The 128136-nt window shown below is 44.2% G+C and overlaps 2 gene segments (V, D, J or C); one reads left to right on the top strand and one right to left on the bottom strand.

Moving 5' to 3' along the window:
* Positions 1-13423: 13423 nt before the first annotated feature.
* Positions 13424-113287, top strand: LOC123581097. The segment is given in 5 exon segments: positions 13424-13428; positions 27028-27100; positions 27225-27519; positions 108871-108905; positions 112758-113287. Coding segments are annotated over 4 exon segments (717 nt in total).
* LOC123581101 lies at positions 93471-94279 on the bottom strand. The segment is given in 2 exon segments: positions 93471-93964; positions 94169-94279. Coding segments are annotated over 2 exon segments (528 nt in total).
* Positions 113288-128136: the final 14849 nt, after the last annotated feature.

Raw genomic sequence — 128136 nt, 5'->3', positions numbered from 1 at the left:
ACAGGATGCCCTAATCCCACAGGTGCTATACTCAAAACAATAGTGAGAAATAAATTACCCCCCCCCCCAATTGAAAGGGGTCACCAAGAAGAATCAGAAGACAATCTAATTGGCTGTTCCAAAGAAATCCCAAAATACTCATGGTTGAATGTAGCAAGAGGACTCTGTCTCTAATGTAACAGTCCCAAGGTGGGCAGGCTAATTTGGTAACGTAAGCAGCTCTGCTCCATTAGGTCATTTGGGTTTTCCCAAACTGGTCAATGTGTGTAGTGATTAGTGACCCTGCTTTTTATTTCACTCCTTGGCCTCCAAACCTATTCATTCCTTTTCTTTATTACATGTATATATATTTTTATTTTTAAGTAATCTCTACATCCAACATAGGGCTCGAATTTACCCAACATAGGGCTGAGGTCAAGAATCGTATGAGCTACTGACTGATCCAGTCAGAAGCCCCAAACCTATTCATTCTTAGGCTGATGGTCACTATTTCAAAATACACATCTCACGATAGCACATCTCAAAGGACAGTCTTTGAAGTCTATAGGATTTAATACCCAAGCAGGCCTCTTTGTGTGTTGTCGTAGACAGTGTGATTGACGGAGGCCACAGTCTTGTGTCTATTGTTACTCGATCTTCATCACAAAATGGGTTCCCTTCCCAACCAACTCTGTCCCGTGAACTCTTGGATGTTGATAGCAGCTGAGCCTCAGTGGACAGGGAGGGCTTCACTGTATCTGGAATACAACGAATCCCGGGAATGATGCATGACACTCTCTCGAGGGGAACCGGTATGAAGTGTAAAATTACCAACAAGTGGTTGGTAGTGTTAGTCCCTGGGTCTGAGAGCTCAGATACCCGGAGGTGACAATAATTAGCTCTACACCAGTAGAGATGGCAGTGGTGGGCTCATGCCTTTGGGCCTGTGCATAGCCTCCACCCATGTCACCATGGCTATGTCTCTCCTGAACAAAGTGAGCAAGAACTCTGGAGCTTGAGACAAAGGCTGAGGCCTGCTCATCTGCTCAGAGGTGTAAACTTGTGTTTGTTTGTTTGTTTGTGTTACGTCTTATCTGTGGTGGATTCTCTGCTGAATTTTGCTGTGACATGAAGTCTAATGACCATACGTCCACAATCTTTTTTCCAGATCTCACAATTGGTGACCTTCTGATTTTCTCTTCCTAGGCCCTTCATTAAACAGTCACCCAGGAATCCATGTCAACCTTTATCTCAAGCCAGTTCTCTATCCAGACTAAGTTCTCTGTGTGTGTTTGTGGTAGACGGAGGCATAAAGACAAGAATGCTTAGTAATGGAGGATTCCTGGCATGGTAATCATGCTGCCTTCGGCTAGAGAAAACCAAACACTTGGAAGAATTCACGAATTCTACTCTTTTCCTGTCAACACCTCTCGTGTCATACCCTCAGGGCCAAAGCAGCCACATATTCTCCTTTATTTTTCTCACCTCCAAGCACCTTAAAATAGAATTGTATGCAAGAAAAGTCAGCTACAACATAGAGAGTAGGGATCCCCTGGGTCTCCTCAACCCCAACCTGGGTTTTAGGTTTCCTTCCTTGTTTAGGTGTGTTTGAAAGGGAGGTGCTGTCTCATCCAGCTGGGTTGTCACCTGAGGGTGCACTTTGAGGACTTACAAAGAAATAGGATGCAGGACAATGGCTCTGGATTCCCAGCATAGAAGAGGCCAGAGTGAGTCCTGAGAGGCTGTGTACAGTGAAAAACAAGAACTTGGCCCTCAGACCTAGGGCCACACTCTTAGAAGCCTGAGGGTGAGGACTTCTTATCAAAGAGCCACAGGCACCTGAGTTGGGGTCTTATCAGGATACCCGATTTTATCATGACCATCACAGCCTGTCATGCATTTGGGGACCCACCTTCAACAATGCATCCATTAGGCCCCCAAAACAAGGACTCTCAGGTGCCTTGGTTGAGGTGGGATGGACCCCACTGGATGAAGCAGGTTCGCGGTGGGAGCCTGTGGGTGAAACACCATAGTCCCCATTCAGAAGGCTCATAGTCACCTGAAGTAGGAAACAAGTTTCTCCTAATTGTACTGATGGCTCTTACACTTGAGGGCCCCTCACTTACTGACGGAGGTTCTCCTCTGGAGCTACTGACGTCCAGCGTCTGGAGTGGGTCTGTGCAATCCAGCTAGAAATGTATCATGGAGAGAAGACTCTTCCTTTCCCTCCAGGAACAGCTTCATTTTCTGTCTGGTCCTTATCAAGGATAAGAAATTCCTTTCACGACAGCTCTGATCTCTCACCTACAATTCCAGTCCCCTCTCCGGTCAGAAACTATCCCCAGGAATCCTTCGCTGGGAGCCTTTTGCTCTCATCTCCATCCCCATGTCGTCTCCAGCACCTCCAGCCCATCTTTCCTAAAGTCAGGAAACATGGACTCCACTAGGAAGCGGTCCTCTGAGTTTCTAGGTCACTGAAGCCCCATGTTTCCCCAGTTCTGTGATGTCAGGAACACATGAAACCTGCATTTTACCTCTTTTCTGTTTTTTTTTTTTTTTCAACGTTTATTTATTTTTGGGACACAGAGAGACAGAGCATGAACGGGGGAGGGGCAGAGAGAGAGGGAGACACAGAATCGGAAACAGGCTCCGGGCTCCGAGCCATCAGCCCAGAGACCGACGCGGGGCTCGAACTCACGGACCGCGAGATCGTGACCTGGCTGAAGTCGGACGCTCAACCGACTGCGCCACCCAGGCGCCCCATATCCTCTTTTCTGTTTTATTTTGTTTTGTTTTGTAACTTTTGCAATGGTTGGGACTCTAAAGTGTTCAACATTTAACCTAGGAATGAAGATTCCTTTCATTTTTTTAACCTAAAAATTGTTTTGGGGGCGCCTAAGTGGCTCAGTTAGTTAAGCGGCCGACTTTGGCTCGGGTCATAGTCTTACTCGACTTCTCGACCTCTCGAGTTCTCGAGTTCTCATAGACTTACTCGACTTCTCGAGTTCTCGAGTTCAAGTGCCACATCTGGATCTGAGCCTAGAGCCTGCTTCAGATTCTGTGTCTCCCTTTCTCTTTTTGCCCCTCCCCACTCACTCCCTCTCTCTCTCTCTCTCTCTGTTTCTCTCTCTCTCTCTCTCTCAAAAATAAATAAACATTTAAAAAATTTAAAAATTGTTTTGGAGATTACAACCTTGGTACTATTTTGTCATAAAAAGAGATTTTTACAAAAAACATGTACTGTTTTCGTGTATCATAGTCATTACCTATGATTGAATATGATACTAATGTAATAATATTTGTATAGAAAATATATACTTTGGCTGGATACCATTTATTTAAATGCTCTAAAATTATTTCTGAACTAATACTGGCATGTCATTTACATATCATAGTACAAAAAAAGGAAACCAGTGTTTGGATAGCAAGGATAATACAGACTTATTTATGTTACAGAAATAAATCATATTAGACATTATTTCCCTTTTTAAAATGTCGATTCCATAACGAGTGCAATAAAAATGTATTGTTAACCGGAAAAAAAAAGGAAAGAAAGCAAGCTAGCAAGAAACAAAAAAAGAAAAGAACGAAAGAAAAGAGGAATGCTTTACGTTAATGAGTTTATAACACATATAAAAAACGACAAGAGGGGCGCCTGGGTGGCTCAGTCCGTTAAGTGTCCAACTCTGGATTTCAGCTCGGTCACGATCTCATGGTTTGTGAGTTCAAGCCCCACGTTGGGCTCGGTGCTGAATTGAGAAGCCTGGCCGTGGAGGCTTTGAGGAGGAGACCACGGAGGCCTCTGACACAACCACCGGGTCCTCTTCTGTGTAAACAGGGGCCAGGCCATCACAGGACAGCCTCCCAGAGCCTCTTCCTCCCTCCTCACATACAGAGCTCATGCCCCACAGACCCTCCCGGGAATGGCCTGCCTGGTCTTCCTGGAGAGTCCGCTACCTGCTTTCACCCGGTCCTTACCCCAACGGAACACTAGGGGGCGGCCAAGTCAAGGGTTCAACTCACACAGTTCTCCTGGTGTAGGTCCTGGTCCAAAGTTGTTTTGTATTTTCCTATCACATCGAAGGTTATTGCTGTGAGGGTGTTTATTCAAAGTAAGCCTCTCATCTCTCTCTCATTGTCTCTCATTCTCTCCCTGTCTCTCTTTCTCTCTAAATGTTAACTGGAGACAAATTTGGTAACGGCTGGTGCATGATCTTTCTTTTGTCCTTCATGTTCTGTTGTTGAACTGCTGTTGGCACCAGTACTACAAGGATAGTTGGAAACAAGGATACTGGCGGAAATGTTAAAACCTTGGAATTAAGGCAAAAACAAAAGCTGTTGCTCTCGTCTGCCCAGGCTCATCCTCAGGGTTGTCAGTGACTAGCAAATATTTGCTTTATTTTTTTTCCTGAAAATCAGTAGATTTCTCCCGTTTATTTTGCCTTAAGTAAATCATCTTGGAACAGAATTACCATTATAGTAGATTAATATACACCCTCATAACTGGTTTCAAATTCCATCCAGGCCTGCTGGATATCCAGAATATGAGAGAGCCACTGTCTGGGTTGAGGATGTTCCCAATCTCCTAGTCTAAGAGTGTGAGATGCGAGGAAGCTGTGCCCCAGTGAGTGCCTGACAATTGTCATAGCCTAGAACTTGCTGTTCAACTTTGAGATTTCATCCTGTGTCTGCTCCAGGCAGTTCAGAATTTAGTTATGTCATAACATTTTATTTTACTAGTGATCCTTATTCTCAGCTGGGGATACTGGTGATCTAGAGGAGTCAACGCACACATTTCTGGAAGCCTCGACCCGTCATGACAGGTGATACTTCCAACAGCATTTGCCCTTGGGGTTATGCTTGGCTGCAGGTCAACAAGAGACTGAGGACTTGTGAAGTTCACACTGAGAGGCTGCTGCTCCCCTAAGGCAGAAAATCACCATTTTCATTCACTAATTAAAATTCGCAATGACCCTTTGTTTGCAAATGTCACATCTGAGGAACTGGGCACTAAAACTTTAACCCTACTTTAAGGCGGGTAGAAGACACAATTCAGCCAATAAGATTGTGTAGAAACCATCCACACAACTTTTGAAAATAGTCCTACAAAACTAGCTTTACAATTTCTAAAGAGTCCTTTCTTTTTCTTTCTTTCTTTCTTTCTTTCTTTCTTTCTTTCTTTCTTTCTTTCCTTCTTTCTTCCCTTCAGCTGTTAATGTTCTGACTGCTTTCATTGTCAGGCTGCCATTGTCAGGACACAGACAATAATACTGGTAATACATATTTGTATAGATATCGTCAGGAGCCAGAAGGAACACTTAGAATGACTTTGCTTATAATCATCAGAAATGACCCGGCCAAGGCAGCTCCAAACCTGAGCTAAGGTAGTACACTGAATGGTAAACAATGGTAAACAATATGGTTCCACATCTACTCCACACACTTACTTTTCTCTGCAACCAGGATTCTTGCCCCGAGTTCAGAGCTGAAAGCTCCACAGAATTGTGGCTCGGTTGTGTTCTCAGCTTGTTTTAACATATGATTCCTGAAGATTTCCCGGAAGATATTCAGGCCAAACACCCCTGAAGAATCTTACATAATACCGTCAGGTTAATCTGTTGTCCCGATCGACTAAGGCTGAGTTTGCGATTAATATTCAACATAGAATAACATGGCAAATGTGTCTTTTTCAATTGGTCCAGAATTTGATTTGCAGGGAAAAGCAATGTGACATGAGCACTATTGTTCAGGAGCTGTTCATTTCAAAGCCATCTGTGTCGGGCTGACGCGGGAAGTAAAATCACATCATTTTCCTATTTAATAAGGCTGGTGTGGTAGACAGACGCCCCAGGGCACCTCTGACCCAGCACCCTATCCCCGAGTGATCCGATTTAGACAGAAGCTCAGGAAGTTGTCAGTGATAGGCTGAGGCTCCGTGAATAAAATACTGGATATAGGCATTGCCTTTCTCACACATGTAATCTCCCTTTGAATTGTAGACTCATGATGTTGGATCCCCAACCTTTAGGGCAGGTGAGACCACAGGGTCCCACACAAAGCTAAGGAAACTGGGATGTCCTCATAGGACCTGGTTCTGCTTGATGAAAAGGCATCAAAGGGTACCATTCAAATACAATTATTGTAAAATCATTTCTTTTTCTTTATTTCCCATTATCTCAAGGGATTTTTGTCTCTGAGCAATCCTTGGAATAATTTTACCCAACTATCTAGATGTGTGTGTGGAGTGAGAAAATAAGATAGACTAGACACCGTATTGTAAAAATTGCTTTCCCAGAATTTCATGTTTTCGCATTCATAGCCAGAGATATAATATTCTTTTACCTTTTCCTCCTGCCTCACACTGGGCTATTAACTCTCCCTACAAGAGACCCATCATTACGTCCCTGTCAAATTCATTTGTTGTGAGCACATTTGGGAAATTTAATTGCCAGGTTTCAGGAAAAGACCATTTCTACACCTGATTCTTCCATTCTCGACACTTCACCTGATGACAGCAGCTACCAGACAATCGGGAAAGAGCTCAGCTCCAAACTGCTATTGGGAAAAGTGCTGATGACCATACTCATGGGGCGGGGGCCACTTCCTTATCCAGACCAGGTGGAAGAATGTGAGCAGATGTCCATTCACCTCCCAGAGATGGACCCAGGGCACACATGTCTTCTCCCATCTCCGTGCTTTCTCTAGTGGAGGCACAGTGAGCGCTGAGTCCCTGCCATGATTCACCCTTTCACGTGGGATTATGTTCCCACTCCAGCAAGTTGCATGGACTTGACTTTATAGGTTTTCTCCCAAACACAGAAAACCTTATATAGCACTTTGCTTAAAGGGAGGCCCCTCCCACAACCTTCCAGCCCTGTCTACACTGTTGCACCCACAAGGGGATTTGCATGCTGTCCCCTCTGGAGGACCTTTCCCTTAAAGTCTAGATAAAAGGTCAGCTTGAATCCTGCTGTGACTTGTGAGGACTCATCAAGCCAACATCTCAAAATGAGGTTCCCTGCTCAGCTCCTGGGGCTGCTAGTGCTTTGGTTCCCTGGTAAGGACAGACAGGGAAAGAAAAAGGAGAACCAGGTGGGGAGGGTGAGCTCTGGGGGCACCACTGTCTCTGGGTGTATACCGTGCACATGTCAGACATGTGTGACCTGTCCCCCAAGGTGGGGCAGGTGAGGTTTAGATCTGGGAGAGTGAGGGAGATTCCAGAAGGAACAAGGGCTTGTGCTCTAGTGAGGACTGTGCCATAGAAGATGGGGATGGTGTCAGCGATGGTTAGAGAACTTTCTCCACTTCACAGATCTCAGGTTCATTATTGCAATTATGCATTTGTGGTGCCTGCTGGAAGTCACAGGTAATGGGAGAAAAACAAAGTAGTTTTTTAGCTATAAATAAATGAGATGGAAACAATGAAACTTGCTAAAAATATTTGTATGCAACTTGGCACCTCTCTCTCTGTTCCTCAGGATCCGGTGCGGATGTCGTGATGACACAGACCCCTCTGTCCCTGCCCGTCACCCCCGGAGAGCCGGCCTCAATCTCCTGCAGGGCCAGTCAGAGCCTCCTGCACAGTAATGGAAACACCTATTTACATTGGTACCTGCAGAAGCCAGGCCAGTCTCCACGGCTCCTGATCTATAAGGTTTCCAACCGGGACTCTGGGGTCCCAGACAGGTTCAGTGGCAGCGGGTCAGGGACAGATTTCACCCTGAGAATCAGCAGGGTGGAGGCTGACGACTTTGGAGTTTATTACTGCCAGCAAGGTACAAAGTATCCTACCACGGTGGTTCAGCCCAGAACACAAACCTCCCTTCCTGGGGGTCCAGCTGCCCGAGCATGTGGCTTCTCTGGGGAACACACAGGATGTTCTCTGAGTCTGTGTAAGAGGAAGGTGCTGGAGAACCCGGGGAACAGCCTGCAGCTGCACAGAACGGCCCCGTCAGCTGCACAGCCTGGCAGGCAGCATCAGAAGGGAAATTCAAGAGGTCCTGTCCTGTGAGGAACCGGTCACGGGGAAGGGAAGAGCCAATGACAGCTGCACCTGATCCCCGGTCCCCGCCTGTGTTTTCAATTAAATGCAGCCAGTCTAGTCACCAGACAAGTCACATAGATATTTGGTGACAAATTCATCCATACTGCAGATGAACAGTGTGGGGTATGTTTTCCACAGCATCATAGTTGCTAATGTTGGTAATGTTGGTATTTTCTCACTTTCTCTTTTTCTTACTTCTCTGTGACTCCCTGTCCCCTGCATTCATATGTTCAAGAGAGCACTCGGCACGAGCTGTCCTCACCGAGAGTACGGATGAGAAAGCTTCGTAATGATGTTTAATTCTGGTAAAATCAAATTAGCCTTTTGAAAATTTTCTGTAAATATAATAAGATTCCAGTGCCAAGATTCTTTGATTTCCCTCCATTACATTTTTTGGAGTGCAAAGGGGGTTCTAGCAATTTCAAAAGTGGGTTTTGATACTAAACAGTGAAAAGGAATGATCGAGACAAAAGTTACCTTTCTGTATCACAGAAAAATCCAGAATACATGAGATTTTTCTTTCTTTCCTCAATGGTAAGGGTGTTAAGTATCTTGAATGTAAACACTGCTTTGGGTATGACGAATTTGGAACTCTGTTGCTATAAGAAAAGGTTTGGTACGCTACATGAACGCATCGTTCCATAGGATGTGCTCATTAACCAAAAATGACCCCGAATAATATATTTTGGGGGAATGTGTATTAAATTCATGCATTGAATACATCCCCTTCAATAGTGCGCTTAAATGTGAATCCTGACTAATCACGGGGTCATACCATTAGTTCATGGCACATACAACAGAAGCAAGAGAGATTAAATTCACAAACATCTAATCCTATGCCTAGTTAAGAAAATAAGGTGCATTAGAGATGATCGACTCTTCCAAGATAATGAATATCATGACAAGGACAATTAAACCCAATGTTTCAGTTCTGGTTGCTTTGACAGGGTGTGGAAAAATGTATACAGAAATCAAACTGACTGGAGGCCACACATCATGGCAGCCTGAGTGATTGGTGTGAAACTCCTTTGCTAGTATGCATGTTAATCGTTGTCAATTCAGACCTAGAAACCCACTGCTTTCTTGTCTCCCACCAAGTTTGGTATACGGTATATTCTTTCAACTCAAAAAACGTTCCAGTTTCCCTTTTTGTTCTCTCTGGACCCGACTTTTGCTTGGTAATTTCTTACTTGGTTTCTAAATGTTTGGGGATTGTTTGATAACTTTCTGTTACTGACTTTGAATGTATTTCCCTGTTTTCATAGAATAACGTTTTATGGCTTGTATCCATTTTAATTGTATTGACATAACCTGTGGCCCCCAGTTGTGGTTTATCATAGCGAATGCTTTGAGGGAACATGTATTTTATGACCTTCAGCACAGCATCCTCCAAGTGTGAATTATGTCCCTGTGGGTGATGTCACTGTTCGGGGCGTCTGTGTCCTCACTGGCCCCAGGGTAGGGCTGTCTGCACTGGGGGCTGGACCTGCTGAAGCCCGTCCCCTGCTGTGGTCCCCACTGGAAGCCACCTGACTTCATGTCACCTGGTCCCCAGGCCAGACCAGTCCTCCTAGACGTGGATGGTCTTGTCCCAGAGTCAGGGATGCCAAAGGCGATTCCTTCTTAAAGTCAAAGATAGACACTGAACACAATGGAAGGGAAGGTACCCTCCAATCCTGTTCATGGGGTCCCCAGGCCGGGGTCTCTCACCAATGGGGGAAAATATTTTATGAAAATAAACATTCTGCTGCAATCTAGAACTCTGTGGGTTGAGGTTGTTCCCCACTTACTAGGGTAAGGATAGGAAATATGGGGGAAATGTGCCCAAGGAAGTTTCTTCTAAATTATTGTACCCGGTAGTTTTTTGTGAAATCTTATGCTCTCCTCATGTGACTGCTCCAGGGGACTCAGAATTCATTCATTCTATTTTTATTTTATTTTTTATTTCATTTATTGTATTTCTGACCCTTATTCTGCGCATGGCCGACAGGTACTTTAGAAGAGTCGATACGCAGATTTCTGCAAGCCCTGCAGAATGAAGGCAGTTGAAGTTTCAAACAGCACTTGAACCTTGGCTTACCCTTGGCTCCTGCCTAGAAAAGGCCACATGGCTGTGTAGGTCACCAGTGTGCAGCTGTTGCTCCCCTGGGGCAGGAAGTTACTGTTTTCACTTACAGATGCGGACAGAGGCTGTACTTTATGATCAGGCCAGGAATGGCCACTGACTACTCCATTCAGCCCTTGCCTCTTTCTTGTTTGGTACAATTCGTGTTAACAACTGGAATAAAAAGAGGGGGTCAAAGGGAATTTCAGTTAATTTTAAAAAATCAGCTTGAGTGATTGAATTCTGATTTTGCTTCTCCCAGAGGGTATAAAATTCTCTTGTTCAAAATTTGTGTAAGCATTTTGTAGATTCTTGCAATAGCTGAATGTGGAAGCAACATTGAATTTGGGATTCTCAGGCTCCATTTTTCTGCGAGTAGACTAGCTTTTCTAAATAAAAAAAAATCCAAAGAAAATTATTTTCTTTTTTCTCCTGGAATATTAAATTCAGTTTCTCTCTTTCAATTCCCACATTGTACGTTCAAAGGCAGCGTCGATTTAAACTTAAAAGACTGGAATGCCCATGTCTCAAGAGAACCAGCCTCTCTTACAAGGTCGAACAGATTATGAAAACAGCGATTAAATTTGCAGACAAGCTGTGGCTTCCAAGAGACCGTTATAGCAGGGACTCCCGTTTCTGCAAGGGCGAGCCTAGGGAGGGTCTTCAAGGAGGTGAAAAACTTATCAGGCAGAGATGCTCAGTAGGCAATAGAATTATTGTCTCACTTTGTCCAGTCAGTCTGGACACGGCAGCGAGTTTCCCACTGACAGACAAAATGCCTTCATCTCCAGCACATGATTTTCTCACCTGAGAGATGAATCGTATATCTCTATAGGATTTTTATATTGATTTCAAGAAAAAGGAAACAAGACTAAATCAAATAGTTGGATACAGATTCATATGAAGCCGATGAAAAGTGACACCTTGAGAATTCAGAAAAGTCAGGTATGTAAACATATCTGGTTCTCAGTGCTTTCAGAGAACCTATACACTCAGAGGATTAAGCACATGCACTGAACCTTCCCAGACGTCCCTGCACATCAGGAGTCGTCCTCTCATGGGTAAAACATTGTAGTTATTCAGAAGAGATGGACACATTTAATCCCAGGGGCCTCAGGGGCAGGAATCCCCTCTAGTTCACCTATGGTTGGGGGTGCTCCTCAATGGCTGGATTGATCTCAGTGCTCTGACAATGACATCACTGGATCTTTAATCAGGAAGAACCTCTATTCGTGTCCACGGAGGGAAGAGGCCTTTGTGTATCTCTAAGCTTGGACAAAACAGTGTGGGTTGGGACTGTTTGGACCGACAAAGTCTACGGAACACGGTGCCCACAATGTGTGGGAGTATCTTACTTCCCACCTGTGACGGGACCACAGACTCAGAAGTTCCATCTGCAAGACCGCCTTCCCACATCACCCCAACTCCACACCAGCTTTCAGTTTCACTGAACCCAAACTAATGTCCTCCGACAACACAGACAAAATTACAGTAAAAGCCACCCGTATAAGTTTTCTTCTCATTCAGCTGATGATGGTCACGTATAGAGATACACAGAGCTGCTCTGTTCCCCACTCAGACCCCATATGTCCCTTCACCAGATGTTATTATTTCTGTCCAGGCTGGAATGACTGACTTGGTTCAAGGGCCGATTTGTTGTCCAGGGCACAGAATGGTTTGTTAGAACTCAGAGTGTCACCCTTTCTGTCTACAGGTAGTAAAGGAAAACCGTGAAGCCTGTGTGACCAATTCTATAGGATGTTACATGTGTTGTGTATTTCAGAGCAACAGACTATGTGACAAAACAATCAGCCAGAATCAGAGACTCTTAAAAGACTTTTTTTTACATTAATTTCACAGGAAATGACAAAACTCTCTGATACTGAAGTATGGCAAAGAATACTTTATAAAAGTAACCTTTTCAAGAATTGCCTTGTAACAAAGAAAACACACATTTCTCACAGTTACTACCTTTCTCACAATGCAAGCTTCAGTTTGGGTGGTCAGTTTCCAAGCCTGACATAGCAAAGCTCCACTAATTTGGTGGTCAAAGGGGCAACATTCTCTGATGTTGGAGCTCTGGTGGCAAGAAGTCTGATATTAATGCTGTTCAGCAGCTCTGACCCAGCACCTAGTTCCCTGGTGACCATCTTCCATGAAAGTCCATGGAAATGTACAGGTTACACTGAAACTTGAAAGGAACGCTGTGTCTCTTGTTCTAACATCATGGAATCTCCTTTTAAACTGGGAACTCATGGCTGTGGCTGCCCAAAACACATGACAAGAAAGAGTAGATGTGGGAAGAGATTTTCTAGAACTATTCGGGAAAAAATAATTTAAAATGATTCTTTGTTCATTTTGTTTCATCATATTTACTGCTAGAAACACATTTCCTTTGCCCTTTTCTCTTGCCTTAAACAGAATTATCGGTGGAGAACACTTTTGCACTTCGGAGGGAATGCAAACTGGTGCAGCCACTGTGGAAAACAGGATGGAGGTTCCACAGAAAATTAAAAATAGAGCTGCTGTAAGAGGGAGCAATTACACTACTAGGAATTTATCCAAAGGGTACAAAACTGCTGATTTGAAGGGGCACATGCATCCCGGTGTTTATAGCAGCACTACCAACAATAGCCAAAGTATGGAAAGAGCCCAAATGTCCCTCGACTGATGAATAGATAAGGAAGATGTGGTATATATATACAGTGGAATAGTACTCAAACATCAAAAAGAGTGAAATCTTGCCATTTGCAACAAAGTGGATGGAACTAGAGTGTATTATGCTAAGCATAATAAGTCAAGTCAGAGAAAGACAAATGTCATATGACTTCACTCATATGTGCAATTTAAGAAACAAAACAGATGAACATAGGGGAAGGGAAGGAAAAATAAGATAAAAACATAGAAGGAGGTAAACCATAAGAGACTTCTAAATGTAGAGAACAAACTGAGGGTTGTTGGAGGGTTGTTGAATGGAGGGACAGGCTAAATGGGTGATCGGTATTAAGTAGGGCACTTGTCGGGATGAACACTGGGTGTTATATGAAGGGATGACTCCCTAAATTCTACTCCTGGAACCAAGTAACACTATATGCTAACTAACTGGGATTTAAATTTTAAAATAAGTCGGGGCGCCTAGGTGGTTCAGTTGGTTAATCCTGACTTCCGGCTCAGGTCATGATCTCACAGTTAGTGAGTTCGAGCCCCGTGTTGGGCTCTGTGCTGACAGCTTGGAGCCTGGAGCCTGCTTCAGATTCTGTGTCTCCTTCTCTCTCTCTGCCTCTCCCCCCACTTGTGCTCTGTCTCTCTCTCTCTCTCAAAAATAAATTTAAAAATGTGAAAAAACTTTTTTAATTTTTTAAGTAAAACAAAGCCTTCTTTTTGATCAAAGAAGAATTCTTATAGTACTTTGCATTTTCTGAATTCTTAAGGGCAACAGATTATGAGATAAAAGAACCAGTTAAAATGGCAGACTTTTAAGGGAGGTATCAATTAATTTTCACAGGAAGTAGCGATATTTTATGGAATTCAAGCATCTTGAAAATATTTTGTAAAAATAACATTTTAAGAATCAATGTGTAATTAAAAGGAAACATGACAGGTTTCTTGCTGGTACTCATTTTCCCATAAATTGGGGTCCATACTGGAGTGTAGGTGAAACCGATTAATTTATACCTTTACAGAATGATCCTTTAAAACTAGGTTAAGGTATATGATATTGTTCTTTTTCTGTTTTTATCTTTGTTTTCATGTTCAATTCAATTGTTTTTTTCTTTTTCAACTGCATATCTTTTTGACTTCTTACTCCAGGATGGTTAATTAGGAGTCTGACATATTCTGAAGTAAGACTCAGAATTGAAGTAGGTAGCATAACAAATAAAAGTCAAAGAAACACAGAAGTTCCAAAAGGTAATGAAAGAAAAGATAAATAAAATTGTTGGTAGTGAAATATGAGACATTTATTGTAATCCTGTCTCCTTACCATAATTTGTTACTGGCCACCCAGATTCTTACCATAGAGCTCAACAGTGAAAAAACTGTATCATTTTTACCCAAGATATTTTCCAACCTTGTTAAAAATTCTTATTTTGTTTATTTTTTCAAAAAACCAACTCTTGGTTTCATTGATCTGCTCTACAGTTTGTTTAGATTCTATAGTGTTTATTTCTGCTCTGGTCTTTATTATTTCTCTTCTTCTGCTGGCTTTGGGGTGTCTTTGGTGTTCTGCTTCTATTTCCTTTAGGCGTGCTGTTAGATTTTGTATTTGGGATTTTTCTTGTTTCTTGAGATAGGCCTGGATTGCAATGTATTTTCCTCTCAGGACTGTCTTCACTGCTTCCCAAAGCGTTTGGATTGTTGTATTTTCATCTTCATTTGTTTCCATATATTTTTTAATTTCTTCTCTAATTGCCTGGTTGACCCATTCATTCTTTAGTAGGGTGTTCTTTAACCTCCATGCTTTTGGAGGTTTTCCAGACTTTCTCCTGTGGTTGATTTCAAGTTTCATAGCATTGTGGTCTGAAAGTGTGCATGGTATGATCTCAATTCTTTTATACTTATGAAGGGCTGTTTTGTGACCCAGTATGTGATCTATCTTGGAAAATGTTCCATGTGCACTCGAGAAGAAAGTATATATTCTGTTGCTTTGGGATGCAGAGTTCTAAATATATCTGTCAAGTCCATCTGATCCAATGTATCATTCGGGGCCCTTGTTTCTTTATTGATCCTGTGTCTAAATGATCTATCCATTATTGTAAGTGGATTATTAAAGTCCCCTGCAATTACCACATTCTTATCAATAAGGTTGCTTATGTCTGTGGTTAATTGTTTTATATATTTGGGAGCTCCTGTATTTGGCACATAGATATTTATAATTGTTAGCTCTTCCTGATGGATAAATAAAATTGATAAACCTCAAGCCAGGGTTTTCAAAAAGAAAAGGGAGATGACCCAAATAGGTAAAATCATGAATGAAAATGGAATTATTACAACCAATCCCTCATAAATACAAGCAATTATCAGGGAATACTATGAAAAATTATATGCCAACAAACTGGACAACCTGGAAGAAATGGACAAATTCCTAAGCACCCACACACTTCCAAAACTCAAACAGGAAGAAAGGAATACTTGAACAGACCCATAACCAGCAAAGAAATTGAATCAGTTATCAAAAATCTCCCAACAAATAAGAGTCCAGGACCAGATGGCTTCTCAGGGGAATTCTACCAGACATTTAAAGCAGAGATAATACCTATCCTTCTCAAGCTGTTCCAAAAAATAGACAGAGAAGGAAAACTTCCAGACTCATTCCATGAAGCCAGCATTACTTTGGTTCCTAAACAAGACAAAGACTCAACAAAAAAGAGAACTAACTACAGGCCAAAATCCCTGATGAATATGGATGCAAAAATTCTCAATAAGATACTAGCAAATCAAATTCAACAGCATATAAAAAGAATTATTCACCATAGTTAAGTGGGATTCATTCCTGAGGTGCAGGGCTGGTTCAACATTCGCAAATCAATCAATGTGATACATCACATTAATAGAAGAAAAGATAAAAACCATATGATCCTGTCAATCGATACAGAAAAAGCATTTGACAAAATTCAGCATCCTTTCTTAATAAAAACCCTCGAGAATGTCGGGATAGAAGGAACATACTTAAACATCATAAAAGCCATTTATGAAAAGCCCACAGCTAACATCATCCTCAATGGGGAAAAACTGAGAGCTTTACCCCTGAGATAAGGAACACGACGGAGATGTTCACTCTCACTGCCGTTGTTTAACATAGTGTTGGAAGTGCTAGCATCAGCAATCAGACAACAAAAGGTAATCAAAGGCATAAAAATTGGCAAAGATGAAGACAAGCTTTCACTTTTTGCAGATGACATGATATTACACGTGGAAAACCCAACAGACTCCACCAAAAGTCTGCTAGAACTGATACATGAATTCAGCAAAGTCGCAGGATACAAAATCAATGTACAGAAATCAGTTGCATTCTTATATACTAATAATGAAGCAACAGAAAGACTAATAAAGAAACTGATCCCATTCACAATTGCACCAAGAAGCATAAAATACCTAGGAATAAACCTAACCAAAGATGTAAAAGATCTGTATGCTGAAAACTATAGAAAACTTATGAAGGAAATTGAAGAAGAATAAAGAAATGGAAAAACATTCCGTGCTCATGGATTGGAGGGATAAATATTGTTAAATGTCAATACTACCCAAAGCTATCTACACATTCAATGCAATCCCAATCAAAATTGCACCAGCATTCTTCTCGAAGCTAGAACAAGCAATCCTAAAATTTGTATGGAACCACAAAAGACCTCGAATAGCCAAAGTAATTTGGAAGAAGACCAAAGTGGGAGGCATCACAATCCCAGACTTCAGCCTCTATCACAAAGCTGTAATCATCAAGACAGCATTGTATTGGCACAAAAACAGACACATAGACCAATGGAATAGGATAGAAACCCCAGAATTAGACCCACAAAAGTATGGCCAACTAATCTTTGACAAAGCAGGAAAGAATATCCAATGGAAAAAAGACAGTCTATTTAACAAATGGTGCTGGGAGAACTGGACAGCAACATGCAGAAGGATGAAACTAGACTACTTTCTTACACCATTCATAAAAATAAACTCAAAATGGATAAAGGACCTGAATGTGAGACAGGAAACCATCCAAACCCTAGAGGAGAAAGCAGGAAAAAACCTCTCTGATCTCAGCCACAGCAATTTCTTACTTGACACATCCCCAAAGGCAAGAGAATTAAAGGCAAAAATGAGCTATTGGGACTTCATCAAGACAAAAAGCTTCTGCACTGCAAAGGAAACAATCAACAAAACTAAAAGGCAACCAATGGAATGGGAAAAGATATTTGCAAATGACATATAGGACAAAGGGCTCGTATCCAAAATCTATAAAGAATTCACCAAACTCCACACCTAAAAAACAAATAATCCAGTGAAGAAATGGGCAGAAAACATGAGTAGACACTTCTCTAAAGAAAACATCCAGATGGCCAACAGGCACATGAAAAGATGCTCAACGTCGCTCATCATCAGGGAAATACAAATCAAAACCACACTCAGATATCACCTCACGCCAGTCAGAGTGGCCAAAATGAACAAATCAGGAGATTATAGATGCTGGCGAGGATGTGGAGAAACAGGAACCCACTTGCACTGGTGATGGGAATGCAAACTGGTGCAGCGCTCTGGAAAACAGTGTGGAGGTTCCTAAAAAAATTAAAAATAGATCTACCCTATGACCCAGCAATAGAACTGCTAGGAATTTACCCAAGGGATACAGCAGTACTGATGCATAGGGGCACTTGTACCCCAATGTTTATAGCAGCACTCTCAACAGTAGCCAAATTATGGAAAGAGCCTGTATGTCCATCAACTGATGAATGGATAAAGAAGTTGTGGTTTATATATGCAATGGAATACTACGTGGCAACGAGAAAGAATGAACTATGGCCTTTTGTAGCAACATGGATGGAACTGGAGAGTGTTATGCTAAGTGAAATAAGTCATACAGAGAAAGACAGATACCATATGTTTTCACTCTTATGTGGATCCTGAGAAACTTACCAGAAGACCATGGGGGAGGGGAAGAAAAAAAAAGGTTAGAGAGGGAGGGAAGCAAACCATAAGAGACTCTTAAAAACTGAGAATAAACTGAGGGTTGATGGGGGGTGGGAGGGAGGAGAGGGTGGGTGATGGGTATTGAGGAGGGCACCTGTTGGGATGAGCACCGGGTGTTGTAGGGAAACCAATTGGACAATAAATTTCATATTTAAAAAAATAAAAATAAATAAAAAATAAAAATAAATTCGTATTTTGAAGGATTGCCCTGAAGATAGTCAAGCCAAGATCTCTTTGAGAAGCTTATTGAGAACTGTGTTTATTTGTTTGTGTTCTTTGGCAATTAAGTATGACTTTGGGTTAGTTACCCAAGATTACCCAGAGCCACACGCTCGACTTTTCAATCGCTCTCGGCTGGTTTCTTGGTTTTGTTTGGGGTGACAAAGGACAGTGACTACCCTTGTGAAACAATTTAAAATAAGCTCCATTTTTCACAAGTTGTTCAATCCATCATGACTGGCATCACTGACGAGGGAAGGAGATTCAGGCGGATGTCCTCTTTGAATGACCCGAGGTATGGTGACCTGATGCCCCTGAGCCATGGCTATCTTTGAGGGAAATCGCAGGGAAATACCAGTCATAGGAAAGGGTTACCCCAAGATGTTAAAACAGCATCTCCGGTTCTTGCTCTTCTCACATACAAATCTCCTTTTGAACTCTAGGCTCATGGCCATGGCTGTGACTCATTCAGGTCGGGAAGAGACTCAGGTTTTCACACAGAGGGAACAAGAACCTGGAAGGCCTGAAAGAACCTGTCCTACATGATGAGAAAGACTGTATGGGAGGAGTTTTTCTAAACACCAAGTAGGAAAAATAGTCCTTGTTTATGTTATGCCATTATCTTAGGCAGCTCTTCCGTTAAGAAATTCCTTTGATTAATCTGGTACATGACGGGTAAGTATGATGGGATACAGCCCATCAGTTGATGTCCAAGAATCCTACATTCACTGCCTGATACATAAAATCTTCCCTGTCTTCCTCTTAAATTGGGCTATTAGCTCTCTATATGTAGGAGATGACCTCGTTTTCCCTGTCAAGTCCTCTTACAGAGCGCTTTTACGCTGTTTAACTCCCCAGATGACTTACAATGGCGGTTTCTAACACTGGCATTTTACATTCTTAATCAGCTATCCTGGCAACAGCAGATAGCTGACGACACTTGAACTAGCAGAATACCATCTGCCAGTGGAGACACCCTCTTGGTCACCATCAGAGTTGATGGGAACTATTTTCTCTACAGATGAGCTGGCAGGAAGCCAAGAAGATGGACCTTCACCTCCCAGTGGTTGAACTTAGCTAGATACACATCTCTACATAGTCAGTGTCCCTATGCTTTCTTAGAGTGTCAAGGCCGGTGCCCTAGGTCCTCACCACAGACCCAGATCTCCACGATCAGATCTTCACACTTCCACAGGCAGCAAGAACCGTATCTTTATTGCTTTTCCTCTGACACCACAGCATGCTTTATATGAATTTGCTTACATGATAAAGCCTTTACCCTTTTGTTGGCTCTTTCCACTCTGCTGCAGCCACAGGAGATTTGCATATTGTCCCCTAGGGAGGACCTTCCCTTGCAAGTCTGAGATAAAAGGTCACCTCTAAACTTGCTTTGACTTATCAGGGCTCATCGTGTTCAGCTTCTCAAAATGAGGTTCCCTGCTCAGCTCCTGGGACTCATCATGCTCTGGATCCCAGGTGAGTGCAAAGGGGGTGATGAGAAAGGAGAATGGGGTGGGGAGAGGGTGCCCTTGCTCTCCATGTGTATTCTGACCATGTATGTTCATGCTCCAGGGAAGAGAACTTGATATTTTGCCTATGAGAATTAGGAACTACCTAAAACAAACAATGACTAGTGTCAGATGAATTCCTTGAGACAGAATCATTTTTATGCCTTGTAAATATTAATTTTTTAATTATGATATGGGTCATTAATAAAAAAAAAAACCAGATGAACCTGAAATAATTAACAAAGGAAAATCAAGAAAATTGCTTATAATGTCTGTATGTAACCTTGAACTTCTTTCTCTTTAATTTAGGATCCAGTGGCGATATTGTGATGACGCAGACCCCTCTGTCCCTGCCCGTCACCCCTGGAGAGCCAGCCTCAATCTCCTGCAGGGCCAGTCAGAGCCTCCTGCACAGTAATGGAAATACTTATCTGTATTGGTACCTGCAGAAGCCAGGCCAGTCTCCACGGCGCTTGATCTATAAGGTTTCCAACAGGGACCCTGGGGTCCCAGACAGGTTCAGTGGCAGCGGGTCAGGGACAGATTTCACCCTGAGAATCAGCAGGGTGGAGGCTGACGACGTCGGTGTTTATTACTGCGGTCAAGCTTTACAGTATCCTCCCACAGTGGTTAAACTTTGAACAAAAACCTGCCCGTCTGGGATATTTCAACTGCCCAAAAGTGTCGTTTGTCTGGGGAAGCCACAGCAGATCGTCTGAGTCTGTGTGGGCGGAAGAAGTTGGACAACCCAGGGGAATAGGTTGCAGCTGAGGGCCCCAGACCATGAGGGCTTTGGCTGCCCCTCAGGCTCCACGTGTTAAGGTCCCATCAGGTGCCACAGGCTAAGAATGGCAGAGCCAGTCTCGCGATGTTTCTGTGGACTTAGACACGGGCTTATCTTGGGTGTATTGTTAGCAATGGAGTCTGCATCACAGGGCTGGCATATGTTTGGCTCCGGCAAGCACTGCCGAATGGTTTTCCAACAAGTCAAACATACACTCCGTCACCTATGTACAAATTCCAGTTGCTATAAATCCTTTGCAACACTTCTTATGCCACACTTTTTATCATATCCATATTGCTAGATCCTGAAATGGTATTGTGGTAAACATTTATATTTCCTTGATGAAGAAGACGTCGAGAAAATTTTCATGTTTATTTCCGATTAGCTATTTGGATATTCTTTTTCTTGGGAAGTGCTTGTTTTGCTTGTTTAACTGATATATACACTTACCTATCATCATATTGATATAATAGGTAATTTGTATGTTTATACATAAATATATATGGCTTGTCTCTTCTCTTTTAGGGAGTTCTTTATACATTCAGAAATAATCTTTTTGTCAGATTGGAGTATCCTCTCATGCTTTACGACACGTCTATTCACCTTTTAAATGATTATTTGAAATGAAATTCTTTTTAAAGTTTTTTTTTTTTAACGTTTATTTATTTTTGAGACAGAGAGAGACAGAGCATGAATGGGGGAGGGTCAGAGAGAGGGAGACACAGAATCTGAAACAGGCTCCAGGCTCTGAGCTGTCAGCACAGAGCCCGACGCGGGGCTCGAACTCACGGACTGCGAGATCATGACCTGAGCGAAGTTGGCCGCTCAACCGACTGAGCCACCCAGGTGCCCCTGAAATGAAATTCTTAATTTGATGAAGTCTCATGTATCGAATTTTTTCCTCCCACAATTATATGGCCATGTTGTTTAAAATGTATTTGCCTCCCTTTCTGGGTACGTGGGTGACTCGGTTGAACGTCTGATTTCAGCTCAGGTCATAATCTCACAGTTCATGAGTTTGAGCCACCTGTCCGGCTCTGTGCTGACAGCTCAGAGCCTGGAGCCTGCTTCAGATTCTGTGTCTCCCTCTTTCTGCCCCTTCCCCACTAGCGCTATGTCTCTCAAAAATAAATAAAAACATTTAAAAATTAAAAAATATAGGGGCGCCTGGGTGGCGCAGTCGGTTAAGCGTCCGACTTCAGCCAGGTCACGATCTCGTGGTCCATGAGTTCGAGCCCCGCGTCGGGCTCTGGGCTGATGGCTCAGAGCCTGGAGCCTGTTTCCGATTCTGTGTGTCTCCCTCTCTCTCTGCCCCCCTCCCCCGTTCATGCTCTGTCTCTCTCTGTCCCAAAAATAAATAAACGTTGAAAAAAAAAAATTCTTTAAAAAAAAAAAAATATTAAAACATCTTTACCCCCCCTTTAGGGACCAAAGATACCCTCCGACACTTTCTTCATTAAAGCATAATTACTTTAACGCCTACATGTAGAAACATGATCCTTCACTAACTCGTGCTTTTGCTTGATATGAGTTGGGCCAAGGTTTTTATTTACATTTTTATAACTTATTAAAAAGTAAAAATGACCAATAATCCACCTTACTGCCTTTGTTAGAAATCAAGGGACGGCGTACATGTGGGTCATTTCTTGGACTTTTTGTTTAGTTCTATTTGTTTGTCTATCTTTATACCCAGCATACACTACACTGTATTATGCAGCTTTGTCATGAGTTTTAAAACCTCTCATTATTAGTTTTCTGACATTATCTTACTTCTTAGGAGTTCCTTGGAGATTGTAGATCATATAAATTTCATGTAAGTTAGTTTATCAATTTCTTCAATTTTGAAAAAAAGTCCTTTAGGAATTTTAATTGGATTACATTGAATATTTATATCAATTTGGGAAAAATTTAATCTTAATAATGTTGACTCCTTTACGTTATCAACCTAGAAAATATCTCTAGATACCAAAATCTTCTCTAACCCACAATAGATATTATATACGTTTTTATTTATTTATTTTGAGAGAGAAGGAGAGAGAAAGAGAGAGAATCTGAGTGGGGGAAGGACAAAAAAAGAGGGAGAGAGAGAATCCCAAGCAGGCTCTGTGCTGTCAGTGCAGAGCCCGACGTGGGGCAGATTCTTCTGAACCGTGAGATCATAACCAGAGCCGAAATCAAGGGTGGGATATTAACTGACTGAGCCACCCCGGCACCCCTAGGTATTTTAGAGATCGACACTGAACCCAAAGCCTTTGCTAAGATATTTCTAGTGTTTTCTTTTAGATTTTTAAAGATTTATGTACACAATTTGTTATCGTAAGTAAGGATAGTGTAGTGGAACACATTTTACACGGTTTTACATTATGAAGATGAAATACAGAGGCAGGTAACATTGCATCCTTATTTCCTGTCTTTTTTTGATTCATTTTTGACCTCAGGTATTTATGGTGACATTATGTTTGACTGAGTCCCCAGTCTCTGTCTGGAGCTTCTGGAGGGAGAATTATCATTACCCACAAGGCCAACGAAAGTTTCAAGGACACTGATGGGAAAACCGATTTGAACTGGTCCCAACAGAAAAGGGGAAAACCCAAGCACTTCATTTACCATGTTGCCCAGTTACAGCCTGGGGGTCCCGGGATGGTTCAGGGGCAGTCTGACAGGGATTTCCCACGGACCGTCAGCAGCCAGGAGGCTGAAGCTGCCGCCATCTTCCTTCCCTCCTCCCACAGTGATGCAGTCCCCAACAGAGACCCCGCAAAACACATCTCCACGAGACTTCACTCTCAGTTGCTTCCCCTGCCCAGGCCCCTACTTGCCTGGTCTTAATCAGTGACTTGATTAATCTGTGGCTATTTAATTGAAACAGAAAACCAAAACCCAAACCAGAAACCCCAGGTCTAGAAGGAGCCACCTGAGTTTTAGTCGAGGACCATCCAGTGCCATTTCAATAATCTTGTAAAGAAATAATTAATGCCTTACAGTTATTTTCAGTCACATGAAGGTAGAAAAAATTTCTTGTCTTGAAAGAAGTCAAGAGATGAGGTACATGCAGATCACACTTGAAGGATGACAAACACATTTTATCCATTTTAAACCAAACCCGGTTACGCGTTAGTATTTTCTTCGTTACTGGGTGAAAGGTTTAGTGAGGAGAGGAATCATTTCGTGTTCCCTACAGACTCTGGCCTAGTGATGGACGTCATAGTGTCAACTTCATGAATAACGGTGAAGAGTCTCACAGCCCAGACTCAAAGAGACCCCACATCGAAAAATCCTTTGAGTTGCTATATCACACCAGAGCCATTAGATGGCAGGCAAACCCCACGATAAACAACAAAGAAGACCCCCCCCCCCCCCCCCCACCTCCCCCAGTCCTGATCTTCAAATACTGAGAGAGCAAGAGTGATATTGCCTAGTTATGACCCAGGAGCTCCAAAGGCTGAACGGGTTCTCTGGTGCGATAGGGACACCTGAGAGGAGCTGTCTCTGTGCTGGGTGGTGGAGAAAACCCTCTGTGTGGCTGTGCTCTAGGCCAACGTGGCCTTGGCCCATCCCCTCTGTGATGGCTGTGTCTCAGAGCACTTCCCTACCTTCTTGGAGCAGGGTCAGCTTCAGCAGGAACCTCGGGGACATGGGGACCCCGGCTTTGCTCCTTCCTTCTTGCTGACTGACTCTGGTGACGAAGGAGGACTCAGGCTTCATCCTCAGCTTGTTGGCATTAAACTTGGACATTTAAACTTGGACCAGTAATACATCAAACTGAATGAGCTATCTGCTTAGTATTAACGCTTAGGGACGTCCATGTTGGCTTTCCCACTTAGGTGCCAGTGGGGACACTGTGTGGACATCTCCTGCGTCCCTCCCTACGGTCCAGGAGAGAGGGTCACCATTCCCTGCAGGGCCAGCCAGCGGAGGAACACTGCTGTAGCCTGAAATCAGCAGAAACCAGGAAGGGCTCCGGGGCTCCTGCTCACTCACGCTGCCCCCTGGACGCGATGCCTGCCTGGTCAGGGGCAGCGGGTGTGGACAGAAGTCACTCGCATCGTCAATGACCGAGATGCTTGCAGGAACACAGGTCCTGTCCTCCTGTCGCCTCTCGGGGGCACAAACCTCACCCGGCTGTCACTCCTGCCCTGGGGCTGCTGAAGGTCTGGGACCTTGTCGGCCACAGGGGTAGGGCCGACAGCTCTGACATGGCATCCCCCCTCCTCTTCCTGCCACTGGCTCCCAGGCTCCTCATCCGGGCACCTCCAGTGTGTCTCCTCTTGGTCACCGAGTGGAAGTGCAGGGTGTGTGTGCAGCTCCTGCTCTGGATTCACCCACCCCAGGTCCCCTTGCTTCCCGCACAGGCCATTCACGCCTACAGACGACAGCCTTGTTCCCTCACACATCCGGGCCCTTGTTAACCTGCGGTTCTGACTCCACCTCAGAACTCTCTGTTGGTAAGTGCTGGTTCTTGGAAACCAGAAAGTAAACTATAAACACTCAGGATCTTGCACATGGGGACAGACCCGCCCACTGAGACCCGCGTCCTGGAGGCCGTGGGTGGCAGTGAGAGGTGGGCAGGGAGATCACGCCTGGCAGGGAGTCGGACACGAGGCTGTGACCAGGCCATGGAGAGGTTTTGTCTGTGAGCTTGGCTACAAGGGAGGGACTCGTCCATCTGCCTCTCAAGGTGGGGCTGTGCCCTGTTGGGTCACCTTTCATAACTTGTCCCGGGCCCCAGGACGCATGGACAACTACGTGAATTCTTGGACACAGGCAAAGGTGGCAAGGCCCAGGGGCACTTGATTTCCGGTTTGTGCCACGTTTAAGCATGACGTGGCTCTTCTGAGCATCCACGTTTCCTCGAAGGCTTTGAGCGAAATAATACACTGCGGTGCCCGGGTGGGGTGTCGTTGCAGGCAGCGGAGGGTGGCACGTCCTGACTCAGGCCCCAGAGACCCTGGCAGCATCTCGGGACAGCTTCATCTCCATCACCTGTAGAAGCAGCACGGAGGTAGGTACCTCCATGGCGTGGTACCAACAGAAACCCAATGAGGCTCCCAGGCTGCTCATCTTTGGGGCATCTGCCCGGGCCGCCGGAACCCCGTCCAGGTTCCGGGGAAGTGGCTCTGGCTCGGACTTCTCCCTCACCATCCACGGAGTGGAGGCTGAGGACGTCGGGATATATTACTGTCAGCAGCACTTCAGCTGGCCTCCCACGGCGACACGTCCCCACACCCAAATCCCCTGTCTGGGTCATGGATGCCGGTTCTCGAACCAAGACACCTGCTTCCTGCAGGAGGCCACGGCGTGAGAGGTGTGACGTGCCTGTATTTGAGATTCCACACCCTGAGAGTCTCTGTCTCCTGACCTGGTGACGTGGGGGCGGGCTCTAAAGAGTGAATTGACTATAGAAATTTATAAATTGATAGCAATGCTACTCTTATTATCATCCACTTAACCTGGTTAAGATTCTCTCCCTCTCCCTCTCCCTCTGCCCCTCCCCCTCCCAAACACAAACAAACAAACAAATATTATACACACACACACACACACACACAATGATACTGGGAAAACTGGACAACTACTTGCAAAGCAATGAAACTGGACCACTTTCTTGTACCGCACTCAAAAATAAACTCAAGAAGGATTAGAGTCCTAAATGTGAAACCTGAAATCATAAACCGCCTAAAAGAAAACATTGGTAGTAATCTGTTGGACATTGGCCCTAGCAACCTATTTATAAATGTGTCTCCTCAGCCATGGGGAAAGGAAGCAAAATAAAGTATTGGATCTACACCAAAATAAAAAGCTTTATTACAGCAAGGGGAACGATCAACAAAACCAAAAGGCAACCTAATGAATGGAGAAAGGTATTTGCACGTGATTTATCCAACAAGGGGTTCATGTCCAAAATATATAAAGAACTCACACAATTCAAAACTAAAAAAAACAAACAGTTCAACCGACTCTGGATTTTTAATTATATAAGCCCTAGGAATGAAATTTCTTAAAATTGGAAACAATTTAGCCAATATCGTTACAAATATTTTTGTACTCCCCTCCCCACATTCTCTTCTTAGATCTCCAATTATATGCAAAATAGACTGCTTGAAGCTGTCACACAGTTCACTGATGCTCTGTTCATTTTATTTTTTTCCAAGTTCAGAAAGAGTTTTCTACAAACCCAGCAGATTCTTCACGTGTATATCAGTCACTGTGTGGTCACATGTACAGGGGAACTCTGTAGATACTCTGGGTTCTGTCTCCGAGCTGACAACGGACCATCCCGAGGCCATCAGCAAATCAGATCAAAGAGAAAGATTGTCTGGCCTCGGTAATATCCCAACGTACCAAATGCAGAGCTTGTTAAATGGCTTGCCGTTTCTTAAAATGTGTCATTCTCAATCGAACCTATCTTAGATGGAGAGGAGGCAAAGAAAGCATATCATGAGCATTGAAGAGAACACAAGACACTTTCCGCAAAGGACAGTAGACTGATTCTATGCCATGGCCCCACGGAGAGACACGTTCTCTGCAGGCACGTGTGTGCCACCCTGGTCAGGCTCCGGCATCTGGCGGACAGGAGCCTGGCTTGTTACTGAGATTACCCAGCCCCGCAGCTGTGCCCAGCCTGTCCCTTCCTTTGCTGATTTGCATATTACTCAAGCACAGCCCACTTCCCTGAACGGATTAATGGGCCGGTCACACCCTGTGCAGGACCCAGTCCCGGTCAGGACACAGCATGGACATGAAGGCCCCCGCTCAGCTCCTGGGCCTCCTGCTGCTCTGGCTCCCAGGTAAGGAAGGAGAACACCGGGAAATTACTCAGCCAGCGCGCCCAGTACTGCCTGGCCCTCCAGCCGCGTCCTCTTATGACATGATTCGTCATGTGGGTCTTTGTTTCTCTGTGCCCCATCTCAGGAGCCAGCTGCGAAATCCAGATGACCCAGTCTCCATCCTCGCTGTCTGCATCTCCAGGAGACAGAGTCACCGTCACCTGCCGGGCGAGTCAGAACGTTAACACGTGGTTAGCCTGGTTTCAGCAGAAACCAGGGAAAGTTCCTAAGCTTCTGATCTATCGTGCATCCACGTTGCAAACTGGGGTCCCCTCGCGGTTCAGCGGCAGTGGGTCTGGGACAGATTTCACCCTCACCATCAGCAGCCTGGAGCCTGAAGACGCTGCCACTTACTACTGCCAGCAGCATAACAGCGGCATCCACAGTGATTTAACGAGAGACAAAAACCTCTATAACCTTCAGTGATTATCTCATTATACCAGGTGCTTCTTTATCAGCAGCTGCCGTGGTGCTCAGCTCAGCATGTCTGTTCTGTTCGGAAATCCTGAGGTTCTGAAAAGCAAGTCCATGACAAGATTTGAACTCGGATCCCTGGCTGTGCCTCAGCCTTCGCTGCACAACCAGGTTCAAACACAATTTCACCACTAAGGGCGTCAGATCCGATTCATATGAACGGACGCCTCCGATGGTCCCGGCCGGCGTGAGAGGACACCCACATCTGCAACAAACAGACACAGGCAGGGAAGAGTGGAAACCAACGTAATTCGCAGATGGAAGGATTGTATGCAGAGAAAATTCCAAATATTTTACAAAGAAGCTACTAGAAATAATAGGAGAAATAGGTCATCATTGGATTCAAATCAACATGCAAAAGTCAGTTTGATTTCCATGCAACTGAAAGAAATGCTTAAAAATTAAACTTAGAAAGCGCACGAGTTCCAAGTGCCTCAAAAGCGTCCAGTATTTAGGAAAAATAACAAAATACGCTCAAAGTTCCAGAATATCCTTTAAACACACACACACACACACACACACACACACACACACACAATCTACGTGAATGGAAGGCCGTATTATGCCCAAGGATTGAAAGTCTCCATATTGTGAATATGTCAATTCTATCTTCCCCTTCTGCTCATGTCTGTGTAGAAGCTGGAACGTCCACCCCTCACAAGTCTCCAGCTCAAGCTAGGACGCTTCTAGTGCCTATAATCCCACTCCCTAGCGATTATAAATGCTCAATATGCTGTCCCGTGGAAACCAGCCTGGACCTGCTCACGCACATCCTGCTGTCTCCAGGAGTCCCTTGTAGGCATAATAAACACCCTCTCGACTTCTCTTGGTAGGTGGCATATCGTCAGCCTCAAAAAATGCCTATTAATTGGAAAAGGAGTACTTCCCACCTCCACGGAAAAACCCTAAAACATAAATATTGAAAGAGATAAGGAAAGAAGGAAAGCTCATAGAGTCGAGCCCCACTTTTCTCTTTTCCGGCGAGAATCTGAGATAAAGGACAGGCCAAGAGGCCTCAGAGCTGAGCAAAGCCTTCAGCCATCTCACACAGCCATAGATAAAAATTAATCTCGGGGCACCCGGGTGGCACAGTTGGTTACGTGTCTGACTCTTGGTCTTGGTTCAGGTCATGACGTCACCGTCCGTGAGTCGAGCCCCACATCGGGCTCTGCGCTGATGGTGAGGAGACCAGTTGGGATTCTGTCTCTCCTTCCATCTGCCCCTCGCCCACTTGTGTGCACTCTCTCTCTCTCTCTCTCCCTGTCTCCAAATAAACTTAAAAAATTTTTTTTAATTAATCTTCAAGGACTATAAAGAAGGAGGGATTCTGACAAATTTCAAGGACTCCAGTTGGAATCCCGGGAGGCCCACCCCCTAGGAGGAGGGAAGAACCGGGCAATGTACGACCCATGCTGGAGCCCAGACTCAAAGCACAGTGCAATCCGTGACTGGATGCGGGTGACATACCCTAGCGTTTCAGGCTGCCAGACTCAAATGTAATCTCTTTCTGGATGAAAAAATCATTCCAGGGCCGAAAATCGCCACTAAACTGTTTCACGGCCACTATGTGTGTAAATCGACAAAAGGATTAAGTACACACAACGCAGTATGGTTTTCAGTCAACAATTCTAAGCCAACAAAATCAAGGAGAGAAAAAAACAGGCAACAGAAACAGACCCCTCCTTTTGCAGATATCAGGTAATACGATGTAACATGGGTAATGCAGGAGGTGACAAGATTGAGAGTTAGAAAGCCCAAAACTATTATAAGTCACCGTCAAGATGACCCAGCTCAAGGTTCTCCCTTCCTGCACGCATGACAAAGTGCAAAACCTGGTTCTCCCCAGGCCAGGGGTCATGGCTTTGGAGACCTGCAGATCACACTCACATATTTTTTAATGTTGTACGATTATTGAGAGAGAGAGAGAGAGAACACAAGACGGAGAGGGGCAGAAAGAGAGAGAGAGAGAGGGAATCCCAAGCTGGCTCTGCACTGCCAGCACAGAGCCCAATGCGGGGCTTGAACTCGTGAGATCACGAACCGTGAGATCACGACCTAGCCGAAACCAAGAGTCGGACACTTGACCAACCGGCTGAGCCACCCAGGCGCCCCGAGATTCACGTTTTTAAAAAAATATTTGTTTATTTGAGAGAAGGTGACAGAAAGAGAGAGCACACGAGAGGGGGAGGGGCAGAGAGAGGGAGAGAGAGAATCCCAAGCAGGCTCCACACTGCCAGCCCAGAGCCTCACGCAGGACTCGAACTCACGGAACTGTTGAGATCATGACCTGTGCAGAAACCAAGAGTTGGACACTTCACAGACTGAGCCACCCAGGTGCTCCCGGTACATCATTTCTTTCTTTCAGAACTATTTTTTCCTATTTGCATTTCCATGGTAAGTTTCTTCCGTTTTCCAGTTTCCCATGGGTGGCTGTGCTGAATCAGGCTCTATCCCTCTTGTCGGTGGCAGTGGGAGGGCGTGTCTCCATCTCCTACAGGGCCAGTCTCAGTCCCATCCATGGCACCGGTTCCAGCAGAAGCCACACCGATCTCTGGAACCACTGGCGCAGAGGGTGTCCACAGGGCCCCCCGGGGGCCCAGCCTAGGTCAGTGCCAGTGGGTCAGGGACAGATGGCGCACACATAATAGGCAGCGTGGAGCGTGGGGACACCACGCACACTTGTGCACACAGAACCCTCACTACGACCCTGCGCAGCGTGACGACCCTAAACGCACCCTCCCGCGTGGGGGCGGCGGTTCCGCTCAACCCAACAGCTGCCTCCTCCAGGGATCAGTCAGGGCAGCTGCTCCTCTCAGAGGAAAACCAAGCTGGGGGGGGGGGGGAAGGTGACAACGGTGGGGGGCCCTCGCAGGAGGGCAGTGAGGCAGAAATATGGGTTTAACGCTAGCTAATAGCACAGGATTCGTGTTAATTTTCAGGTTTGATAAGTAGGCTGTGGTTACGCAAGGTGATACGTTAGGGGAAGCCAGGGCGGGAGTATATAGGAACTCTCTTTTGTGTGAAATTTTGGGTGAGTCTAAATTATTCCGAAGTAAATGATGGCATAGAAATAAAAATAACTCAAAGTCAGGAGAGGGCATAGTCTTACTGAAGAATTCCGCAAGCCCCACTCTGTTTTTCCTTCAGTCTCCGGCTGTAATTCCAGCGGCTGCTGGTGATGCCCGGCTCCCATCATCTGCAGCGTGTTCAGTTATTGGAGCAATCTTGAAATACGTAGAAGGGGATCAAAACCTGCTAGTGCCTACTTCTGACAATAAAACTCCAAGTGACCAGAGTTCAGTGTTTGCTTAGAATTCCATTTCTTTTTGTGGCACCTGGGTGGCTCAGTCGTTTAATCATCCGACTGTTGATTTCAGCTCAGGCCATGGTCTCACAGTCCATGAGATCGAGCTTCAAGCTGGGCTCTGCACGGACAGCACGGAGCCTGCTTAGGATTCTCTCTCTCTCTCTCTCTCTCTCTCTCTCTCTCTTGCTTTCTTCCCCTCCCCTGTTCTCTTTCTCTCTCTCTCAAAAAATAATACACATTAAAAATAATTCTTTAAATAAACATGAAAAAAGCTTAAGATTCACCAAATATGTATGGAATTCAGCCTTATTTAGAAGTATAAAGGTGACTGGGAAAGTTCTAGAGAACTACAAAACTGGTCGAGGAAAAGAAAGAAACATTTAACACAAGTTACTATTTTTTAAAATATGTATTTATTTGGGGGGGGGGGTGAGTGCAGGTGGGGAGGGGCAGAGAGAAGGGGACAGAGGATCTGAAGCAGGTTCTGGGGCTCGAACGCACGAACCTTGAGATCATGACCCGAGCTGAAGTCGGGCGCTCAACTGAGCCACCCAGGTGCCCCAGTGTGTGCCTGTACTCTTTAGGCAGCATCGATTTTATCTCTCAATTTCCCTTCAAACACAGACATGTTATATTACTTTGCTCACGTGGGAGTGCCCCCCCACCCCCACTGCCTCCTCCCAGCTGCTGTGCCCACAGGAGATTTGCATATCGTTCCCTAAGGGAGGGCTAACGTACACAGTCTCAGATAAAACCTTTGCACCTGACATAAAAGATCAGCTCTAATCTTGCTTTGATTGACCAGGACTCACCAGTTCAGCTTCTCAAAATGAGGTTCCCTGCTCAGCTGCTGGGGCTGCTGATGCTCTGGATCCCAGGTGAGGGCAGATGGGGGATGAGAAAGGAGAACGGGGCGTGGAGGGAGAGCTCTGGGGGCGCTACTGCTCCCCACGTGTGTTCTGTCCACGGGTGGGACTGCCCTCCGGCAGGGGAATTTAATTTGGGGGCCTGGGAAATCAAGAAGAAACGGAAAGGAACAAAGAGCAGTGCTTTAGTGAGTTGCTGGAAAAGAAGAGGCCACTTTGTGCCTGCAATTCTTTGGAAACTGGATACATTTAGAGGATGAATCAAATCACAAAATATGATTTAGCCTTAAATACAAAAACATTTTAAATCATAAAAGTGGCTTCTAAGGTTTCTGCATAACGTTGTGCTTCTCTCTCATTATTTTAGGATCCAGTGGGGATGTCGTGATGACGCAGACCCCTCTGTCCCTGCCCGTCACCCCTGGAGAGCCAGCCTCAATCTCCTGCAGGGCCAGTCAGAGCCTCCTGCACAGTAATGGAAACACCTATTTAGGTTGGTACCTGCAGAAGCCAGGCCAGTCTCCACGGCTCCTGATCTATAAGGTTTCCAACCGGGCCTCTGGGGTCCCAGACAGGTTCAGTGGCAGCGGGTCAGGGACAGATTTCACCCTGAGAATCAGCAGGGTGGAGGCTGACGACTTTGGAGTTTATTACTGCTTGCAAGGTACACACAGACCTCCCACAATGGTTCAGCCCCAAACACAAACCTCCCTGCCTGTCACTGCCCAGCTGCCCACAGGTGCTGTTTGGGGAGCAGGCAGAGCAGATTCTGAGCGTGTGTAAGAAGATGCTAGAGAACTCAGGGGACTAGGTTGCAGCTGAGGGCTCTGGGCCACAAGGGCCTCGGCTGCAGCTCAGGCACCCCACACCGAGGCCCTGGAAACGGCATGTCCTTGCTGGGTGGAGGCAGCAGGGGTGTGGAGGGGCCCGAGAGCCCTTGGAGCCAGCAGTCATGAGAAAAAGGGAGAGGTGACTGAAAACTCATCGCAATTCGCCCTGCCTGGCCTACGGGTGTCAACTCAGTCCGCATGACAGGCAGACAAGTGGGTCAGATTTGTGGAACACAAGTTAAATACATGTTGGAGTTCAGCAATTTGGGTCTATCTTTAAGAAGATCAGATCTGGTAATATTATGAAATTGATATTTACCCACTTTCCTATTTCTCCTCTTAGTACTTATGTTCCCACTCCATTGACACGTTTAAGGGAACATTCTAAACAAGCTGGTGTCAGGTAGGATGAACCGAGAATAATCAGTAAAAGTGTTGGATTCTGAGTGTGCAAAGAATCTTCCGTAATTTCAGAGCAGGTATGATATTGTGAGAGGTGACTGATGTGTGACTTTTACAAATAATCAACACATTTAATGCTATAAATTCAGTGTGACGAAGTCCCTGTTTCTGGCAAACGACCAATTTTGGGGTTTTTCTTTGTTAAAATTTTGATTTTTTTTTTTTTTTTATTTTTAGAGAGAGGGTGCACGCAAGTAAGGAAGAGGGGCAGAGGGAGAGTGAGAGAATCTTAAGCAGGTTCCATGCCCAGCTCAGAGCCTGATGCAAGGCTTGATCCTATGACCCTGGGGTCGTGAACTGGGCCAAAGTCAAGAGTCAGAACCGACTGAGTCAACAGGCACCCCACAATCCACCAATTTCGATACACTGTTTTCTTTAGTTTTAAAACAATATCTAGGGACGCCTGGGTGGCGCAGTCGGTTAAGCGTCCGACTTCAGCCAGGTCACGATCTCGCGGTCCGTGAGTTCAAGCCCCGCGTCGGGCTCTGGGCTGATGGCTCAGAGCCTGGAGCCTGTTTCCGATTCTGTGTCTCCCTCTCTCTCTGCCCCTCCCCCGTTCATGCTCTGTCTCTCTCTGTCCCAAAAATAAATAAAAACGTGGAAAATTTAAAAAATAAATAAATAAATAAATAAAAATAAATAAATAAAACAATATCTAATTTCTCTTTTCATTTCTTGTTGGGCCCAAGTTTCACTTGCTGGGTATACTTTCTAGTGAGAGCAGATACTTAGGAAAGATGACCAACTTCAATCACAGGTGCCTCAGGGCCTAGGAATCCACTCCAGGGACCTGCGATGGGGAAGGTCCTTCTGCTGGATGGCTTGACCTCAGTACTCATGCAAATAGAAAGTCTCCCTCTAAATCAGAGAGAAGTCCCTTTTGGGCCAATCAGGGAACAGGGTCTGCATATCTCTCACGGTGGCCCAAGCAGTGTGGGTTTGGAATATCTGAGCTGACAAAGTCTATAGGTCATCATAGAAGACTATCACATTCTCCGTTCACAAACCCTGATTCTAAAAAAACAGATTCAGACTGTTTCACCAAACCTGTCTTCCCACCCACATCACACACTGTCTTCCCATTTTATGGAACCCCAACTAAGATCGTCTGACAACAGAGACAAATCTACATGAAAATCCACCTGTGTAAGTCCTTCCTCATTCAGCTGATGATGGTCAAGTATAGAGAGACTCACAGAACTGCTCTGTTCTCCACGAGGATGCCTTGCACCCCTTTACTTACCATGTGTGTGGACTCACGGTCAGTTTCGTTGACCAGGCCACAGCATGGTTGGTTATCAGGCAGGAGACATTCTTTTTTAGAATTAGGAATATTATGGTCTCTGTATATAGATATACAAGGACGTTTCAAAGCCTCTTTGTAACCAAGAAAGAATTCTTTTAAGATTGAACACTCTCAAAAATAGTAATTTGAGGGGCGCCTGGGTGGCGCAGTCGGTTAAGCATCCGACTTCAGCCAGGTCACGATCTCGCGGTCCGGGAGTTCGAGCCCCGCGTCAGGCTCTGGGCTGATGGCTCAGAGCCTGGAGCCTGTTTCCGATTCTGTGTCTCCCTCTCTCTCTGCCCCTCCCCCGTTCATGATCTGTCTCTCTCTGTCCCAAAAATAAATAAACGCTGAAAAAAAAATTTTTTAATAAAAAATAGTAATTTGAGCATATATGATGCATATCAATGCCCGGGTGAGTGCTTTGGGGGGACATCTTCCTCACTGGGGACACAGAGTTAACCCTGGAAACCCCAGCTCATTTTCTTTGCCTCCTATTACTCTGGCTCCCCGGGGAGAGGAACATGGGATTATTCTGCATGTCAATGAAACGTTTCTCAATGTTGTTGAGTCCTGTGCGCCTATGCACAGTCAGCCCAATAATTAAAGCTCCACAGAGACCAACCATCCTAGCTCTGCTGGGAAGACAACAGTTAAGGTCTAAATTACATGGACGACTTTTGTGTTCCATGTCCAACCTCGGCTACCGCCAGAGAAACCATGATGATGTAGTCTGCAGCCTCCCTTTCCCTGTCCCCAGGTGACAGGACAATCCTGACCTAGCCCTAGAGGCTAGTTTGGTACCAGCAGAAACGTGGGCAGACCTCCGGGCTCCTCATCTATGGGGCACCCCCCAAGGCCATAGGCACCCGAGCCCAGTTCAGGGCCGGTAGATCTGAACCGATTCTACTCTCGTCACGGGCAGCCCAGAAGCGGAGGATGTGCCGTTTGCTACAGTCAGCCAGACCCCAGTGAGAACCACAGTGATCCCGTCTCTACCACAGCCCTTAGCAGCCTCATCTGCCTTCACCCTCTTTCACCCCTGGTGAACAGCTGTTTCCTCCAGAGACAGGAACATAGATCTTCGGCAGTTTTCTCTGTTCCCTTCGTCACCCCAAAGAGGAGGTTGTGAGAGTTAGAACCTTACTTCATTCAGGTCTTATTGAATTCCCTGGGCTTTCAGACTCTCTTTTGCTCCCCCTCACAAAATGTCAGATGTTAAACATGGAGAACACCATGTTCACGTCTACACTTTTTATCAGGAGGAAACTGAGGCTCGGGGAAGGTCATCAATATCCCAAGTTTGTGCAGACGGTTAATGGTGAATATATTAAGGGGAACCTCCTCTCTCAGATTCTCCAAGTACTTCTAGTTTGACCTGAACAAATGATGGCCTCATCTGTCAATGTGCAGTCCCTGACAAAATGGCTCCAGAAATGTTCCCCAGGGCCCCTCAGGGGATATTTTCTCTCAATCGCAGCAGTAAGGTCTGGAGCCTGAAAATCTATTGTTGGCCAAGTCCTTTCAAGGAGAAGTACACGTTTTGTTTGCCGAAGGCCCCTTAAAAGCAACTCTGAGAATCGTGTGGTTTCAGAGGAAGAGAGATGCGAGTCCTCTGCGCGTAGGGGAGGAGGTCCTGGCTTGTAAATCCCCGTGGTCCATCTGCTTCCTTGTGTAAGTTAAGTGGATCTCCGAGAGGGAAGGTTCTCGGTGCTTTTACAAAGTGAGCATCCACCTGGTCCGGCGTATCACCTGTCTGTCCCTGTCCAGACAGGCTTAATTTGAACTTCTTTTTTTTTTTTTTTTTTTTTTTAATTTTTTTTTTTTCAACGTTTATTTATTTTTGGGACAGAGAGAGACAGAGCATGAACGGGGGAGGGGCAGAGAGAGAGGGAGACACAGAATCGGAAACAGGCTCCAGGCTCTGAGCCATCAGCCCAGAGCCCGACGCGGGGCTCGAACTCACGGACCGCGAGATCGTGACCTGGCTGAAGTCGGACGCTTAACCGACTGCGCCACCCAGGCGCCCCTTAATTTGAACTTCTTAGGAAGGAACGCTCCATGGACCAGTTATGTGAAGTGAATGTCCTTGGTGATAAGAATCTGTCAAGGAAATATTCGTGTAATTTGTATCAGAAAATCCCAACCCCACAGATCTGCCTCCTGTTTCCTTGGCAGTTGCTCAACTAAGACCTCGCCTATCTGTTGAGTTCTCTTCAAACACCCCTGAACCCTCAAAGCACTGGGAAAACGAGCATCCCAGTGTGTGACCTGGCATCTAATTATCCTCAGTATGAGTTTCCATAAAAGGCGCTGGTTCCATCCAGAGAAGAGAACCCACCGGCAGGCAGGGCAAAAGAGATCTTTCTGTCAGAAGCTGAAGGACACTCAGCTATCGATTCATTAGCACAGAAATTTATCCAGCACTGTAACTCATTCTGGGTATAAAAGCCTCCTATGCTTTGAGGACCTAGAATTGGGGCTCATATTAAATACACATTGAAGTCATCTTTTTAGTCACAAGAGGAACACTGTTCTGTTACTGGAACGTTTAGCTGAAAGTCATGTCTGTATCTATGAATGTTAGAGCAGTTTTCAAAAAGTTACATATCACTTATCAAAGAGTGAGTGAAAATACTAGAAGCGAGAGATTTTATGTAAGGATTTGTTCAAGGCAAGGTGATAAGAGATATTATTTCGTCTCACAGCAAATGTGGATCTATCCCTGTGTATACTAAAGAGATATCATGAAGGGACCGTGAGGAAACGTGGAAGGGAATACCTCCCCTGCTTTCCGGGGATGAGGAACTGCCTCACCGATTCTCTCCGGAAACAATCTCCCATTGTTGGTCATTGATTCTTAAAGGTTATTAATAAAAATTACTTAGGGTATTTGTGAGCAAAGGCCCCATGTTCAGAGATAGTCATTTCCCAAGTTGTCTTGAGTTTACATAAATTCTTTTTTTTTTTTTTTTTTTTAACGTTTATTTTTGAGACAGAGACCGAGCATGAACGGGGGAGGGTCAGAGAGAGAGGGAGACGCAGAATCCGAAACAGGCTCCAGGCTCTGAGCTGTCCCCACAGAGCCCGACGCGGGGCTCGAACTCACGGACCGCGACATCGTGACCTGAGCCGAAGTCAGACGCTTAACCGACTGAGCCACCCGGGCGCCCCAAGTTTACATAAATTCTTGAAGGACACTTTGCTGAGAACTGAACTCTAGTATGTGGCTTCTTTGTCTTGTCGTTTTGAAGATGTCTCAGTCTCTGCTTCCCTCTGTTTGTGTTTGAGAAATTAACTGTCAGTCTTCTTGTTCCTTCGAAATGGGAGGATTTTCTTTCAGGTTTGTTAAGATTTTTTTCTATGTCATCAGGAAAGAGACTAAATAAAGAATGGTGTTCCTCATACAATAATATGTGTGCGCAGAGCAACGACAATCAACTTCAACGAACGCCAACAGCGTATGAACCTAATATGCGGTTGGTGAAAGAAGCTTCTTTCGTGTAAAGTCCAAAAAAAAAAGGAAACATTGAACCGTTTGTGAGACGTCCTTCGGGGGCAAAGCTGTAAAGCAAAATGAGGGAGTGATTATAGTGGAGGTCAGGGTGGTGGTGTATCAGGAGTTCATTCCTTTTACTGCTAGTTAGCATGGCATCGAATAGACAGTTCACATTTTGTTTATCCATTTATAGGCTGATGGACATTTGTGCTGTTTCTACTTTGGGGCTCTTATAAATAAGGCCTGTTTATCTAGCATCTACTGTAGAATACTTCACGATGGAGAACCAAATTTTAAATATCACATAGGATGCTGTCAGTACAAGTAACAGAGGGTTAGAGAAAGTGTGGGTTCCAGAGAAGACTGAGTCAATGGCTTAAAGATCAAACAGTTTTGGGGCGCCTGGGTGGCTCAGTCGGTTGAGCGGCTGACTTCGGCTCAGGTCATGATCTCACAGCTCGTGGGTTCGAGCCCCGCGTCCGGCTCTGTGCTGACAGCTCGGGGCCTGGAGCCTGCTTCGGATTCTGTGTCTCCCTCCCTCTCTCCCCCTAACCCACTCGCATTCTGTCTCTGCCTCTCTCAAAAATAAATAAAGATCAAACAGTTTCCACGTCATTGCGCTGCTGTCCTCAGCCTATTAATAACAGGCACCCTCATGATGGGAAAGTGGCTGACATGCCACTTTGTGTCCAAACCACAGGAGAAAAACACTGTCTGTTCACTGAAACGTCAAATACAATTTTTGAGTCTGTATTTAAGTCCTATGGAGCAACCCAGAACAACAGCAGTAACTGCATATACTGCTTCTCTTCAGGCAGTAAAGGTTGGGGTTATGTCAGCTTGCCACAAATCCAGAGAAAAGATAGAAGCTGAAAGCATAAGGTACTGAGATGTTTAAGAATGAAGCCTGTCTATATGCTCAGTAAGCATTCGATCCTCCTTCCACACTCATGTATGCCTTGAGATCAGGGTAGTGAGAATGGGTGAGTCTTCATAACAGAGACCCGGTGGCAGAGAGGAGACACAGCCCCAAGAGTCCAGAAGAATATGCAACTATTTTCACACTGAAGAAACAGGAAACGCAGAGATGCCCTAGAGATCCTGGAATCTAAATCCAGACTCATTGTCAGAGATCGAACTATGAAGTCACCTCCAGCCCTCCCTGTGAGGTCTACGCAGCTTCTCTAAAACTCACATAGTCCCGCCCCTTCTCAGTGTGACCTTAAATGCTTTTGCAAGTCTTTAGCTGAGATCCAGTGAGATATTATTTTTCCATTTCCATTTTCCCTTTTCCTGATAGCCTCTTGCCAGAAGAGAGAAGAGAAGCTGAGCGAAGGGCAGTCTTCTGAACTCACTGAGTAATGGTTTCTTGAGTTGAGCAGTGATGCAGGTGATGGGATGGTTACAGGGAACGCTGACGTGCCACGTTCCCGGAGAGCATATCCTGCCACGAAAGCACACTGGTCCCCTCTCCACAAGATGCAGCCGACGCCATGAGCGGGCCAGTGATATAAATCCATCTGTGAGAACAACTCAGATTCAGGAGATACAAAAACTCTTGGGAAAGGTAGACAAGGGTCCATGGGAAGTCATTACAGCCTTCACAGAATGACTTCCTTGCCCAAGAGACATAGAAGAGGCTACTCAATCTTCCCCCGAGCCTTGCACGTTCTTCCACGATGAAGCCAGAAGACCTGCAACTCATACAGCTTAGGGAGAAACAGGGCTGAGCAGGGAGGAAGAAGCAGGTGCAGCAAAGCCTCCCTGACCCTCGGCCCCGGGAGAAGAGGTTTGTGTGCGAGGCTGAAGCACTGTGGGAGGAGAGCTAGGATACTGCTGACAGTGGTAACCCGCCACGTCTTCAGCCTGGAGGTTGCTGATGGTGAGGGTGAAATCCGTCCCGGACCCACTGCCACTGAATCGGTCGGGGACTCCAGATGCCCAGGTGGAAGCCCAGGAAATGAGCCGTTTGGGAGCCTGTCCCAGTTTCTGCTGGTACCAGGCTGAGTCGTTCTGGCTGGAGCTGCATAGAAGGCTCTGGCTCCGACTTGCAGTTGATGGTGACGCTCTCTCTTGTAGACCTGGTCACGGAGCTGGGAGACTGGGTCCTCACGATGTCCCCAGACACACCTGCAATCACAAATGGACAGTGGCCGTACACGGCATCACTAATATAGTAAAATATGTATTCGAAAAATGTACGTTTTCTTATTTCTCATAGGAAATCAGACCGTTCTAATGAAATGTTTTATCCACGCCACATGGGAAAGTCATCGGCCAATTTTATAAAGATCTTTCTCCTCTCGGCCTCTCACCTGAGACGCAGAGCACCAGGAAGAGGAGCAGTTGGGCTGTGGCGTCATCTTGCTGTTGGTCACCCGTCTGATGCACCCAGGCCCCATCCCCAGGAAACCCTATTAATAGAGCTCAGAGCAGCCAGCCTAGGGCGTCAGGAGCCTATGCAAAGCATCAGAGAGTATGAAAGGGTCTGCTCGGTGACTTGTGAAGCACAGAATGGAAAGAAAGAGACAAAATACCACGACTGGAGGGAATGTGACCGTCTGCCTCAAGAGGTCCAGAAATCACCTCAAACTATGATTCGCAATGGTATCCAGCCAAATCCCCAAATGTAAATGCTTGTCAGCACCAACTATTCTATTTCAAATCAGCTGAAGTCAGCCTAAAAACATAAATCACTCTTTGTAGTAAAATGTATGTTTATGAGTATACAATTTTCAGAACCTAATGGAAACAATGTAAATACGATGTCAGGACATGGAATATACTCATGCTGTTGGATACAATGAAGATACAGCACACACGATACAGCACACACGTTTATGTCTCTATCTCTGGCTCTCTTCCGAATTTTAAATACATATTTGAAGTTGCTTTTGGACAACTCAAAGGCGCCTCGGTTCATCCAAAGCAGACCGCTTACAGGTCTCTCTGCACAAACACCATCTCAGAAAATGTGTCACCACATACTTATGAATCACCCCTGTCGCTGCTCCGCAGGTCAACCAGTGTCTGAAACAACATCTCAGATCCTCCCCACCCCCCATTCACTGACTGACCTATGGGGTCATCGCTCCTCTGGGGGCGGTAGGTGAAATAGCTTCAGCTCCCAGTTCTGTGGGGGCAGTTTTCATTTATTCAGACTCCAAATCAACAATACTTCCAGAATTACATGAGGAACAGCATCAGGAACTCTCCTGGGCATAGAGCAGTTAAAACAAATCAAACAGAACCTCCGACCTCCTAGCTCTCTCCTTTCAGTGGGAGGGTCAGATAACAAAGAAACAGATACCATGTCTGCTGCTGCCTCTCCTACCCTATGAGGTCCCTGCCCTGGAGCAGTGTCATCACTCAGGGTGAATGGGGCAGTGGATGTCCAAGTCCATTTGGTGTAACCTCATCCTTCATCATGAACAGAGTCAGAAGAAGAGAGGACACGTCTGTGCAAGCTAACACTTTTGTTCTGGAAAAATAAAGTCAACTGTAGTCTCACATATGGTCACGTATCTAAATCATCTCTTGATCACGGACAGTAGTCTTTCAATTCACCACTTCCCTACAGCCTGAAACTACCCCGGACACAGGCCAATGACAAAAATCAATACCCTAACACTGTATATAAAAATGAACTAGACCCAGTTTCATCAGAGCACTTGGTATGGTTAATACTCATTTCTAGCGAAGAGAACCACCTCTCATTTTATCTTTTTCCATTTTTTCTTGAAACATGAACTTTATCTGCATAGAAGCGGTAAGCATTGGCTCTTAATTTGCCTCAGATTATAGTGACTTCCCCCTTTGAAGTGCTCACTGTTTCTTCCTATAATCCTTAACTCAGAGCATTGGGTACAGATGGAAGAGTGGACATTTGTATTCTTTCCTCCAAGCCATCTAGCTTCTCTGCTCAAGACTCTCTGTTACTCTTTGGTAAACTTGGTTTGGGTAATGCTGATTCCAACCTGATTCCAAGGATGAAAGGCAGGACAGTAGATTTTTCTTTCAGCAAGTTCTCCTCCTTGACTGCAGTGGTCTGTAGAAATCTGTCAAGAATGGTCATTACTGAAGCTTGACCATCTGCAGAGAATCTCAGAATTCCCGATAGGATGTGAGGAATGAATACTGTATGTACAAGGAGCATACAACACCAGAATCCGTTGGCATCCATGCTAAAGCTTCCCTTAGTATGGAACTAGCACCATGGCAGTGAAAGTGGAATGGTAGGAGGGAACTGGTAGTGACATAAATAAGTGACAGGATCAAACCTTTCCTGAAGCCTTCCACTCTGGACTTTTCATTAGCTTAAGTGCCCAGATTCCCTTTACTATTTTTTTTTTTTAATTTTTTTTTCAACGTTTATCTTTTTGGGGACAGAGAGAGACAGAGCATGGACGGGGGAGGGGCAGAAAGAGAGGGAGACACAGAATCCGGAACAGGCTCCAGGCTCTGAGCCATCAGCCCAGAGCCTGACGCGGGGCTCGAACTCACGGACCGCGAGATCGTGACCTGGCTGAAGTCGGACGCTCAACCGACTGCGCCACCCAGGCGCCCCTCCCTTTACTATTTAATACAGTGCAATTTGAGGTTTCTGCTAATTGTAACTGAAAATTTGCCAAAAGATTTTGTACTCGGGACCAACCTAATAAGGTAATGAAATTGGAAATATCTCCATTTTATTTTTTGGCCTGCAAAGTGTCACCACAGAAAATACGAAAGAAGCATTGTTTCCAATGGTCTGTTCCTAACCTGGAAAACCATGAAAAATGCAAGCCAATATGGTGATATCAGCCTTTTCCAGGGAAAAGATCATTATTTTCTTTAGATTGTCAAAACTTGTTTTTTAAGCCATTAAAAATCCTTTACTTAAAGTATAAATTCAGTTATTTTTATTGTAGTTACAATCCTGAAAGAGAGCATGATCTCCTTCAGGAATGAGCACAGCACATGGGAAGGATCGGACCATATACACACATGCACTCACCTGCACACACACAAATCTACACGTTGTCATAAAATAATCATAGCCAACTTGATAGCAGGTATGGTTTGTCCACTAGCTGTATATGTTCACCTGCATTCCATGAACTATTCCTCATCATAAATTATACCATCTTTAAATCAGTAATCAAAAACCTCCAAGTAAACAAAAGCCCAGGACCAGACAGATTCACTGGTAAATTCTACCAAACATTCAAAGATTTAAGATCTGTTCTTCTTAAGGCGCCTGGGTGGCTCAGTCAGTTAAGTGTCTGAATTTGGTTCAGGTCATGACCTCATGGTTTGTGAGTTCGAGCCCCGTGTCAGGCTCTGTGCTGAGAGCCTGGTGCCTGCTTCAGATTCTGTGTCTCCCTCTCTCTCTCTGCCCCTCCTCTGCTCATGCTCTGTGTCTGTATCTCTCTCAAAAATAAACATTTAATAAAATTTATCTATTCTCCAAATTCCAAAAAGTTGAAGAGGAAAAATGCTTCAAATTTGTTTTATGAAGCCAGCATCTCCCTGATACCAAAACCAGACAAGGATACCACAAGAAAAAAAAAATTACATGCCAATATCCTGGACGAACACAGATACAAAAAGTCTCAACAAAATAATAGCAAACCAGATTCAACAATACGTTAAAATGATCATACACCACGATCAGGTAGGACTATTCCAGGGATGCAAGGATGGCTCACCAGCCATCAATCAATCAATATGTTGTATCACATTAACAAAATTAAGAGTAAAAACATAGGATTGTCTCAATAGATGCAAAAAGAGCATTTGATAAAATTCAGTACCCACTGATCAAAAAGACAAGAAATAACAAGTGTTAGAGAGGGATGTGGAGAATGTAAATTGGTGGGAACGTAAATGGGTGCAGCCACTATGGAAAACAGTATGGAGTTTCCTCAAAAACTTCAAAATAGAACTACCATATGACCCAGCTATTCCATTTCTGGGTATTTATCTGAAGAAAACAAAAACAGTAATTCAAAAAGATATATGCATCACCGTGTCCGTTGCCACCTTATTTAAAATAGCCATGCTATGGAAACAACCTAAGCGTCCATTGATGGATAAATGGATAAAGGAGATGTGATACACACACATACACACACAATGAAATACTACTCAGCCATGAAAGGGAAGGAAATCTTGCCATTTGTGACAACGTGGATGAAACTTGACAGTAATATGCCAAACGAAATAAGCAAGACAAAGACATTCCTGTATAATAATCACTTATTGATGTGGAATCTAAAAAAGCCAAGTACGTAGAAACAGAGAGTAGATTTGTGGTGGCCAGGGGCTGGCTGATGAGATAAATGGGGAACTTTAAGTGCTGATCAAAAAGTACAAACTTCCATATATAAAATAAATAATTTCTGAGGATCTAATGTACAGCATGGTGACTGTAGTTAATAGTACTGTATTGCACTTGAAGGTTACAAGAGGCTAACTGAACATGTTCTCGCCACATGCACACACACACACACACACACACACACAATTAAAAGGAAAATTATGTGAGGAGATGGTCGCATTAACTATCCTTATTGTGATAATCATTTCACAATGTAAACGTATATCAAATTATCACATTTGGTAAAACTTAAACTTACACAATGTTGTATGTCAATTAAATCCAGAAAAAAAAAAATGCCGCATCATTTCCTCTGGCCTCTATGGTTTCTGAATTGAATTCCTGTCATTCAACTGGTTTTCTCCTATGGCTAAGCACGATCTCACTCCTTCCGACTTTCAGATTTTTTTCTTTTCCTTTGGTGCTCAGAAATTAAAATGTGATGTGTCTTCACATAGATTTCTTCAGGTTTATCTTGCCGAGGGCTCGCCAAATGTGGAAACCTTTCTGCGATTTTTGTTCAAAATATTTTTCATCTCCATCCTCTCTCCCCCCTCCTTCTGGGATTCCAGTGGCACAAATGTTAGATCTTCCGTTTGGTCCCGTGTATCCCAGAGACTCTGTTCTTGTCTTGTCTCTTCTTTTCTTTTTGGCTTAGTTTCTCCTTTTCGTTTAGACCGGGTAGTTTCTTGTCTCTGATCTTTCCTCCTTTATCATTCCAGCCTTCTCCTTCCAGACCCTTACTGGCCACCACCCAGTAGTGCGTGCACGTCCTTGAGGCCACTTCTCCAGCCCCATTACGTCGACGACTCTTCACACTCTTTGAGTATCTACTACGTCAGCATCTTACTTCACACTCTGTGGTTACGGCTCCAGTATGGGAACTGTCCGATTTTACATACACCAACGTATGATGCCAACCCGGACGGAGCCTGGAGTTCTTTCTCTGGCGTCAGCCGGTTGGGAAGCCCTGCGTCTTTGACCCAATATTTTAAGAAACAAAGACAGGAAGGTTACTATAATGCAGTAAGTAGTTTTTACTATACGCACAGAAACGGAACACACAGCAGGGTCCCAAGGCGACACGGCAGCACGGAGGTGAGAGGGGTGGGCAGAGAGAGGAACCGTAGGCCGTGTACCTTACTGTGTATTTCGTGAGAAGAAATAGGGACGCAAAGTAAGCAAGCCACTTAGGCCTAAGATTGGACAGTTTGAAAGTTGCAGCAGGCTGCACACCACAGGAGTGTCCCCTGCCGCCGGGTACCTGGGGCGATTAGGGCAGGGGACACTTCACAGACCGCAGGTCTGACTGAAAGGAGGCACGGGGGGATGTGGGGATGGTCCGGCCTGCGTATCAAAGGTGTGCGCTTGGGCAAGACTTTTACTGTTTGGGGGAATGCGCTAACCTGGGGAGAGGCGGTTCCTTCATGGCCGAGGCACCAAGAATGCAGAAATACGAACATACATTTGATACAAACCCCCGTGAGGCTAAAACCATGAGCTGAGGCAGAGGTGTTGGGGCAAGAGTGGCAAGTACTATAGAGAGCTGAAACTCCTGTCCTGTGAGTTGGGTGTGTCCACTGAACCGGCTTGGGTCCAAAACTAAAGACAGTGCTGTCGCCTTCCTGGGACTGACTGCTGCTGAGCTCCACCCAATCTTACCATTCATTTGGGGTCTCTGACATTTCCAGTTTATGCTGGGCAGCTGAGACACACGGTCACTTGATGAACCACGGACATGTCCACCGGGGCCTGTGCCATTCTGGGAACCGCTTTGTGAACAGTGAAGAGTTGATTTTGCGAGGGGCCAAGTCCTGCTGTAGAACCCTTGACGTCTATGCTACGACTCTTTGTCTGGGCCGGCCAGAGCGTCCACACGTTGTCCTCATCTAACACAGATGCACGTGCCACCAGGCGATGGGCCCAAATGCTAGAGCCACCTGCACCGTGACCTAAACCTGATAGAGGTTCCCTCCCGGCTCTGCGCCCACCCTAACCTGGTGACCTCAAAGTTGGCTGACACGCGGAACGGTGTAGTTTCTCCAATGTGTTGCTTCAACACTCCAGAGATGCCTACAAAATATCGTGCTTCCTTCTCAGTGGCCGGAGGTACAAGATGCGATTTCTATTCCTTTACCTTGAAGAGGATGTGCCTGCCACGCTGGACATCTGGACCCCTGACACAGCCACCGGCGAGGCGGGCCCAGGGGTTTTTGTAGGATCTGCACCCCACTGTCGGAGCACATGTGTTTTTGCAGGATAGCTACGTCCTCGCCGTTTCTTGCCCATCGGGTCTAATGACCATGATGTTATCAAAAGAGTGCGGTACGGTGGGACGCTTCACGTTGTGTTCACACAGTGCCCTGTGACAGAGAGCAGAGAGTTCACATAGCCCCGGGCCAGGACTCGGGATGTGACCTGCTGCCCACCGCGGATGCATGGAGACTCCAACAGAGGACTGTGTTAGATGAGGTGTCATTACCCTGCTGGGGGATCTTGCATTTGGTCCAGCATGGGGTAAGCTCTTTCAAAACCCCCACAGGCCAGAAGAGGGAGCCTTGATCCAGCCAGAGAAGGGCAAGGGCTTCTGTGGACCCAACATAACTTTTGAGCCTTTGAACAATACAAAAGGCCCATAATTTGCATATACTCTTCCCCTTAGATCTGAAGTGTTTCTGCCTCTCGGGAGCTTATAAGAGAGAGAGTCTCTCTCTGGGTAAGTGGCCTGAGCAAAGTAGACCCAGCGAAAACAGCAAGATGGTGTCTCCATCACAGCTTCTTGGGCTTCTGCTCCTCTGGGTTCCAGGTGAGAATATTCGGACCGAGGTAAAAGTGGGGGGATTATTTTCAATCACCGATTTTCTTTCTTCCTGAGACTCTTTCGACAACGAATGTGGCGTACTGATTAAGTCTGAAAAATTTTAAAATAAATAGTATTCTTTCTCCTCCCTAACTAGAGAATGTGGGCTTCTAGGCTCTGCTAATGTTTTTCATGTGTGGTTTCAGCCTCCAGTGGTGAGGTTGTGCTGACCCAGTCCCCAGCCTTCCTGTCCAGGACTCTAAAAGAAAAAGCCACCATCACCTGCCGAGCCAATCAGGGCATCAGCACCAACTTGCACTGGTATCAGCAGAAACCAAATCAGGCTCCGAAGCTCCTTGTGAAGTATGCTTCCCAGCCCATCTCGGGAGTGTCGTCGCGGTTCAGCGGCAGTGGGTCTGGGACAGATTTCACCCTCACCATCAGCAGCCTGGAGCCTGAAGACGCTGCCACTTACTACTGCCAGCAAAGTAACAATTTGCCTCGCACAGTGTTACAGACCAGACCATAAACCACCAGGGACGCAGATGTGAGAGGCCGGGCTGCCCCCGCCGCTCCTCCTGTGTCTGCAACTGCTCAGAGAGTTTGTCAGACGCAGTCTCGCTCTGGGGGGTCACTGGGAGGCTTGGGAGAAGGGCAGGGAGGCGCCTCGGGACCCTGACTGCCCTTCCCCCTCCTCAGTCCAGCGGCACAGACACGACAATGTCTCTTCCGATGTAATCCAGACGGAGATGTGGGCAATGGCATCCATCAGGGTTCACACAGCAAAAGAGAAGCCACTCTAGATATTCCAAGCAGGAATCGCTTAATATAGGGAAGTAATATCTAAACTTCACTCTTTCAAAGGCCTGGGTATATAATAATAAGGGAAGCAGATACTAAAAATAGGTGATTCCTCCACGGTCCCCCATAAGCCAGAGAACATATGCCACTGTCTTATACACTGTATAAGGTGTAAGAGGCTGCCTAACTACGTGGTCCTCAGGACTGTCTAGGAAGGCCAGGGATGGGGGTGCTGATGCTGTAGTCTCTGCAGCACCCCCCAGGTGATTCTCCGACCCTCCCTTGTCCTCGCCTCTGCCTGCAGGTGCTGATGGACGGTCCTGAATCCTCCTCTGCTGACGTCCATCTAAGGTAGGGCCTCTCCGCCAGCAGCCCCGTAGGAAACCACGGAGGGAAGGGGCTGGCTCTGGGAAACGTGCTTCCGGAAGTGATGGTGGTGATGGGGGGCGGGGGGTGGGTGGTGACAGCAGACAGCCTGGATGGCCGCCATTGTCACATCTCTCAGCATTCTCCCAGTCAGGGGAAGGCCCCAGATACATTGGGACATGCTTCTAGCTACCATCAGCAGGTGTGAATTCATAACAAGAAAATGTTGTCAAGCAGCCCAGAAAACAGAGAAAAGAGGAAATCGCATCACATGGTATAAGAATAATTTGACACGCCGTGAAAGACTTTCTTGATTAAAAAGCAAACTAGGGGCGCCTGGGTGGCGCAGTCGGTTAAGCGTCCGACTTCAGCCAGGTCACGATCTCGCGGTCCGTGAGTTCGAGCCCCGTGTCGGGCTCTGGGCTGGTGGCTCAGAGCCTGGAGCCTGTTTCCGATTCTGTGTCTCCCTCCCCCTCCCCCGTTCATGCTGTGTCTCTCTCTGTCCCCAAAAAAATAAATAAACGTTGAAAAAAAAAATTTTAAAAAGCAAACTAAATGTGGATGAAGCATTGTGTTTCCTTAATATGAAAATATCTCCTTGCTCAAAATTTTCGAGAAGCCAGAGCATCATGGACACCCCTGGAAGCCGTTACAGATGCAAACTAGCAGGCTCTGGCTGACACTACTTACACGGAGCTTCATCTATCAAGATACAGGAGGTGTGAATAAGGTGTAAGATGCCCCGCTTTAGAGCACATTTACTTCCGCTAAGCAGTCTTTTCTATTTTCATTTATGAAGTTTCTGTTTAAAACCACATGTTAGGGGCGCCTGGGTGGCTCAGAAGGTTGGGCGTCCGACTTCGGCTCAGGTCATGATCTCGCGGTCCGTGAGTTCGAGCCCCGCGTCGGGCTCTGTGCTGACAGCTCAGAGCCTGGAGCCTGTTTCAGATTCTGTGTCTCCCTCTCTCTCTGACCTTCCCCCATTCATGCTCTGTCTCTCTCTGTCTCAAAAATGAATAAACGTTTAAAAAATTTTTTTGAAAAAACCACATGTTAACAACATATCCGATTTTATTTTCTAATTCACACAAAATTAAATCTCACACCTGTTTTTATTTTATTTTTTTAATGCTTATTTATTTTTGAGAGAGAGCAAGTATGCATAAGCAGGGGAAGGGGAGAGAGAAGGAGGGAGAGAGAGAATCTTAAGCTGGCTCCCTGCTTATTGCAGGGACCCACGTGGGACTCAATCTCACGACTGCAAGATCACGATCTGAGCTGATACCAAGAGTCGGAAGCTTGACCTACTGAGCCACCCAGGTGTCCCATAAGCTTCTGTTTAGATTGTAAGCACTGAAACATATAATTATTTGGAAATAGCATGACCGTATGACTTAAAAATTAAATAGCATAATGTGTTTTAACTACTTAAAGAATTATGAAGACTTAAGAATAAATCAAAATTATATGCGGTTGTGTTGGCCATGATTGGACTTAAATTTGCTGGGCTTGGGATTCTGTACCTTCCTACACCTTGCCATGAGAATGATGTACCATGGGTAATCACCACACCCTCCGTCTTGGCCAGATCAAACACAATCTATAGGCTGAAGAACAATTCGTCTGCCTGCAGAAGAACCACACACTGAGCCCTGTGTCCATCATCCAAACCACTGTTAACATGAACACCCGTGACTGTAGAAACAAATGCTTAGTATTATAAGCCATTGAGTTTTTGGCTGATTTGTTAAAATCCTGTGTAAAATCCGACTAATACAAGTTTTACGCATCTTTGCATGGAGATCAACAGGTTTTATTGAAACCAATGGCATAAAAATGAATACTTGTGAATCCCTTCATAAGAAGATATAAAAACATAAGGAAATGTTTATAAAGTTAAATATTTGAATTAAAAGGGTAAAATCTATCCCTTGGTAGAAACATCTAACTAAGGTTACATAGAGTAATAATAATGACAATTTTTATAGATCATCTGTCTATAGATGATCTATCTATAATTTAGACTTAAGTGATTAAGTCTAAATTTTATAAATAAAATTACATATGCAAACACGTGTCCATCTGCATGTATGTGTAACTGTATATAATATACACACATGGGGGTACATATTTTTGATGTGTGTATACAGTTATCTTAGGAATCAAATGGGTTAATATGACTCCAGTAACTCCCCATCAAAAATTGGTGTCCAGGACTAGGTATAGTACCTAACCTGACTTAAAAGAAATTTTGTGATCTTTGTTTCTAAATAATACACCAGTTGGCATACTTACCTGAATATATGTTTTCTAACTCTGTGGAGATCCAAGAGGTATGAATGGAGGTATTTTTTTCCTACTGTGAGAAAGTAAACATCACAGCCTATGAAAGTCCCATCGTCTCTATGTCCTCATTCATCCTATGAGTTCCAGGTACGAGATATTAACAAATCATTTTTTTCATTATGGTGAAATCTATTAATGCCCTCATGACATAGGTCACAGCTCCTGTAATTCACAGAGAGAATAACAATAAGCGACTGACTCTTGATTTTGGCTGAGGTCATGATCTCACCATTTGTGAGATCGAGCCCTGCGTCGGGGCTCTGCGCTGGTGACAGGAAGACTGCTGGGATTCTCTCTCTCCCTCTCTCTCTCTCTCTCTCTGCCCCTCCCTCGTTTGCTCACCAGCTCCCTCTCTCTCCCAAAATAAATAAATAAACACAAAGAAAAGCATGGAATGGACACCTAAATTATGATCCTTGCAAATTTCCTTCTCCTCTCTGTACTTAATCTTATCAATAGTTTTGAAACCTGTGACCATTTCAATGCAGCCCAAATTATCAATCTTTCATGTGTGGTGCTGTTCAAGGTTTATCTGAAAAGCCGTTTCATACACCAAATTGATGAATACATTACTACTTATTTTTTTATGAAGCTTTATTACTGTACTTTAGATTTATAATCTGGCTGGATTGTTTGATATGGTATAAAGTAGGGGGTCAGATTTAATTTTTCTTTCGGTATGAATACCCACTTGAGCCATCACACTACGTGAGGAAGAATGTTCTTTTGCCAGTTGCCTGAGGAGCCACGTTGATCGCAAATTAAGTATCTCAAGAGATATAAATCTGTGGACTATGTTTTATTCCCCTGGTCTCTTTGAATATCTTTGTGACAAGTATAGAGTCCTCATTACTGAGTCTTTAAATCAGTCTTAATAGTCACTAGAGTATTCTCCCCACATTCTTTCTTCCTCTTCAAAATTGCCTGGATTCTTTTTAGTTCTCTGAATTCCCTATACATTTTAGAATTTGCTTTACAGAATACATAATAACTGGGTTTTTATCGGGAATACATTGAAGCCACAGATCACTTTGTTGAGATAGATATATTGGGTCCTGAGATGCATGAATGTGTTTTATCTCTCTGTTCATTTAGGTCTCCTTTACTCTCTCTTAGCAAAGTTTTATTACCCTCAGGTCTGTATGGTGCCTGGTCCCTGGCACGTAAGAATGCATTTCCTCTCAATTGTACATTCAGCTTACAGTTTATTTCTAATTGCCAACATAATCAATTATCCTTGAAAACTTTTGCTTTGAATGTCCGTCTCCATTACGAAAATTCAGTTTTCCATTTGGACAGGAACCTGGCAGCCTTGGTAATCGCTGTGGCCTCAGGCCGTAAGAAAGTGTCTCCTTGTGAATATTAGGTGGTAGGTCGATATGTATTCTTCCAGTCTATGATTGACCGAATCACTAGACTTATTCAGGAAGCTCATTGTGCTTTACTATCTTTCCTCTGTGACAGTAGTGTGAGGTCTTTGGATAAAGAAGGATTATAGCCTCATTGATAAGGAAGGAATTCATCCCCAGATGCAAGAGCAAGGAGGTCCCGCAGGAGAATGGCAGTCATACCGAGGAAGCTGGGACCCGTGCCTTATGCAGGAAACTGCTGTGCCCCAAAGCGCTGCAGACTTTTGTTTATGAGGGTCACACTGTGGGGTCCTGGCCACTCGTGACTGTCATAGGTAGCAGCATCAGCTGTCCCCACACTGCTGAGAGTGAGAGTAAAGGAGCTACTACCGCTCAAGGGTGTTGGGACACCGGAGGCCCCTGTGGAAGTGTCATATAGCAGGACCCGAGGAATCCTGCCTCGTTTCTATGGGTACCAAGCAACCTTGCTTTTGTAATTGGGATGTGTAATTGGGCGGCTGGAGAATGCCTCATACCATTGCCTATTTTTAAAGCTGCAATTTCTAAGACATCCACAACTCAACACAAATACAGACCCTGACTTGGTCCATATGAATACGCGCATATATTTGAATTCTCAAAGGACACACTTTTGGACGAAGGATCCGTTTCCGTGGAGAAAAATTCTCTCAGGCACATACCTAATGTGATGAGACCCTCCGGGACTCCCAATCCCAGCTCCCATGGCAAGGATACTCAGAGTAACATTTCCGCTGTCCTCTTCCTCTTCTCAGCGGGGACACAGAGCAGCAGGAAATACAAGAGCAGGGACAGAGATGCCATCTGGCTCTGAGATCTGACGGACTCCGACTGTCTCCTCCCTCGGGGATCCATTAATAGCAGCTCAGCAAGATGAGAACTCAGGGTGACTGTGCAGATAGACTCAGAGCAGAAACTGCAGTCACTATGCAGAGATGCTCTTTTCCCATTCTTACACGTCAGCCATAGTATTGGAGGTGGTTGAAAACACGTGTAGTGGTGCCCTGTGCAGGGACTCCCGAGGCCAACCTGAGCGGGACACGGACATGATGCCTCCCCTGCACTATTCGTGCTGCACACGAAGCCACAGCTGTCCTAGGGGCCAGAGGGGGAAAACCCTAGAGGCGTGAGGGCACAGTGAACAAGGAATGTCCCTAAAGAGGCGTCAGAACACAAGATTCACGCAGCATCTCGTGCCTTTGTGCCTCCTTTGAAAGAAATGAGAGTGTAAAGCGTGAGTGAAGGAGTGTGAATCTCATCGTTTGAACCTGAACACAGCCCACTTCTCTCTTCTGGCACCTGTCGTGTAGGGCTTTCGGAACAGGCTGTTTCCCTGAGGCACACCTCGCTTCCACTCCTGAAGGCCACTTTGTGGTCCCAGATGCTTTCTCCCTCAAAGGTTACCTCAGTTATGATTTTTCCTGTTGAACTACATGTTCTAATGATTTTCTGTACAGAACACTTTCTCATTCCCTTATTCCCTTTTTTGTCAACAAATGGCCTATGCCTTGTATCAGAAATGTGAATCACGAGGGGCGCCTGGGTGGCTCAGTCAGTTAAGCAGTCCACTCGGCTCAGGTGGTGATCTCACAGTTTACAAGTTCGAGCCCCGCATCGGGCTCTGTGCTGACAGCTCAGAGCCTGGAGCCTGCTTCGGATTCTGTGTCTCCTCCTGTCTCTGCCCCTCCCATGCTCATGCTCTGTCTCTGTCTCTCAATAATAAACATTTTTTTAAAAATTAACAAAAAAAAAAAAAAGAAATGTAAATCATGACACTCTTTAAATAGAATTCCAAATAAAACAAAGAAACTTAGATATTTTGCAACTCTGTTGATTACAGGTTTGTCATCAATATGAGGAAATTCAGGTTGGCCTTTTGAAACCATCGATATACTAACCACCGTTAGCTGTTTGGAAACTCCTGCAATCTCTGCCTCAGTTAGAAACCACTGCATGAATTTCTGGAACAGCAGAGAAACCTGGATCTAGGCATTTCTCATAAGGAATCGTGGGTCACTATGGGATTCGCTGGGTTTTCTCATGAGGGTTAAAAAAAACTCTACTGGCGACAATTTTCCAGCTTTAAATGTTGGGCGTCCTGGTTCCACCGCTGGATTCAGAGTTTCGTAGGTATACGTAACCTGTGACCAGAATATTTACCCGTGAGTTTATCCTCTAGTGGGTGACAATTTGCACTTACTTAGAAAGGTTGAACAGTTTCAATCATTGGTCCCAACAATCTACTCAATAGGCCTAATGTTAGGGAAGCTCCCTCTGCTGGATGGCTTGATCTCGGTTCTCATGCAGGAAAGCTCACCCTTTATCAGAAAGACCTTGCGTTTGGGCTCAGTCAGGACACATGCTTCTGTGTGTCTCTCATCCTGGCCAAAGCAGAATGAGTTTGAGCCGTTCAGGCTGATACAATTTATAGATCAAAGTCTACAGGATGTATACCAGCCTCATACACTCACCCCTCGCACTCTGGCTCCCGGATAATGGACTCACACACTTTCACTAAAAAGACCTCTTCCCATGGAACACAAATCACACCTTGGCTTCCAGTTTCACGGATCCCAATGAACAGCCTGTGACACAGAAGCAAGACTGCGATAAAAGTCACCTGCCTAAGTCCTTGGTCTCAGTAGATGGTCATCAAGATTAGAGATGCCTGGAGTCCTGCTCCCTACTTGGATCTCATGGAAGTTCTTCTTACACTGCTCACGAATGTTTATTATTTGAGTGTAATGTGCAGCGACCAGCTTTGATGGCATCCATTTTATTGTCCAGGGTACAACAGAGTTTGTAAACACGCAGGAGAGAAGGGTTCTCTTTTGGAATTAGGAGCCCTTTTCTTCAGTCTACAGGTAGTGTAGGAAAATTACAAAGCCTTTTCCTGATCAAGAAAGAATTTTTAAAAGATTATATATTTCCTGGATGTGTTCAGGCAAGAAAATTAGAGATAAGCCACCACACAGGAGACTTTTAAAGTTTTCATGTTAAGTTTCATAGGCAATAGTAATACTCTTTGAAAAATCAAGCATTCTGAAGAATACTTTGTAAAAATAACATTTCCAAATGGATACACAGTAAAAGAAACTCGACAGATGAATAATTCTCAGCCATATTTCCACGCTTGGAGGTTTCACACACAATAATGTGGAGTGTGATTTTTCTCTCGGTATAGTTGACACACTTTTCTATAATGTGACTCGTAATCTAACATCTGTACTGAATAGTTCTTCCAACTCAGCTAGGATGTCTAAGATGGTCTTGTATCTTTCTTCTCTGTTTTCTGTCCTTGTTTTTTTCCATTTTCAACTGCATAACTTTCTGAACGAATTCACTATCGGGATTCTTTAGGAGCGCTAGAACTGCCAAGAATAAAATTCAGCATGCCTTGGCTAGGGCTGTAAATAAGATCAAGGAAGGAAACACACAAAAGGGTAAAAAAAATGTCAACCAGCAAAATATGGAACATGGGATATTATACTCTTATTTCTATCACAATATGTCATCAGCAACCAACTCCCTCCACAGAGTTTACTTTTTTTGTGTGTGGAGAGAAGAGAGAGAGGCAGAGAGAGAGAGAGAGAGAGAGAGAGAGAGAGAGAAATGACAAAGCACACTCAACAAGGGGAGAGCAGGAGGACAGAGAATCCTAAGCAGGCTTCACACTCAGCACAGAACTAGACATGGGACTCAATCCCACGACCCTGGGATCATGACCTGAGCCCAATTCAAGACTCCAACACTTAAAGGACTGAGCCACCCATGTGTCCCAGGGTTCACTCTCCATATCACTTTTACACAATATCTCTCAAACTTTGTTACAAAATCTTTTTTTTTTTTTTTTTTAATTTTTTTTTTTTTTCAACGTTTATTTATTTTTGGGACAGAGAGAGACAGAGCATGAACGGGGGAGGGGCAGAGAGAGAGGGAGACACAGAATCGGAAACAGGCTCCAGGCTCTGAGCCATCAGCCCAGAGCCTGACGCGGGGCTCGAACTCACGGACCGCGAGATCGTGACCTGGCTGAAGTCGGACGCTTAACCGACTGCGCCACCCAGGCGCCCCACAAAATCTTTTTCCTGGAGGATTTCTGGAAGATATTCACACTGACCTTATTTCTGTAATCATGCCTACAATTGTATGTATTTGTTTTTTTTTCAGTTCAGTATGACTTTAAGTTTAAATTACCTGTGATCTAATAAAACAACAAATCTATTCTTCCTGTAAGCTCCAGCATTTTGGTCATAGGACAGTGACTCTCATTGTGAGGTCACTTGAAGCTGACACAATTGTCATGATTCAATATGACATACGTCAGGCTGACACAGGAAGAATCATCAGGTCGTGTCCCTATTTAATGAAGGATGATTGGTAAACCGATGCCCCCCAGCAGCTCTGAACATGCACCCGATTCCACAGTGACTGTCCTTAAATGAAGATCCAGGAAATGTCAGTCATAGATATAGGTGACACCCGGACATCAAATAGTTATCCCAGGCTTTGCTATTCTCACATACACAATCTCTTTTTGAACTCATTGACTCATGGTTTTTGCTGCCTAACATACCAGTGTGAGACTTAGCTTCTCAGACAGTGCTAACAAGAAACCAGAGCCTCTGACAGAAACTGCTAATGTGTGATGAGAAGCCTCCATATAGGAAGGGATTTTCTAAGCATCAAATGAAGAAAATGATACATTACAAAACAAAACATTGTTCATTCTGTCCAATCTACTTAGATTTTGCTTCCCTTAAGAAATCTCTTTGAGGGGTGCCTGGGTGGCTCAGTCGGTTAAGCATCCGACTTCGGCTCAGGTCATCATCTCGCAGTTCATGGGTTCAATCCCCATGTCAGGCTCTGTGCTGACAGCGCAGAGCCTGGAGCCTGTTTCAGATTCTGTGTCTCCCTCTCTCTCTGACCCTCTCCCATTCATGCTCTGTCTCTCTCTGTCTCAAAAATAAATAAATGTTAAAAAACATTTTTTTAGGGCGCCTGGGTGGCGCAGTCGGTTAAGCGTCCGACTTCAGCCAGGTCACGATCTCGCGGTCCGTGAGTTCGAGCCCCACATCGGGCTCTGGGCTGATGGCTCAAAGCCTGGAGCCTGTTTCCGATTCTGTGTCTCCCTCTCTCTCTGCCCCTCCCCCGTTCATGCTCTGTCTCTCTCTGTCCCAAAAATAAATAAACGTTGAAAAAAAAAAAACAAAAACAAAACATTTTTTTAAATAAAAGAAATCTCTTTGATTTGGGGTTTGTGTGTTTCTGTGTGTGTATCCATATCTCACATATACCATATGGTGTGTGTTGTCGGTCTTTCTGTCTATCTATCTATCTACCTACCTACCTACTTACCTAAATATCTAGGGGAAAGAGAGAAGAATGACAGGATACACACCATGTTGTAACAAATGGTTATCACAAATTGCATACTCACTGCCTGGAGCATAAAATTTGTTCTCCTTTCCTATTCTCCAAAGCAGGGCTATTAGTTCCCTACCTGTGAGTGAGAGATTCTTTTCAGTCAAGGTCTTTTTACTTTCATCTTCTTGAAAGGTCCCAGGGTGAGTTTAAATCATTATTTAATCATGATTAAATTATCTTAAACCATTAACCTGGAAACAGCAGATACCAGAGGCTCTAGAACTCTCTCCAGCTCATCCTGTGGTTTGGAGATACTCTGCCAATCAGCTGGACTGGGGTGACACTGTTTTGTCCCGGACATTAGCTGAGAGGAATCCAAGCAGGACGGCCATTCACCTGCCAGAAACTGACTCTGGACACTCAAGTCTCCATCTTCAGGGTATCTGGAGCTTTCTCAGAACCGTGCGGCTATGGGCACCGTGTCCTCCCAGAGATCCTGACCTTCACAGTTAGAGCCTTCTGCCCACTCAGGCAGCAAGGAATTTGTCTGTTGGTTTTCCTCCCAACACAGAAGACATTTGAAGTTATTTTGCTCACAGGAGAGGCACCTGTGCCCCCTGCCTTTGGCTCTTTCCACTCTGCCACACCCACCAGGGAATTTGCATCTTGTCCCCTGGGGAGGACCTTCCCTCTGACATAAAGGCCAGCTCTGACCTTCTCTTTACCTGTTAGGACTCATCAGTTCAGCTTCTCAAAATGAGGTTCCCTGCTCAGCTGCTGGGGCTGCTGATGCTCTGGATCCCAGGTGAGGGCAGAGGGGGGATGAGAAAGGAGAACGGGGCGTGGAGGGAGAGCTCTGGGGGCGCTACTGCTCCCCACGTGTGTTCTGTCCACGGGTGGGACTGCCCTCCGGCAGGGGAATTTAATTTGGGGGCCTGGGAAATCAAGAAGAAACTGAAAGGAACAAAGAAGTGAGACATTTAGTGAGATGCTAGAAAGGAAGAGGCCACTTTGTGCCTGCAATTCTTGGGTTATCTTTGGAAACTGGATATATCTAGAGTAGGAATCAAATCACCCAAAGTGATTTAGCCTTAAATACAGAAACATTTTAAATCATAAAAGTGGCTTCTAAGGTTTCTGCATAACGTTGTGCTTCTCTCTCATTATTTTAGGATCCAGTGGGGATGTCGTGATGACGCAGACCCCTCTGTCCCTGCCTGTCACCCCTGGAGAGCCGGCCTCAATCTCCTGCAGGGCCAGTCAGAGCCTCCTGCACAGTAATGGAAACACCTATTTAAGTTGGTACCTGCAGAAGCCAGGCCAGTCTCCACGGCTCCTGATCTATAAGGTTTCCAACCGGGACTCTGGGGTCCCAGACAGGTTCAGTGGCAGCGGGTCAGGGACAGATTTCACCCTGAGAATCAGCAGGGTGGAGGCTGACGACGTCGGAGTTTATTACTGCCACCAAGCTACACATGCTCCTCGCACAGTGGTTCAGCCCCGAACACAAACCTTCTGTCTGGCGCGTCACCTCCCTCCACATGTGTGGCCTGAGTGGGGAGCAGACACAGCAGACGCTCTCAGTGGCCCTACGAGGCAGATGCTGGAGAAGTCAAGGCATAATGTGCAGCTGCGGGCTCTGGACCATGCCGTGGCCCCTCAGCTGCGACAGCCCAGCGCGGCATGACCCGCACGGGAACGGAGGTGATCACAGTGCCCTCTGAGCAGTAAGACGAAAGGGAGAGCAGACCTGCACCCCGTCCAGACGCTCCCCGCTGTGTGCCTGGGTCAAGTACATTTCGTCACTGAAGGGTCAGCAATAGAGGCATATTTGTGACAACACAAGTTGAATACATTTTGGAGCTAACAAATTTTGCTGTTTTTCAATACGGTAATATTTGGTATCGTGTAGAAATATTTTTTGTTTTTGTACTTTCTGAACTTCTTCATTACCAGTGACACTAATCCCTCTTGTACAATATTCTCCAGACGGCATTACATACGCCCTACCCCCACAGCAAATATGACTGAGAAGAATTCTTAAAAGTGTCTGGGGTTCGAGCACCAAATAGACTTTTGTAAATTCACAGCACATATGAGCTTCTAATCCTGTAAAGAAGATGTGGTCTACGTATACAATGGAATTTTACTCAGCCATTGAAGAGAAGGCAATATTGCCATTTGCAACAACATGGGTGAACCGTGATGGTACTGTGTAGGTGAAATGAGTCAGACGCAGAAAGACCAAGGCCATATGACGAGGATTTCATTTATGTATGGAATCTGAAAAACAAAACAAACAACAAACAACAAAAGCATAAACAGACACGTGAACGCAGAGAACAAACTGGTGGTCGCCAGATAGGAGGTGGGCAAAGGGGATGGAAAAAACAGGCGAAGAGGAATGAGAGGGACAGGTTCCCAGTTAAGGAATGAATAAGTCACTATGATGAAAGCATAGGGAATACAGTCAGTGCTCTTGTCATGGTGTCTGTGGGGACAGACGGGAGCTACTCTTGTGGTGACCACAGCATAGCGTACAGACTTGTCTAGTCTCTATGTCGTACACCGGAAACCAATGTAGCATTGTGTATCTCCATACTTGAATAAAACAACAACAACAACAACAACACGCACATGCACGCGTGCCTGTGCGCACACACAGAAGAACCTATTCTAAAAGAGTGTATTTGTCTCAATGACCTTTCTCTGAGAGAAAAAGGGAGTTCTTGGAATTCCAAAGTAAGTTCTGAGAAAACAAAACAAGCGGGAAGTTGTAGAGCAGAGAATGTCCCTCGTATACCACAGGAAGTGTACAGAATGATGTGAACTTTGTTTCCCAAAAGGGAACATTTTAAGATCACCTAGCCTAAATATTATTTTGGAGATGACAAATTGGGTACGATATTGCCAAAAAAGATTTCGTGCAATAGATAAATACATTAGTTTTCCAGAACATGGTCTTACCCCAAAATGAACCCGTATTGTATGTTCCATTGAAAAAAATATACAAATTATATGCTTTGAGTAGATCTCAGTTAAAACAGTGCTCAAAAATTCTATCTGACCTAAGTTGGGCTCCTGTCAATTTCCTGTCATAACACGGTGCACTGGAAGTAAAAGAACGATTAAATCACCACAATAACATGATCCTGATTCTGGGTGAGTAAATAAGGCTTCTCTATTGCCTATAACTGCCTATTCCAAGATACTGGACTCCATGGCCTATGTAATTAACATTCAGGGATTCGCATATACTCCCTGCCTCCACACATGCACAGCCCCACCGCCATCAATATCCCTTTCCAGAGTGACACATTCGTTACTGTCAATGAAGCTACACTGACACATCATTATCACCTCAAATGTACAGTTCCCATCATAGTTCACTCTTGATGTTGACAATTCGAAGGGTTTGGACAAATGTACCATGTTGTGTATCCAATACAGTATCACACAGAATAATCTCACTGCCCTAAAACTCCTCTGTACTCTGCTTATTCACCCCTCTCTCCCTTCTAAGCTTTGGCAACCGCTAAACTTTTTACTGTTTCCATGGACAGCAGATTATGCCTTTTCAGCTGAATCACGTTTCATTGCTTAACGCACCATAGTTTATTTATCCATTCACCTTTGGAAAGACACCTTGGTTGCATACGAGTTTTGGAATTATGACCAAATCTCCTATATACAATGGTGTACAGGTTTTTCTGTGGCCATAAGTGTTCAGCTCCTTTAGGTAAATCCCAAAAAATTTGACTACCGAATTGTTTGGTAAGAGTACGTTACCTTCTGTAAGAAGCTGCCAAACTGTGTTCCAAAATGGCTGTTCCATTTGTGCATTTCCACCAGCAATGAATGCTAGTCTGCTTCTCCTCATCCTCACCAGCATTTGGAGCTGTCTGTGTTCTAGATTTTGGATATTTAAATAGGCGTATAGTCTTGTTGGGATGAGCACTGGGTATTGTGTGTAAGTGATGAATCACAAGAATCTCCTCCTGAAGCCAAGACTCCATTGTATGTTAGCTAACTTGACAATAAATTATTTAAAATATATATGCAAATAAAAATAAATGGGTGCATAGTGGCGTCTCTAATTACATTTCCTAATGACACATAATGTTGGTTATCTTTCTGATTTCTGTTTGATATCTGTATATCTTTTTGCATGAGGTATCTGTTCAGACCTTTCCCCCCTTTTTGAATTGGATTGTTTCTTATTATTGTTTTAAGTATTCTTTGTCAATTGAGATAACAATCCTTTGCCAGATGTGTTTTTGCAAGTATATTCTCCCAGTCTGTGACTTGTTTCCTTATACTCTGGAGAATGCCTTTTACAGAGTAATTTTTCTTATTGCAACTGGACCTTGTTATTTCATACATTGATAAAGAATATATCACTATATTGCTAATTTTTGAAACATTTTGATATCAGTATTTAAATATAATTAGTTTCTTTGTAATCTTATGCATTTTTTTGTTTTGTTTTGTTTTGTTTTTGCTTTTAAAAACATTTCTGTGAAGGGCACCGATGTGACTAGGTCGGTTAAGGATGCAACTCTTGATTTCAGCTCAGGTCACGATCGTGTGGTCTGTGAGATCGGTTCCAAATTGGGCTCTGTGCTAATGGGGGTGGAGCCTACTTGGGATTCTCTATCTTGCTCTTTCTCTCTCTGCCCCTCCTCACCTTCGTCTCTCTCTCTCTCTCTCTCTCTGTCTCAAAATACATAAGCATTTTTTTAAAACTTTTGTGTGTGTGTGAGTAGGCATCATAGATTAAATCTGACTACACAGAGGGAGATCTCACTTCGTATGTGACTAAATAGTGAAGAGAAGACACTCTCCCAAAATGGTTGGGACACATGAAAAACAGAAGGTTGCTGGCTGGATCACCTGACAGAAGTCACTTCTATAAAACCCTAGTGTGTTGCAGATTGCTGCCTCTTCTCCTTGGCTATTGTCAGTAAACGCGGCAATTCATTGAAATGCCATTCATTTCCTTAGAGGTTATTTATTTACTTATTTTTAAAGTTTATTCATTTATTTATTTTGAGGGCGACAGAGACAGTGTGAGTGGGGGAGGAACAGAGACAGAGAGGGAGAGAGAGAGAGAGAGAGAGAGAGAGAGAGAGAGAGAGAGAGAATCCCAAGAGGCTCTGTGCTGGTAGTTCAGACGTGATGTGGGGCTCGAACTCACAAAACCCTGAGATCATGACCTGAGCCGAAACCGAGTCTGAGGCCTGACCGACTGAGCCACCCAGGAGCCCCAAGGTTATTTATTTTTGATGGAGGTGATCAACTAAGTCTTTCATTTGCCAACACATTGAATAGTTGAGTTCTTCTCGATTTCTCTCAACCTATCTGGGTACATTGTATCATTACCTTCCCCCAAGTACCACCCAGAATGGAGCCTACGTTTGCTCATAGCTTGTGATTCATGAGGCTTTTATCCAACTTACTTGCTGGAATAGGAGTGGAAGGGAGAGCTGGGCTGCGGACCCTTTAAGGTGCTCCAGTTTGTCTCCATTTGACTCCATTCCATCTGGAATTCCCTTAATGATCAGTCACCTACATTACCCAATAAAGATTACAAACTCTTTCCGCCAATCCCTCTCTGTCCCTTCCACCTCTGTTTGTTTTCCTGCTCCCTCCAGCTTCAGGTGGGGATGCTCCAACATTTCACATGGGAAAAAAATATCTGGGGTTCAGAGAATGCCTTGCCATGGGTCATTAGGTAAAAGCAACGGAAACTGGAGTAAAAGGACAAAATCTTCTAAATGATTGTTGTTGTTTTCAGTTGAACCCCATAAAAGCAGAAACCCGTGTAAAGTTTCTCTGCTCTCCCACAAAAGAGAACATACAAATAACTTTTGATCCTCCCTTTTCTCTCTCTTAATTGGGCTTCATAAGCAGAAGTTTTAGAGGGAAAGGGGACTTGGAGTTCTCTTCCAAGCAGAACTCATTCGTTTCCTAACGAGAACCTTTTTTGTTTACTTAGCATACTTTCTTTTAGATACAATACCTGTATTCCATATTTCATTTTTTTAATACACAAATACATCTGTGCTACCAAAAAGCGCTCCAAGTGAGGAAAGGACCTCAGGCAGCGCTGTCCCTCCAGGCAGTGCACAAGGAAGGAAGGTTAAAGAACCACAGTCCAGATCTCTGCTCTGGCACCCTGGAGACTGTGGTAGAGCAGCCAGGCGAGGCCACCCGACCTCTGAAATGATGGTGACCTTACAGAATTCCTGACTTATGCCTGAGAGATAATGGAACATACACGTATTTGTCTCTGTGCCCCATCCCTGGCACAGAGGTCCTAACCCCCTTCTAATTTCCTAAGTATAAGGGCACTAGGAGCAGGTCTTATTCTGGGAAGATGACTCTAAGTGGGCTCCTAGATGGGTGCTGCTCATCAGAAACACCGAGCCATGATTAGAAGCATGGAATTTACAGCACCCTCCCCCATCCTCTAGAGAGAAGAGAGGGGCTGGACACAGATAATAACGTATCCTGTCAATGTGAGCAAAGCCTCCATAAAATCCCAATAGTGCGGGGCTCCAAGAGCTCCCAGGTTGGTGAACGCATCCACCCTGGAGGGTGATGTACCCAAACCATGGGGACAGAAGCTGCTGCCCGCAGGACCTGCCTAGAACTCACCTGTGTGTCTCTCCATCTAGCTGTTCATCTGTAACCTTTATCATATCCTTTACTAAACTTGGAAACATAGGTAGGTGTTCTCTGAGTTCCGTGAGCTGCTCTAGCAAATTAATCACCTCAGGGAGAGATGGTGGAACCGCCCCCGCCCCCATCCACGGCTGGTGAGCGGCAGGAGTTTCTTCTTCAACTACTGGTAGACGCTGAGACTCCTTATGGGCTGGTCCTTCTCAAGCTGGGTCTCCAACCCGCCTTGAGGAGCCACAGGCAGCTGCTGTAGCAGGTCAAGTGCGGACACACAAGCCGCCCAAGAGCAGACCCGGACCCAGGAGGCTGTGCTCCTTTGCTAGACTTCATCATGTATGTGCTTGGTGTCGTCTACACAGCAGGTCACACACAGCCACCTGGCTTTTATGGACTGGAGCGTCTCCACCACCGGGTGGTTATCGGTGCCCTGTGTCTGTGAGTTGTGACACCTTCCCCGCAATGTGCAGGGGGCACTCTGCCTCCTCCCTAAATATTCACAGAGGATGGACCTGGAACCAAATTTCAGGTCTTCCCTGAAACCAAGTTGAAAGTCATTTTTCTCTCCCATCACAAAGTTCAAAACTTGCCCTAATATATAAACAAAATGCTAGAGTGACGGCAAAAATAGTATTATAAACTCTTCTTGCTTTCCATAAAAAGCAAAAATAAAAGTGAAAATGAGGCAACCTGAGAGGAAACTAAGAACCGATATTAAAGGGCCTGCTTCACTGACAAGTTGATCAAAGAGGCATAAAAAAGGTACAGGATGAAGAGGAAGAGATGATACCACAGACAAGGGTCTGGCCCATGGGTTCCAATTCGTGTCAACTCTGGAGAGCCTTCATAGCTCTGCACCTGCCTGTGGAGACGGCTTCGGCTTTTGTCCGCCTGCATCACAGCCCAACTTCCTCCTCTCCCCAGTCCTCCTTCCTCCCTCCGGAGATGTTCATCCCAAGAATATTCCCCAGTCAGCGTCCCATGTGCTAAATTCAATGTGAGTCTGCTGTCCAGGGAATAATGCCCGTGACCAAGGACGTCAGAGAGTGACTCAGGCCAGATTGTCATAATGACCTTCATACACAAAAGGTGTTCATTTTCCAAAATGAGCTGGGGCAGAATATGGCAGATAGGGATCTGTGGCAATAGACAATTGATCACATATTCTAGGATATTAAATCAATGTGCAGACACTTAGAGAATTTTGTCTCTCTCACTGGAAAACTCTAGGTCAGGTGGGCTGAAGTCTAAAAAGTCACTGCTTCTGACTCAGGTCCTCGACCTCAGACAGTTCAACGTCTCAAGCTCACCGACTGAGGGCAAGGCCAGGTCTTGGAAGAAGGACCCTGAAGTGCTGACAGAGATATATTGAGCAAATTTTGCTTCCTTATTTTCTCTAAGGAACTAAGAGCTCAGGGCTGAGCTCAGAATGTTCTTTCTCTGCACTGATGAGGGAGCTCTCTGCTCGGAGGAGACAAGGGGGAAGGCCATGCTCCAGTGGGTGGAGAAGGAAACATTTCTCTGTGCTTAGTGTTTAGTGTTTAGTGTTTGAGAAATTAGAAGGGACAAAACTGACGGTTCTAATGTAAATAGTTGTCTTAATGGTGCCAGAATTTTCTTCTGGCGTGTTGCATTGACAGGATATGCTACTGCTGTGGAAATCTGCACTCAAATCATACCTCTCTTATGGACAGAATAGACAGTTTCAATAAATCACATAAAGATCAAACAGATTAGTGTCCTCTTCAAGTATTCTTTCCTCTCTCTCGCTCATACTCTCTCAGCTGAATCAAACTTTCCTGGAGACAAAAAGCAGGCATACAAATAAAAAACAATCTATGTATCTCACATTCAAACAGTGGAAGATGGCACCAAAACAGACACATAGACCAATGGAATAGAATAGAAACCCCAGAACTAGACCCACAAACGTATGGCCAACTCATCTTTGACAAAGCAGGAAAGAACATCCAATGGAAAAAAGACAGTCTCTTTCACAAATGGTGCTGGGAGAACTGGACAGCAACATGCAGAAGGTTGAAACTAGACCACTTTCTCACACCATTCACAAAAATAAACTCAAAATGGATAAAGGACCTGCATGTGAGACAGGAAACCATCCAAACCCTAGAGGAGAAAGCAGGAAAAGACCTCTCTGACCTCAGTCGTAGCAGTTTCTTACTTGACACATCCCCAAAGGCAAGGGAATTAAAAGCAAAAATGAACTACTGGGACCTCACGAAGATAAAAAGCTTCTGCACAGCCAAGGAAACAATCAACAAAACTAAAAGGCAACCAACGGAATGGGAAAAGATATTTGCAAATGACATATCGGACAAAGGGCTAGTACCCAAAATCTAGAAAGAGCTCACCAAACTCCACACCCGAAAAACAAATGATCCAGTGAAGAAATGGGCAGAAGACATGAATAGACACTTCTCTAAAGAAGACATCCAGATGGCCAATAGGCACATGAAAAGATGCTTAACGTCGCTCCTCATCAGGGAAATACAAATCAAAACCACACTCAGATACCACCTCACGCCAGTCAGAGTGGCCAAAATGAACAAATCAGGAGACTATAGATTCTGGAGAGGATGTGGAGCAATGGGAACCCTCTTGAACTGTTGGTGGGAATGCAAATTGGTGCAGCCGCTCTGGAAAACAGTGTGGAGGTTCCTCAGAAAATTAAAAATAGATCTACCCTATGACCCAGCAATAGCACTGCTAGGAATTTACCCAAGGGATACAGGAGTACTGATGCATAGGGGCACTTTTACCCTAATGTTTACAGCCAACAAGAGCCAAATTATGGAAAGAGCCCAAATGTCCATCAACTGATGGATGGATAAAGAAATTGTGGTTTATATACACAATGGAATACTACGTGGCAATGAGAAAGAATGAAATATGGCCCTTTGTAGCAACGTGGATGGAACTGGAGAGTGTGATGCTAAGTGAAATAAACCATACTGAGACAGAGAGATAGCATATGTTTTCACTCTTATGTGGATCCTGAGAAACTTAACAGGAACCCATGGGGGAGGGGAAGAAAAAAAAAAAGAGGTTAGAGTGGGAGAGAGCCAAAGCATAAGAGACTCTTAAAAACTGAGAACAAACTGAGGGTTGACGGGAGGTGGGAGGGAGGGGAGGGTGGGTGATGGGTATTGAGGAGGGCACCTTTTGGGATGAGCACTGGGTGTTGTATGGAAACCAATTTGACAATAAATTTCATATGTTGAAAAAAATAAAAAAAAATAAAAAAAAACAGAAAAAAAACAGTGGAAGAATATTTTTTAAATGACAAAAAAGTCATGGGATTTCATCAGACTTCTCAGAGCAGAGGTTCCAGCCCTCACGGGAGAGGCTTTGGGGTTCAGAATAAAAATTCCTACAGAGAGTAAAGAGTTCATAAAAGTAGAGAGATGACGAGGTGGCATATGGCCAAAGGAAACTTCTGTCTCACTTTTCCCTATTAGACTGTGGTGATTTGGGCCTCCCGAGGGAGTAGCATCCTTATAAGAATAACCTTCACAGGCAACGTAAGACATTGCAACCATTTCTCCACAGGACTCAGATGAATCTCAGGTATCTCCACAACATGTATTTCCTTGTTTATTTATTCCAAGGAAAAAGAAAAAAAGAGAAATTACCATATTGGGAAGTAATTCAGATTACGCAGGTAGAGCCAGGGATGTGAAGGTTCTAGATCACTGAAGCTCATAAGCAACCTGCTTCACATGGCCGAGACGTCACGTATAAAGTCAGAAGATCGACACATTCATAGGTGTATGAGAGCTGCCTGTGACCAGAATATTTATCCGTGAGTTTGTCCTCTAGCGGGTGACAATTTGCAGTTACTTAGAAAAGGTGACCGGTTTCACGCAGGTCCCAAGAATCTACTCAACAGGCCTGAAACTGCAGAAGCTCCCTCTGCTGGATGGTTTGCATCAGTTCTCAGGCAAGAAAGCTCCCCTTTTATCAGAAAGAACTTGCACTGGAACTCAGAACACAGGCTTCTGTCTCTCATCTTAGCCAAGGCAGGATGAGTTTGAGCTGTTCGGGTAGATAAAATGTATAGATCCAAGTCGACAGGATGTACAACAGCATCACACTCCCCACCCCGCACACTCTGGCCCCGGGATAATGAACACACATGGTTACACCCACAAGACATCTTCCCAAGGTACACAAATCCCACCCTGGCTTCCAGTGTCACGGATCCCAGTGAACACCCTGCGGCACAGAAACAAAACTGCAGCGAAAGTCACCTGGGTAAGTCCTTGCTCGTTTGGTGGATGGTGGCCAAGACTGAGACGCCTGGAGCCCTGTTCCCTACCCGGACCCCATGGAGATTCTTCTTACACCACTTACAAATGCTTCTTCTTTGCACGGATGTGCAGTGACAAGCTTTGACGGGGTCCGTTTTATTGCCCAGGGTACGACGTAGTTTATAAACACACAGGACAGAAAGATTCTTCTTTGGAATTAGGAGCCCTCTTCCCTCAGTCTACAGGTAGTATAGGAAAATTTCAAAGCCTTTTCCTGATCAAGAAAGAATTTTTATCAGATTTCACATTTCCTGGATATTTTCAGGCATTTTGAGATAACCAAAACCAAACATTTTGAGATAACCAAAACCATTTTTGGACAAAACCATTTTGAGACATTTTGAGATAACCAAAACCAAACAGGAAAGGAAACCTTTAAAGTTTTCATGTTCAGTTTTGTAGGAAATAGTGATACTCTTTGAAATTCAAGCATTCTAAAGACTACTTTGTAAAACAAACATTTTCAAAACTGAAACACACAAAAAAGAAACATGATACATGAATAAGTTTCAGCGATTTTCCACACTTTGAGGCTTCGTATATGATCATGTGTAATGTGATTCTTTTTTTTTTTAGTATAGTTGACAGTGTTATATAATGTGATTCATAATCTAACACCCGTAATGAGTAGTTCTTCAAACTCATCTTAAGGTTTATAATATTGTGTTGTAATTTTCCTTTTTTTTGTCTTTATTCTTTTCATTTTCAATTGCTTATCTTTCTAATTCATTCACTAGCAGGATTGATTAAGAGGGCTGGAATTGTCAAGAAGAAAATTCAGGATTGCATTGGGTACCACTATAAAGATCAATGAAGAAAACACACAAAAGGGTAAATAAAATGTCAACTAGTACAATATGGGACACGGTCTATTATACTCTTACTTCTATCACAATATGTCATCAGCAACTGGGTCCCTCCACAGAGTTCAGGCTTTCCCTTTTTTTTTTTTTTTTTTGAGAGAGAGAGAGAGAGAGAGCACACACGAGTGGGGGAGAGGCATAAGGAGAGATAGGGAATCCCAAGCAGGATCCACACTCAGTGCAGAGCCCGCCGCAGGACTCAAGCCCACAACCCTGGGATCATGACCTGAGCCAAAGTCAAGACTCCAGCACTTGACTGAGTCACCCAAGGGCCCCAGGGTTCACTCTGAATATCACTGTTACACAGTATCTCTTCAAACCTTGGTTTGAAAATCTTATTCCTGGAGGATTTCTAGAAGGTATTCACACTGACCTACGTTGTGTAATCATGTCCACAAGTGTATGTATTCAGCTTTTTTTTTCAGTTCAGTATGATTTGGGGTTAATTTGCCTGAGATCTAATAAAACCACAAACTCTATACTTTCAGTTTCTCCAGGATTTTGTTTATAGGACGGTGACTTTTGTTGTCAGATCATTTGAGGCTGACACAATTCTCACAATCGAGTCAATATGCCATACGTCAGGCTGACACAGTTAGAATCATCAGATCATGTCCCTATTTAACGAAGGATGGTTGGTAAACTGATGCCCCCCTGTGGCTCTGAACCGTGCCCGATTCCACTGTGACTGTCCTGAAATGAAGATTCAAGAAAATGTCAGTCATGGATACAAGTTATACCCAGACATTAAATAATTATCCCACGTTTTGCTATTCTCACATACAGAATCTCTTTTTGAACTCATTGACTCATGGTTTTTGCTGCCTAACATACCCGTGTAAGACTTAGCGTCTCAGACAGCACTAACAAGAGACCAGAGCCTCTGACAGAAACTGGTTATACATGATGAGAAAGTCTCTGTATAGGAAGGGATTTTATAAGCATCAAAACGAAAATGAAGGGGTGCCTGGGTGGCTCAGTTGGTTAAGCGTCTGACTTCAGCTCAGGTCATGATCTTGCCATTCCCAAGTTCGAACCCCACATCAGGCTCTGTGCTGAGAGCTCAGAGCCTGGAGTCTGCTTCGGATTCTCTCTCTCTCTCTCTCTCTCTCTCTCTCTCTCTCTCTCAAAAGTAGATAAATATTTTTAAAAAAGAAAATGACAATAAAGTAAACTATTTCAAAACGAAACATTGTTCACGCTGTCCAATCTACTTAGAAAGTGCTTACCTTAAGAAATCTCTTTGATTTGGGGTGTATATATTTCATATATACCATATGGTTTGTGTGTTATCTGTCTATACTATCTGTCTACTTAAATATTTGGGGGAGACAGAGAAGTATGAGACGATATACACCACATAGTAACAAATGGTTACCACAGATTGCATACTCACTGCCTGAAGTATAAAATTCTTTCTCCTTTCCTAGTCTCCTAGGTAGGGCTGTTAGTTTTCTACCTGTGAGTGAGAGATTCTTTTCTATATGTCAAGTTCTTTTTACTTTCGTCTTCTCATACAGTATAATTCCCGAGGTCCCAGGGTGAGTTAATTCATTATTTAATCATGATTAAATTATCTTAAACCATTAACCTGGAAACAGCAGATACCAGAGGCTCTAGAACTCTCTCCAGCTCATCCTGTGGTTTGGAGATACTCTGCCAATCAGCTGGACTGGGGTGACACTGTTTTGTCCCGGACATTAGCTGAGAGGAATCCAAGCAGGACGGCCATTCACCTGCCAGAAACTGACTCTGGACACTCAAGTCTATATCTTCAGGGTATCTGGAGCTTTCTCAGAACCGTGCGGCTATGGGCACCGTGTCCTCCCAGAGATCCTGACCTTCACAGTTAGAGCCTTCTGCCCACTCAGGCAGTAAGGAATTTGTCTGTTGGTTTTCCCAACACAGAAGACATTTGAAGTTATTTTGCTCACAGGAGAGGCACCTGTGCCCCCTGCCTTTGGCTCTTTCCACTCTGCCACACCCACCAGGGAATTTGCATCTTGTCCCCTGGGGAGGACCTTCCCTCTGACATAAAGGCCAGCTCTGACCTTCTCTTTACCTGTTAGGACTCATCAGTTCAGCTTCTCAAAATGAGGTTCCCTGCTCAGCTGCTGGGGCTGCTGATGCTCTGGATCCCAGGTGAGGGCAGAGGGGGGATGAGAAAGGAGAACGGGGCGTGGAGGGAGAGCTCTGGGGGCGCTACTGCTCCCCACGTGTGTTCTGTCCACGGGTGGGACTGCCCTCCGGCAGGGGAATTTAATTTGGGGGCCTGGGAAATCAAGAAGAAACGGAAAGGAACAAAGAAGTGAGACATTTAGTGAGATGCTGGAAAGGAAGAGGCCACTTTGTGCCTGCAATTCTTGGGTTATCTTTGGAAACTGGATATATCTAGAGTAGGAATCAAATCACCCAAAGTGATTTAGCCTTAAATACAGAAACATTTTAAATCATAAAAGTGGCTTCTAAGGTTTCTGCATAACGTTGTGCTTCTCTCTCATTATTTTAGGATCCAGTGGGGATGTCGTGATGACGCAGACCCCTCTGTCCCTGCCCGTCACCCCTGGAGAGCCGGCCTCAATCTCCTGCAGGGCCAGTCAGAGCCTCCTGCACAGTAATGGAAACACCTATTTAGGTTGGTACCTGCAGAAGCCAGGCCAGTCTCCACGGCGACTGATCTATAAGGTTTCCAACCGGGACTCTGGGGTCCCAGACAGGTTCAGTGGCAGCGGGTCAGGGACAGATTTCACCCTGAGAATCAGCAGGGTGGAGGCTGACGACGTCGGAGTTTATTACTGCTACCAAGGTACACATGCTCCTCGCACAGTGGTTCAGCCCCGAACACAAACCTTCTGTCTGGCGCGTCACCTCCCTCCACATGTGTGGCCTGAGTGGGGAGCAGACACAGCAGACGCTCTCAGTGGCCCTACGAGGCAGATGCTGGAGAAGTCAAGGCATAATGTGCAGCTGCGGGCTCTGGACCATGCCGTGGCCCCTCGGCTGCGACAGCCCAGCGCGGCATGACCCGCACGGGAACGGAGGTGATCACAGTGCCCTCTGAGCAGTAAGACGAAAGGGACAGCAGACCTGCACCCCGTCCAGACGCTCCCCGCTGTGTGCCTGGGTCAAGTACATTTCGTCACTGAAGGGTCAGCAATAGAGGCATATTTGTGACAACACAAGTTGAATACATTTTGGAGCTAACAAATTTTGCCATATTTGGATATATTAGGATACAATAATATTTGGTATTGTTCAGCATTATTATTTTTATTTTCCCACTTTCTGAACTTCTACTTTACAAGTTACACTAACCCCTCTTTTACCGTGTTCCTTAGACAGCATTACATACACAGTATCCCCACAGCAAACGTGGCTGAGAATGATTAATAAAAGGATTTGAGGGGCACCTGGGTGGCTCAGTCGGTTAAGCCTCCGACTTCAGCTCAGGTCACGATCTCACGGTCCGTGAGTTCGAGCCCCACGTCGGGCTCTGGGCTGATGGCTCAGAGCCTGGAGCCTGCTTCCGATTCTGTGTCTCCCTCTCTCTCTGCCCCGCCCCCGTTCATGATCTGTCTCTGTCTGTCTCAAAAATAAATAAACGTTAAAAAAAATTAAAAAAAAAAAAGGATTTGATGTTCAAGCATCAAAATAGACTTTTGTAAACTCCTAGCACATATACGCCCCTAATCCGATAAACAAGATGCGGTCTGTGTATACAATGGGGTTTTACTAAGCAACAAAGAAGAATGGAATCTTGCCGTCTGTGACACCATGGATGGACCACGAGGGTTTTATGTGATGTGAAATAAGCCAGACAGAGACTAACAAACACCATGGGATTTCATTTATATGTGACATCTAAAAAACAAAACCCACAAACCAACCAAACAAAAGCGGAACCGACCCATGAATACAGAGAACCAGAGACCCATGAATACAGAGAACAATCTGGTCGTTGCCACAGGGGAAGGAGACAGGAGGGAAGGGCAAAATGGCCAAATGGGAGTGGAAGGTACAGGCTTCCGATCATGGGATGAATAAGTTTCACAGAGATTATAGTCATTGATATCGTAATAGCAGTGTAGGGAAACAGACGGTAGCTACACTCGGGGTGAGCTTAGCGTTGCATATGGACTTGTCACATCTCTATGTTGTACACCAGAAACCACTAGAACATTGAGTATCAACTGTACTGCAGTAAAACAACAACTATACACACACACACACACACACACACACACACGCATGGGCGCACACACAAAAGAACCTAATCCTAGAAGTTTTTATTTGTGTCTCAATTCCCTTTTTCCGAGAGAAAAATGGAGTTCTTGGAATTTCAGAGTGGGTTCTGAGCATTCAAAATAACCTAAAAGATAAGCCATACAGAGAAAGACAGATACCATATGGTTTCACTCTTATGTGGATCCTGAGAAACTTAACAGGAACCCATGGGGGAGGGGGAGGAAAAAAGAAAAAAAAAAAAAAAAGAGGTTAGAGTGGGAGAGAGCCAAAGCATAAGAGACTCTTAAAAACTGAGAACAAACTGAGGGTTGATGGGGGGTGGGAGGGAGGAGTGGGTGGGTGATGGGTATTGAGGAGGGCACCTTTTGGGATGAGCACTGGGTGTTGTATGGAAACCAATTTGACAATAAATTTCATATATTAAAAAATAATAATAATAACCTAAAAGAGACAGAGCAGAGAATGTACTTCATATAGCACAGGAAGGATGCAAAATGATACTAATTTTTTTTCCCAAAAGGTAACATGTTAAGACCATTTAGCCTAAATATTATTTTTGAAGCAACAAATTTGGTACTATAATGCCAACAAAGGTTTCATGCAATAGACAATGGCATTAGTTTTATAGGACATGGTCTTATCTGAAAATGAATCTGAATTGTATATTCCGTTGAAAATGTATAGATCAGGACGCCTGGGTGGCACATTCGGTTAACCATCCGACTCTTGGTTGGGGCTCAGGTCATGACCTCAGGGTTCATGAGATCGAGCCCTGCATCAGGCTCTGTGCTGACCTTTGGAGACTGCTTGGGAATCTCCCTCTCTCCCTCTCTCTCTGTCCCTCCCCTGCTCTCTCTCTCAAAATAAATAAACATTAAAAAATTTTTAATAAACTCTGATTTACACAAAACTATTTGTGTGAAGAGCTAAATCATTTTTAAACATGGTTCTATAAGCATCATCAGGTCTAGATATATTAAAATTTATATTTCAAAATGATTCATCAGAAATGTATTGTAATGTTGTCATAAACTATAAAGTATTCCTCAAAGTTCAAGTGACAGTTGCAACAGCAAAAAATATTCCCTATCAGAATTAAAAATGATCAAAAGACATTTGTGGTCTTGTATTTGCCAAGAAAGACTCATGTCATTTTCAATCATATATGGAAATTGAATTTGCTAAAAGTACAAATTTTGATGCCATAATAAATGAAATTGCAGAAAAGCAATCCAGAAAAATCTTATAACCAGTCAAAATGTCACATTAATCAAGTATTATCATCTATTATATGTACATATTTGTTGTATTTATAAAATTATAACACAAATATTATTTTTGCAAGTTTATCTGTAAACTTACTGCAGGTTTATTGCAATATTTGCGAGTTTATTCCCAGTATTATTTTGCAAGTTATAACACACAAATATTATTTTTGCTAGTAATTACTTGTCTTTGTTTGCTGCAGTCCTGTATGTCCTCGCTGGCCACCAGAGCCAGGAGATCAAGGGGCACATCCCCTGGATGACAGCTGTATAAACAGAGGCGCCAGACAAGTGCAGAGGCTCTTTCCAGGCACCTGGAGCTGGGCAGAGAGAGAATGGGGAGACAGTGCAAACAAGGGTTTCCCTGATTTCCAGCGAGGAATGCAGTCAGCCCCTAGATGTGTTCTATATTAGAAAGCCTAACCTTTGGGCAGCAGCTTTTAAGATATGAAAACAGGCTTCTCTGGGGGTAAAGCTGGCAGGGGGGCGTTTCTGTCTGCTCCCTCTGTGCTGAGCCCTGAGATCGGTTTCTTTGTTTACTGTTGTCTTGTGGGTCTCCTGCAAGCCCCGCTGGCTTCCAGATCACAGTGGTGTGTGGGGGAGGGGGGTTTCCTCAGGTAGAAGTCTTACAAATTGGGGACCTAGACGTTGGGTCCAAACTCTTCACTCTTCAGGGAAAAGCAGGGAGTTACAAGTCCCCTCCCGATCGTATGTTATTGTATTGAGGGTGGAGTTTATGGCAAGAATGTGTCCCAGCTTTGTGCACCTGTTTCAGTCTGGGCGTTTCCTGCTTAACCCCATGTGTAGGAGTCCCTCTGCTCGTTTCTGGATTTCTTGCAGTGGGAGTTGTCCCACGTGTAGCTGTAGATTCCCGGTGTCCCTGGGAGAAGGTGAGTTCAGGAGCCTCCTACCCCACTGTCTTGGACCAGAACTTCTTTCTCTTTGCATGTTCAAGGTAGAAGTTTGGATCCTTGATATTCAATGTTTCCTCTTTTTTATTTGAGCATATGTGATGCACAATGTTATACTATTTCAGGTGTACAACATACTGATTCAACGAGTTTATACATTACGCTATGCTCACAGCTGTCACCATACAATGCTATTACAATATCACTGACTATATGCTTTATGCTGCAAAAATATTAAATAAGTGAGTATAAGTAAATACACATTTCCTGTTTCTGAATACAGGAATTTAATGCTATTAATTTCCTTCTAGGTATTGTTTAACAACATCCTACAAATTTTGATATGCTGTGCTTTTCTCATCATTTAGGGATACTTAGTATTATCTAATACTCACCATTATTACAATTTATGATTTTACACATAAGTGATATAGAAAGGTATTGCTTCATATTTGAGGATTTTCTGAATAATTTATTGTAACTGCTTCTAACTTAATTATTTTGTTGCCAAAGAACATTTTCTGTCTGCTCTCCACACTTTTACGTTTACTTAGTTTTTCATCTTGGTGCACGCTCCATGCACTCTATACCAGGATACACATTTTTCCACTTGTGCTAGACCGTTCTTTAGCAATGATTTCAAGTTGGTTGGTAATGTTGCTTACATCTTCTCTTCCCTAATAGTTTTAGTCTTGTTCTATCATGAGCTGAAAGAAGTGTGTTAGGTATTTGACTACTTTTATGGAAATTGGCAAATACTACAAACCAGAATTTTATTTTTCTGGAGATCTGGTTGTCAGGCATTCACGAGCACAATAATGGTACAATGTAGGCTATAAGTGTTTCGTAATCGTTCCCTTTTTTCTGTTTCTACCACTGCTTTCTCATTGTTGGTGGCCCTAGGTTCTCGATCACATATATTGACTCAAAATGACGCATAGAGCTGTCTGAATCACATGCTTTCTGGCAGCCTTCCCTTAGATTCAGGCACCTCTTGCCAAGGAAAGTGAAAATCGCTCAGAGGGGACACTCGTATTCAGGCCTTGTGCCTAGAAAAGACGCCAGGGACAGCCAGGCCTTAATTAGACCAAACCAAAGGGTCCACAGTGCAGGATACTACCCCACCTGCTATCAATGAGTTTTATCATCTCAGGAAAGGAAGTAGGAAGAGAATACCAGGCACGGTATTGTAAGAAATTTGTCTGGGTGACTCAGTGGGTTAAGGGCCCAACTCTTGGTTTCCGCTCAGGTCATGACCTCCTGGTTCATGAGTTCGAGCACCGAGCCTGCTTGGGATGCTCTCTCTCTCTCACGCTCTCTCTGCCCCTCCCCTACTCACTCTCTCTCTCAAAATAGATAAATAAACTTTAAAAAAAAAAAAAAAAAAAGAAGAAGGGCATCTCCAAAGCATTGTATGTTTAAGCAGGACGATGATCCTGGAGCTCCAGTGAGCCCAGATGATTTGTCAATGTAATTGAACACAATAATGAGTTACAGAAAAAACTAATTCAATCATATGGATAAATGATCGGAAGCTAGCTGATAAACTTTCACATATATTTCTAATTTTTAATTACGAAGTCTCTTAGTATACTAGGAATAGCAAGAGTTAGAATGCATATACCTTTTCAAACGGACTCATTTATGAAAATAAAGAGAAGGTGCTCCGGATGAGAACACTGGAGCTGTATCAGGCAAAAAAGAAGACACAATTACCTCAGCCATGATTATGCAAAGAGAGAAAGTTAATACACAAAATGAGAAAAAGGTAATATACGAAAGAAATTCACCTCCACACTAAAGAATGATAGCATCCATGGAAATAGGTGCTAGGAGGCTGTGAGCCTGCTTCACTGTGCAGGCCTCCAGAGGCAGAGCCCAGGCTTCCTCCAAACACGTCAGCTGTCTCCCTTCTTCTTTTCCCCCATAGCTCATAGTATCTATTCTAGGGAACGTATCGAACCAGAACTGGTATTTCACACCCATCTCCAGAAGATGGTTTTCATAGATTCATATTAAAGCTTAAAACTTAGATGGCCATCTAACTTTTCTTCTCATTCTTGGAAGGTGCATCCTTGAAAGTGGGTGATGGATGGGCACTGAGGAGGGCACTTGTTGGGATGTGCACTGGGTGTTGTGTCTAAGCGATGAATCACGGGAATGTACCCCCAAAACCAAGAGCACACCATATACATTGTATGTGAGCCAGCTTGACAAGAAATTATATTAAAAAAAAAAAAAAAAAGAAGAAGGTACCTCCTCGCTTCCAGTTACAAACTCTTAAACCTTGTGGACAAATGAGGATCCAAAAACTTAGAGATGCTTTCTTCTTACAAACACGCTGGAGGAGCTCCTCTGGGACTGGATGTGAATCCTGCGTCCCATGAGAAACCCCAGTTGGCACTGGGCCCTACAGGGGCCCTGGTTTCGCGGCCGCAGCCAGACCCGCCCAACCCCTCACTGATTTGCATGTTTCCCCCAGAGAATCCACATTTCTGCTCTTCAGGATCCCCATAAATAGGCTGCTCAGTGATTCAGGGCAAAAAAAGAACCTGAGGCAGAGCCCTGGATTGAACATGGGGGTCCTGACCCAGCTCCTCGGCCTTCTGCTGGCCTGCCTCCCAGGTGAGGAGGGCGGCGCAGGGGACATCCCCGAGATGGTGGCCGTTCTCTCCTCCTGACTGGGGGGTCTCCCCAGGGCTCCGTGGATCTCTGACCCGGGGTCTCCCCTCCCCTCGGAGACCCAGGTGTTCTCAGCTTAGGAGACCAGGACGCCAGAACCTTCTGGGGGGAAAGGGAGTGGGATCTCGTAAACAACCGTGACTTTGTGTTTTGTTTCCTTGCCAGCTGCCGGCGGGACCGCTGAGTTGACCCAGTCTCCCACCCATCTCTCTGTGTCCCTGAGAGACAGCGTGTCCCTCATCTGCAGGGCCAACGAGAGCGTTAGTGATCACTTAAGCTGGTATCAGCAGAAACCAGGCCAGCCTCCCAAGCTTATCATCTATGATGCCGATAACCTAGAGTCTGGAGTCTCAGACCGCTTCTCTGGGATTCAGTCTGGCACAGAATTCATCCTCAAAATCAGCACAGTCGAGGCTGATGACGCCGCCGCTTATTACTGCCAGCAGGGTTATGCGCTTCCTCCCACGGTGCTGCAGCCCCGAGCATAAACCCTCCTCCCGGGCTGGGGCTGCTCCTGCGGGGACGGTTGTCAGGTGGTCGGGGTTCCAGCAGCTGCACTGTGCCCTGTGGTCTGTTGGTCGGGGCAGGGCGTGCTCTGGGGAAGGGCTTGTGGGGCTCAAGGGTGATGGCCTGCAAGGGACTTTGTCCTTCCAAAGCTTTCTTTCTTGACAACCCCAAACCCTCAAACCTTCAATTAATCTAATATGGAGATCTCTAGGGGAGCCTGCAAAGAGATTTGTCCATGGTCCATGGTCTTTGAATCCCATCTCTGAGATCCACTCTGAGAACTTGGGGGTGGGGGGGGGGGGAGCCTATATCCAAGAAAATGCTACTCCCACTACTAAACAGCAATAACTACACAGTCTATTGCCATTTGCCGAAGTCTCGAAGACCTGCTACGCGTTCAACGAGGCACTAAGGCCTTACCCATCTCGAGTAATCAGTCGCACAATAATCCTCTAGAGATGAGAAATCAGAGGGGCTCAGGGCTCGGGGCTCAGGTACCAGTGCTTGTAGGGAAGAAGATGGAAAAAACAATCTGATCCTTGAGTCTGTAATGCCTACTCATCGGTGAACTCATTCATTTAAAAAATAAAGTGCATTTGCTGTGTATAACGTGAATTTAAAGCATACACCTGGATGAACGTGACCATATGCATCCCCCCTCGCACGAGTACTCAGACAGAGACGGTCTCCAGCGTCACACTCTTCCCTCATGCTCCGTCCGGTCAATTCCATGCTCTGTTCCCCCCTCCCCCCCGCCACGGGAGGCCACCACCACCTTTCTGTTTCCTAACCGTGTAGAGCAGACTTTCCCTGTTCTTGTACTTCATACAAATGGAATCGTAAGGTATGTCCTTTCTGGTGCCTTGCTTCGTTGGCCCCAACATGTTCTTTGAACTTCCTCTATTGTTGTCAGCGGGGCAGTAACTTGTTCCTTCTCACTGCAGAATAGTTTGTTGTTACAAGAATACGTCACGACGGCTGCATTTTTCAATTAATGAATTGTTTCAGATTTCAATGGGTTATCAATACAGTTGTGAAGAACACTCTTTCAAAGTCTGGTGGATTTATGCACTCACTTCCCATGGGTGTGTTCCTAGGCATGGAAGGCTGAGTCACAGCGTTAGCCTAAGGTTGGTTTTGGTGGATACTATGAAACAATTTTCTGAAACAGGGAACATCTTCACGCTCCACCGACCACGTATAACATTTCCACTTGCTGTAGATCCTTTCCCAATAGTTGCTATTGTCAGACTTTTTATTATATCCATATTGGTGGATCCTGAAGGAGTATTGCTAAAATTTACATCTCCTTGATGACTAATGATTTTAAGTAACTTACCATATTTACTACTGAGTTGCTATTTAGATAGTTTGTTTCTTGGGCAGTGCCTGTTCTAGTCAGACACACACATAGTTGGGTCTTTTTTGGAGAGTACTTTGTATTCTGAAAATGAATCTTTTGTCAGAAATGTGCATGAGAATATCTTCTCCCATCTTACGGTTTCTCTATTTACTTCCTTAATGATACATTTGAAAAGCAATTATTAACTCTAATGAGACCTAATCTTTTTTCATTTCTTTCTCCTGCCATTTGGTGTGGAGGCAGGTGGGTCTGTGTAACAGATCTGATGTCTATTTTGCTCCCTCTTGTTAGTAAGCAGCTTCATGCGGGCTCAGAATGTCTGAAACTTGCTTGCGCTGTTTTCTGGTCATCAGATTGAGGGGAGGTAGCTTATCCTCACCAACATACCTCTCGGTGCCTATGGATATAACCACAAATGATAATAATTTCTTAGTTGTGCACGCCTGGATTGACATTGGTCCGTTTACCCAGGGGATATTGGCATGAGATGCCTCCAATGACATGTGTTCACTGATTTAATGGGAATGGACAGAGAGGCGGGCCTGTGGTGAGCTGCTTAGATTCCCCTTCATGATAAAGGATTCCTGCAGGTGCTGTGAGGGCTTCCTGCAGGCCACCCTCCATTGTTTGCCCTCTGAGGAGATCACCTTGGCTGAAGAAGACCGCCTAGCCTAAGGTAACCCTTCTTTTCCAGGAAAGACAATAACTACTCGATGCAAGGGTACAAAGGCCCAGCCCTCTCACGCCAATCCAAATCAATTCTGTAGAGCCACTGCGTCTCTAGACCTCCCTATGGTGTTGGCCGTGGCTTTTCTCCAGACTCACAGCTCCATTTCTCTCTGTCCAATCCTGCTTCCTGTCTCTCCAGGGATGCTCATCTCAAGGACACTCTTTAATAAACAGTCTAAACTCTCTCAGAGTTGGTTTCTCAGGGAATCTTGGGATTCCTATGGGGAATGGATTTCCCATTGTCGCCCTGTGACAAATGGAATCAGGGAGCAGCACAGGCCAGGTTGTAGTGATAACCTTCACAGGTAACGTGTGTATAATTACCAAAAGGGACAACAGGTGCCGAGTGACGTCAGAAATAGGGATCTATAGCAGTGACTAATCGACCATGGGTTATTAGGGATTAAATGGATGTGTAGACCCTTGGAGAATTTCATGCATATGACTGGAAAACTCTAGCTCAGGTGAGCTGAAGCCTGCACTCACATCTTCTGACTCGGTCCCTGGATCTAAGCCAGTTCATGTGCCAGAGAGCACTGCTTGAGGCTGAGGCCACATCCTCTTGAGAAAGGACCCTGAAATTTAGCCACAGATGTTTGGAGAACATTTGCTTCAATATTTTCTGAGAGGAACTCAGGACAATTTCCTCAAAGCAAATGTGAACTAGAGAAAGGAAAATACCCACATTTTCCCAGCCATGTAAGGTCTCCAAGCTTGTCTAATATTTAAGTGTCAATATGAATTTTCATAAAAGCTAGTTGGTTATCAGAGGGACACCTGGGTGGCTCAGCTGGTTAAGTGTTGACTTCGGCTCAGGTCATCGTCTCACGGTCCATGAGCTTGGGCCCTGCATCGGGCTCTGTGCTGACAGCTCGGAGCCTGGAGCCTGCTTCAGATTGTCTCCCTCCTTCTCTGCCCCTCTCCTGCTCGTGCTCTGTCTCTCTCTCTCTCAAAATTAAGTAAAAACTTTAAAAAATTATAAAAAATATTACATCTTCATAAGAAACTGATTTGCCTGGGGTGCCTGGGTTGCTCCGATGGTTGAGTGTCCAACTCTTGATCTCAGGTCAGGTCATGATTCTAAGTTGTGGGATTGAGCCCCTGTCCAGCTCCAGGCTGAGCATGAAGGCTGCTTGGGATTCTCTCTCCCTTTCTCTTTCCCTTTTTCTTCCGATCTCTCTCTCTCTCTCTCTCCCTCCCTCCCTCCCTCCTTTCCTCCCTCCCTCCCCACCTTCTCCCCCACTCATGCTCTCTCTCTCCAAAAAAATAATAATTCAAAAAAAAGAAAGAAAATGATTTTTGTTATTCTCTCCAAGCATGATGCTTTCAGTGTATCTTTCTTATTTTCTTCCCTAAACGGACATCAGGGCAGACACAATACTCACACAGTCTCCAACAATTTTTTTTAGTTTGTTTGTTTATTTTTGAAAGAGAGAGAGAGCACAAGTCGGGGGGGGGGGGAGGGCAGAGAGAGAGAGAGAGAGAGAGAGAGAATATCCCAAGCAGGCTTCATGCTCAGCATGGAGCTGGACACAGGGCTCAATCGACCTGAGCCGAAATCAAGAATCAGACGCTTAACCGACTGAGCCACCCAGGTGCCCCGTGGTCTCCCACGTTTGTCAATGGCTCCAGGAAACAGAGTCACCATCAACGGCAAAGCCGGCCGAGCCAAAACATTGATGATGATGTACACGGGCATCAACACAAACCAGGACAAGCTCCCACACTTATTCTTAAATGTGTTTCCACTCTTATCTCTGGGATTTCATCCTGGTTCAGTGGCAGTGGGTATAGAAGAGACTTATCCTGAGAGCTGATAAGGTGAAATCTGAAGATGCTGCATATTATTTCTGTCAACGAGATTATCACACACCTCTCACGGTGATATACTCTGTTACAAAAACCTCCGAAGCCATCAGTGGGACGGCCTTGGCTGCCAGTGTGAATGTTCAGTATGTGGAACTCTGTGACCCATTGGTACCTGCAAAGTTCCAGTATGCGAATGCACATTCGCCTCCTTTCTCTGTTTGCCAGGCTGGACCTGACACACTTGATAAGGGAGAGACTATTACAACTTTCCACGACATTGTCCAGCTGAGCCGATGATCTCATGTTGAAGCAGAGACAAATTCACGTGGCTGTGTCCCTGTCTTCTGCCACACCTATCGTTTCCACCCCGCAAAAAGTCAAAGGCACCAATGGATCCAGGTTAGGTTCCGAATTGCAGCAGTGAATGCAATCTTCCCTCTCTCTCTAAGCACACTCACGCTTATCCACACGCTCATTTAAACTCTTCCCTAACGGGTGCCTGGGTTGCCAGTCGGTTGAGCGTCCAGCTTCCGCTCAGGTCATGATCTCATAGTTTGTGAGTTTGAGCCCCACATCGCACTCTCTGCTGTCAGTGCTTCAGATCTTCTGTCTTCCTCTCTCTGCCCCTTACCCCTCTGTCTCTGTCTCTTTCTCTCTCTCTCTCTCTCTCTCTGTCTCTCCTGGTTTGCTCTTGCTATGATGACCACTAGAATGTCAATTATTATTATTTCTTAGATCTTTGTTCCTTTTGGAAACAGTTCAGTTCCATAATTCCAAGATTGAACAGCTATCCCCTACATCCTCCCCGAATACTATCATCTGCTGACTTTGGGCTTAACGCCTTTGTGCCGCTGCCTAAATTTCATCTGAAATCCCAAATACTTTTCCAAACCTGAAGGCTACATACATAAACATCAAAGAGATTACCTTAAATTTGTGAACTCCGAGTACCTGGGAGCCACAGATCTGTGTACCTTCTCCCTCTAGCATGGGGACAATGCTATTTCATCGAGTATCGGTTGCTTAAAGGCACTTGGCTTGGATCTGATGTAACGGCACCAAAGTAATACCCATGTGTTGACCCCATCATTCCCAGCCTATGGCGGCTTTCATGCTATCGTACCATTACAGGCCACTACCAGGAAAAGCTTCGCGTGTGACTATAAAAGCTTGTGGCTCCTCATGGAGCTCATGGACGCTCAACCGACCGAGCCACCCAGGCGCCCCAGTCAGGGAAGAGTTTAAATGAGCATGTGGCTAAGTGTGAGTGTGCTTCGAGAGGGGAGATTGCGTTTACTGCTGGACTTTATACTGCTGAAGTTACACGCGACTCTGCGACTGTTTACTGAGTACTCAGCTTAGTAATTCATAACCACCAAACAAGGAAAGCAGTGGCGGCAAAAATATTGCTCAGGAAGGAACTCGTTAGATAATAATGATGATTTCGTTTATGTTCGTGGTGTGCTGAAGGCCAGCAAGAGCCACTGTACCCAGTAATGATGTGCTCCATAATAAGCTCCAAAGTAAAAGCACATTCCTAAATTAACCACCATTCAACGGGGCTGAAATCCTGGAGGCCAACGGTAGAGGGATGATCTCATGAGGGACGATCTCACGATTCGTGAGTTCGAGCCTTGCATCGGGCTTTGCACTGACAGTATGGAGCCTGCTTGGGATTCTCATTCATTCTCTCTCTCTCTCTCTCTCTCTCTCTCTCTCTCTCTGCCCCTCCCCCACTCGCATGCTCCTGCACATGCTCTCTCTCTCAAAATAAATAAAACTTGGGGCGCCTGGGTGGCTCAGTCTGATGAGCGACCAACTTTAGCTCAGGTCATGATCTCATGGTTCACCACTTCAAGCCCCACGTTGGGCTCTGTGCTAGCAGCTCAGAGCCTAGAGCCTGCTTTGGATTCTGTGTTTCCCTCTCTCTCTGCCCCTCCCCTGCTCATTCTCTCTCTCCCTCTCTCTCAAAAATAAACATTAAAAAAAATTTTAATAAAACTTTCCAAAAAAAGAAAGAAAGAAATGTTTCCTTGTTTTTTTTTTTTAAAGAGCAGAAACCAAAAAACCCAAGTTGGGATCTCATTTTCTCTGACAGCTCTTTTCTACAGTAATTTCTCATCCTCTTCTGAAGACATTCATTGATAACAGCAGTCAACACAATATAAAGGTGACATAAATATTAATTTCTACCCTTGAGGAGTAAGTAGAAACGTTGGTGTTTGTCAGTTTTTAGAAATGACTTAAGCCTCTCTTGCCTAAAGTAATCTCTCTTCCTCTTTCTGGAATTAACATCAATAAGACCAATAAATAGTATGGTTCATCTCAAAGGTGGTATATATATAAACTGTACATATATCTATATACATATATACAAATACACATGTCAGGGTGGGGATTATGAAGTATTTAGATCAAAATAAAACTACCAATTTTTGTGAGTCTGTGCTCCCGTATACATGTGCTCACACAGGGGACACATAAATGCATTTCTACCTCAGGGGAACGCCTAGGAAACCTTGGTTAGTGTTTCTTTATATAGATTCATCTAATGCATGCCTGCAAGCTGTCTCCTCACTGAATCACTGCCTTGTACCATATACACAACCACCAGTGGTTTCTGATGAGAGGTAGCTATTAAAGTAGATAGCACAGATGAGGTTGTTTATGTGAGCAAGTGTATGCATCTGTCAGACATCCCCTGGGTCTCCCACACTGTTACTACAGTAGCATTATATGAATAGCAGCTAGGGGCACCTGGGTGGCCCAGTCGGTTAAGCATCCGACTTTGGCTCAGGTCATGATCTTGTGGTCCGTGAGTTTGAGCCCTGCATTGGGCTCTGTGCTGACAGCTCAGAGCCCCGAGTCTGTTTCAGATCTGTATCTCCCTCTCTTTCTGCCCCTCCCCTGCTCACGTTCTCTCTATCTCTCTCTCTCTCTCTCAAAAATAAAAACATTTTTGGGGGTGCCTGGGTGGCTCAGTTGGTTAAGCGTCCAACTTCAGCTCAGGTCATGATCTCACAGTTCGTGGGTTTGAGCCTCGCGTTGGGCTCTGTGCTGACAGCTCAGAGCCTGGAGCCTGCTTCGGAATCTGTGTCTCCCTCTCTCTCTGCCCCTCCCCACTCATGCTCTGTTTCTCTGTCTTAAAAGTAAATAAAACATTAAAAAATGTTTTTAATAAAAATCAAAATAAAAATGTTTTTAAAAAATTAAAAAAAAAAAAAAAAGAATAGCATCTAGCTAGCTACCTATCTACCTAATCTACTGCACCTCATTACCAAGGATAGTAAAAAATGCTCAGAGGGGACACTTGTATTCTAGTCTTATGCTTAAAGAACACACTGGAGACAGACAGCCAGATCTTGATTAGACCAAACCAAAGGGTCCATAGTCAATGAATGTTACCCCACTTGCTATCACTGGATTTTATCATCTCAGAAGGAGGCATGAAAAATAAACCAGACATGGGGCGCCTGGGTGGCTCAGTCGGTTGAGCGTCCAACTTCGGCTCAGGTCACGATCTCGCGGTCTGTGAGTTCGAGCCCCGCGTCGGGCTCTGGGCTGATGGCTCAGAGCCTGGAGCCTGCTTCCGATTCTGTGTCTCCCTCTCTCTCTGACCCTCCCCCGTTCATGCTCTGTCTCTCTCTGTCTCAAAAATAAATAAACTTAAAAAAAATTTTTTTTAAATAAAAAAAAAGAAAAAGAAACCAGACATAATATTATAAGAAATTCGTTAGTCTGGACATTTTGTAACATCGTAATTTTCTGTCTAACTCTGTCAGCTACTACAGGAGTTAGGATTTAATCAAGTATTCCAAAAATAATTTCAATATGACATTCATAATAGGAGAAGAAGAAGAGGCATTGGTTTTCATTCATTAATCCTTCATAGGTGAACACACCATTCCAATCAAATAACACAAAAGATCCAGGACCTGTGTTCTGCCTGCCCCCAATCATATTCCTTTAATGGGAAGGATGCTGTGCAGCCAATTACACCCATTTGGATTTAATTACAAATAATTAAAAAAATAATAATAATTTAAAAAAATAATCTACCCCCAAATTAATGCTCTAACACTGTTGGTGGGAATACAAATGGGCACAACCACTATGGAAAACAGTATGGAGTTTCCTCAAAAAAAAATTAAAAATCCAAATAGTATATGGTCCAATAATTCCACAAATAAGTTCTATTTATTCCAAAGAAACAAAAACTAATTTTAAAAGATATATACACCCCTATGTTTACTGCAGCATTATTTACGATAGCCAAGATAGGTAAAAAAACTAAATGTCCATTGATAGATGAATGGATAAGGAAGATGTAGTGTGTGTGTGTGTGTGTGTGTGTGTGTGTGTGTGTGTGTGTGTATGCAGCTTTCATGCTCTAGCCAGCAGGAGCCCAAAGACACCGAAAGCATCATGGCCACAGTAAGTTTGCCCAACATTTCTCCATGTGCCCCTTCTCACCTGGAACCCAGAACTGCAGGATGAAGATCAGGGGAGCCCCGGACCCCGTCTCTGACAACTGGACTAGAGGCTGCTCCTCAAGGGCCCTGACCAGCTCTGCCTTTAAGGATGTCAAGAGCAGCCTGGAGCTTTGTCTACTGACACAACATGCAAATCAGCTCAGAAGACCTTGAGGTTGTGCTCAAGGGGGACACCTGCTCTCATAGCACCCTGTGGGACTTGGGGTCACCAGAAATTTCCAAGTGGAGCTCAAGCATGTCCCAAGGGACTCTGTGACCAGTTTCCTGAATCTCTGTCTTCTAGTCTGTCTGAGAAACCCTGTGTGGGAGTGACCTGGGGCTGTCTTAATGTTAGGATAGAAGTTGTTTCTCTTAATCCCTAAATTAAAACTTCATATAAGCACAATGATGTATTTCAAGTTGTGATTATTATCAGGAAGAGGAAGCTGTGGGATTATAAAAGATGGAAACAGGGGGCCTTGTTCAGATGGGGAGGGGAAGTCCGCTCCACTGAGTAGGTGGCCTTGAAACCAAGTCCTGAAATGTCATGAGGACCTGGAAAGGGTGGGAGGGGTGAGCATGGAAGCTTGGTGAAGGCTAGAGACCTACACTAATCAGTGAACTTGCCTCCGTTGGGTAAGACTGGGACTCTCCAGTTGCTCAGTCCTGAAAACCAATGTCATGTCCCCCACAAGCCCTCACACAGGTGGACGGGTCACTCCTACTCAGAGTGGAGAACAACCAGTCCCCAACTTCCCGTTCACCCTGTATCTAACAATAATGTGTCATGTACAGGCACTGGGACCAAGCACAGAAGAAAAACCCATGTGAACTCAAGCTCACAGGTCAAGAGGACAGGCTCTACCTACCACCTAAACGCTTTCTCTCCCATGGGCTAATTCTTTGTCTTCTGCAAGATGCCCTCCCAAGTACCTTCCCCCAAACAGGAGCGGGCTCAACCACACGTGATTCATCAACTCCCAACCCATAATTCTAGTTGCTTGTCATCTGTCAGGGGTTGGGCCAGGCAAGGGCAGGCAGCCCAGGGGAGGGGCTGGAAGGCAGCAGCACAGGGGCCACCACAAGCCTTGACTCTGGTAAGCTCCACCTCTCTACCTTCATCCTCCGTGGGGATTTGCATCAACCTCGGCCCAAATGCCTCTGCCACAGGTCCGGCCCTGTAGCCAGATGCTGATAAATGGGTCTTTTCCAGGGACAGGGTCTGAGCAGCCTGGGGAGAGTGAGAGGTAGCAAGGTGGTGCCATCATCCCAGACCCTTGGGCCCCTGCTCCTGCATTCCAGGTGAAAGAACGTCCCCAAGTGGAGAGTTCCCTCGGGGCAGGTCCTTGTGCTCCTGAAGAAGAGTGGTTGTTGGTTTTTTGTTTTATTTATTTACTGAGAGAGACCGAGTATGTGCTCAAAAGTGGGAGAGAGGGAGAGTGGGAGAGAGAATGCCTAGCAGGTTCCACGCTGTCAGCACGGAGCCTGACATGGGGCTCGATCTCATGAGCCGGGAGATCATGACCTGAGCCGAGGTCAAGAGTTGGACGCTTAGCCAACTGAGCCACCAGGACTTGATGCTTTAAAACCTTCTCCCAACTCTGAACCGCTGACATGCCCCGTAGCCTCTGTCTCTTCTAAAAGCTCCCTCAGCTTTTGTGCTTCCTCGGCAGACGTCTCAGGAGCTCCTATTGCCCCCTTCATTTGCCACTTCTAGACCTCCTACCTAAAAAGTGAAAACACAGTCTTTCAAATCAATATAGGTAGACTATGTCACCCAGTATCACTCCTTAGTGCACACAAACACCAGGCCCAAAGTCTGTCTTCACTTCTGCGGTGTTTTAGTTCCTGGCTCACAGACCCTGTCACGTGCCTGCTGGTTTCAATACATTCGTGTATGAGCCTTCCATTATCCTGCTCTCTCCGTTGTTTGACTGATTCTCCTCCAACTGGCTCTTCCCCACCCAATCTTGATCACTCACTCTCATGGCCCCACCTCAGACACATCGTTAGAAAACAACGGCAGCTTCTCCATCATTAAAATGTTAAGCATCTCAGGCTTGCCCACTTCTAAGAGCTCTGCAGCTCACTCCGCCTGGCATGGTCATAGCCAATAATTTCTCGCTTTCATTAGACTGAGACCTGACATCTCTAGGAAAACATATGTTGTCTTTCCACGGAAAATTCGGCGTGTCTGTGGTGTACCTGTCCGGGTTATCAGATTCTACCCCTATTCGTTGTCTTTGAGCTATCCTGCAACTCTTTATAAACTGCTGGTAACTGATAGATGCATGATTCTGTCCTGTCTAGTAGTAATTTCATTGACTTCTTACCTCACCTTGGAAAACCAGTTTGCCTCCACTTTTCCTTTGACCCAGTTAGAACATCTTCGTAGTTCCACATTCATCATGTGAGTAAAATAATTTAACATGCATTCATCAATATTGTATCTCCGTGAGAGTCATAATTTTACTGTTCTCTGAAAATTATCTTTTAACATATCTATTGACCTGTCTACATTTTTCTCTATCCCTACGCCCCTCATATTCTCATTTCCCTCTTTACTCAGCTTAAATTCCACGATCCTTCTTTATAACGACTCCCTTATACACAAGAACTTCCTCAGCCTTCCATTCTTTCACTTCGTGCAACAAAATCCCACATGCCTGCTGGAGAAAAACACACAGCAATTCTGACTTCTGCCAACTTCAGATTCATGACCAATCACTTCCTGAGGGCCCTTAATCCTGCCCCACAATCATATCTCATTTCCCTGATCTATTCGGTCTCCACTCTTTCTCTTTCCTTCTTTCTTCAAGTCCTAACAGCTCCTCCCCCATCCTATCTTAAAGCCAAATACCCCATTTCCTATTTCCTAGGTCAAGAGAGGGGATCCGAGGAGAACATCCATGGGCTGCCTGTCCATCTTCTGACCCGCTGGTTTGGGTGTTGCCACACTCCGCCTTTCTTCCCAGCACTGTGGGGAGGCAGACAGCCCTCCCATCTGAGGTCACTCCCTCAGAACCCACATCCCTTGCCTCCTCAACTGAATTGCTTGGCACTTCTCCTTTCCTGAATTGTCAGCGTTCTCCCCTCTCTGGCATCATTCCCATCAGTATGTGAACATTTTTTAAAAAACTCTTTGGGGGGCGCCTAGGTGGCACAGTCGGTTAAGCATCTGACTTCGGCTCAGGTCATGATCTCACAGTTCATGAGTTCGAGCCCCGCGTCGGGCTCTGTGCTGACAGCTTGGAGCCTGGAGCCTGCTTCACATTCTGTGTCTCCCTCTCTCTCTGCCCCTTCCCTGCTCATGCTCTGTCTCTCTCTGTCTCAAAAATAAATAAACATTAAAAAAAAAAAAAACAACCTCTCTGACATTACCTCTCCCTCCAGTTATGGCCTATTTCACTCTTCTCCTTCACCAAAAAGCTCACTGACGGAGCTATCTACAGCCGCCATCCCCAGATGTTCTACCCTCATTCTTGCTCGAGCTTTCTACATTCAAGTTCTTACTTCCACCATCTCATCAAAACTTCTCAAGGTCCCCAGTGACCTCCATATTGCCAAGTCCAATGGCCACATGCCAGTCCTCGTCTCGCTAGACCCATCAGCAGCATTTAACACGCTGATAACACCTTCCTCCTTGATACGCCTTTTGCTCTGGACTCCAGAGCACTGCACCATCTTGCTGGGCCTCTGATCTAGGCAACACTCATGCCATTGCTTATCATATTCCAAGCTCCGGTCCGATTCTCTCCCTGAACTCTAGACTCGTATATCCAATGGATACTTGACAGCTGCACGTGGAGATCTAATACGCATCTCAAACTTAAAATGTCCAACACCAAATTCCTGATCTCCTTCCCCAAATCCACTCTCCCACAGTCTTCTCTATTGGAACAGATGGCAACGCCCTCCTACTAGTACTCAGAGAAAAACTCTGGAGTCACCCTGAGAGCTCTCTTTCTCTCACACTCCCTGTCAAAACATCAGCATATTGTTATCTCTGTCTTCAAAATATACCACTTCTCACCTCCTCCACTGCCACTGCCACAGACCCGAGCTGTCATCCTCTCCAGCTTGGAAGATCTCAATGGCCTCCCAACTGTTATCTTTCCAGTCTTGCCTCCCAGAGAGATCCTGTTAAACTATACCAAAGTATGCCCTGCTCTATTCAAAACTCTCCCACTTACCACATCATTCAAAATAAAAGCCAAATCCTTAGAGGAGCCTACAAAGACCTGTATCAGGTGGCCTCCTTGTGATTTCTTGGATCTCATTTCTACTCCTCTCCCCCTTGTACACTCCACTTTGGCAACATTGGTTTCCTTCTACTTCCCCAACATGCTGATCACATTCCTGCCTTGGAAATGTGCTGTTTCCTCTACTTAGAACCAACTACAACTCTACTGCCTGGAGTATTCCTATGGTTCCTTTCCTCACCACATTGAAACATTGATTAAGTCACACCTCAGTGCAGCCTTCTATGACCATCTATAGTAGATTGACTGCAAATACAGATCCCCCACTCTCTACCCCTCCCTCTACCCATGCTTTTTGCAGTATAACTTTGCAGCTCCTCCTATCAAGAGCTGGGGTCTATTCACCTTCTTCTTCAATAGGATCAACTGTATCGATCTTTAGAACGCATCAGACAGGGAATTGTGTCAGCACTAAGGTTAGGCACCATTTTTTTTTTTTTTAATTTTTTTTTTAACGTTTTTATTTATTTTTGAGACAGAGAGAGACAGAGCATGAAGCAGGGAGGGGCAGAGAGAGAAGGAGACACAGAATCGGAAGCAGGCTCCAGGCCCTGAGCCATCAGCCCAGAGCCCGACGCGGGGCTCGAACTCACGGACCGTGAGATCGTGACCTGAGCTGAAGGTGGACGCTTGACCGACTGCGCCACCCAGGCGCCCCAAAAATGCTACCATTTTAAGTCACTACATTTTAGGGGTGATTTATTACACGAAAATAGCTAACCGATACATCATCTGATTTTAAATTTCTACTCACTCTTACCCCAGCAAGCTTTGATCCCCTTCATTTTTCTTTATAGCACTTCCAAAACAACATAGTAAGTATTCACTGATGCAGGTTATTTATTGTCTGTCTCCCCTGGCTGGGGTGAAAGCAAATATCTCTGCTCTTGATACATAGTAAGCACTCAGAAAACATACCTGGCGGGGGGGGGGGTGGTGCACCTGGGGGGCTCAGTTGGTTAAGTGTCTGACTTCAGCTCAGATCATGATCTCATGGTTCTTGTGTTCGAGCCCCAGGTCGGGTTCCGTGCTGACAGCTCAGAGCCCGGAGCCTGCTTCGGATTCTGTGTCTCCCTCTCTCTCTCTCTGCCCCTCCCCCATTCACACTCTGATTCTCCCCCAAAAACAAACATTAAAAAAAATTTTTTTTTAAAAATAAAACACATCTGGGATGAATTATATGGATTCCTTAATATGGGTACTTTAACAATATTTCTAATCATTATGAGAAGCTGTTCTGTAGGTAAGAGTGTTCAGAGCACCCTGACCAGGTTTGTTGTGGTCTTTTCCTGAACCCATGTATCTCAGAAGGAGGTAAAGAAATCATACTTAAAAGGCTTGGGATTTTTTCTGTCTTTACAATGAAATGGGCATGTCAATTAAACGTTTTCCAAGGGACTCAGGTTCTGCAACACTTAGAGCCATGATTTCCTTCAGTCACAAGGTTCGACCTGAATGCCTAAGGGACGCCTTTAAAGAAAGAGGTGACAAATGACGAGAACAAGGTGCTGAGGAACACTAGCTCATATTTCTAGAGGGACGGGGTGAAAGAATTAGAGAATTGCCTTTGTGAGAGAGAGCACACCTGGAAGAAATGGAGAGGAGAGAGAAGGGAGTTACGGAAGGAGACAGAGCAGAAACAAACGTCAGGGCCATTGCTCAGGAAAGCCGGAAAATAGGGTCCACGGAAGGAAAAAGTGAGAGAGGGATGCTACTACCTTCCACGTAGGAGGTTCTGAATAGGAGAGGTCAACGGTTTAATATTGGGAAGGTCCTGAATTGGAAGGTGATTGCGGGTGAAGAAAGGAGACCGAGAGAATAAGGAAATAAAAGAGAAATGTTCCAGAGTCAAGGAGGCACAGGGAAGAGAGAATTCATCCATCAGGGTGTAAAATCCACCGGACCCTTCCCCAAAGGGTAGAGACAACCTTACTGGGTCAATTATGCCGTCCGTCTGTGGGAAACGCACAGGTTCCTGCGACACAAAAACTCCTGACAGCTTCTCTGAGACATCTTTACGGCATTTGTCTTCACTAATCTCCCACCAAAAGGGATCCAGAAAAAGCCAACCCCCTTAATTTTCCCCTGGGCCCTGAACAACCCTCCAAGGAATAAGTCGGGAGAGGTGGCTTCTCAGGCAGATACAGGAATGTGCATGTTCAGGGCCGAGCAGGGAGGAAGAAGCAGGTGCAGCCAAGCCTCCCTGACCCTCGGCCCCAGGAGAAGAGGTTTGTGTGCGAGGCTGAAGCACTGTGGGAGGAGAGCTAGAATACTGCTGACAGTAGTAACTCGCCACGTCTTCAGCCTGGAGGTTGCTGATGGTGAGGGTGAAATCCGTCCCGGACCCACTGCCACTGAATCGGTCGGAGACTCCAGATGCCCGGGTGGAAGCTGAGTAGATGAGCAGCTTAGGATGCTGCCCTGGTTTCTGCTGGTACCAGGCTAAGTAGCTGCTAACACTCTGACTGGCCCTGCAGTTCATGGTGACCTGCTGACCTGGAGACCCAGCCAGGGAGCCTGGAGACTGCGTCATCGTGATCGCCCCATGGGCACCTGCAAGCACGAGTAGATAATGATGATACATACGCACTTTATCGTGACACTGAAATACGTCGTCTGAAAAGCGTTGTACCTGTCAGTGCATAATTGGGTCTATTTTGGAAATCGCCAGTATTTCTCATTATACCTTAAAAAAGTGTTTTTAACTCTAAACTGATACTACTCCAAAAGGATTGTGGCAAATTTTAAATTTCTCACCTGAGACCCACAGCAACAAGGATATGAGGACCTGCCTCTGGGTCACCATCTTGCTGTCCCTGCCTGCCCGATGCAGCTGAGCTCACATGGCAAAGGCCCCTTTTATCAAACCTGAGCAGCTGGTCTGGGCCTGGAGGGGCCTATGCAAAGCAGCTGGTGAGTAAAGAAGCAAACTGCATGAGCAGTGGGTTATGAAAGTATCCGATGTAAATCTAAAGAGCCAAAAATATCACCAAAAATATAGTTGTAGGACTAGAGACACAGAAGTCAACTTAGAAGCTCTTAGAACAACTTAGAAGTTCTAAAATGACAAACTGCTACAAGATCTAATGATGAGTTTCTATTTTATTTTATTTTTTAAATTTTAATGCTTATTTATTTTTGAGAGAAAGGGAGAGACAGAGTGTGAGCTGGGGAGGGTCAGAGAGAGAGGAAGACACAGAATCCGAAGCAGGCCCCAGGCTCTGAGCTGTCAGCACAGAGCCCGATGTGGGGCTTGAACTAGTGAACCGCAAGATCATGACCTGAGCTGAAGCCAAACGCCAAACCAACTGAGCCACCCAGGCGCCCCGAGCTTCTATTTTAAATTCAAGAATGTTTTTAAATGGGTTGAGTTTCCAGAAATGATGAGCTAGGCTCTTCATAACAATAATCCTGGTAAAATTATAAAATATGCTGGGAAACGAAGGAAGGAAGGAAGGAAGGAAGGAAGGAAGGAAGGAAGGAAGGAGAGAGGGAGGAAGAGAGGAAGGGAGGGAGGGAGGGAGGGAGGGAAGAAGGGAGGCAGGGAGAGAGGGAGGAAGGAAGGGAGGGAGGGAGAAAGGAATGGAAGGCACAAGAAGGAAATGGAGAACTTTGGGCCCAACTTTTTATAAAATCTCTGACCAAAGATATTGGGACTCTAAAGCCATTTTTATACTGCAGATCTGTAAGGATGCCACAAACACCTGAGCTCGGTTTTGGGGCTGTACAAAGGGCCAGAGAGATGGGAAGACAGGATCAGAACTTACTCACTTAAGGAGAAAAGCAGGACCCTAATTTGAGCTAAGGGAAGTCTGAATCCTGAATTTTAGTTATTCTATTTTTTCAATTCAATATTTCCATTTTGCGTTAAATTAGCGAATTAATTAAATCTACGTTCTTTCAAGAAAATTTAGTTCCAGGGGGCCTGGGTGGCTCAGTCAGTTGAGCATCTGACTTTGGCTCAGATCATGATGCTGCAGTTCATGAGTTCCAGCCCCGTATCTGTCTCCAGCCCCACAGTGGGCTTGCTGCTGTCAGCACAGAGCCTGCTTTGGATCCTCTCTCCTCCTCTCTCTCTGCCCCTACCAGGTTCACACTCTCTGTCTCTCTGTCTCTCTGTCTCTGTCTCTCTTTCAAAAATAAACATTGAAAAGGAAAGGAAAGGAAAGGAAAGAAAAGGAAAAAGAGAAAAGAAAAGAAAAGAAAAGAAAAGAAAAGAAAAGAAAAGAAAAGAAAAGAAAAAATTTAGTTCCATCCAATGGTTTGAGAAGTCAGCTCAGGGTTGCCTGTTCCTGGTCCTGCTGTTGATTCTCCAGCAGAGGGAAGAGTGGGGGTGGGGGGTGTGCAATTCCCTTAAGAAACTGAGCGTGCATCCCCAAAAAGACGGCATAGGTTTCTGTGGCTTCAGGTATCCAGCTACTGAAACTCTTCCAATCTTGTCTCTGAGTGCGGCAGATGCCTGGTGCCCACTCCGTGAGGTGGTACGTTGGCTGTTCTGTGGGCATCCACGTGGCCTCTGCACTGCTCCTTGACGTGAGAAATTTCCTAAGACCCAGCTATACTCTGTATCAGGTAGATCCAAGCTGGGGATCCATACCTCACCCTGACAAAGGGTCAATTCTCCCATCATTCAGCCCCCCAATCCGCCCCTAGTGATGGTTGATTTTACGTGTCAACTTAGCTAGGCTATGGTGCCCAGTTGTTTGGTTAATTGCCAGTTTAGATGTGGTCCTGAAGGTAGCTTTTTTTTTTTCAATATATGAAATTTATTGTCAAATTGGTTTCCATACAACACCCAGTGCTCATCCCAAAAGGTGCCCTCCTCAATGCCCATCGCCCACCCTCCCCTCCCTCCCACCCCCCATCAACCCTCAGTTTGTTCTCAGTTTTTAAGAGTCTCTTATGCTTTGGCTATCTCCCACTCTAACCTCTTTTTTTTTTTTTTTCCTTCCCCTCCCCCATGGGTTCCTGTTAAGTTTCTCAGGATCCACATAAGAGTGAAAACATATGGTATCTGTCTTTCTCTGTGTGGCTTATTTCACTTAGCATCACACTCTCCAGTCCCATCCTTGCTACAAAGGGCCATATTTCATTCTTTCTCATTGAAGGTAGCTTTTGGTGTGATTAACATTTAAATTAGTAGACCTTGCATAACACAGATTACTCTCCGTAATGAGGGTGGGGGCCTCATCCAATCAGTTGAAGGCTTTAAGAAGCAAGACTGAAGTTTCCCAAAGGAGAAGTGATAACTGCCTTAAGATGCAACATAGAAACTCAGCCTGAGTTTCCTGCCTACAGATTTCCAACTCAAGGCTGCAAGATCAACACTGACCTGAATTTCCAGGCTGCCAGCCTGCTCTACAGATTCTGGACTCACCAACCCCCACACTCTCAATTCTCAAAATCTCTCTCTCCATGGATATCTTATTGGTTCTGTTTCTCTGGAGAACCCTGACTGATAACATTCTTCACATCCCTCAGGTCCCACCTGTAAGAATGCCAGGCATAGCATTCGTTTCTGCCTCCCCACTGTTCTTTCCATAGACCATTCTTATTCCTTCTCTTACTTTACAAAGCTCTCACGGGGTAGGACTCAACTGCTGGGCTGTATATATGGGAAATCCAGGCAAGACAGTGTGGGACATGTCTGTACTCTCCAATTCTCTCCCCCTGGGGGGAAAAATTTTAAGGGAAAATCCAATTGTATTTCTTTTAAGTTTATTTATTTATTTTGAGAGAGAGCACAAGCCAGGGAGGGGCAGAGAGAGAGAGAGAGAGGGAGGGAGAGGGAGAATACCAAGCAGGCTCCACACTGTCAGTGTAGAGCCTGATGGGGGGCTCAAATGCAGGAATCCTGAGATCATGACCTGAGCCTAAGTCAGATGCTTAACCTACTGAGCCACCCAGGTGCCCCCCAGATGTTCTGGAATTACAAGCTTTATGACTGCTTCTCACACTCGCTGACCACACCTAGTGGCAGAATAAACAAAATGGGTATCTTCTAGGATTCTGAGGACTTACCCTAAAGCTTTCTGAGGAAACATTCCTTCGGTTCTTTTTTTTTTTTTATTTCTTTTAAACCTTCAGAGAAATTTTGCATTCTTTCCCACGATTGGTCCATTTGCATTTTACTATAAAATAGTCTCATCACAAATGTTATACCTCTGAAAATCCCTATCACCCTAGCTTGAGACACAACGCCCAAGAAAGGGCACAGAATCAAATTCTCTCAAGTATACTACAGCCACAAATTAAACAGTCCCCACTGATACTTCTGTTTTTAAAAAAAAAAAAAATTTACTTATTGTTGAGAGACAGAGTGCAAGCAGGGGAGGGGCAGAGAGAGAAGCAGGCTCTGAAGCAGGCTCCAGGCTCTGAACTGTCAGCACAGAGCCTGAAGCGGGGCTCGAACCCACAAACCGTGAGATCATGACCTGAGCCGAATTGGAGGCTTAACTGAATGAGCCACCCAGGTGCCCCCTCCATTGATATTTCTTTATTCACAAGCTAGATCCAGTCTTTACTTCCAATTCTCATATTTTTTATCATGGATTTTTGCATAAATTTTGATTTTTAAATATTGCATTAAAAGATTATTTTATCTGAATTACTGAGCGGTGTGTGTGTGTGTGTGTGTGTGTGTGTATCTCCCTAAGTTTTGTGCCTGAGGTGAGTACGTCTCCTGCCTCACTCTGGTTCTGATCCTGCATAAAGGACTCCAAAGAGCCTGGATGACTTTTAACACCTCAGACTCACACATCTTCACTGTGAAGACAAAATTAGCCTTGTGAATATTGTAATTGATACCTAAAGATGCACACGTTTCCAAGTACAACCAGGGATGAAAGATTCTAGCTGCTAAACTCCCCGCCCTCCAAAGTTCCAGATTCCTGATAGGAAAGAGGACCCCAGGGGCCAGGACCATAACAGAGATGGAATCTGGGGTTGGCCTTGAAGGGCTCCTGGCATCTGGCTCAGCAGTGAGGAGGCTCTGGGTGAGAAAGAACTCAACCCAAAGATCAGAAAGAAGGCCTGGGGAATGGAGCAAAAGGAGAGGGGGCGGAGTAAGAAACGCAGTTAGACAGTAGCCAGGGGTCAGGTCAAGTCACCCTGGAATGACCTGGAAAGTTCATGAAAATCCCGGTGGCCAGTGACCACCCAGACTGGTTCCATCAGAATCTCCAGGGGTGAAAACCAGGCATCAGTAGTTTTTAAAGTTCCCCAAGAGGTTCCAATCACAGAGGCCAAAAACAAGAACCACGGGTGTAGGCCTAGGAGGATGTGACAAGGGGTTTGTAACTGCAATGAGAAACCTTTGAAGAGTTTTAAACAGGGAAATCATTACATCTAGTTTTCCTTTTTTTTTTTTTTTTTAAGGATCACGCTGGTTACAAGAGAGAATCATCCAAAAGGCTTGTTGCTCATCAACCACTTATCTGTAAATTTGCTTCCCCTGTAAGTGGGACTGACCACTGAAAATCAATAGACACTAAGAAATAGAGCTGGAGGTAGAGAAACAGAAAGAGGGGACAGGGGTGGACCAAACGTTTATACAGGGGTAATAAGTTTACAGGGGGTTTTATTTTACTATCCTACCTAAATTCTCAGTAAGACTTATAAATCACTTATTTTAAAAATAATTTAAGATTGCTCTATACCTGCCTTTTTTTTTTTCTCTCTTCAAATATTTCCATGACTTTTTGTCTAAAAACAATAAAATCTGACCTGGCTTGTAATAGTTTTGTTACCCAGAAACCTCAATCATCCCATCCCATTAGACCTATGTAGGTTTGTTGGCTTATACAACACTGCCATCTACTGGCATAACTTCACAACTGCACCCTGACTAGTGTGTGGTGAGTCGCTCTAGGAAATGTGACACTGTTTCTTTTTATTTTCATTTTTAATGTTTACAGCAATGGCCAATCATATACAAAGATAGATCATATACATGTCCACACACGTGCGCGCGCGCGCACACACACACACACACACACACACACACACACACACACATACTGGAGTATTTTGAAGCTGATCCGTTAAGAATTTTCGTACATTGCTCACCGAAAAGGACTTTAAAAAAATTAAGTGCTATGCTACTATGGTATATAATTCTCTAATATTATCTAATTCCCAGTTTTTATTCAAACCACCTTGATCATCTCTACACACTGTTGTTTCAGTAAGTTTGTTTGAATCATGGTCCAGGTCCAGGTAAATGTATGGTTAATTAAGTTTTACCAAAACCTCAAAAAAAAAAAAAAAAAAACCTCTATTTTACAAAGCCTGTCCAGGAAATAGTCAAAGAGTGTGGACCACCATTATTTAGAAATATAAATCATGTCACGGGACGAGGATAGCCTTGAGACCAAAATCTTTACCCCTCCCTCTACCCATGCTTTTTGCAATATAACTTTGCAGCTCTTTCCAGTTTTAAAAACTGTTTGGTATCCTGAGTCCTACAGCAGCTGACATGCTGAAGAAAGACACATACGTTCATGTTGCTCAGGGTCATTTTTCATTCTTTCACTGGATTTCAGAAAGTGCATTAAAAATGTCCCGTCAGACTTGGACCAGATGGCAACTGTGCAGAGAATTTTCCTGGTCTGCAAATATTTTTCCAAGTGCTTCAGGAAATGTAATAGAAGTGCTTTAACTGGGAGGCAAAACATCTGGTTCTTCCCCCATCCCAGTCCTTCCCTACCTGTGTAGCCTTGAGTGAATCACTTCCTCTCTTAGACACCTAGCCTCCTCCTGTTTGTTACCAATGGGGAGAGACACAGTTTGTCTCTGCCAGTTCAAACAGTCCACAAACCTACAAAACCCCTCCAAGGAGGCACCCAGTCTATTTTCTATTCAGTCTAACATGGTTTCTGGGTCTGCTGTCATGAAGACAATCCTGGTTTAAGGCACCACTGTCCAGTTTCCAGGGCTTCAGAAACTACCAAAGACAAACACCAGAGGGGACCATAGCAAACAAAGAGAAAACAACAAGGATTTCCCGTGACTCCTCAACAATACTTGTTCATTTCATTCATTTATTCAATAAATTTGTATTGGGCACCAACTGGAGGCCAGACACTTGTTAGTCACTGAAAGCACAATGGTGAGTAAGAACTCTTATCTATCATCAAAATACCATAATTCACAGACTTTGGGTTCAAAATACATAGAAGGAACAGAGAACTATGGACGTTCCATTTCCTAACTGCATCCCTACATTTTCTAAGAACACACTGACCTCACCTTTTAAGGAATTTCTCCTTTCTGATTGGATACATTTTTTTTTTTTTTTTTTTTTGGAAAGAGAGTGTGAGCGAGGAAGAACAGAGAGAGAGGGAGACAAGAGACAGGGAACCCCAAGCAGGCTCACACTGGCAGCACAGCCCGATGTGGGCTCAGACTCATGAACCATGAGATCGTTAAGATCATGAGATCATGACCTGAGCTGAAACCAAGAGTCAGATGCTTTTGTCTCCCCAGACAAAAATAATTTATCATTTTCATGATATCAGTTTTCTCTAGGTTAACATGCAACTCTTTGAAATCTAGTTTTTAATTAGGTATAATTAGAAATTTTTAAAAACTTCATTTCTCTAGCAAGTCAAATGACCCTGAAAGGACACATAGTGTTAAAGAAACAATTACTCAAGACATTTGTTGAAGAAAGACGTAGGATCATCAAGATAATGTGTAGGAAACACTGCACAGTGGGAAGGAGAGATTGGGCCCCACTCCATCTACAAGGAAAAGTGGGAGTTTATAGCCAAGGAGCAGAGTGGGGGTCAGCGGATGGAAAAATGACTAAGAGAAAACATCCAGTTCAAGGGAGGATCTGGTAAAATCGACCTAATGGGACTCTTGCTGAAGGCGCGCCAGGGTGATCAGACATCGCCTGGGAACAGTGAAGGTGAGGAGCCCATCAGATGTTGATGGTGATCGATTGGGTTTTGGAGTGTTGGTGGGGTTCGGAGCCTACGGCCAATTAAGAATTCTTGAAGACATCTTTTAGTGTAAAAAGATGATTTTGTTAAAGCACGGGGACAGGACCAGTGGGCAGAAAAGAGCTGCACTGGGGTTGTGAAGAGTGACTGCTTATACACAGTGGAGTTGGGGGAGATGAAGTCAAGAGGAAGTTTCTTGAAGGGATTTCCATATGCTGAAGAAGATTCAGGATTACTGGAGGCCTAGCTATTGTCAAGCTAAGTGGTTTTCCTTCTAGCAAAGCATTATCATTAAACCAGTAGGGAGTTCCTGGAGATTAGGCCCTCGGGATGAGATATTTGTAAACTGATGGAGACTCTATCCTTTAACCATTTGTTTTCTGTCCTTTCCTTTGTTGATGGGCAGCCAGGGGCCAGGGTACTTGAGGAATATCACACATATCCTACCTGGGGTGGGAGGTGTGGGGGGGGGGGGGGAGGGTAGGGATGGGGGGGGGTGTTGTAAGCTTGTGCTTTGTCCTCAGCTTGCCTTATGCTCCCTCATCAGTGATCAGATATCAAGGAGGCGGATTCTGGTTAAACTGACTTAACGGTTCTTGCTAAAATTGGACAATGCAAAGATGAACACAGAAACCCAAAATTCAGGGTCCACTTAAGAAGAGAGCTCAGAGGAGCCAGAGTACAGTTTGGTCAAGGAAAGAGTCTTCATTGACAGTCATCTTTGTGCCTCATTTTCAAGTTTTGAATAACTTAACAGCATTTATTACAGTTTATGACTGTTCTGTTTGGACTTAGTCTCTCCATCTTATTTTGTAATTCTATTTATCTAACATTTTTCTCTTGATTTTTTATTTCCTTTTCCTGAATTTTGCCATTCTGGTTTAATTTGCTTTGTCCATTTTTTGGTTCTTCTAGTGGCCTGGAAGATTTTTATCCCATTGCTTTTGAATGCCTGTAACTTTGCCTCTTTTTCTTTCTATCACTATCACCATAGCCTGAAGGGTGGGTGAGTGCAAACTCAATGGGGGCAGCCCAGGTGTTACTCCCATCCCACACACAGGCCCAGTCCCTAATAACTCTGAGGTACGTGTTTTCCACGATTTTCTGAGGGAAAATCAGTACTGGCTACTCAAAGACCCCTTCTATTTTTGCAATGGAATGGAAGATTCTAGATTTCCGTTTCTCCATCAATTGAATCACAAAATGTAAATCTTTGGGATTTTCCACAACTTTTTTTCTGCTAATGGGATCCTGCATGATTCTCCAATCACAAAATAACTTTATTCTCATTTTTATATTCCTTCTGTCATTGCAAGGGGGATTTTGAACAAGTGGTGGACAGGTCCATTATACTCAACTTAAAAGTCCAAATCAGGAGCACCTGTGTGGCTCAGTTGGTTAAGCATCTGACTCTTGTTTTGGCTCAGGTCATGATCTCAAGGTTTGTGAGATTGTCTCAAGATTCGTGAGATTGAGCGCCACCATATTGGGCTCTGCTCTGACAATGCAGAGCCTGCCTGCTTAGGATTCTCTCTCCCCCTTTCCCTCCTCTCCTCCCCAACTCCCTCTCAAAATAAATAAATAAACTTTTTTTTTTTTTAAGTCCAAATTATTCCTTGTTTCAATCTGTTGGGTTTCGGTTTTGCTTTTGTGTGTAAGTGCATTCGTTTTCCTGTAGGCCTGCCCTCTTCCCATCCTTCTGCCCTGTTTGTAACTCTGTGTTATCAGCCAGGATAATCAGGATACTTGGGGTGTTGGGGGGGGTGGCAGTGATGGAGAAAGGAGTAATCTGTGCTTCCTCTTTCACCAACAATAGACTAATAGCCCTAGAATGTGTATGCTGATTAGGGTGGGAGAGAGAGCCAGGACCTGGCCTAGTAACCCCATTTAGAACTCAAAGGAGTCAATTAAGAGAGGATCCAGGTTAAGATGATGGATTAAACACATACATTCCATCACAATACCTGCTTGTTAAAAACAAACAAACAAGGGCACCTGGGTGGCTCAGTCTGTTGGGCTTCTGACAGACTTGGGTTCAGGTCATGATCTCACAGTCCCTGAGTTCAAGCCCCGTGTCAGGCTCTGTGCTGTCAGTTCGGAGCCTGAAGCCTGCTTGCGATTCTGTGTCTCCCTCTCTCTGCCCCTCCCCCACTCACACTGTCTCTCTCTATCAAAAAATGAATAAACATTAAAAAATTTAAAAAAAAACACCCTAAAATACAAAAAAAAAAAGATTTTTAAGAATATTATTTTAAAGAAATAAACCCACAAGAACAGGAAGAATAGGGCAAGAGGCAAAAACAATACAATATTAGGTCAAATGGTAACCAAGACCCACAGAACTGAAAAGAAAAGCTAATGGGAACAGAAAGCAGTGAGAGATCAGAATCCTTCTACATGGGATCAGGATTATACATGTTGAAGGTATAAGGCAGTTTGGGACTGTGGGCAGAAAAGATCCAGAGCCCAGGTCCTTACCCAAGATGAGCAAGACTAGGTAGGGGGTGGAGGGCACTCAGGGCTAGGTCCTGAGCCAGCAGAGAGCAAAGCAGAGTGCCCATGAGGGACCTGAAGATCTGACAGTGGGGAAGAAAACAAGTATGAAGAATCAAGCCTGAAATCATCAATTTCACAACTGCATCCAGAGTTAGCCCAATCAAAGTAGTTGTCCATGGTAGGTTTCTCAGTAGTAGGATAAAAGAGGACACAGGGCTAGGGCTAGATGCCAAGGGGACAAACAAAGGGGGGCAGGGAACTCCAGAGCAGAGTTCAAGGGACTCATCACTTGTGTATAACCAACCAGAAACCACAACACTTGACATGTAAATCTGGGTGGCAAGCCTCTCCAAGGGTAATAAACCCTGCACTGTTACTGCTGTTTTCTTTTTCACTCTAGGAAGTCAGAAAATACCCGCAGCCTTAATGTCATCTACATTTTCCAGAGCAGGTCCAAAATCTTGGGTCATGTTTACGGCACAAGCATGTGCACATGTTAGAACAAAGGATTTTGCTTCTTTCAGCACCTCTTCCTTCAGAGATGAATGGAAACAGATACAGCTCCAAAGGACTAAGGAAGCAGCAATTTCTCAAGTAACCTCCTCTGCCTCCCTTCTTCTCACTATGGGGCCACCTTGCCCCCTAGGAATTCAGGATAGGTGTCAATTTGTGGCACTCTAGCTGGAAGACCACCAATTGATCAAGTTCTAGGCACCAGTGAATGTGGACTCAAGAATTTCATCCTTACCTTATGGGATATCAACTTGAATCAAGTATAAATGATAGCCATTACAATCCTAAGGAGGAGCAAAGCTGATGTAAAAAGAACCACCTATCTTGGACTCCACTGTGATTGATGAGCTAGAAAAAAATATTGAACCACAGACTTCAAGATGGATTATGAGACACAAATATTCCAGAGCCAGGTAAGGAAACCACCATCCTCAAACCTTGCAAAAAGCGAAACTATGCCATAGTGTCCCAGACAAGTTAGCTGATTTACTGTATGTTACCGGTGTGAGTGAAGTGGATGTCTCCAAATAGCCTGGTCAATTACGCCAACTAAAGGGCAAAAGTAGTGTTTCTTGAAATGGTAGATGTGAAAAACATTGATTAGACAGTTTAGCAATAGTTTTCAGGATGACTTACAGGTGGGCATTTGATCTCATTTCACTCTCTTTCCCTTGCTTTCTCTCTCTCTTCCACAAGCAGTTTAGAATTTATTCTAAGAATCTAACTTTGCTGGGGGTCAAATGGGAAACAGCTTCAGTGATGAGTTTGTTGGAATGCTCTCCCCAAATTTTTATTTCCATCACTCTTATACACAAATCCAAGAACCTGTCAGACTAGTGAACTGACAGTGTGCCTTTCCTCAGTAAATCAGTATTATCAAGGTCCATCGTGGGCGTTTTGTAGAATGGTAGATCCTGGCAGAACCTCACAGATGCTTTGAAGACAACCTTTACCTTCAAATGATGAACCATACACATATTAAGGACCTCAACCATTTCTCAGTGATCCGTGTTATGTTACAACATCACAGCAGCCATTCTTATTGATCACGACTATATGGGATCGGTAAAATAGTTTCTGTCACAATAGTTCTTATGATAAGCAAATACTGTAGCAAATACTATATTAGTACAATAATTTAGACGCACTCTTCACAGTAGATCCCAACTTCACATTAGTTCCCAATTTCACATTATTCACTGAGGAACATAATCCCCAGTAGAGCCATATCATCTTTATCATTCCCACGTTCCAGCCCCTACATCACGCCCACATATCCTACATTTGTATCTCCTATACAGAACCAGATTAATTCTTGATTTAAAGATTACAGAAAAACACTAATTGACAAAAAAAACCCCTCATGCACGTGTATATATCATTTAAAATTATATTTATACATTGTACATGAATATTGAGAATCCTAGTAGGCAATGTCAGAGTTTACTTTTTATCAAAATTGCTGCAACCTTATTGTTTCTGAAAACCACGAAATGAATGTATTCACCTAAGTTTTAAAAATCAGATAATCTACAACATACAGAAGGGGGAAAAGGAAGTGTCATTGCTCTCCTCTTCCCAAACAACATACCTCTGTAAGCCCAGGAGATAACTACTGAGTAAAACTTGTTGTATTTCTTTCAGGAATTATCCTGTATTTATATCCATATATATCCATTAAAATGGAATCAATATCACACAAAACATATCATTCCATGGCCTGTATTTTCACAAACACCTTCCTTGTGACTATATAGAAACCGACCTCATCCTCTTATTGGTTGCTTAGTGCACCATTGCAAAGTTCTATCATAATCCATTTAACCAAATTCCTATTGGTGAAAATTTCAGTTATTTTCCATTTCTTCAACTTCTAAACATTTCAATGATCAGTCTTGTATATACATTTGAGCACAGTCATCTACTCATTTCCATCCCTAGGACAGTCTAAGGAGATCCCTTTTCCTTCTCCCACCCCAACGTCATTGGCCATGCATGCTGCTTCCATTGGGTGTTTCTACTCCCAGGGCCAATTAAGTGCATGAGCTCCCAGTGCTGCCACTCACTATTAGGGTGAAGTTACTTAACATCTCTGAACTCAATTTTCCTCATCTATAGAACAGGGATAATATCAGTTTCTTGTTCCTAGATTCTGGGGAATAATTAAATGTGGATGATTCATGTAAAATGTCTGACACTTTGTAAGTGCTCAATAAATGTCAAGTATTATGGCTAGTATTGCTTGTATCTCTGCAGAGAAAAATCACTCTGTCCTCTTTAGGATCTATGTTGACTATGTCCTCAGTCAACTATTTTGCACACTAAATGTCCACTGGCCAGTTTTTCTCATCTGTCTACCTCCATGATTCCTCTCTTTCCTCATCTTCTGGTGAGATCCACTGCTGATTTTGCTATTAAAGACAATAGCAAAGCTCTTGCTGACAGAATCAAGGAAACCTACCCCTACCTTTCAGAATTACAGTTACAATTTCTCTTATGAAACTTATTATTTCTTTAATTTTTTTAACATTTATTTATTTTTGAGAGACAGAGACAGAGTGTGAGAGAGGGAGGGGGAGGGGTAGAGAAAGAAAAAGATACAGAATCTGAAGCAGGCTCCGGGGGCTCCGAGCTGTCAGCACAGAGTCTGATGTGGGGCTGTAAATCATGAAACATGGGATCAGGACCTGAGCCAAAGTTGGACACTTAACTGACTGAGCCAGCCAGGAGCTCCAAATATTTTTTTTTTTTTTTTTTAACGTTTAGTTACTTTTGAGACACAGAGCGCAAGCGGGGGAGGGGCAGAGAGAGAGAGAGGGGGAGACACAGAATCCAAAGCAGGCTCCAGGCTCTGAGCTGCCAGCACAGAGCCCCACGTGGGGCTCAAACCCATGAACTTTGAGATCATGACCTGAGCTAAAGTCAAGATGCTTAACCAACCGAGCCACCCAGGTGTCCCTGAAACATACTATTTCAGTGATTAGTATTAGTCTTTGGTTTATTATAATTTATTAGCTCTGGTTCATTATTGATTTTCAACTCTTCATTGTGGAATGTCTTTTTTTTTTTCATTCATTCATTCTGCAAATGTTTGTTGAACATTTGCCAAGTGAAGGTACTAGACTGGGCCTTCCAAATACAAGACAATGAAACATCAAACAATTTACAATCCAGTAGGGTAGAAAGAATCTGACAGCAGATAAGAACAACTAGGTGTTCTAGATCTGTCTCTGTACTCTGCAAAGCAGAGTCACTTGGCTGGGGGATAATCCAAGAGAAGGTCTCTCTTGAACTGAGTTTTGAAAAAATTCATTGGGCTCTGCACTGACAGTACAGAGCCTGCTTGGAATTCTCTCTCTCCCTCTCTCTCTGCCCCTCCCTCACACTGTCTCTCAAAATGACACACACACACACACACACACACACACTTTGATGGGGTTACCACGGAAACACCATGGCATGGCACGATTCCCAGGCAGCTCCAAAGACATTCTGTACATGGTTCATCTCATTGAACATGGTGGGTACCCCTCTGACAACAGATGATCAACTAAGTAAAGTCTACTTTCTACTCTATTGATCTTTGATCTTTGTTTGGGGCTCAGATGTCCTCTACAGCTTGATGCCAAAATATGTTTCAAAGTAAAACATGGGCCTTGATCTGATCTGATATACATTTAGTCTACCTTTTCTGAAACATCATGGCAAAGGAGAGGTCAAATACGAAGACACTCTTTAATTACCCTTAACTGAGAGAAACTAGAATCCCATAATTATACTGAATGAGGTTTATCATTTGCAAAAGCCCCCTGCCCCAGGAGAAGGTATAAAAGAGTGAAAATTTTAAAACTTATTTGTTTTCTTTGTCATTTCCATTCAGCCTACCTTCAAATAAATACATAGGCAGTCCAGATAGGGTAGATGGCTAAAGAAAGGGATCATCAGCCCGTAGACATAAATATATCCTCTTCCAAGATGTTAGATCTTACCTAAAAAACATTCTCTATCAGGGAAGCCCTGAGGGTTCGACACCTGCTGGAAAACAGAGTAAAGCTTCAGCAGCTGACCCAGGGCCTCTGGTCCCCTTCAGTGAGAAGGGTTTTTGTACATTGACACAATGGGGAGCTATCACTGTGGTGGACGTTTGGCCAAGGAACCAAGCTGGAAATCAAACGTGAGTAAAACCCAAACCTTCCTTCTTCAGTTGTTTGTGTCTTGTGATTCCCGGGTCTATGAGCGATCTGTATAAGCTGACGTTTTGCAACCAGGATCTGACATCCTCTAAGGCAAAGATAAAGTCTATAAACAAACTCAAAAGTGGATTACACATTTTCTGTGAGGAACAGGATTCAGTCATTGGGTGAGAATAACTTGTCTAAGTGATAGTTTCAGAAATCTATGGGGGAGCATAATTATATGTTCTACACAGAGCCTTGCTCAGTTGTCAGGAAAGGAAATTCAGTTTTCGTATAGGAAGGAGATTAGGAGGAACTACTGTGTGTACAATTTCGGCCAGGGGACGAAGCTGGAGATAAAACGTAAGTATTTTTTTCAACTAATTCTTCACTGTTTTTGTCTAATTGGCTTGCTTTTTCTCCCCCCGCCCCGCTGCCTTTTCATGTGTTCTAATTAATTACATGTCAGGGATAAAACAAATCTCATTCCCAGACCAGGTACAGAGGAGGGAAAATCATTCCACTGGAGGCTAGCTGACCGCTGATTTTTAAGATTTCCAAATCAAAATAGGGTCACTGGGGAGAGAGACTACCGTTTCAGGGTGGGTTTTCATAGAGGTGGAGGTTAAGGGAAATCACTGTGGTTCACTTTCGGCCAGGGGACCAAACTGGAGATGAAACGTAAGTACCTTTTTGTTCAATTATGTGTGAGGTTTTCGTCCTGTTGTAATATTTGTTCAAGTTTGTGACATTTTGGTAAAATGAGCCACTCCTGGTGCCCCAAAAGAAAATAGCAGAAAATGAGAAAATAGCCAACTTTTCAGCTAAGCAAACAAATCGTTGAGTTTGTGATGAGAGTAGGCTTTGTGGGGAGAAGGGGAAAGACAGCTGGATTTTTCTCGGAATTGGACTTTCTTATATGATCAGCGTCAGAAGGAGGTTTTTGTTGAGGGCTAAAGTGTCAAAGCCCCAGTGTGGCTCACTTTCGGGCCAGGTACCAAGCTGGAGATCAAACGTGAGTACACTTTTCTAGTCCTTTTTCTGGTAGCGTTGTGAAATTTGGGGGTTTTCGTGTGTGGAGTGTGAGTTGAGGTCGATTCTGAAGAGCACAGGATTCTTCTGAAAATCAGATGAGTAAGGGACTGAAAATCAATTTGTCTCAAGGAAGAGCAAAGAGACAGTTGACATGACATCTAAATTGCCAGATTTTCTCTGTATCCATCAATCTAATGAGCTTAGCAGCAAAAAGAGGTTTTTGCTGAGGGAAAAGTAATCAAGTTAATACAGTGGAACACCTTTGGCCAAGGGACACATGTGGAGATTAAACGTAAGTAATTTTTCTCTGTTGCCTGTTGAAATTTGGGTCTAAATATCAGTGATGGCTTTCAGAGACTGAAGTATGAATTTTGTGCGGACGGGTACATGAGACCATTTCAGATTTGTCATCAATTTCAAAAGTTAAACTCAGCTCCAAAAATGGATTTCTAGACAAAAAGATTAATTTAATCTAAATTTCATTGTTCAAAAGGAAAAAAAAAATTAGTGTAGATGAAAAGGAATCTTTGAAGCTCGAGAGAAAAGTGAACTAATTTTCGCTGAGTTTTACCAGATGTCATAGCGAGTTTTGCTTGTTCTGTGTGATACAGAAATTTATTTCTTAGTCTGTTTTCTCTCCTGATAAATAATTTTATAAGATAACAATTAAAATCCATAGAATGCATGAAAAATTGGTAAGAAGTTAGAAAAGCGTAGTTGTTTGCCATGTAAAACCTGCAGCTTAATTGAGAATCAGCTGCAATGCCATCTTTGGAGCCTAAAACGAGTGATAAACTGTTAATATTCAAAAATTCTACAGAAGTTCTGTATCCTGAGAGCTACCTTCTTTGTAAAAATCCAATTTCTATATTAGACTAAACGTGAGATGATTTCTTATTGTAATGGTGAAAAGATGGTTATCGCGAAAATCTCAGTTTTGAAAACATTCGTTTAAATTAAGTAAAATAAAATAATTGCATGTTTGAATGCCCATGGACTTGTAGAAAAATAGTAAATACTTTAGTGAGTGTGTTCTTTTATTTCCCTCCGTTATTACTTGGCCACTTTATATCGTCAAGGAAGCCATGGCACATCTTGCGTGGTCTATAGACCTCATGGCGGTCTTTTGTCATGACTGAATAACTTTCGTGATCAGGCCACAGCACTCATGTGGCAGTGCGCCTAGCCACTAAAGGCCACGGCCACTCCACGTTCGTTCGCCTGTTCAACTCTACTGTGGCGGCTTTCCCGACACAGTGATACGAATAATGGCACTAACAAAAAAGAATAGAAATGTAGTGGGCACTGAGCTAACCTAGAAGAAACAGGGAGAAGTCTGATTTATTAGAAATTTCAAAAATGAAATTCAGTCATTGTTATATGAAAATGTCCATTAGAGGACTATAAAAAAGTTACAGCTACTTTTGTTTTCAGTGACATGTAATGATTTCAATATCCTCTCATCAAATATATTTAAATAATAAAAGTACAATCCTAAAGAAAGAAATATATATCATTCTTTCCGAGTAAAATCCTTACCAGCAAAAACTGAATTTAAGGCCGTCTGGCCATTCCAGTTTTAGTCAATTAACTTTTATTGAGTTCACATTAAATACCATCAGATAAAAAAATAAATTTGTGACATGTTTTTAATTTTCAAAAAATTAATGGCTTGGGAAGGACTATTTTTCAGTTGTATGAAATATCTAATCATAGACAAATGCCATTAATAAAAACTTGATATAAATATATTTTCCAATACTTTCATTCTGTGGTAGAAAATTCTTAATCTGAGTATTTTAATTCCATACCCTCTAAAATAGTTTTGTAATTTTTTGTTGTTTACTTCAGCTGATTTCAAAAGTGATGCTTATGAAAGATTATTTTTGGTCTGCAACAGTTTTATAGGACTATTTTAGAGCTGTTTTAAAACTCTGAGAACTATTTTAGAACTATTTAAACTATGTAGCTTTTTAAAACTATTTTTGGGCCTTTTAAAAACATTTTTTATAAGTTTAAACTCCATTAAAAGCTAATAAAATGTCTTGTAAGACTTTCCCTATCAATGTGCTAATCGTTTAATATTTGAATGCAGGATGGATATTTTAAAGGCATCAAGGAGTCACCGGGCTAGGAGTATCTTTCTAGAATACTTCCCTTCCTTTTTTTCTAGAATTCACACTATTTTGCGGCCAATGCTATTTTATAAAATTCTCAGAAAAAAATTAGTAATGAAGGTGAAAAGAGAAAAAAAAAATCAAAACATAGAAAGTTCAGTATCTTACTTTGAAATGCTTCGTTAATGGAGGTTAGCTTTATAAAAACCTGTTCACTTATCTGCAGTCTTCTCCCAGCAAAGGATTCTTGATTTGTTATTTTAGCCCTTGCTCTCTGACCAGACAACTTGAATGTCCACAGGGGGGGATTTCCCAGACGCCATCTGGCAGCTGCTCATGGTCAGAACCGAAGCTAGCTAGTTCCTTGTAGGCAGGTGGCCAAAATTACAGTTGACCCCCATTGTCTGGTCTGTTATCGCCCCTTATCATGACAGCTGTCAGACGAGGGCTCAGTCTTCCTTCAAGGCCTTTGTAAGGAGGTGGGAGAGTTGCTAGCCTGATCACAGAAGGGAACAGGGCTGTGCCTCAGCCCAGGCACAGACTCGGGGCTCAAAGTCACTCTATGGGGATGGGGGGGGGGGGGCCTGGCTCTAACACACTCAAAGAAAACCCAGAAAGGAAAAAGCAGCCCGATATTGCTACACAGTTCTGGGAGAGGCACGGAGGAATGATCTCTGTAAGGGGGTCCAAGACCTGTTTGCTCTTCTAAACTTTGAGGGAGTCAGACTAAATAGCCTTTGTTTCTTTGCCTAAAGTACTGGGTGTATGGCAGGGGGCAGGGAACACAGCTGAAGGAAAGAAGGTGAGGTCAGGAAAGCAAAAAAGCCCTTAAAATGGCTGCAAAGAGTTCAAACAAAACAGTGTAAAACTTTCTTAAGAGATAGGGGCTAGAGAAACACTCAAAATCATGGAGATTATAAATCTGCTTCCTGGTGTCCCTCATTGCTACACAGAATAAATTGCTCTGTCTCCCTTACGGGCTCCGGGATCGCCCACAAACAGTATGCCCAAATGGAGAACTTCCCTGTTACTTAACAACCATTCTCTGTGCTTCCTTCCTCAGGGAGTGATGCTCAGCCATCTGTCTTTCTCTTCCAACCATCTCTGGACGAGTTACATACAGGAAGTGCCTCTATCGTGTGCATATTGAATGACTTCTACCCCAAAGAGGTCAATGTCAAGTGGAAAGTGGATGGCGTTGTCCAAAACAAAGGCATCCAGGAGAGTACCACAGAGCAGAACAGCAAGGACAGCACCTACAGCCTCAGCAGCACCCTGACGATGTCCAGTACGGAGTACCAAAGTCATGAAAAGTTCTCCTGCGAGGTCACTCACAAGAGCCTGGCCTCCACCCTCGTCAAGAGCTTCAACAGGAGCGAGTGTCAGAGAGAGTAGCCTAGCAGGCCTCATCACCTGCGCCTCAGTCCCAGACTCTCTGTCTCCCTCCTCAGGCCTCCGGACCTTTCCCCATCGGAGACCCACACCTATTGCAGGCCCTTGTCCCCACCTTACTGCCTCCCCCTCTTTGGCTTTAATCATGCTAATAATATTTGGGGGGAAATGAATAAATAAAGTGAATCTTTGCACCAGTGATTTCCCTCTTCCTCCTCTGTTAATGGTTGGTACAGTTTTGTTTTGTTTTTTTCCAATTACCCGGTTTATCTTCTAAGCAACTAAACCCCCAGTTGCTATAAAATCACCACCACGTATAAAAATCATCATCCCGCATTCTACCTGACCTTCCTGTCCTCTACGAGACACTCCATGAAAGCCATAAGCGACCTGTCTTCATATCCTGCCCACCCCCCAGGGCCATGGTGGAAGAGGCGTGCTTCCTCATTTTCCCCTCCTCAGCAGACCCTCAGAGTCCTTTTAAGGGTGACAGTTATCTACAGTCACATATCTTCTGATCCAGTTGAACTTCCCTAAGAATTTACTCAAAGCAAATTTTTCAAAAGAAAGAAACATCTATAAAGAGTCATTCACTGTGACATTACATAAAATAACAAGACAATGAAAATGATCTAAATGAACATGCAATAGGGAAATGGTAAAGTCCATCATGGCACTTTAACTTAATGGAATGTGATCTCTCTATCTGCCAAAAACCATACCGAGTGCTTTCCACAACCTAATTTAAACCTTACTTTACTGCAAGGTTAAAAGTGTTCATTAAAATGTTGGGCAAGTTCTAAGATGCACCTGGCTGGCTCAATCGGTTGGGCATTCCATTCTTGGGTTTGGGCTGAGGGCATGATCTCATGGTTTTGTGGGTTCAAGCCATGCATCAGGCACTGTGCTGACAGCACAGAGCCTGCTTGGGATTCTCTCTCGCTCCCTCTCTCTCTGCCCCCCCCCCCCACTCATGCTGTCTCTGTCTCTCTCAAAAACACATAAACTTTAAAAACTTTATTAAAAAATAAAAATAAATAAAAAATTTTTAATGTTGGGCAAGTTCTAGAAAGCGGAGAGAGATTCACACAGTATAACCTAGCAATCCCACTCCAAATGACTGTGTCTCTGTCCACCGGAAGACCTGTGCACATTTTCAGAGCTGCTTCATTTATAAAAGCCCAAAACCGGAAAGAATCCAAATGCCCACCAAACAACAGAATGGGTCACTAAGTTGTAGTATGTTTACACACTGAAATTCTACTACATAAGGAGAATTTTAAAACTATAACTATACCAAATGGCATAGATGAATCTCATAAACATGACAACAAGCAAAAGAAACCAAACACAAAAGATAATTTTTTTAATTTTTTTTAACGTTTATTTTTGAGAGAGAGGGACAGAGCATGAGCAGGAGAGGGGCAGAGAGAGAGGGAGACAGAGTCCAAACTAAAAAAAAAAATTTTTTTTAATGTTTATTTTTGAGAGAGAGAGACAGAGTGAGCACGGGTGGGGGAGAGGCAGAGAGCAAGGAAGACACGGAACCGGAAGGAGGCTCCAGGCTCTGAGCTGTCAGCACAGAGCCGGACACTGAGCTTGAACCCACAAGCTGTGAGATTATGAGCTGAGCTGAAGTCAGATGCTTAACCACTGAGCCACCCAGGCACTCCCAAAAGATATATTCTATATATTTTCATTTATATAAAGTTCCAAGCCAGTTAAAACCACAATTAGAAATTTGGATGGGGATTACTTTTGGGCATGGGGTGAGGTGGTGCCTACCAGGAGGGCTTCTGGAGTTTTGTTAAGTAATGTGTACCACTGTGGAAATTTGTCAAACTGTATAATCTGTGTGCTTTTCTACATAGATGGATATAGATATAGATACAGATATAGATATAGATATAGATATAGATATAGATATAGATATAGATATAGATATATAGATATAGATGACTGGTACTTCAAAATAACTTCACATCAAGAAATATCTTACACCAAGGGCACCTGGGTAGCTCAGTCGGTTTAAGCGTCTGGCTCTTGGTTTTGGCTCAGATCATGATCTCACAGCTTACGGGTTTGAGCCCCATGTCGGCTCTGCACTGACAGTGTGGAGGCTGCTTGGGATTCTCGCTCTCCCTCTCTCTCTGCCTCTCCCCGACTCATGCTTCTATCTCACAAATAAATAAACATTTAAAAAAAGAAATATCTTACACCCAATTTATAGATAAAAGAGGCTAAGGTCAAGACCACATGGTCAGTGGTGGGCCTGGGATCAGATCCCCACCTGCCTAACTCCGCTCTCTGAAAACGTATACAATTCTGTCTTCCTGTGCTTATGGTGCTGCATAGAACAAAGAGTCAAACGTTCCATCTTCCTGAGGTCTCTCCTCTTTTCATCCTTCTAGAAGGTGCCATTCGGCCTGGGTACCTACGCTGGGGGGAGGAGAGGGAGGGTTGGTATCAACGTGAACAAGGTGGGACCTTTTACTAAACCGTATCAGTGGCCAGAGTGGCCACTGGAGGACCTAAGGCTGAATGTCAAAGACAGAAGCCAGGGATTCTGTGCTCTCTCCCTACTGGGTGAGCACTGGTGAGTTAGCACTAGGGTTCAAATCACCCATTACCATGAGCCTGGCTAGATGAAGTGGACACATTGTTATGTTCTTTTCCCACATCATTGTACATATATAATTGCCTGGGAAGATATGCTCACAAGTCATAACAGGAAGTTACTTGACGTTTGTGCCTCAGTTTTCTCATCGGAAAGTCTTACTTGTAAGACTGTTGTGAGACTTGAATGAAATAATTCATGTGAACCACTGAACACCCAGCCTAGCATGTACTGAGGACGGCACAAGTATTAGTCATCGTCATAATAATAGTAGCTCAGTTTGGCTACTATTTGATGTCTTTCAACTTACTCTCCAGCCATAATTCTTTTAACCCCAAAGACTTCCCTTTCCCCAGTTGGAGTGCTTTGATACCTTTGTTGAAAATCAAGTGACCATAAAGTTGGGTCTACTTCTAAAATCTCTATTCCATTCCGGGATCTATTTGTCATTAGACACTGCCTTGATTGCAGAAGCTTTAGGAGTTCCACTGTGGATGTGCCAAATCTGAGATGCCTATCAGACAACAAAGCAGAGATGACAGGTGGACAACTGGATAGAAGACCCTGTAACGTGGAAGACAGAGGTCAGTACTAGAGGCATAAATGTGGTCATCGCCATAAGGATGGTGTTAAAAGCCCTCAGACTGTGACAGAATAGACACCAGGTGTGCAGGGATAGAGAAACCCAAGCACTAAGATGGGAAGCACTCCAACATTAAGAAGTTGGTGAGATGAGGAAGAACCAGAAAAGAAGACAGAAAGGATTGGTCAGAGAAGGAGGAAAATCAGGAGAATGGTGTTGTCCTGAAATCCAAAAGAAGAAATGTGACACAGAGGAGAAACTGATCAGTTGTCAACTGTTGTCAACTGGAATGAAAATGGACCACTGGATCTAGAGATGTGGGGGTCATTGGTGAACTAGATAAAAGCAGTGTCCATAGAACAGCAAGGGCAAAAATCTGATCAGAATGAGTTCAAGAGAAAATGAGAAGAAAAAAATTGGATACAGTTTGCATGGCCAAGTCTTTGGAGGAAAGAGTTGGAAAAAGGCAGTATCTGGAAGAAGAGAAATGACAGCCTTTTGGAATGCTAATGAGAATAATCCGGTAAAGAAGAAAATCTGGTGCTGCAGGAAAGACAAGAGAAACATGCTGGAGCAATGTCCTCGATGTCCTCGATGTCCTCGAGTAGGTGAGATGGGGTGGGTGGAACACAGGTGGAGGTGCTGCCCCTCACTAGGAACACGGTTCAACCACAGATAGAAGTGAAGGGAGTGTCCACACGCACTGATGCAGAGAGGTCCACAGACATGCTGGGAATTGTTCATAACTTCTTCAATAAATATGTAGAATTTAGATTGTGGAGGTTTAGCGATTCAAGAAGACTGTGTAGATAGAAGCACACAAGTAAAGGCTCCAGGAAGGGGGAAGCTAGGGGAAGATGGAGAAGATTAGAATTCACAAGGGAGTCCCCTTACCATCCGCCACTTCCTGTCCCCTAGGTTCCACATGCCAATTCCTTCCATGAATTCTTAGAGACCACTGGCATGGGGAAGACCCCCATAGATACCTCTGGTCTCTCCCCTTAGCTCCTCTCAGCCTTTCTACCCCTCCATTGTCCTAACAATCTCTTCTTAGAACTTGAATGGCTCTTAATACCCCTACCATGTGGTTACTTATCTTTTAAGAGAAGGTCCTACCTCCTAACTCTGGAACCTTCTGTATCCCTGAAACCAGCAAGATTCTCTGCATAGAGGGAGAAAAGGGAGGACAGTGAGGACAGGGGCAATGGGGTGGGGAAAGCAGAAGAGGGGAGAGTACTGTCATTTGCTAGCACTGTCACTAGCACGACCACCTTGATCCTCATACCACACACTGAGGTATTTATTAACCTGGCCTCATAGATGAGGATCCTGAGGCTAAGGAAGGTTAGGTAGTGTGCTTAAAATCACAGAGCTCACAAGAGGTAGAACCGTAACTTAAACGAAGCTTATCAAGCCCAAACCACCATGTCTTAGAGTTTGCACTCAGCAGGTTCTGTGCAGGTTTTCAGTAACACTGGTTTGTCATAGTAATAGTAAGGTCTCAAGGGACTCTAAAACTAACAAAAAGATTGGATTAGAGAGTGAATGAAGGTCTTCCCTCTCTCTGAGTCTTTCTTAAAAAGTTACACAAGCTTTTGTTTCACCATGGGCTCAAAGAACAAATAAGGAACAGCCTTCAACTTACGACACCATGATAAAATGTTGATGGTCAATGTAGGAAACAAAAAGTACACAGAGAAAACCTTCTGTAATACTCCTTCTGTCTCAACACATGCCAGCTCGTAAGAGGTTTTTACTCCATAATAATAGCAATGCATACAATGTCCAACACTGACAACGATGATCGTGTCACTGAATCCTCCAACAACCCCACGTGTAGTCTGTATTACAAGGAAACTAAGACTTAGTGTAAATACCATGTCCAAGGTCACACAGTAAGTAAATACCAAAGTCAGGCCTCAAACTCAGGCAGCCTGATCAACAGCCCTAACTGCAACACATTGTGGTCCCTTCACAACTTCTATTCACAGCTGCCATTCTTAGGGGCAAAGAAGCTCTGGGTCTTTGACCGAGTAAAGAGCTTGGAAGTCAGGTCAGGAGACTGAAGAGCAGAGGCTGGATGGCATGGCCTAATCACCTGGAGACAGACTGAGATTCAAGGCTAGAGTTCTTCCCATCTGTTACCAGATGCAACAATGAGCTCACTATGGACATTTCGGGAGAGAAATCTGTGATGCTCAGCAAAACTGGAAAGTCAGCCATGCCGAAGATAGCTAGGAGTATTGGTCTCATTTGGAAAAATAACTCATTAACCAAAGGTCCCTCTTAGTACCAAAACATCTTCCATCATCATAGTGCTCATACCCCAGACAGGCCCTGCCCATCCCCACCCCAGGTGGGTTAGTATCGAGTTTCATGGTGACTGGCCTAAGAAGATTAAAAAAGTAATGCCACCTTTGGAGGGAGAGTCCCAGGGACCAAGATAGCAACTGTCACGGCAACGGTCACGCTGCTTTGGTCAAGGAGAAGACCTTTTGGGGAACTGAAAATAGAACCATGAGCACATCTGTTGGTTTCACTCCCATCCTCCTCCAACAGGCTGGGCAGTGCACTCCACGCCCTTCCAGTATGGCCCCCTGCACCTGGGTCCTCACAGTACCTGGCCAAGTCTGTGTCCAGCACTTGGCTGGAAGTAACACTGACCCTAACTTTGCTTGATACATTTCTACCTAAACCCACTGCCCCGGCTCCAGTCCCAGGGTTCTCTCCCTGGAAAACCTCAACCCAGAATAGGCAGCACCCTCTCAGAGGTCTGATATGTTGACAGGACCCATACAGGCTGCAGGTAAGAAAGACACTGTGAGCAGGTAGATGCTTCGTGAAGCCCACAGAGGTCCTGGAAGTATTTGAGGGCAGCAAGAAATGATTCATGTTGAAGAATAGTTTGGGCACCTCAGGGATAGAAGGCCAGGAAAAATAGGGATGAGTCATGGCAACATTCCAGAGCACATTTCAGTAAACTTCCTAGCACCCATGACAGAAACATTCTCTTCTCTTATATTCCCCTTCCACCAATACATATACCCGGCCACACAACCACTCACTCATCCATTGGTCCTTACCCAAGTCACCATGTTAATTGCTTGCCCTTCTACACCATGCAACCCTAACTACTACATACAAAACTCGTTTATATGATTGGATGTATGGACGCCCACCTTCATTCATTCTACAGACATTGATTAGCATCTTCATGTACCTGGCTCTGTACTATGTTCTGCAGGTAACACAGTGAACAAGAGACAGCTCTCAACCTCAAGGAACTTCCAGCCTAGTGTGGAAACAAGTTAACAGAAATTGCAACATGGAGCAATGGAATGGACAGCGGGGTGTCTAGGGAGCTCTATGGAACCACACATAACACATGCTGGAGGTCAGGAAAGGTACATACCTTCACCCTCCTGCCCAAACATTAGCCAACCTGGGACTTACTGACACTAAGGGTGTCCTCATAAATCACTGCAGTGCTCCAGCCCTCCAACTGGGAAGCCATAGCTTCCATCAATGAACTCTGACATGGGGACTCATCACTTATAACTTATATTGGAATTAACACCCTCCTGGTCTCAGGTTCTCTGTCTATAATAAAGTAATAGTAATACAACCTCTGTCTCCACATCACTATTGACATTAAATGAAACACTGTACATCACCCACTTAGTAGAAGGCATGCACAGAATATATGCTCAATCCATGATCTTTTCTTGTTCTTAATTATTAATAGGTTCTTGGACTCCATGACTGAGTTCAATGGATGTTCTCCTTGCAGTCATTCCACAAGGAAGCCTTTTTAAATTTGGCCTGAAACCTTCATTTCTTCTAATTTGCAATAAGACATCACAATCCTTCTGTTCCTCTTTACCTATTTGACATGTCAAGGCAAGAAAAATCTCTGTCTGAAAGATGGAGAAACTAAGGTACAGTGAAGAACTATTTGTTGACACAATATCTCACCCACAGGTCTAAGGATCAAGTTCAGTTCAGTGTATTTCCCCTGAGCTTGCCTGACACCATAATGGAATGTAAAAGTGTTGCAGGGATTTAGGTGGAAGGTGCATTTCCCAAAGACCAATATTTTATACTGAAAGAAAGGAAACGTGCCCCCAGTCATCAGCATGTGATTTCAAGGGGCCCAACCACTCAGCAGTCTTCCCGGCCAGAAGGAGAGTGAGCTGAGGGTGTCTTTTATATCCTTGTGGAAAAGAAGGCTCTAGAATCTGAGACATCATAAACTCTTCTTGGACTACATGCCAACTGAGACCTGTCTTCCTACCCACTTGGTTCATGAGCAGGTGGGCAGTGGTTCATTTACAGAAGTCCTCTACTCTCTGGAACTGGTTTGTTGCCCTTCACTGTGCAAAAAAAAACAAATATCAAAGGAAAAAACAAACATCACAGAGAGAGAATAAGAAAATACACAGGGGTGCCTGGGTGGCTCATTCAGTTAAGCATCCAACTTTGGCTCAGGTCATGATCTCATGGTTCATGGGCTGGAGCCCCACACTGAGCTCTGTGCTGACAGCTCAGAGCCTGGAGCCTGCTTCAGATTCTGTGTCCCCTTTCCCTCTGCCCCTCCCCCACTCGTGTTCTATCTCTCTCCTTCAAAAATAAGCATTTTTAAAAAAATACATAGATAAATAACCTGGGAATCAGAATATATTCAACCCAGTCCCTTACAACTTCTCATCCCACAGGTATTCCTGGATTCTTTCATTCTATAAACATTTATGAGTACCTGGTCTCTGTGCTGGCGGTTGGAGAAGGACACAGAAGTCCCTGTCCTCTAGGGCAGCAGCATGACCTATGAACACTCACCTTGAGCCCTTCAAGATCCTCAGTCACCAAACAGATGCTCAGATCTGCTCCCTGAACCTGGATAATGTGAGAAGAACTCCTACCTACTCCCATTCAATTTTCACTGTACTCTCCACAAACCTGAAACTCCACATATGGGTTTCCAATATGTATTTTCTTCTGTTGTCCACCAAAGACAATAATCTGGACACGAGGAAATTCTGGATTGAGGATCACTGATCCAAACAAATACAGTTGACCCTCAAACAATGCAGGGGTTAAGGGCCCTAACCCCCCACACAGTCAAAAATCCACTCAAAAAAATATAACTTTTAACTCCTGGAAAACTTATCTACTATTAGCCTACTATTAACCAGAGACCTTAATGATAACATAAACAGTTGATTAACACGTATGTTGTATGTTAAATGTATTATATATTGTATTCCTGTAGTAAAGCTAGTGAAAAGAAGATGTTATTAAGTATAAATAAGAGAGAAAATGCATTTACAGCACTGTACTGTATTTATCCAAAAGAAAAATGTATGTATAAGTGGACCCACACAGTTCAAACCTATGTTGTTCAAAGGTCAACTGTAATCTGCTCTGGACTTCTACCTTTTGGAGAGATTTTTTAATGCTGTCTTCTTTTTTCAAGAAATAGAAAATAATGTGTGTGTGTGTGTGTGTGTGTGTGTGTACACATTTTATTTAGCAAACCAATGTCTATAATTTAATTCCATAGTGTGTTTAATTAAAGTACATTGACAAAAAGATTAGAGGGGAAAGGATAACAAAGAGAGCTGGAAGAAAGACAAAAGAGAAGAGGGATGGGAATAGCAAGGAAGAGAGAAAAGACTATAGAAAGAGAAACGGGGTAGGCTCTGTAGAGATCTGATCAGAGGTCTTTCCCCTGAGAGCCGGGGCTATGGGCTCCTGAGAACCGCTGTGCAACTGAGATACTGATCAGCTCGTCTGCCCTCACTGTATACCTCCTGTTGCTGGATTATATCCTTCTGATGAGTCTCCATTGACTATACTAACCAGAGCAGCCACCTAGGAATGGAAAGCTTTCCTCGGAATGCAACACTAGTGACAAAATCCACATCAGCCACAGGACTAGAAGGGTCTGAGGCTTTTGCCCTTGTGTTAGCTTGCCTTCTCCTTCCTACGCCCTCCCTGCTCTTCTAAGATTGTAAATGCTTAAAGATACAGTGTCTCCTAAACTGACTGTAAAAAAGAAGGCAAAGTTCTTGAAACAGGAGAAGCTAAATAGACATTTGTGGAAAATGACATAATCCAGCCTTCACTGCCCTCATCCCAATACACACCTACCCCCAGATATGTGCTTCTGTCTACAATGTCTCTCACCCCTGTCACTGTCTCTCTCCACCTTCAGCCCTTGCTTCGTTTTTAATACACTGTCGCTCAGAAATATAGTAAACCCTAATTATTAGGTAAGAAAGAGGAATATACTCTTCTCAGTCACTGTATTCTGTATTAAGAGTTTATAAGTAAAATTTAATAAGTTCCCAGAGCTTATGTTTTCATAAAGCCTACCTGATGTGACAGTTGCAAATAACTTTTTCACTCATGTTGACAGATTCATTATATACTCCAAAATAACAAGTCACATGTTAAATGTAAGGCCATCAAATTTATGAACCTGGTAACTCTTATTAGCTATTTTTCTGCAGGTAAGTCTGAAAATTAATGAAACTGGTTTTATTTCCAGCTGACCTAAAAAAATTCCACCGCCTCCAAAAGATCATCTGTGAAAAATGGAGAAAATCTGATTTCACCCAGAGTCCACTCTCCCTTGATTTCCCACATTATTGAATTCACTATGTCCCATCCATCACTTACGTGTTTGATTTGCGTGAGCCCCAAGTATCCCTGTCTTTATTTCCCATCAAAAGTTAGTCTCCTAAAAGGCAGGGCCTTTTGTCTATTATAAAGAAACCAGCAATGTGGCATTTGGAAACTGTGCAACAAAATAACACTGGAGAATCATAATAGTAGCTGGAAGACCTACAGAAAGTCACTCTTTATTTCCATGCTTCAGTTTATGACTCATCTACCATTTATTGAGGACCTGAACTAGAATTTCTACACCTTGATCTTTATGCAATTTTTTACTTGTTGCAGTGCTTAGCACAAAACACCGGGCCTTGGTTGTTCAAGCATTTACTGAAAAAATAAATAAGCAAATGAATAATGAATTGTTGATGCTGATATATGTTGGTAGAACTATCATACAGATTGTTTTTCTGTGTGTCTGGTTGTGTTTGTTTGTTATTTGGATACGCTAACTCACAGAGTGTGACAATACTACCCTAGTTTACAGATGAAGAAACAGGACCAGAAAGACTGAAAGACTTGCCCAAGTGGAAAGGCCAACTCTTAGATATTTGTCCTCTGATTTCAAGCCCGCTGCTCTCTTTGCTCCACACCGTCACCTGCCTGGAACCACCTCCATTGGATCTGATGACCCAGGTCTTCCTGAAAAGCGGCGCTGCCCTTGTAATCCGCTTTTCCATCTGTGACTTTCAAGGATGGTCTGTTTATTCCTTTTCTGTCCCTGTACAGCGTGCCCGTTCTGTGCTGCCTTCGGTCACACAGAACGTTGCATGGAAGCATAGGAGACCGCACCTTCTAGAGCCAGCCAACTGCAAGCCAAGTTTCACTTCTTATGACCTCAGATAATCTAATCCAGTCCAATTCCACCAGCACCATGCCCCATCCAGCACCACGGCCATTCTCACCACCTCTGTGATGGTAGCTCACAGTGGGCACTTCCACTTGGAATGGAAAGGATCAGTCCACTTTCGGGTACAGTGGTTCAACCAGAGGCAAGGAGTCATGGAGCTGACAGAAAAGAACTGCGTGTGTGGACTGAACGACTTGCAATTACTGCTCTGCCAACAACTGGAGGATTATCTTGTGTCCCTCTCCACATAAATTTGTCAAACAACCTTATTTAGTTAAAAGAATATATCTTTTAAAAAAAAGCGTGTGTGACATTATTTCCCATGTTAACTCTAAAAAGAAATATTGCATCTATGAAACTTCCAGAATGTATTTAAAATCGTGATACCTTCTTGGGCTCAGGTCATGATCTCACGGTTCATGAGTTCGAGCCCTGGGTTGGGCTCTGTGCTGACTGCTTGGAGCCTGGAGCCTGCTTTGGATTCTGTGTGTGTCTCTCTCTCTGCCCTTCCCCCACTCATGCTCTGTCTCCCTGTCTCTCAGAAATGAATAAATGTCAAAAAATAAAAATAAAAAAAAAAAGAACTTGTTATAAAGATGTGAGAGATACCCTAAAAGAAAGGACAGAATCACCAAGAAGATGTTGTTTTGACAATGGTTCCAAGAGTTCGAGTCACCATGAGGAGATACAAGGATATGAGTGTCACAAGCCCTGTCCTCAAGAAGTCTGTAGAAAAGTCTGCAGAAAAAAACATAATCCTTGCCCCCCCCCCAAAAAATGGGTACAAATAAGGAAAATAATTAGAATAGTGCTAAATTGGACACTGATGTTCTGAGAAGAGCCAACTAAAAGTATCAGAGTAGTGGAAATTTGGTTTCAAATAATCAAAAAGTTTGTATAAAAGAGCTGAAGGTGAATTCATAGACTGCCAGGACTGGAGAGAAGTGCTCAAAAAAATTAGACTACTGTCTTTATTTGAATAAATTAGGAGATTAAGGCCTCAAGAGGTTGACCACTTACTCAATGCTGTTAGCAGTTGAAATTGAAATAAGCCTAGAAGCCAGGCATCGAGGCTCTGTCCAGTTCCCCTTCCTCCAATCTACATTCTTAAGCACACATAGGCCAGGAGGCCTTGAGAAGTTGGCACACAAGGTGAGTGGAAAAGGGCCAACTCAAGCCATGCTGTTTTGTTCACTTCTAATTCGGGGGGAGATGATGTTCCTTAGATTCACTGACACAAACACCAACATGCTTTTTGGACTGGTTAGATTGGACTAGTTTGCACTGGATTGGCTTGCACAGGGCTGAACTGATTTGACCCAAATTAAATTGAAAGCTGGAGGGTCACAGCCATGTTGTATCTCCTCAGTTTCTTCCCCTTGACAAGAGCCCACTTATTCATGCTATGGAAGAACCAGCCTAAGTACACATACTACCTACAGGGTAAGTGACCACATGAAATCAATGTGTTCCTGAAAAATCAATACATTTTTGAGGGACACTCATGAAGAATTCTTTTGAAAATGAAGGGTCCATCTGCCAAAATAAAATGTAAATCACCACCTGAATTATCCATTTGCCAAGTGGACTGTTGGTATATTGGTTTTTCTCGAAGGGATATGTGCCTCTATTAAGGCTGACTGAAGCTTGGGAGAACCAGGCATTTTCTAGAGAAGTAGCAGGCCAAATCCCTAAAGTTCAAAATCAGAGCTCCCAGGGACTCTCCCTTCCTTTGGATTCAGTATCAGGTTGTAGGGAATTTAAGAAGGAAGATCCACAGAAATGTAAATGGAAGAGGTCTCCATAATCTCCTGGATTTGTTGTACTTTTTTCTCTTCAAAACAAAACAAAACAAAACAAAAACAACAAGCCATTCAAGACAGAGATCACAATGAATATCACAGAAGAAGTCCTACCCCAAAGAAGGATGGAACCTTCATCCAGGGACTGGCATAATATTCAGCACAAGTCGTTATTCACTATGAAATTATTCAAGATAGTTGGTGTCAATTGTTAAAACTGAAAGCCTACTAAAAGGAATGTTTTTGAAATTCACCCATAAATCCATAACCCTAACACATCTATTATTTTGATTCCTCACATTCTATTCTCATCTAATATTTATCTGTGCATCTTCATACAAAGCTACAGGATAATCCACACCGTTAAGACAATTTTGTGTTCAACTTCTCTCGCTCGCTATTTCACAGCACTTCTCTTTTCTATTTACATGTTGCATTGATCATTTTGAATGATACGCCTCATTCTCTCTTATTGATAGCGAACAATTTTCCTTAGCTTTCCCCTCACTGTTGGACCCCTACAACCTGTGGTCTTGACTCTTTCCTAGGATGGTCACGTGTGCTGGCACCCCACTCTCCTTGAAAATGAGACTCAGAGACCATTGCTGTGAAAATGTGCCTGCTCTGTTAGGGTGGCATACCTTGTCCCCAGGCAGCAATCAGTCATGTCCTGACTCAAGCTGTTCTCGAATTGTTTCATATGTATTAATTTGGTCTCGTTAAAATGTTGCTAGCTCCTTGACATCAGAGGGCCAATTTTTCAGCCTCAAGGCTAACCAAGAGCTAGTACTCAGGAGCAGAAAAAAACGAACTTACACGATCCTGGGAGAACAAGCATTTTCTGAGTGCCTAGTTTGTATCAAGCAGTACCCCAACCTCTTGCTCAGCTAATTCCCACAACAACCCCATGAAGGAAATATTATTCCTACTCTACAAAACAGAAAACAAAAATACTGAGACTCAAGGCTTGGTTTGACCTTCAGTAAACACACACACACACACACACACACACACACACACAGAGAGAGAGAGAGAAGAGTTTTATAAATATCAATTTCTTAAAATCTAGTCTCTTAAGATTTAGAACTTTGAAAGGAATCTTTAATTCCTTAAGACAGAAAGGCAGAACAGGGAAATAACCTTCCCTGATGTTAAATTAAATCACCTATTGTTTGGGGCACCTGGGTGGCTCAGTTGGTTAAGCGTCCGGCTCAGGGCATGATCTCAGTGTTTGTGAGTTTGAGCCCCATGCTGGGCTCTCTGCTGTCAGTGCAGAGCCCGCTTCAGACCTTCTGCCCCCCTCTCTCTCTGCCCCTCCCCTGCTGTCGTGCTCTCTCTCTTTCAAAAATAAATAAACATTAAAAAAAAAAAAGAATAACATGCCTTGGTACCAGTTTAGTAGAAAATCCACAAAATTTAAAATAAAATAAATCACCTATTGTTTTCTGTGATCCCAAACACATATATGGAAACTTACTCAAGCTTTTAAATGGTTCCTGACACCTGCCCTAGAGAGGGTTGCTGATATAGAGCAAATGGGATGTCAAGATGGTGAGATGACATACTCTAACCATCAAGAATCATTTTGAGGCCCAGCTGTTTCTGCTAGAATAATATTGCTGGGGGAACTAAACAAGACAGAGATGGCAAATTCAAAGATCTGAGCCCTAATCAGAAACATGGACACAGAGGGGCGCCTGGGTAGCTCAGTCGGTTGAGCGTCCGACTTCAGCTCAGGTCATGATCTCCCGGTTCGTGAGTTCGAGCCCCGCCGTCGGGCTCTGTGCTGACAGCTCGGAGCCTGCACCCTGCTTCGTATTCTGTGTCTCCCTCTCTCTCTGTCCCCCTCCCCTTCCCACTCTGTCTCTTTCTCTCAAAAATAAATAAACGTTAAAAAAAAAAAAAAAAAGAAATGTGGACACAGAACATCAAAGCTAGGAAGGGTACTCGTTGAGGTTGCCAAGAACAAGTCCTGTATCTTACAAGTGAAGACACTCGAAAGGTCAAGTGACAAATGAAAGGCCTCACAGAAGTCAGGAAAATGCCACGATGAGGGCACAGATCTTCATCATGTCATTAATTTGAACAACAGGTAAAGAAGCAAGGGGGCTTCCATAGTGCCACGTCACATGGAAAAAAAGGCTTCTATTTTAAGAACCCACCTCTGCACCTGCGCTATCCAGATGGGCCTTTGCAAAAGAAGAAATGAAAAACAGGGTTTTCTCACTATGGGGCTGGCATGAGGGTCCAGGTCAGGTGGCTTCAGCCACAGTGGAGGAACCAAATGTGGCTGATGTGCACCCCACAGAAGCGGGGGCCTCTCCTCCTAAGATTCCCAGTTCAGTTACTACAGAGCTTGTCCCCTACCACCAAGGGGAAAAGTAAGGCAAAGTCAGAGAAAGGGAATGTTTAATACTCTGGCTCCTGTGAAGTTCCCCTGCCATGTGCTGATCAAGCAGGAGGAATGCAAAGAAGAGAAAGGTCCAGCCCAGCCACAGATTACAGACAGAGGAGTTAAAGGCC

Source organism: Leopardus geoffroyi, chromosome A3, assembly GCF_018350155.1.
Source record: "Leopardus geoffroyi isolate Oge1 chromosome A3, O.geoffroyi_Oge1_pat1.0, whole genome shotgun sequence".
In the NCBI taxonomy this organism is placed as follows: Eukaryota; Metazoa; Chordata; class Mammalia; order Carnivora; family Felidae; genus Leopardus; species Leopardus geoffroyi.
This window is presented reverse-complemented; position numbering and strand designations above follow the sequence as displayed.